At 32.4% G+C, this 133998-nt stretch overlaps 6 protein-coding genes, 1 long non-coding RNA gene and 1 pseudogene across 8 annotated transcripts in view; 4 read left to right on the top strand and 4 right to left on the bottom strand.

Moving 5' to 3' along the window:
• The window catches only part of LOC134690785 (uncharacterized), a 3449-nt gene extending 1117 nt beyond the window's left edge, over positions 1–2332 (bottom strand). The window contains exons 1-3 of the mRNA XM_063550832.1: positions 1541–2332; positions 768–1025; positions 73–219 (exon numbers count right to left, since the gene is read on the bottom strand). Coding sequence (XP_063406902.1) covers positions 73–219; positions 768–1025; positions 1541–2000 — 865 coding nt within the window. The 5' untranslated portion in view covers positions 2001–2332. The remainder of the gene's footprint in view (positions 1–72; positions 220–767; positions 1026–1540) is intronic.
• Positions 2333–12497: 10165 nt separating this feature from the next.
• On the bottom strand, positions 12498–22653 carry LOC134689563 (C-type lectin domain family 4 member K-like). The gene is made up of 5 exons (XM_063549533.1): positions 22120–22653; positions 21492–21580; positions 20578–20671; positions 19584–19791; positions 12498–14595 (listed from the first exon to the last, which is right to left on the bottom strand). Exons 1-5 carry the CDS (start codon positions 22565–22567, stop codon positions 14586–14588), a joined length of 849 nt encoding a protein of 282 aa, XP_063405603.1. The 5' UTR covers positions 22568–22653; the 3' UTR covers positions 12498–14585.
• Positions 22654–25361: 2708 nt separating this feature from the next.
• LOC134689774 (uncharacterized) lies at positions 25362–35201 on the top strand. Its single transcript, XM_063549744.1, has 2 exons — positions 25362–25690; positions 33536–35201. Exon 2 carries the CDS (start codon positions 34401–34403, stop codon positions 35199–35201), a length of 801 nt encoding a protein of 266 aa, XP_063405814.1. The 5' UTR covers positions 25362–25690; positions 33536–34400.
• Positions 35202–39382: 4181 nt separating this feature from the next.
• On the top strand, positions 39383–43768 carry LOC134690784 (uncharacterized; annotated as a pseudogene).
• Positions 43769–53020: 9252 nt separating this feature from the next.
• LOC134690783 (calmodulin-regulated spectrin-associated protein 1-like) lies at positions 53021–78174 on the top strand. Its single transcript, XM_063550831.1, has 19 exons — positions 53021–53375; positions 53974–54069; positions 54461–54566; positions 55916–56025; positions 56346–56431; positions 57670–57814; positions 59063–59198; positions 60680–60913; positions 62061–62267; positions 63085–63181; positions 64818–67782; positions 68741–68868; positions 69282–69508; positions 71410–71469; positions 74153–74239; positions 75053–75127; positions 75667–75785; positions 76439–76602; positions 77658–78174. The coding sequence occupies exons 1-19, from the start codon at positions 53316–53318 to the stop codon at positions 77782–77784; spliced, it is 5229 nt and encodes a 1742-aa protein (XP_063406901.1). The 5' UTR covers positions 53021–53315; the 3' UTR covers positions 77785–78174.
• A 15128-nt stretch (positions 78175–93302) lies between these two features.
• On the top strand, positions 93303–107948 carry LOC134690782 (zinc finger protein 346-like). Of its 2 annotated transcripts, XM_063550828.1 has the most exons (6): positions 93303–93540; positions 96039–96051; positions 97934–98088; positions 100800–101402; positions 101642–101740; positions 106678–107948. In XM_063550828.1, exons 3-6 carry the CDS (start codon positions 97965–97967, stop codon positions 106776–106778), a joined length of 927 nt encoding a protein of 308 aa, XP_063406898.1. In that variant the 5' UTR covers positions 93303–93540; positions 96039–96051; positions 97934–97964; the 3' UTR covers positions 106779–107948. The 2 variants fall into 2 exon arrangements, with proteins under 2 accessions (XP_063406898.1, XP_063406900.1); XM_063550830.1 differs by lacking the exon at positions 96039–96051 and having other exon boundaries at positions 93303–93441; positions 106678–107946.
• A 6365-nt stretch (positions 107949–114313) lies between these two features.
• Positions 114314–116208, bottom strand: LOC134690781 (cartilage acidic protein 1-like). Its single transcript, XM_063550827.1, has one exon. It carries the CDS (start codon positions 116100–116102, stop codon positions 114417–114419), a length of 1686 nt encoding a protein of 561 aa, XP_063406897.1. The 5' UTR covers positions 116103–116208; the 3' UTR covers positions 114314–114416.
• Positions 116209–127593: 11385 nt separating this feature from the next.
• On the bottom strand, positions 127594–133702 carry LOC134690569 (uncharacterized). Its single transcript, XR_010101975.1, has 5 exons — positions 133564–133702; positions 131708–131839; positions 129803–129871; positions 128780–128839; positions 127594–127673 (listed from the first exon to the last, which is right to left on the bottom strand). It is a non-coding gene; the product is annotated as an uncharacterized LOC134690569 (long non-coding RNA).
• Positions 133703–133998: the final 296 nt, after the last annotated feature.

Below are 133998 nucleotides of genomic sequence, written 5' to 3'. Positions count from 1 at the left end.
TACCTCTGATAAACTGCAATGTAAATGAAAATTTTGTGTACCATATGTGCACAACATGTGCTATGAACTAACCATTAAATTCCACATATTCTTTCCCATTGGAGTCTTGCTTCATAGTAAGGTCTCCAAGAAGGAGGGATGCATGCTCCTGACGACCTTTGAATCCGAAGAAAACACCATTGTTGAGCCAGACTGTGTTTAGTAGTGACGTGGGATTAGCTGAAAATAAACAATGATAAATTTAAAAATAGGGCACTATCCAGAGATTAAATGGTCTTACTCCGAAACCAGTAAACAGATTTTTCTGAAAATCAAACTTAGCTTAGCCTGTTTTTTTAATCATGCTTAACAACAGTACAAAGTTTCATTGGAATCGGTCAATCTGTTCTCAAGTTATCATCAGGAAACCGTCGGGGGACAGACGGATGGACAGACGGACACTCAAATGAAATCACATTATACCTTGCCACTTTGTGTGACAGGATATAAAAACAAAACAATTTTTTTAATTAGCTTCATTCCATTTAATTTTTTAACCTAATTTATCTTGACATTCATTTGTCATGTTTGTAGGAAAATCAAAAACTATATTCATGCTATTTGTACAAATGCAGTACAATGTCTCCTGTATGACACTAAATCTGTTATATCCCAAAACTTTCATCAAAATTGATATAGCACCATGTTTTTTTAAATATTGAAATCCAATATTCAGTATCTATTGTGATGTACAAAAATGTACATTTGTAAAAATAAACTAATGATACCTGAACCAAGCAGCTGTTTGTCATAAAGATTTTGGATTTCCTGTGTGTCTATAGGTTCAGCTCTATTTCTTTTATTCCCTTTTCCCTCTTGTTTCAATTGCTTTCTTTTGGCCTCGAGCACCTTTCTTGAATGGCTGAAATCGTCATTTCTTTTCAAATCCACTACAACTTTATTGTTTTTCAGGTGTCTCTCAATACTATTCTGGAATCCTGTAAGCGTGTCTGGTTCATACTCCTGTCCCTCTTTGTTACTTACACCTTTAAATAGAAACATAAAAAAAGTTAACATTAACCCCATTCAGCCTGTATCCTCACTCTGTATGTACAAAATTTACATGAAATACAAAAAATATACATGTATCATACAAAAATCAATTGATATCAACAAGAAAACACAGATGTCTCACAAGGTAAATTGTGCTATGAAATTGTTAACTTGTATTGAATTTTCATTTTAATTTTCTTATTTTGAATGAGTGTACAAAATTCAATGAAGATCTGACTAGCTGTTTGCAAGGATTCAGCCTACATACAAGCGTAACTTCAGCTGAAATTCAAAAGTTAGTATAGGACGGACAGACTGATATTACAAAATATAAACAAGATGTCCTGAATGATATTGGACAGACTAAAAAATTCAGTATACATGTTCCTATCCGTAAGTCGTCACGAAGCTGGCTAAAGCATGTACAAATCTATTTTATCAAAAATCATTACCATAGTAACATATTTTTAGGAGTCTTTAAGTTGAAGTAAAAAACTTTTAAACTAACCTAAGTAAAACCGGGCTAAAATAGCATCTAGTTCCTTAAACGGAATCATCTGCAGCTCTCTAAACTCTCCTACTTGCTGTGCCCAGGTGTAGAAAGTTTTAACATCTGATCTTGTTTTGTAGTCCGTGTTTTTATTTACATTTTTCCTGAGAAATTCGTCTGTGTCCTCATTGGAAACTGATCTAAATCTACTGCTTCCTGTGTCACGCTGCTCGTGTGTTTCCGTCGGATCACCTTCGTCATTGTTGTTGTTGTCATTGTTCAAGCGGTTTACTACGATTTCATGTAGCTCGACATTGTCATGGGATTGTTCCCCTTGCAGGACGGAGGTAAGAGCGTCGAACGTCTCCTTCTCTGCAAGCATTTCGTACCTCATTATGTCATGAGACAAAACATCAAGCATGTCTTCGCCATTCTTGGCGTATCTGTCCGATATTTTTGCAGGAACAAGGCCTGCCATACTGTACTGTCGTCTGCGTCTATAGAGTTCCGGTTCTAAATATAGCACGCAAAATGTTGCTAAAAGAAGTTACGCAGTCCTGGACTTGTAGGTAATTCCACAGAAAAGTTGCACAGATCTTTTCAAAACATAAAATTGAAATCGAAGCGGACACTGATGTCAGCCATTTTTTTTTGGTTTTTCAACATTATTGCACGTGCTCATAAAGGACTGGCAACAAATCAATAATGGACCGGATATGAGTCATAATGGACCGGGTAAAAGTCATAATGGACCGGGGTGACTATTTTGGGTAAAATAATGTATTGACACCTATTATAATGATAGGACAGTTAAGCTTATAATTATACTAACTGGTTAATAAATACAAATAAAAACGAATCCATTCAAAGGTAGAGAGTAGATTTGAGCTCCCAAAGTCGGTATTCACTAACGATGGAAAAGAAAGGAAAGATGTCTTCGTTCATACTTCCGTTCCAACCGTGCTGTACCCTTTTCAATTGCACGATGTAGCAAGTGGTTGATACTGAGCAATTCCAAAGCAAGTGTCATAAAAATATATAGTGTATAAAAAGAAGATTTGGTATGATTGCCAATGAGAAAACTATCCACAAAAGACCAAAATGACACAAACATTACCAATTATAGGTTAGCGAGAAAACTAACGCCCTTATGTATGTAAAAAATGAACGAAAAACAAGTGTGCCTAGTTTTAAGGTTCATGCCTATAGATCGATTGATAAATGTTTGATTTGAATAGTACCAACAACTATTGATGTTCCAACTGTACAAATAAAATTGAGATTTCTTAATGTCAAGATAGTAAGGATCAATTAAAAAAAAAGTGGGAAAACGCTTTCAGGTGTTTTGTCAAAACTGGAAACATTTCAGATATCATTCGAGTTTGATCTTTCTGAATCGGTAATAACGTCATCACAACCCGTTGGCGTTGTTTCGGGCAATAAACGTAATTCTTTAAATCGTAATACATGTAATCATTTTAAAGAACTGATTTTACCAATCAATCAGTTCGATAATAACTTTATTGTCCCCAACATACAGGAACGACCTAGCAGTAGCGGTTGCGTTTATTACCCTGTGAAATCTACAGATTTTTAACTGTACAAGCGAATTCCGTATTGCTTATCATATCGATGACGTTTTTCATTCGAAAGTTTAATCTTATCTGTCACAAAATCAGACAATCAAGTTTCAGTAATGATCTATCAAAAAGAAACTAATGGATATGATTCAAACATGTTGGTAGTTTATGAAATAAATCAATGTAAGACAGAATACAGTATGGTAACATCCCGGACCGTGCAAAGGGTTGTATAAACAGTCAAGGTCGTTAAAAGGATCCATTTGGTGTCGTCATACCAGGAGAATTAACAAGCAATGTTAGTCTGACATTTTAGTCGGATATTGAGATGGCTCAAATAGACCAGAAAAGTGTCTTGGCAAATACGCATTACCACAAAATAATTGCTGGAACTACATACTCATCCATAACTTGTAATATTACGGCCGGTGCGCATACGATAAATCATGATGCATTACGGATTGTGGATATATGGTGACTGGGCTCAAGACAGATATGGTTTTCTGCAGGAATAACGTATTCTATAAACCATTAAAATAACAAATTCTTTAGTAAATCATAATGATAAGATGTCTATTTTGGATAAGGCATAAAAACGGCGATCATACGGAAATTAGTCAGATCCTAACATGAACGACTGAAATGAAGTTTAGCAAAGTAATAATTAGCAATTGATCAGAGCCTTCTTTCTTCAAACAACCCGAGCATGTTATTTTAACATACATTCGTAGTGATCTGCGATGTTCCTCACGTTCAGCCGCACTATTTTATAAAGTACATCCAGATAATGTGACACGAACCAATTATTTTAAATGCATAGCTCTCCATACCGAGAAGGTAATAGTTCATTCAAAGCCATTTGTAAAACGCTGCAAAGCCAAGTCATTAGTAATTTAAAGAAGAAAATGCAAAAACGAATTTGATACTTCCTGCTGCTTTCCATAATTTTATTCAGACTGTACAGTGTAAAGATCGTGTAAAAGTACAAATATAAACAAATATTGAAATGACGACTGATTGCCAAAACAACATCCACCAAAGACACCAAATAGTTAACAGCCACAAATGATATGACTTTTTGTATACATGTGTTTTATTTCTAAATTGGAAACTATTGAAGTTTATTTGTTTCATGTTATCGTTTTATTAATCCAATACTGAGCTCACCATGCCCTCAAGGCCAAGTGAGCTTTTCTTGTCATTTGTCGTTTGTAACCTTTACAAAAATCATCTCTTCTACATCTGCAACAACGGAGCCAAATTGAACCAGAGATGTTCACAATAATCATCAGGGTATCTAGTTTTAAAAGTAAAGATTCCGTCTCAACCAGGATAACCAAAATGACTACAATTAGAATATAGGGATAAAATTAAAGTGTGTTCTATTATCTTTCAAACTAATATGAGTGGAGAAATTATGTCAGGGGCAAGAACGTTCAGGATAATGAGATCTACGTATTGTCAGGCAATTTCTTATAGGATTTATTGCCCATAAATGATGAATAATACCGACTGATTGCATATTTGCGTTAGATCTCAAAAATCATAATAGATAGAGCATCTAGAGAAAAAACTTTATATTCCAAAACGATTATCAACAAGACCAGATGTACAAGTAAGTCTGCATTGTCAAAATTGTCAGATGACCTCTTTTTTGAGTTAATGTCTTCTGATGACGATTTTAATACATCTTTTGTGTCTTTGTCTTTTATCTGAAAATCTATGATAAATAGATAAAAACATAATAAGTCTTGTAAGATTTGAATTTTAGTTTTTTGTGTATAATTCTAAGTTTACTATGACGTCCATTATTATTGAACCAGTATACATATTTGTTTAGGGACCAGCTGAAGGACGCCTCAAGGTGCGGAAGTTTCTCGCTACATTGAAGACACATTGGTGGCCTTCAGCTGTTGTCTGATCTTTGGTCGGGGTTGTTGACGCTTTGACACATACAGTTTTTTCATTCACAATTTTATTTAATCTCATAAATGATAAGCAAGAATTGGTGTACATAAGAAGTAAATAGCCAAATCATCAGTCGGTTCCTTGTATGAGTTCTCTTTAATGACGACCTGTAACAATATTTTACGTTTTTTTAATTCAAAATTTACAAGATTGATAGACACTTTAAACTTTAAATCTATGATTAGTTTATTTAAACATGTTAGCTAGCAAACGTAATCAGCAAGACTAGATCTACAAATAAGTAAATGTTTGCTGAAATCGTTTGTTTGCTCTTTATAGGAGTGATTGTCTTAGTTGATATCAAATTTAATAGAGGAAACTATGCTTGATTTTTCGAAAGCTAAGGGAACCGCCGATCTTGTACTTATTACTTTGTCAGATTTCTTTAAAGATACTTGCATCAATGATGTTTAAAAGATGCCCGTCCTCTAATACACTAATTTTCAAAGTTATTTTATATGGATAAACATTAGTAGATGCAACTCTATTCTCATTCTTACTATAAAAACATCAATAGCGCCATGTTTTTGTAGTCTTAAAACTTTAAAATACTATACCAGTATAGGAAGAACATTGTATTATTATCTTTAGAGTGTTTGACATACAATATTTCCCATAATATCTTAACTTTGCATTAAGCTAATACAAGAGAGGCCCTTGATGTTGACTTCAATTTATCATCAGCATTTCGCTGTATTTTTTATAAGCCGCTATATATATTTTTTTGTAAATCCTCGTTTTTTTCTTCTAGTAGTTGGAAATGACTTTATTTCATTAAGTGAGAACCTACTGACGTTTAAAAAAATCAAAAATCACATCAAATGAGTTTATAACAACTGTCAACTTCCTGACTTGGTCAAAACATTTTCTTATGTAGAAAATGGTGGATTCATCCTGGTTTTATTGATAGTTCATCTTCCTGATTCTGTGCGTGTTAAGGTATCACTTTCGGTTTATTCGAACAACACAAATAACTAGAGAGGCCCTTTAAATTGTTTCCATTCATCATAAACATGTTGATCCAACTGCGTTAAAAATATAAATAGGGCGCTGTAACATTTTTGTAAACATTCTCGTTATCTGATGTCATGAAGTAGGGGAAAGACTTTTTTTTATCATTTAGTGTAAAATTACTAACGCCTGTATTTGGTCAAAAAGGCTAATGTCAGCAATTATTTGACATACATTGAATAAATGCAACAGTAGAATATACATGTAGCTGTTTTGAATTCCAAATTCGAATGAGATTAAAATAATCCTGTTTAAAAACTAAAACCACATCAACTATGAGAAGAAAACAATTAACGAAACAACAGAAACACTGAGATGCAACGAAAAACGCCGACATACATAGAAATGACCTATTAGATAACAAACGCCATACTCCTAAATTGGGCCAGTACATATTCAGAAAAAATTGTTTTATAGCTATTCAAACCTCTCGCTAATGTAAGAAAGATAAAATATCACTAAAAATGACAACACTACATGACAGACTTACAGCACCAACAAAAGCAAGACCACTTAAGACCACTTTTTGTGCTGACATGACTTGTCATTGATATTGTTATGTTTATAAATTTACTGTTTGAAATGCTAAGGCTTTTCTACCTCAGGCATATATTACCTTAGCTGTATTTGGAAAAACTTTTAGGAATTTTGGTCCTCAATGCTCTTCAACTTCGTACTTTATTTGGCCTTTTTAACTTTTTTGGAATCGAGCGTCCCTGATGAGTCTTTTGTAGACGAAACGCGCGTCTGGCGTATACTGAATTTAGTCCTGGTATCTATGAAGAGTTTATTTATTATGGAGAATCGCACAAATAAAAAAGATAATATTCGTTACAACATATAACCGCAGAATAACAACGAACATCTTCAATCAACAACAGAACAGGACATCACAAACAGTGACGTATTTTTGAATCGAAAATATAGTTTGAGTACGATATCATGTGGACCAATTCTACTGTCGATTAACATGTTTCTATACGCCCGTTTCTGAGAAGTATTGTGATATTTCGTTGTCCGTCCGACCGTCGACAACGTTGCGGACATCAGCTTAAAATCATTCAACCAATTTGCATGAACATTTTGTGAATTGTTTACATCTATTGACGTGAGCTTCTTTTCGTTTTCTTTTTGATTTTACGTTTCCGAGTTTTGGAGTTCTACTCAATAGAAAAAGGGACATTTTCCAGATTACTTACAAAACTCAAAAACGGTTTAACCAATATGTAGAAAACTTTGCTTTACTGTAAATATATATATTGACATGAGTTCCTTTTTTTTTTTTTTTTTTTTATAAATTTCACATTTTAAGTTTCTGAGTTATAAAAAAAAACGATATTCAAATTTAAAAAAAATAAATAATTCAAAACTTCTAAAAATTATATAATGAAAAAATTATTAAGTGTCAAATTGGTGAAAGGTTTGTAAAAACAAACTAATTTGTGTTTTATGACAATGTTCAAGTATCTCTTGTTTAATCATTACAAAGTATTCATTGACTTTTGACAACAATCAAATTTAGTAATGGCTTTTGAATATCAATCTTTCTTATACAGGGAAATGAATGAAAATGTTTGAAATAGAATTAATAAAACGACACATACGAGTTATGTACATGATACTTTTTAAAAAATATAAAAATGGGAATGCACTAGAGGTGTACAGCTATTTCTGTGTGAGAAAGGACGATGACACTTCGGTTTTTCCGTTTTTCGTAACTGAGATTACAATAAGAGGAAGAAAACTCCTTAATCAACAAATAACTTACAGGGGGAAACACCGCATTATTATCGATGAAGTGTTTGACACATAATCTTTTACTTATTCTCTTATTTTTTTTTAGGTTAACACTTGGGATGCCCTTGAAATTTTTTGTGATTTACATCAACATCTCGCTACAATTGCGTTATGTAAATAACAAAGGAGCTATACTATTTTTGTAATCATCCTCGTTATTTGTTATGTAGAAAGGGTTGAATATATTTACTTTAATTCGAATGTTGCTATAGAATGATTCTATGAATTTTCACTCTCCCTTTATGCTACCTTTCTGATGAAATTTATTTTGTTGACTACATGAAACTTTTATCAAACACATAAAATGTGCGTTTCAGATGTAAATAAGAATAAGAATAAGAATAAGAATAAGAATGAGAATACTTTATTAGTCCAATTATGGACCCTTGCGGGTTTTAAATTTCATACAATGATTACAATGATTTGTTATAACAATGAAATAATAAAATGAAATACATGACAATAGAACTCTGAACAGTTATTGCATGCACATGGAATAGAAAGTAATATGGGAGACAATCAATCAATTTCTGTAAGGATTATTCCACTTTAAACAGATGTAAATATATAAAAACGTAAATTAACAAAAATATCAAACACTGAGAAAATTTATAAACGTAGAGTCCGTAAACAATTAGCAAAACAAAAAGTTCAAACAAAAATGAATGAATACCTTATAACTTAAAAATTGAAGAATATGTTTAACTGATATGAAGCTTTTAGTTACAACTCCCTTAAATTATTGTACTATGTGCTCTAACCATTCAAAATTCAAAATAATGTGGGTAAAGGGGGCTCGTGGGTCTTTTTTTTTTTTAATATAGGATATCGCTATTTTTTTTTATAAATACACTTTATTCTATTTTATTAAAAAAAAATATGGGGTCATCGTTCGTTTAAGCTCTTTGTTAGAAGCATGGCTATATGTTCAGGTACTTTTTTCTGAACTAACAGAAGAAGAAAGGGTAAAATATCGAAATGAAAAAAGAACTTAATTACAGAAATCGCTTAAATTTTACAATAGTTTAGTTTAAGTTATTTCAATTTTCATACAAACATATGGCACTTTTTCACTAAAGGGAGATAATTTGGTGCCTTTTTCATTGAAATACAGATTTTAAAAGTCATCTGTGTCCAAAACGAATTGATTTGTTTGGTTAATTTTTGTACCATATCATGAAAAAAACAACTACTAGCGTAATAATAAAATGTGTAATGAAAAAAAAGATGCTGATTTTTTTTACCCTCGAGCCTCTTAATTGAGTTACGTTTCTCAAACATCTGAAAATTAAACCAATACAATGTTTTTGAGAGGAAGGGTCATAATGACTAGTATCTTCAAATTTACCTGTAATTAACCTATATAAGTTCTTTGCTAAAATATTGTAAAAAGGGACATTGTTCAAAGATATATATTAAATATTAACAAACCTTTTTATCGATTTTTTTTTTCATATATGTTTGGAGGAATATAACCAGAGCTAATTATGCAATTATTTTGTATTCGCATTTGAATAAAAATACTAGAACAACAGATTCCATGAATTAACAATGACAATTCAAATCAAACTGAGAATTTTGTAAAATATTAGCAAGAATTAATCTCAAGATGATTCTTTTTTACATGATTTTTTTTATTGAGAAATAACTGAAACATTCGAACTGTTAACTGACTGTACCTCATTTATAGTAATATATACCTTTAAATTCTTAATATGCAATTTTCAGTTTGTATAAATTTTTGTTGTTTATTCATGGAATTATGTTTGAATAACTTGAATATATTTTTGTTACATGTAGATGGTCAAATCTTAAACGATACAAACAACAAAGTTTTATTTACGTACTATGTAGTCATCGAAAGCTGTTGTTGTCTGGTGCAAAGAACCATATATATGCCTAGTCGATCTGTCTGTATATCAAAACAGTCGAAGTCGGTGCTCCAAGCATGATATCTGAGCAGAAGGAAGAGTCAGCCGAAAAAGGAAGAATACAAATTGGATATATCAAGTCGCGAACTATAGGGTGTTTAACTTTGGAATCTAGCTTGATAAATTGTGCGCTACTAATATTCTTCAATTGTCACTTAAGCATTGGTCAATAAGTTTTACGTATTGAATATATATGAATATTTACTGAAATGTTTAAAATTACTGGTTCCGACCATTATCAAATTTTTTTTAAAAGTTGTCACGAGTGAAGCAGTAAAACAAAATTAGTTTATTCACCCCAAGCACCTTAGTTTTTGGTGGGGTTCGTGTGCTCAATTCTAAGATTTTTTGCAGAGTTTTGTTGAATTTGTTGTTGTGACATAGATTTGACACATTCTTTTCGAACTTTTGAATGTCTCCATTTGTTTCTTTATTTCAATGCCTCTGCCTCTTATAGCTGAGTTTCATCTTTCATTTTTGCTAGTGTGTTTTGTACGTGCGACTTTTTGTCTTTCTTTGGTACATTTGACGTGGCTCTGTACTTTTAAACATCCCGCCATTATGTTATTGTTCTATTATAATTTTGAAAATATGTTGAACGAACACAAATATTTAATATCTCTACCTGTGTGACGTTTACATTCTGACGTCCAACAATCGATTTTATACCAGAGTTGATGTGAATCTACACAGGCAGTCACAGGACGTCAAATATTTCAATCCTTTATGAGTTGATTGAAAAATATCCAAATTAAGTAAGCAATGAACGTGGTTGTTAAATTTGATATCTGCATTTTAATGCTTCTTTGTTAAATATTTGTTTGTATTTGTTTTGAATGAGATTTTGACGCGATGATGAATGATGTACCTCTATTTAGTTGGTTTTTTTTACCTCTTTTGTTTCATCTTTCATTTTTGCTGGTGTACTTTGTACGTGCGACTTTTTGTCTTTTCTTTGGTACATATTACGTGGCTTTGTACTTTTAAATATCCCGTCATTATGTTCTTGTTCTATTATAATTTTGAAACTACGTTGAACGACAAAATTATTTTATATCTCTACCTGTATGACGTTTACATTCTGACGTCCAACAATCAATTTTACACCAGAGTTGATGTGAACCTAGCCATTCAGTCACGGGCCTTCAAATATTCAATCCTAAATGGGTTGATTGAAGAAATGCAAAAAGGAAGTCAGCAATGAACGTGGTTGTTTAATTTGATATATCCTTCTGGTGCTTCTTGTTGAATATTTGTTTGTGTTTGTTCTGGTTGAGTTCTTGATACACGGTTATGAATGCGGTACCCCTATTTAAATTAGTTTACCTCTTTTGTCTGTTTTGTTAAGGCATCGTTGTAAATATAATTGAATTCGCTGCGACTGTCATACAAGTGAGAGGTACAGTGCATTAAAACCAGGTTCAATAACATATTTTCTACATTTGAAAATGCCAGGAATAGGACACTTATTGTCTATTCGTTTTATCATTTGATATTGACATTTGATTACGGACTTTTTGTTTCGACTTTTTCCTTGGAGTTCAGTTTGTGATCTTACTTTTATCGTTATGATTTGAGCAGCACGGTTACCTAAGGTCATGGTTTACCACATCTTCGTTCTTTAGTCTTTTTATTTTATATTGAGCATTAGACAATTCAATATGTTTTAAACATAGTTTTTAATATTCATTTTCATGAATTGTATTCCAAGATTCTGTTCAAAAGAATTCCTATTTTATTTTCAGTTCAACCTTATTCAATACTTACAACATTGCTTACATTTGACAAACACAACTACTGATGTCATTCTACAGGTACATACTTCTGCATTGAATTGAAGTTTAAAAACAGACACGGCACTAGCTTATTTAAAGAGCTATTCAAAATTATATAGGTAGTTTGGTAATTAAACGCCTATTATTTAATGGATGTTCATTTGTGTTTATAAAAAGCTCATAATATTTCACACAATTATGATAGCACCCGTATATATTTTGAAGAAAAAGTTAATTACACTTGTTCAAAAGAGTTAATTAAACCTAAACTTAAACATCACCCCTCTATCAATGAAATTTTAAAGGAAACTAAGGACCTTGAATGTCGTGATCTCTAGAGAGATTTTTCCATATTCGGGGACTAGTTACACAGGTTTCTATGGGGTTCGTGTTTCTCAGTTGCGCGTTTTCTGTGTTGTGTTTTTTTTATATACCGTTTTCTCTTTTGTTCATTTTTTCTCTTATTTTGGCCATGGCATTGTCAGTTTTTTTTTTCGACTTATGAGTTTTAAACCTTTTACAATCTTCCGTTTCTCCTTTTCTACCGGGAACTGAAAAATCAAAAATATATATTTTCATGCGTTCCTCATGTCAATTTTCAGATGTTATTCGGAACACAAGGCACACGTGGATGCAATCAACATATTCACAAAACTTTGAAATAAGTGAGAATACTTTGAAGATGAAAAAAAATAATGGTAGAGTGTCTTTGTATCTCATCCGTTAACAGATTTTGGTATCCGAATAGTTGCTTTTATAGTTGATGCAAATTCTTTCAGTTATCCCTTAGGCTCAGAAGTTTTTATGTTTGAGTAAGTAAGTGAAATCTTTTTCATGAAGAAATACCTGACAATATGCATTATCCTATCATTTATGATTAAGAGAAATTATTTGTGATATTAATAGTTTAGAGGTCACAATGGGGGGAATGGGGCAACAGTGAACAGTCCCCTAACACAGAAAACGTGTTGATTTTATTGAAATACCACGAAAGCAGAAATATATACTATTAGAAATACATGACAATTGCTACATGTACTTATAAGACATAAATAATTAATAAATCAATGAGTTTCCATTGTCATGATTGTATTATACATTAAATCCTGACATAAAAAAATGGCTGATTTACTATGCGGGTATATAGATTTTCAAATTAAAGTGAACATATGGTCAGTTTTGGTGGATGCGGTCAAATAATTTTGTTGTACAAGTCAGCAGGGGGTATCAAAACTACTGAAATTTTGTTACATATCAATATTTTGAATAAATTGAGGACATGCTTGAATTCTAAATTTATGTGAACAAAAATTAGTTGTTATTATATTGCAATATTGCTGTTCATTGTCATGTTTGTATTATACATTGAATCCTGACATTAAAAATAAGGCTGATTAACTATGCGGGTATATAGATTTACAAATTAAAGTGCACATATGGTCAGTTTTGGTGGATGCGGTCAAATAATTTTGTTGTACAAGTCAACTGGAGGTATCAAAACTACTGAAATTTTGTTACGTATCAATATTTTGAATAAAATGAGGACATGCTGGTATCCTAAATTTATGCGAACAAAAATTTGTTGTTATTATATTGCAATATTGCTGTCCATTGCCATGATTGTATTATACATTGAATCCTGACATAAAAAAATATGGCTGATTTACTATGCGGGTATATAGATTTACAAATTAAAGTGCATATATGGTCAGTTTTTGGTGGATGTGATCAAAAAATTGTGTTATTCAAGTCAACTGGAGGCATCAAAACTACTGAAATTTTGTTACGTATCAGTATTTTGAGTAAAAAGAGGACATGCTGGCACCCTTAATTTAGGCGAATAAAAATTTGTAGTCATTATTTAAATGAATTAAACTATTGCTGATTGTGGCTGCATAGTTCAAGGATGTATAACTAACAAGGACGTATACACCTAACATCAAATATACTTCTTTTCAAAAATATACATAATATGATTGAATTTGATCTCGGAATATATATATATTTAGTGCCTGTTATCATTGTAACCGAGATCGTTTTTATAATAGATAGATTGTCAGATGACAGATAAATTTGTGTTACGTTCTGTGCGTACTTATTTTCAAATATTTGTATTTAATCCTGTTCATAAAACGGAAGTATTAATTTTCAAATTACTTTATTTTCGATTTTTATACTACGAAACAAAGATATTAAAAAATGTTTTTTTTAAATCAACGAAGAGCGGTTCTGGTTACAAGTTAACTTAGTGTTGAGCAGACCAGTCAAAAGTTAACTTGGGAACAGGTTTGGTTTTGATAGGATTTTTCCAAGCAGAAGTTAACTTTGTTGCAGGACCGGTTTCCAAGTTAACTTATGTTAACTTATTACAGGACTGGTTCGAAGTTAACTTATATCAATAGCGGACCTGTTTCCAAGTTAACTTTATGGCAGACATAAAAACAGTCCTAGGACCAAGTACGCTTTCCAAGTTAACTAGATTTTGGTCCTAGGACTGGTAAGAGCAGTCCTATATTCGGTCACAGGTTAACTTTGACCAGTCCAAATGACTGGTTATCAAGTTAACTTGCTGTACAGGTTAGGAGTGCACCCATTTGTTTGTTTTGATAATCAAGATATTTTTTTTGGCATTTATATTGTAAATGCACAAAAACATAAACTAGTCACTGATTTAAAATAAAACACAATCCTTGTATTTCGCATGTGCCACAAGTCGGCAGAAAATATTTTAAAAATCAACACAGGTGTGATATATCAAACTGTATCATGGGTATTACTATGTCGTTTATTTTGTGCTGCAAGTATAAAAGAAGAGTGACAATTTTCGGATTTTCTCTTTTTGCTCAATTTTTCTTATATTGTTTCTGCCCAAAATACCCTTGGGTTGACTTCTTGCTTAGACAGAGAGTATATTCCGAATGATTTGAATTTAGAGTGTAGACAAACATGTTAAATCCAAATCAGTTAAATATCGGCGTCTGTCAATTCTTTGCTCCGAAGATCACATCAATCTGAAAGAGACATAAATGTTATATAGCATATATATATATGATGAGATTATTTATAATACACCGACACATCTTTGTATATATTGATTATAACATGGCATTTGCCATATCATATCCCTGATCAGGTAATGATATAATCCCAAGAGCCGACAGGATGATTTTGACCACGGGCTGATAAGGGATATTAAATGAAAAATGACATGTTCATTTTATCATATACTTCAGCAGAAGCCATACAGACAAGAACATTTTGTTAAAACTTCATTTATTGTGTTATTTGTTTTGTATTTTTTAATGATATATTTTCCTGTTACCTAAAATTCGTTAATCTTTGTTTTTACTTAATTATGTTTTCACTTAAATGTACCACTGAGGTTTATTTTCTGGAATTTGCAGAACGACGTCGAAATGCTTTTCGATAAAGTAAGGCGTGCGATAATTATAGATTATTTATGTTTTTTTAAACGAGATGCATTTTCTCATTCTCATCTCATCGAAGGGCGGAGCCCTGAGATGAGATGAGAATGAGAAAATGCATCGAGTTTGAAAAAAACATAAATAATCTATTTATCGCTACTATGCGTATTTTCGAATATCATTTAATTTAAAATTCAGTAAAAAAAAGTATCTTATACGATGATAATGCATTTTCTTTAATGGTACTATTTTTTTTGGCGTAGGGTTATTTGATATATATATGTAGTCGCTCAGGTAGTTTATTCATTAGAAAAAAAGATGTCTCATCTGACCATCGGATCCGGCGTGTTCAAATATGGCAAAAACCATTTTCACTGTTGATAAGCTGTAATTTGGTGGTTCTACGTATCAAAATGAAGTGAACGGTTGAATATATTATGTATTTTCAAAGCAGACGAAAAAATATACATGCATGAAGAAATGTACATGCAGACAGACCTATGATGATTTGAAGTAGACTTATGTACAAAAAGGATTTTTTTATATATTTGATGTTAATAACATGATTTGATAACTTTTATTAACTGCCAATAAATTATTTAACGGCGAAATTCACGGTAAAATATTAAAACGAGAAATCATCTTTTATTGTTGACATTTCAGCGAAGTCATCCGATAACAGTTTTCCGTATAGTTCTGGCTAATCTTTTCTGATTGGCCGACACTCTATCGCATAAATTATATTAATACGCTGTTGCTAAGGACCTTAGAAACTAGCGATTATTTTCATTCTCACTCTACACGAGTGATATGAAAATTATCACAAAAAAACATCAAAGGAAAAATACAGATAATAGCGATCATAATCAGAAGCTAACCATACAAACCGCATGCAGTTGATATATACCAGAAGCAGTTGATAAAAAATCATATCACACAGATAAGACAACTCTTAATTTAATCGATAAATATATGTACAAACTAGTTTATCATGGGGTAAACCTATACCATTTAGTACTTGTATTGTTTGCATGAACCCCCAGAGGGGTTCATTCTTAAATATTGGCGAATGTGGATGTGTCTATGGAACACCCGATATATCTCGGCCGGAAGTTAGAATGAATTTCTCGGAACGTCTCGAAAGTTTTCAGTTATTTATACAGGTCTAAACAGGCCCTTGACGATGCAATTATATGTTTTAAAACGAACACTGTACACTGTGTGTATCTATTTCTACTGGTCTTAACAGGTCGTTGTCAAGTCTTTGATGTGGTCCCTTGATGGCCCTTGACGATGCAATTATATAAACAACACTGTACACTGTGTGTATCTATTTATACAGGTCTTAACAGGTCGTTGTCAAGTCTTTGATGTGGTCCCTTGATGGCCCTGGGCGATACAATTATATAACGAACACTGTACACTGTGTGTATCTATTTATACAGGTCTTAAGAGGTCGTTGTCGAGTCTTTGATGTGGTCCCTTGATGGCCCTTGACGATACAATTATATAACGAACACTGTACACTGTGTGTATCTATTTATACAGGTCTTAAGAGGTCGTTATCAAGTCTTTGATGTGGTCCCTTGATGGCCCTTGACGATGCAATTATATGTTTTAAACGAACACTAGTACTGTACACTTTGTGTATCTATTTATACAGGTCTTAACAGGTCGTTGTCAAGTCTTTGATGTGGTCCCTTGATGGCCCTTGACGATGCAATTATATGTTTAAAAACGAACACTGTGCACTGTGTGTATCTAGGTCAATTATAACGTGGTAGTGACTGTTGTCTCGATAGCATGTAAACTCATTATGTGTGAAGATTGAACCACGGGATGCTGTGTATTTCATCATAGACTTTATACGAGAGAGAACATTCTGGTTAAAATATGACTATTAATTCGGAAAACCGAAAGATATTATTCTCATCAAATTTATTTTATTCAATCCGAATCAAAGAAATTTATATGAAATATATACTGTATTTATGTTTCTGCAGAAACTTACGATGATTGAAATCAGAATGTGTTCAGAGTTGCAATTAAGAAATAAGCATGTTATATGACAAGATACTTTGCTTTGGTATTTTTAAATGTCCATTTGTACAGGAAACATAAAAAAATAAATCCTAATAAATTCTTGCATCATACCAAAAAAATGTTTATAAACAATAATTCTTATATTTCTATGTAAAATATTTCATACCATGTTGTTATTTGGGTTTTATGAGTAATTATTATTTTTTTTGTATTATTATATATCCATAAAAACGGAAAGAAAGATACATTTATTAAATATTCAAATTTTAAACGGTCGTGAATAAAAATACTTGTGTGTTTTCAATTATATCATTGCAGCTCACATCAACCGTAAAAATAATTTACAATTGTCACAAAAAACTTTAATTACGATCATAATGTTGATTATTTTATACTGTTTTAGTATGGATGTAGATGCCTTTGCTTATATTTTGCATAGTAGTATATTCACATAGTGGAAAGTTTGAATTTAATTTTATTTGAATACAGGACACGACAGAAGGAGCTTTACATGTGACTTTCAAGTATGGTCATCATTACTAACGGCATTCTGACTTGAACATCATTCGAATTCTGATATCTTTTTATATCTACATACCTTTTTAAATGAATTGGTTATTTCGAAAGTGTGTAAAGATATTCATAAATTTCTAATTTGAGAAATTCGTCGACAAAACTAAGTTTCCCTGTATAATGTTTGAATTGATTGAGTAAAATTAGGAAATCCTTCAAATGTTTTATAAGACCAAAATAAGTCTCTTCATAAGAGGTCCCTATCAATTGCATGCCACAGGTTTCACCGCATACAACATCTACCATGAGAACTAATTATAAAGATATGATAGATAAGATAAATGCATCCAGAATTCTAGATTATAAAGCACACTGAGTTCATAAATTTACATTGCGATAGGTTTGTGCAATTTGCATAAATCATCCGGTTAGTAGAAATTAGGATTTGCCAAAGAGTTATAATCGGAACAATATGTACATTCCCAAGTAATAAGTAAAAAAATAACTATTCAAATAGAAGCTGTAAATATATACTTTCAACTGGCTTCTTCTATTCACAGTCAATTATTTCAATTCAAAAAGAAACACGAATTCAGCAACAATCTTTTGGTGACCCGGCCGTCAACGGTCCTAGGTTCATGTATTGCTTTTCTTTTTGTAAAGAAAGCAACTTGTTTTTATTCGGAAATTCAGAATACCTGATGTGTGTACATATTTCATTTGGCAAAATTTGCTAACAATGGAAAAAAGAACAAAAGAGTGTATTGCCTCTTAAAAGGATATTCAGTAATGAGTTATGAAACAAGTACAAGTAGTTACCATTTTTGCACAAGAGTCTGATAACTCATTGCATTCTATCTCAAGAAAATCAATCAAACAACATATCTCAAAAATAAGAGGCTGTCAGAGCGACAGCGAACCAGATGTTTTAACATTTATTTGTGTCCTGGCATTTTTTTTAATATCACAAGAACCATAACTGCTGAACGGTGAAAGTGAAAATCGTCAATATCAAATTTGACCTCCATTTTGTCGTTAGTAACAATATATTAAAACTTGATAAGCTTTGGTTGAATGGTTTATGAGTTAATGCATGGACACATTTTTTTATCTTTAAAAGAACCATAACTCCTGAACAGAAAATGTGAAAATCGCCATTATTGAACTTGACCTCTATTTTGTCATCCCCACAACATATTTAAATTTTGAATGCTTATATTGAACGATTCAAGAGTAAATACACGGACACGACTGGAAACACCATTTTCAATCTTTCAAGAACCACAATCTCATTAAAATCCGATGTTCTGAAAAGCTACCCTCCACTAGTTGCAAGAACCATAACTCTTTAACGGTAAAGTCAAAATCGTCATTATTGAACCTGACCTTCATTTTGTCATCAGGAACAACATATACAAATTTTAAAAGCTTTGGTTGAACGATTTATGAGTAAATGCACGCACAATATGTGGCCCTACCGACAGCCCGCCGTACATCCCTAAATCAATAATTGACATTTATGTCACAAAAATCCGGTTAAAAATATAATAAGATAAAATGTCTAGCGTATCCATCACATGTTTCCAATAAAACTTTTATACAAGACACATGCAAGTCACAATCATTACCATAGAGTAAAAACACCCGAAAAGGAACACTAACATGGAAACTTGCACGTTAAGTTGACGAGGCAAGATCTAATCGAAAACGTTTGTGTAATAACTTAAAGTACAAGTCTGCAAAATTCATGTACTATTTTTATCGAAAGACAACTTCAATCATAGGCAAACAAAACTTTCAAATGGCCATATTTAATTGGTCATTTCAAAACCTCAAGGCATATAGGTTACTTCAATTGTTCGTTCTCCAAAATAAAAATAACGTCTCGTCATTGGATGCTTTTTCATTGTTTATGATGTATTGAACCAATCACGACGTTTTGGTGTACACTTTTGAAAAATTATACCCAGAATTTATTAAACTCTGAAACATCAGTTTAAAACTTTATAAATACTTACGGCTTTTTACAAATGTAACTTAATCGCTGAGAACATCCAGCATCATTCCATTGGTAGTCATGGTTTTTATGCATGTTTAAACAATTCTCAGCATCACCATAATTGTTAGGTTCAGAGCTATGCCAATCATTTATGGTAAACTTCTGTCCACTTGTTGCCCACACCCAAACACCTTCTTCAGACTCATCCGTCCCATCAAGCCAGAAATCTTATAAATATATATATATATATAAAGAGAATAGAATTATGAATAATAGTCTACAGATATAACATTTTGAAATCTGATTCTCAATACTGGCTTTTCAGTCCGGACAAATGATATTGTGGGTAAGTGATGAGATGGATGGGAAAAAGTGGGTCTAGATTAAAAGGTTTTTATATCATTTGCCAAAAACAAAACCATATGCGTCACGTGTTTTTTTAATCAAGGTTTCGGAAAAAAAATTGTACAGATTATGCATGGATAATTTTACTTTGTCTATTAGAAAGAAAACTACATGAATTAATGATGAAATATGAGAAGATAGCTGTTATAATATGCTTTTAAAAATAAATAGAAAATACAAATAAATGCATCATGTATTCTTTTACAAATTTTATATTAGTAGAGTATGTTCCTGATGAAGGTAAATCCAGAAAACAACGCTTTGGACGCAAGAAATTAAACATGTTGTTTTCAATATTTCTTATCTTCCCATATATGGCAAAAAGTTAAAAGAAACTGAATCAAACAAAAACTAATCTGTGTTTGTTAGAAACATGCTTAAACTATGATAAAAAGACATTTGTTTTTTTCATTTGCTAAAAAGTTTTTCAAATAAAATACATTCATCGAAATTTGCCCATTTGATGAAATATCTAGACCGATTATATTCTACTATTTTACAATGAAAGATGATAGAAGACACATTATTGATCTTAATAAAAAGGTTACTTTTTTTTAAACGGACACGTCTTATTGGAACTCATTCCACATCTTCTTATATCTACTTACTTTTTTTATATTTTGCCGTATTATTCTTAAGAAAATCGATCTCACTTCTTGATAATGTGTCTGCAAGCCTACTATTGTTTTGCATACAATTTCTCTGAAAAAAAACTCTTGATGTATATTTAAAATGAAAATTTCTTTAAATTAAAAAAGTATAAACGAACCACTAGTAAATTGAAAACCACGGTAAAAGTCGGATTTTTTTAGATGGTTTTCGGTTTTGTGTAAAATCAAGGTTTTCTACAATCAATATATCAGCCAACGGAACTTGGATTAGATCTTGTTCCAGATTTTCTTTTGTAATTTTTTAAGGTCAAATAAAGGCAAAAATAGTATACCACTGTTCTAAATTCATATATCGGTGGAGAAAAACAAATCCGGGTTACCAGTATCCTGTAGTGTTTAAAGACAATTTTAAAATATCAATAATCTTTGAAATATTTATCAGAAACAGTTAAAATATTTTATCTTTTAACATAAACAATTAAATAAAAAAAAAAAACTCTGAGGAAAATTCTAAACGGAAAGTCTTTAATCAAATGGTAAAATCAAAAACTCAAACATATTAAATGTATGGATAACAAATGACATATTCCTGACTTGGGACAGGCATTGTCTTGATGGGCAAATGGTGGATTAAACCTTGTTTTATAGCTAGATACACCTCTTGCTTATATGGCAGTCGCATCAAATTCCATTATATTAACAACGATGTGTAAACAAAACAATCAGACATAATAGGTTGAAATGTCAAATGAAAATAGGGGTGAAGAAGTCAACATAGTGTTATAATCTTAATCACAATGAAACAAACAAATATGTAACACAAGAAGCCCATGTTTTGTGAATAGTTTAATAACAATTATCTTAATTAAAATTAAGATAGAATAATGTTATGTGTATGATAAGTCTACTACCTTGGATTCAGTCCAGTTTGCAGAAGACGTACTGAAGTAGTAACAATTGTTTGCATGCCTTTTCCAACCATTACCACATGACGCTTGAACTGTTAAATATATTATAATAACAATAAGATAAACAATCAGATAAACAATAAGATAAACAATAAGATACACATAAAGATACGCAATTTAGTTTGACGAATAATGCTGGTTGGTTTTAATAGTAGTTTCTTTAGCAACCTACGCTGGTATTTTAAATAGATCTAAATATTTCAAAGTACTTTGACCTATCTGAGTATGTTTATGTTTTTACTCTTATGAATGAATATTTAAAGCCCCCAATTTTATCAAGCTAGCCCACGAATTTATAAACCTGATGTTGTCGTTTGTTGATGTGGTTTATAAATGATTCTCGTTTCGCGCATCTTATATAGATTAGACTGTTGGTTTTCTCGTTTAAATAGTTCTACACTAGTAATGTTTTGGTCCCTTTATATCTTGCTGTGCTATGTGAGCCAATGCTCCGTGTTGAAGACCGTACTTTGATCTATAATGGTTTACTCTTTACAATTTATAACTTGAATGATGGGTTATATCATTAGCACTCATACCTCATTTCTTTAATCTATATAACAATGTATACCTGGTTTGTCCTTCCATTCTGTTTTGTTTTCGTCCGATCTTTTCCTTTCCACCCTTTCTAACTTATCAACACGATTCTTCAATTCTTTCATAGTTTCTTTAAATGAAGACGAACGATCCATAATCTTCGTTTTAGTATCATTTAATAGTTGTTGCTGCCCGTTACAGTTTTCATGTAACATGTTGATTTCGCATTGAAATTGACGCCTTGTGTTTTCAAGTTCATTTGTCAGATACTGATTTTCTTTTTTTAGCGATGCAATTTCGTTTTCGTTTTTAGAGACTCTTTTAAGTAGCTCATGCATATTGTCTTTCAAAACATTTATGTCCGAATGTATTCCCGTCTCCGTTGTATCCGCCTCCGCAGCACTTTGTGTACTAGGACCAAACACATTACCGTTACAGATATATACCAGAAAAGATAATGTAACGACTACTACAATTTCCATTTCAAAAACATCTGCTTGTTTATTTCCAAATTTCACATATACGTAGAAAATCAAATTTTCTGTGTCAAAATGAACCGGAGATAGACTTCTGACTAAAAAGGAGAAAACATTAAACTGCACTTCAGACAGTAATAAGAAATTTTAAATCTAATCTTGTGAAAACAAACATAAGAATAGAAAACAAGTCTGTTGTAATACGCCCTCTTACACTCTATTGTTATACTTTGTAGTTTTAATTTCGGAAACAAGTGTAAATTGAATAGATTCATTGTTACGAATTACAATTGATTTTGAAGTTTTGATTCTGGAAACTCCTGCTTCTACATCTCGAAACTAAGCTCCATTGTCATTCATAACAACAGGCATTGATAATGTTTTTTTTTTAAACCTGTATATAGGAAAGTGTTCACTACAAATTGTTTAAAGAGCACATTTAAGGAAACTGCAATAACGAAAACAAATATTTAGAACCTATTTTGAATAAAAAATAATCCTTTAAATAATCCTTTGCTTGAAGTTAAAACAACTTGTGATCCCAGTCATATGCCTATATTTTTGGACGATGTATGTATTTTAATAGGGATATTTGCTAGCACGCTCCCCACGGCCCCTTTTATCCTGGGTGTTTAGGATCCCTGATTTTTAATATGGCTGCATCCGCCCGTGTCCGGTTGTCGGTTTTCTAACCCACCTGCACCTATCCTTCAGTATGTTTGAATATAATTAATTTTATTTTTGAGAAGAGGGTGGCTTTTTTTATAAAACCGTAGCATATGGCATAAATTTATGAACACCTACATTAAACTGTTACAGGTAAGTACTTTGGGTTATAATGTTGTCTTTTTCTTTAGTCCTCTATTACCATATCCAAAGTTTGATGCATTATATCGTCCATCTTATACCCGTCCATATTGACAATTGCATACGAATTAAATGTATTTTTTGGTAATAAAACTGCAGTAATCGGTCAACTGTGACATGCTGATCCATATTAGCACATGAATTAAACGGGAATATGCAAAACAGCAACTTTGACATTTGTAAAATCTACTCACTTGTCAAAGATTGAATGAAGATAGCCAAAGTAAGGTTACTAGTGTTGTTTCAAATAAAAAAAAAAATTCTTATAAATGACATTTTGATATTGTCAATAAATATGCTATCCGGTTTTTTTTAAGTAAATGATCAATTTTAACAAATATACGGTTTAGCATTAGGAGTAAATTATTTATACACCGCGGGATTCGGCGTGTCTGTGATGGTAGACTTAAACCTGTTTAACCTAGCGATTTCGATAATTAGAAATTTTATTTACATCAGGTACTCTGAGAACGGTAATGGGTGTCTTTTCTTTTCTCGTTTTGCTATTACTTGTAGTGAAAGGTTCAGTTCAAATGAATCAAACCAATTGAATTTGATTTTTATTGAGCCGTTTTAAGAGACCACTATCCAATATTAGGCTAGTTTTCATCTCTAACACTCACAATAAACCCCTCAATCTTCTTTACGTAACTGTCCCGTGCTAAGAACCTGCAATCCAGCTGTTGTTGTAGTTCGTATCTGCAAAAATTGTGCTTCTTTTATCTACTAAGTTGAATGAATAATGCCGTTGATTTAAATTATTTCACATTTGTCATACAGCGGATTTTTACTTTCTACTATACGGGTAGTTCCGTTACAGTTAATAATTATCATATGTTGTTGATTTCACTCGGCAACCTTATCAAATCTCCCAATTATAGTTCTTTTAACAAACAATGAGTGTTGTAGAAATTCAACAGTACTGAATGCTACTATTTTGAAAAGGGGTTGTGGTGAAACGAAATAATTCAAGATATTAAATCGACATGTTATAAAGGTTACTATGGATTCATTCGTATTCGTGGGATACCTATCGGTACAGGTTAACATGAAATCAAATATTCAACGAATGTCATATTTTCATAAGGCTTGGTAGTTGATGTAGAATATACGTGTTTCTCGTTTCTCGTTTTTTTTATAGAAATTAGACCGTTGGTTTTCCCGCTTAAATGGTTTTACACTAGTAATAATTTGTGCCCTTTATAGCTTGTTGTTCGATGTGAGCCAAGGCTCCGTGTTGAAGGCCGTACGTTGACCTTCAAAGGAAGGTCACATCGATTGAGAGCAATCGAAAACAAAAACTCCCAAATGATGTTTCAAATCTATCTTACATTTAAACAATTACTGCAATGAACATAAATACATAAACAGAAAATGACCTATACACACAAAATGAGGTCTTCTCATTCAATAGTAAAGATTGCGGAAATATTCATACAACCGCAATAAACTTCCTGAATCACGAACTAAACAAGATAATCATTTTTATTTAAAGAACAGAGAAGGAAGATCAATAAATGTACAATCAGTACACTATTGCAAAGGAATGTGTGTAGACATCACCTACATGTATTTGAGTATTGTATTCTTTTTACATCAGAGTTATCGTTAAATTACGCTTAAAATAGTTTTACACTAGTAATTGTGGGGCCCTTTATAGCTTGATGTTCGATGTGAGCCAAGGCTCCGTGTTGAAGGCCGTATGTTGACATTCAAAGGAAGGTCATATCGATTGAGAGCAATCGAAAACAAAAACTCCCAAATGATGTTTCAAATCTATCTTACATTTAAACAATTACTGCAATGAACATAAATACATAAACAGAAAATGACTTATACACACAAAATGAGGTCTTCTCATTCAATAGTAAAGATTGCGGAAATATTCATACAACCACAATAAACTTCCTGAATCACGAACTAAACCAGATAATCATTTTTATTAAAAGAACAGAGAATGAAGATCAATAAATGTACAATCAGTACACTATTGAAAAGGAATGTGTGTAGACGTCACCTACATTTATTTAAGTATTGTATTCTTTTTACATCAGAGTCATCGTTAAATTACGCTTTAAATAGATGTATAAGCTGTCTATAAACACTAGTGAATATCCATTGAAAAATATATGTTTAAATAATGAATTATCGTTCGAATTTTTAACAGATCTTTAAAATAATCTCATGACGTGTCTGTAAACATATCTTAAATGCGGAAGTATGTACCTGTATGATTGACATAACGAATCTTATTTTCCAAAGGTAAGCAACGTCGTAAATATTGTTTAAGTTTGAACTGATAAAGTTTGGAATTCTTTCAAACATTAGCGTTGAATAACAATTCAGGAACAATGCATAATCAAAATATATGTCAAGTAAATATTGCATTGTCAAAAGATGCATAATGTGACTATTATTTATATGTTTCCTGGTTTGAGAAAACACTGAATATTGGGCGTTTAATTTAATTCTTGATATGAGGAACTCGAATTTGAAACATTATTTCAAAAACGCATTTTGTATGTGTGTGTGTGTGTGAAATTTTGTTCATTCGTTCATTGTTTGGTAAAGGTAATTGGATTCACAACCGTCGCTTGAGCATTTACATTTAAAAGCTTTTTGTTTCGGATTTATATCGCACCAATAAATGACGTTATAGGAGCAATACAAACAGACCAAAGAACAAAGATGTAAATAACTATGACTATATTTCACCGTGCTGTCTTGAACAATATGCAAAATTCATTTCGCAAAAGTCAGCTATAAGAGACACAGGCGTTTAAATAAAGAGACAAACGAAGACATTTACAACTTTGAGGAGAAAGTGAAAAATCTGACAAAAACAAGGAAATAATAAACAATTCAACAAAAAACTGCATAAAAACGAAAAATTGAGCAACACAAACCCCACATAAATAAAGGGTGATCTCAAGTGCTCCGGATGGATAATCTAATCCTGTTCCATTTCCTTACTCGCAACGATTGGTGGATAATACATTCAGTTATAAAGTTTGATCATCAAATTGCTGTTTTATAATTTTTTGTGTTAAAACCTTACAAAAATCAAAAAGGGAACTTACCTGTGGAAACCTATGAACTTTTTAAAAGCAAATAGACAAGCAATTGACCTATAGATAAAGAGTGTAGAAGATTGTTATGCTATTGTATGTTTTGATTAAAAAAAGGGGGGGGGTAGTAAAAGTAATATATATCTTTAATCAATATCCTTTTTGATAATATTTGTGTAAAGAACTATACAGGTGAATTGCAGGTAAATATGAATATGTCAATCCGTTTGAGCCCCTTATGTCATTAAGGTCTAATGATAAATATTGTGGTAACGTGACAAAAAACACATACTAGTATATTTGAACGTTTATAAAACATAGTGCACTGATTAAATTTAGTAGTAATTACAAGCCTCGATATCAGTTAAAGGGGTACGTATTTTGCAAGTTTTAAGGAATAAGGCAATCATTCATTTGATGTGTTTGGACTTTGAATTTTACCAATTGATTACGGAATTTCCGTTTTGAATTTTCCTCGGAGTTCGGTTTGTTTTGTTCATTTACTTTTCAATATATTAACATGCACATTTTTGTGTTAGCTAAAACGTAGATGTATAGTCAACAAAATCAATATCATCGAAAGAAGTGGCATCTATAGAGAAACTGAAAGCTCGCATATTAACATCTTTATGTTGAGTGCTTAAGCCTTATGTGCAACGATGTGTTTGCAGTTATATCAATTATATCATTTAAGACCTTTAATATATATACTACATTGATTTTAAAAAATTGGAATATTGACAATAAACTTGGTTTACAATATCTTGTTTATTTAGAACAAATCTTACATATAATATTTCTTATATATTTAAACTGTGTATATGGTTGGATCATCACGGTTTGTACAGTTGAATAATAACGAAGTTTCTATTACGAGGCTCGAAATATCCATATGAATAAATGGTGATAATATAATTACAAACTGATAATACAACCTGTAAGTAGCATTACAAACATTGGATTGATTTACCAAATGTTTAACTTTAAATTTAAACTAGAATTAGTTGTGTTGTAAATCATTTTTCAAACATTTTGAAGTTTAAAACACGAATTTTCATTATGTAGTGTTTTAATATTCTTTCAAATTGTGTACTACATATCTCATGATATTGTTGTTCGATTTTGCAATTAAGAATAATTAGATAGATATAGGAAGATGTGGTGTGAATGCAAATGAGACAACTCTCCATCCATATAACAATTTAAAAAGTAAACCATTATAGGTCAAAGTACGGCCTTCCACACGGAGCCTTGGCTCACACCGAACAACAAGCTATAAAGTCAGTTTAGTGTTATACAAAGCTAGTCATATGTCTGTTTCTATACCATTTAAGTTCATATATAATGGAACTTAAAACGACTATCTTGTCAACAGGTAGCTTTGGCTAGCTATAAAACCAGGTTACACACACTATGTTATTTTCTAGAAATGTCCTTACCAAACAAGGAATATAACAGTTGTATATAAACTCATCATAGATACCAGGACTAAATTTTGTATATACACCAGACGCGTATTCCATCGTTCCGTTTGTTGATAAAACACACATTCATACACAGATGTATAGAGTATTGGTTAGGCTATGTGGCATGTGTAAGTGAATAAAATGCATTCCGATATTATTAAGGTTAGTAGAACTGTAAACAGACATGTCCTTATTTTTTACAAAAAAAATGGAATTCATCTTTCGGTTACAATAACTTTTTGTATTTGCATACTAATCTACGTCGTACTAATGTCCGAAAATAAGAATAAAACATATATGTTAAAATGTTAAACTCATTAGCTGTCAAATTCATGTTTATCGATTTGACTCAAATTAAATTAAATTCTCATATTTGAAATATAACAGTCATATAAAAACATATATCCAAATTACAAAAAAGTAAAAAATACATGAATAATTAAAACAATGCATGGACGCGATAATATAGTTATACATTTATTATAAATTTAGTACAAATTTCAGAAAGGAGAAGGTCCAGTAAGACCCCTTTTTGGCCCTAATGTAAGTTTTAGTTTATGATAATACATGATATATATAAAGGTTTAGAATGAACACGGATGCGGCCACTTTCATTTCTGACAAAAAACATCTGAAATTATAAAAAATAGGTGTGGTATGATTGCCAATGAGACAGTTACTATCCACAAAAGACCAAAATGACACAAACATTAACAACTATAGGTCACCGTACGGCCTTCAACAATGAGCAAAGCCCGTGACGCATAGTTAGCTATAAAAGGCCCCGATAAGACAATGTAAAACAATTCAAACGAGAAAACTAAGGGTCTCATTTATGTAAAAAAAAAATGAACGAAAAACAAATCTGTAACACATAAACAAACGACAACCACTGAATTACAGGCTCCTGACTTGGGACAGGCATATACTTAAATTGTGTGGCGGGGTTAAACATGTAATCGGGATCCCAACCCTCCCCCTAACCTGGGACAGTGGTATAACAGTACAACATAAGAACGAACGATAAAAATCAGTTTAAAAAAGGCTTAACTCATCAGATAGACAACAAAATATTAGTGGACGTGGCAGGGTACTTATACATCCCGACACAAAAAGACACAATGAACAGGTTTGAGAGTACTCGCAGTTATCTGACAGCTAGTTCAAAGCCACTAAAAACTAATAAAATGCCTCTAAGACTAAACAAAGTGATATTTTTCGGTATATTTGGAAGATTTTTCAAATTAGAGCTTGAATCAGATCTTCTTTAATGACTAAATTAGTTAAAATCTTTCACATAAACTAATCGATTCAAATGAAATAGACCCTTAAGTGTTTAAAAATTGGTCAAATCGTTCGTCAGATATAAATGAAATTTGAGGCCAAATTCGGTGCTTTCCGGCCCTACTCCTTTGGGATACCTAAGGTTCTTACTCTAGTCTGTATTATCTACCCCAGAGTTTTCCCTTTGATCAATTTTCTTTTCCGCCACCTCTTTCGCAAAAACTATATATATGTATCGCCACTTTCAATTTGTTTTCGTAACTAACTGGAACTTGCTGTTTAGTGGTTGACTTTTGCTGATTTGGTTCACAATTATTTCTTGTTTCTTGTTTTTTATATAGTTTAGTCTCGTGTGATTCTTGTAAGACTGGTTTTACACTAGTTATTTTAGTACTCTAGCTTGTTAGCCAAGTCTCCGTGTTGAAGACAATACTTTGACCTATAATGGTTTACTTTTGCAAATCCTGATTTTGGTGGAAAGTTGTCTCATTCGCACTCATACAACATCTTCTTATGAAGAGTTCAATGTCTTATTGGCACTCATACCACATCTTCTTATATCTATCAACAACTAACTTTCACATATTTTTCTTTTAAAATGTCATCTTCCCAACACAAATTACCAATTATCTCCAATGATATCTATGATTATTCGAAAACAAAATGTCTTTCTTAAAATACGTTGTAGTGAATAAACACCTAAAACTTAATTTCCTGGAGAGTTGCAAGAAAATGACTACTTAACTTTAAAGTCAATTGAATTTCGAGACGTTAAACTATGATTGAAAAATGTGTCAAAATTTCACATTTATTTCCAGCAAAGCTAGAGGAAAACGTTTAAGAATTCTGATATTTTTCTTGCTCTTGAACAACATTCGTCATAACAATAGTTGGGTTGGTTTTTTTCGGATCTTCGGCTTCTTTAAAAGGACAACGAAAAAACTTTAAAATTTGCTTCAAAAACGTGCGTTGCAAAGTTGTTAATAAATCATTTTTGGGACATGTGAATCCATTCACATTAACCATATCATCAACACCTTTATTAATTAGTCCATAGTTGCCTTTACCTATAAAATGCGATTAGCTGATTATTGATTGTCTTTCAAAGCCATAATGATTTCAAAGTGAAATCCAAATATCGTCTGATCAGGTAAAGTCAAAGAAACCCGTCAAAAGTAAACGAAATGGATAAAATCGATATTCATTTTGTCCGCCAAAATCTTGAGACATTAATCAATTTCAATTGCCACAGTTTTTCTTTTTTTTCGCTAAAATGCGAACGACCGCCAGCGGAAACCTTGAATTCTACTCTGTATCGCATACATCGTATCGCATAGCTAACTCCGTATAGCACCCTCTTATGAACGTCTCCAGATTATTATTCGCTTGAAATTGATGCAGTATCTTATTCCTTACCCATCTTTTTCAAACAAGAATCCAAAGACAATTTTATTCATCTTTATCCGAGGCTTTGCTAGGTCTCCAATGTTTTGTCATCATTGCGTGGAATCATATATCTATTGACGTCAAATATGGACAGTTTCCAGTACCGTATTTCCTGTCATGGCCGTACATTCACTGCACATCCCTCAAAATTGGCACTCATTTATCAATTTCATATAATGTCAGATCTTTGAATAGAAGAAGACATGTGTTGTCAAATAAAACTATTGTAATATAAAACTAGCATACTAGCATTATCTTATGACTTTGGATGTTTAGAACTGATAATACTTTCCAGGTTTTCTGTTAATACTTGAAATGATTACAAACATTTTTTTGGGCCAAGAATATTTATTTTTCAAGTGTGATAACACAAGATTATTTATTTTCATCTAAATATGTATTTCGGCCATTCCCCCACCTCAGAATCAGAATTGTTCTGTTTAATATCAGTAATCTGACATATGTAATAAACAGGACAATACATGACAATATCCGTATCGCATGCTGTCTCGCCGTTCGACCAATATCAGCCTCAGGGCTGATATTGATTTTTCGTAATACTGCATGTGATACAGATTTTGCCATGTATTATTCTATATTTATCAACATTAAATGTTTATTTTAGTCTAGACTCTATCTAAACAGTAACCACCGATATGACACCCGAAGACTGCCGACAGTTGTAAAACTCAATATAAACATGCATACAAAATATAAGTCTATAGCAAACAAAATTGATTTTGGTGTAGATCTGTTTGCTTTCATTTAAAAACAAAAAAATATATTTATCATTGTGTTTAACTGTATAAGAATAATTTGTGTAGATCGAATGAGTCAACGAAACCGTTTGCTAGACACTAAATGTGTACAAACCTTACATCTCACTATGTTGTAGAAAATGTGATAATCAATTCATCAAAAATATATACACAGAGAACAATATATTTCAAAATATATATACATTAATCAAAATTTCCATCCATTCATACGGTCCCAATCGAAGAAATTCCCGGTGAAATGTCATGTGATATAAACATGGAATTGTCCACGCCGATACAGGTGAAATACGTAGAATAACAATTCTGGACACAACAATAAGATCAGATATAAGACCCTCATGAGCTCGGTGTAAAGTAAAAAAAAAAAAAAGTAAAAATCAATTATTAAATAAATTTGCTCGATTGACTTTGAAGTTAAGATTAATATAATTTGCGTCTATCGCGTGAACCCCCTAAATAAAATAATACTTTCCCTTGGCGGTGATCGATAGAAACAACATTTTACTATATAGTATATGTTAACCAGAGTGAATTTCCTGGTCATAATTGCGTATGATAATGTAGTTTTGTTTCGTGGCAATACACAAGAAACAATGTTAGGGTTACGGGATTCAATATTTCGAAGTATATTATATCGTCTTCCAAAATATTACCAACTAATAACATTACATTATATAAATGGACGTAACATAATTAAATGACTACATAGTTTCAAACATCACATTAAAAACTATAAACAAGGAAACTGTTAACTTTGCCAAGCATTTCAATAATAACAGATTAATATATAGTTTATAAAGTAGTAAACAGTTATCTCTAATTCTTTTGTTTCATAATTGTATTTTAATGCCAAATCTGCTCATTATGCATATGCCGGTTCATTAGTAATACATTATAACAGTCGCGCAATACACTAAATAACTAATTGAAATAAGCATATATTTATCAATAATTACATTAGATGTATGTTTCATTTTAATACGTTATTTTGATTGGCTAACTGCACAGCAAGTGGTAGTCCGTAAGCAATTGCGTTACACAATAAAACTTATCATTCATGAAAACACGAGGTCCCATAATAAAGTGCACAGATGAATTAAATAACAAATTGATAAAAATCGTGTTTTAATTATCCTAGCTAAAAAATGTAATTATAAGTATTGAATGCTTCTTTTTCAAAATTTATAGGGTTGTAAAATCGTTGACCGTGCGCACATTTGCATACAAAATGTACTTCGGTCAACGCTTTTACATCCCAATAAATTTTCAAAAAGAAGCATTCAATTCTTAAATAACAGATACATGCCAAGCAAATATATACGCGCAAACAAAACATTAATCACTTTCTTAAGAAGGTTTTACAAAAGACATAACGCACATAGATTCAAGATAACAAACTTCCTCCCAGGTATATGTAAAAACTTGAAATGCGACAATGTTTTAATCAGAGCAGGATGATGCCAACATTAAAATCATTACTAACCTATTCTGCATATAAAAATGGAATAATTAATCTCTTTGTCCGTTTATGACTTTACTAAGTATTTAATAAAATCATTCATTCTATAAAATACAAAAGTTAATTAATTTTATTTACTGAAATTTAGCTGTTTCATATAATTAACCGTATCCAACTATAAAAGAACAATTATTAAACAGGTGTAAAGTTATTTTTAAGTTTTATATTAATACACTAACATACATGTATCAGATGTACACATTATCAAAACAAGCATGTACTGCTTACATTCATAAATACTATATCACTCTAGATATAAGTAAAATAATTAATAGTTGAAGGAGAATAACTGACCTTAGAAACATGTAAACAAAACCCCAAAAACAGAATATAACAAAACAATTAGATATTCATGTGAAATGGTGTCCATTACACAAAGTGACCATATCGTAATGTAAACTTCCTGTCGCAAATTTAAGAACTAATCATTACCAATGAAACCTAATTGAACCACCTGATTAAGTCACACTTGAGGATACCTGAATGTCTCGTAACAAATGTCATTTAAAAAACTTCATTCAAATAATTTGAATAATCAATTGCAGGGTTAAAGATGTCAGAAAGTTGCAGTATGTGTAGTTGTCGCCGTACTTCAAAACCTTCAGAGTATTGGTGCCGTGACTGTAAGAGAGGACTTTGTAGACAATGTAGAGAACGTCATAATTTATCTAGAGTGAATCATACAACTATTTTGATTGAAGAATTTAATGAAATTGCACAATATGTCGATGATTCGACCGATTTCTGTAATAAACATTGTAAAAAATATCTACGGTTCTGTTCACTTCATGAACAGTTTTGTTGTAAACAATGTCTCGTTGAAAACCATAAGGACTGAACGCAAGTGATCAACATCGATGAAGTCCTAAAGAACATAAAGATGTCGGCAGCATTTCAAGAAATTAATGGCTCCATTGATGATGTTTCCGAAAATATTAAACGAATCCGCAAAGATAGGGAAGCTGCAATGGAAACACAAATACAGAATACCAAGAGTATTATGAACCATTTAAAAGAAACTAGAACAACAATAAATGCTCATCTTGACGAGATTCAAAACATATTGTTGCGAGAATTAAAAGAAATCACAGGTAAAGTTAGCAAAAGTACGCAAGAGCTGAACAATAAGCTTGACAAATTGAAGAACAAATTAACTAAGTGTGAAACGTGTATAAATAAAGTTAATAAAGATGGTACTGAACTGCAGACATTTCTTACAATGAAAAGGATAGAAAAGGAAATCAAGCACGCAGATAGTACTATACATTGTCTAATTGAAGATGGCCAATTGGATAAAGATGACCTTAAAATTGAAATTCTGAATTAAACAAAATTATACAAAATGTTGATAGTTTCAGATGCGTAATCAATGATGATTTACATTCGGACATTCCCTTTGTCAATCGTAAAATGATGCAAGCCCAGATCGTGATACCGCTAGCTCCTAAACGAAGCACAGACAACGTAACGCTCAACTACCAAAAAACGGTTAAGACATGTGCAGAAACTGTTGAAGGTTGTATTTTATTACCAGCTGGCAAAGTTGTACTTTCTTGTTTCCAGCAAGGTATTTTGACGTTTCTGAGTGAAAACGGTGAAACAGATTTCAACCTTAGTATGAAACCTCGACCATATGGAATGACATCTATTGATAACAACACAATTGCCGTCTCTGCTGATGGTTGTGTGCCAAACGTTATCAGTGTAGTAAATACAGACACAAAATTGGTCGAAAACAAAATTCCTATCGATTCTGAAGCACACGGTATCGTGTCTAAGGAAGGTAAAATAATCTTTTGTGCTGGAAAAAAGGGCATTCGAATGGTTAATCTTAAAACCAATGATATTTCCACCATTTTGGAATGTGAACTGGATGATTTTTCAAGTGTTACAACATTCTACGACAACATTTTTTTTACTAATAGACATGCCCAGACAATAACATGTTGTGATTTTAGTGGAAATATATGTTGGAACTTCCATGAAAGAGATATTCTTAATGTACCAAAAAGTCTGGCTGTTGACAAAAATGGCAACATATTTGTTGCAGACATGGGCCAGAGTAAGGTCCTGATTATATCCCCAGACGGGAAAGAACATAAACAGCTTCTATCGTCTGACGATGGTTTAAGAAGGCCCACAAGTATATGTAGAGTACATGATACTTATATGAAAACATTAATGTTAAAATGGTTAATGTACTTCAATTGAATAATTTTCTTCCCATTCTCATATTCGAAGACACCTTTCCTAATGTAATGACTATAACACCAAGTCAGAAATTCGGCACTCCCCTTGTGCAAGTGAGAAGGAAACCCTGTGTTGATGAAAAGTAAACTAACGTGGGAAGAAAATAGTATTATCCTGTTCTAAAGGGAAATGTTTGAAAAACCATTCATTTATCATCTGATGTGGTAAAGTTTCATTATCAAATAGATATGTTTGGAAAACAAATTAAAAAAACAAGAAATTCACAAATGAACATTAGCTCTATCTTTACACTTAGTTAACCCATTCTAAGTGATTATGTATGGGTTGTTTATAAAGATCACAATCGGCAAACAAATCCGAAAGTTGATAAGTAGTCAAAGTTTCCAATCACCAATCACCGAATGAAAAATGTTAGCTTTATTTTGCATTTTTGCTTCGAAATAAAAGAGAGAAAAAAAGATACCAAAGGGACAGTCAAACTCTTAAATCGAAAAATTAACTGACAGCATCATGGCGAAAAATTTAAAAGACATGCAGACAAACAATAGTCACATTCGTGAAAGGGAAGGGAATTGCAGTTACAACGTTATGAACTTATACGATATCATTTGTGAAACGGTTATTCCATAACAGTCAACCAACTCGTGATGTAAACCGTAAATTTTTCGAATGAATGATTTCAACTTCACCATTGGAACTCTTGTTTTAATAGCTTCCTTGTGAACAACAATTATGTATCAAGAAAATCATGATAGGAAATACATGCACGGGAATATCGTATCAATTGGGAGATTGCACGCCCGTGTGCAGGTGCTGTTGCAATGTTTCACAAATAATACACGACAACAAAGTAAAATCATGTTTTAAAACACTGCAAAAAAATCATATTGATTGATGCAGTGGTATTGTCATAAACTGCGTTTGAGTAAACAGAGGTACAGCAAATGCCGTATTCCCTCACACACTATAGGCTGTGAAAAATTACGAAAAAGCAAAAATCAAGGGGGTAATGTTTAAAATATGTGTTTGATTTACAACGGAATAAGGTCACGTGTTCAGTATAATGACTGGTCACATGCTCATCATTATGACTATCAATCAGATGTATTCCCAGATATTAAGCAGGGGAGAATGTATCAACTGGTCTCTTCTAGGCCTTTTTGAATTGTCTAGTACCCTATGTTCACCAACTAGATGAAAAGGCACCAAAAAGGATCAATGAAATAAGAGACAGTTACATTGTACTTAAAATAAGCCTCAATATATCTTCGTCTCATTGATAGGGCTTAATCTATTTTATTGATAGGCAACCAAACACTGTAGGTAAATCGTTAAGAATGAATGAACGAATGAATGAATGAATGAATGAATGAATGAACGAACGAACAAACGAACGAACGAACGAACGAACGAAAGAACGAACGAACGAACGAACGAACGAACGAACGAACGAACGAACGAACGAACGAACGAACGAACGAACGAACGAACGAACGAACGAACGAACGAACGAACGAACGAACGAACGAACGAACGAACGAACGAACGAACGAACGAACGAACGAATGAATGAATGAATGAATGAATGAATGAATGAATGAATGAATGAATGAATGAATGAATGAATGAATGAATGAATGAATGAAAACAACAAGGTCCTGTAAGCTAATAATGTGCATATTACAGTAAATAGGTGAAATTATGAATTACATGTAATTATTTAACATTTCAGTAAATATACCTTTAATTACTAGCCAATTTAATAATAACATGTACTTACTAGCTGTTTCAGTGATTACAGATATTCACTTATTTGTTTTTGGCAGGTTTACAGCTATTTACTAACTTGATATTTTTGTTCAAAAATTAACCACATAGTTCAAGATACCAAATAAAAAGGAGCATAGAGGTTGTTATTTTAGGGCTCACTTAAGGGCATGCGATACAGTTTTGATCCTGTATTTACAAGTTCATAAAAATTTGCATATAGGCTATTTTTCACCTGATTAAATCAAATATGTAATAAAAAACATACCTTCATGTGCTACTTTTTGAGTAAAATGAGGTCAAAATTTTGTATATTTGCTCAAAATTCAGATTTGTGGCCGTAATTTCTTTTTCGGAAGAAACACATAATTTTTTGGTTATAAAAGATAAACACAATTTCTTTTTGGTTAAATAATCGGTAATTTCTGTATTTTATAAATATCTAAAAAAAAATATGCATTTTTTTATTCAGAAATAACTCATATTTATCAAATGTTTATGTATTGAGGAAAAAACGTCATTTTTTACTGCATGTTTATCAAAAAAAATCCTCTTGTTATATCAAAATCTCCATCAGGCATACTTAAAAATTGAGAATGGAAATGGGGATTGTATCAAATCTGACTATAGAGCAGACAACAGCAAAGGGTCAGTAACAGGTCTTCAATGCAGCGAGAAATTCCCGCACCCGGAGGCGTCTTTCAGCTGGCCCCTAAACAAATATATATACTAGTTCAGTAACAACGAACACCATATTAAACTCTAAATTGTACACAAGAAATAAAAGTCAAAAATAATACTAGACTAACAAAGGCCAGAGGCTTCTGGTTTGGGACAGGCACAAAATTTGCATATCAACTTACCAAATAACATGATTTTAATTCCTTTTACAAAATAGATTTAACTACCGACGTCTTCTGTCAGACATTTGCGATGAAGCTGACATTTCTCACAAACGAATTTAATAAAACCTGATGACGTTAGGGATCACATTTTCATACAAGACCTCCAAAAGTTACGCTTATATACCTGCTACATAATTTTATCATCGTTTTAACCTGTCTAAGAATGATCTGTTTGTGGATTGAATAAGTCAACTAAACAGTCAATCCCTTTTGTTTTACTTTCAATGTTGACATTCTTTTCCCTTTTGTCGAGCCTGCTACCTTTGTCGCAAAAGCGAGACATTACAAATCAAAATACACTCCGTCATCAGCGGCGTCCACCAATATTCTCTTTGTGGTTCATTTTTTTTCAATTTTGCTAACTTTCTTAAATTATCCTAAATTTCTACCAAACCTGAACAGAAGTTTGTTTATGATCATATTAAAGATAAATATCAAGATGTAAATTTTGTAAAAAGTAAATCCAGTTTGGGCATATTTTTCAAGTTAACAGTACATACACTCAGCAGTTTAAGATTTTAAAACATTATAAGATTTCATAAACCATCCTGGGTATTTACCAAATTTGGGCAGAAGCTTCTTACAGTACTAGTCAGAAGAAAGTATCAAGAGGAAGATTTTTCTTTTTTCCCATTTTTGTTGAGTCGGCGACTAACAGTAAAATTAGGCGAGACACTGGTTTCAACGAAACTTTTACAATTTTAATAGCTGAATACATCGGTAACCCATCTCCAGCTAGGTGTTGAATAGAAGGTCAAATGAATACTTATTCAACTGATGTGGTCCAATTATTTACTTGCAAGTGCACAACTCATCAACCATGTTTCTCAGCTTATTTAACATAATAGAACCAGATTGGCTGCTAAAAGTTAATCAATTTTACGATATCATTTTCATTAACATGATTAATGATTTCCCGAAATAAAATCATATATTATTTTTTTTTATCTCCTAGGTAATCCACCTATAATAAAAAGGTAAATTGTATGCAGATAACTTTTTAAGAGTAATCACTGATCTTCTAGTTAGTATTACCATAACTTATAATCAGCTGACCATATTACAACATTGTTTTAACAGTTAGTAAATAGGTGTAATATTCATTTTAAAATTAGTAATTACTGGTAATAAGTACGCGGTTTAATGGATTACTTATATTTACTAAGTGCATCGGGACTTACATTAAATTCCTAAATTATAGTGATTACATGTTATTCCTAATTTCAGCTTTTTACTATAACATATACATGACGATCGATATTCCCGTTATGAACGATGTATAATGTTTGAAGTACATTGCCACTTCTTTTTACTTTGTTTTGAATGGTCCTAGGCGATATCTTTATACTAACATCAGAACTCATTGTGTATTAGCTTAGATCAATGAAGAAATCAGAGTACGTATCTATTTATATATATAATTATAGAAAGTTCTATTTTTAGATATTTACATCAGTATTGTCCTATCAAAAGACTGAATGATAAACATTACATCACAAGCTAGAAATAAAACGATAGTATAAATAGAGAACTATCAACTTCATACTTTAACAACATAATAAAACGTTTATAAAGGCGTTGAACCACGACACAATGGTTAAAAAAAATTACAAAAGGGGTGTCCACTCCGGGAACACCCTCAGAGCCTCCAATTCAAGGTAAGTCCCTGTACTAAATGAATCTGCTTGTCAGTGTTATTTCGGGTTGTGGATACACATAAGTTATAATGGATAAGATGAAATAATCATAATTTTATATAAATATACATTATATATTCCAATAAAATTGTTTATAAATCAAAATAATCAATGATAAATTTATAAAGTGCCTGTCACGGTTTTTATGTCAAAAAGACACAACCTAGCACTTTTCATTTCCCACGAAACACTAATCCCAGGTGATTTCCACATGATTTACTATGAACGATGTACTATCAATTTCAAGTTTAATATCCACGACGGTCACCGATATAAAAATATTATATGAAAAATTCTTATACGTATATATGTATAGAAATATGATTGACATTAACAAAACTAACAAATTTTGGAGTAAAAAAAAAAATTGTCCTGTCCCTTAGTACCAGTGTATAAAATTTTAATAATTTATGCTGCCATTTTGAATGCTCGTAAATATACCATATAATCATCGAGAGAATTTTCCAACTTACAAGATATTTTCGAACCATTCGTTCACAAGGCAAACATTTGATCGATTTTCTTCAGACCACATGACCGTTAGAAATCTAAACTTTGGTGTATCATTGAAAAACTGCTTGATATATTTATGTCAAATTAAGGTTTTGATATGCTTTTATTAATAAGGATTCTGAAGCTAGAATTACGGTCGATAATAAACACTAAAATAGTGTTGGAGAAAAAGGGGGGCTAGAAATCCAGGCTTGTTTTAGAGGGACACTAGCTGTCAAAATCAGTGTTTTCCAATTTGACTAAAATTCTCATGTTAGATTTATAACAATATAAAACATTTATACAAATTATAAGAAGCATAGAAAAAATAATTTGCAGGACATGGGCTCGAAAATATGTAGGTTTGTTTGAATTAAACGCCATACATTTTATTATAAACTATCGAGATGACCCTGGAAACATCCGACGGTCCCATAACACAATTTAAACATACACTTAAACATGATTATTATAGATAGATATATGGACCTCGTGCAAATGAAGTTTTCTATATATGGACCTCGTGCAAATGAAGTTTTCTATATCTGTTTCATTTCAATTTTAAAGTAAGAAAAAAATATTTATAAGTTAATTTTCGATTTTACATTTGTACCTGTAGCATGTGTATAAGAATGATTTTTTTGATCAAATCATTCAATCAAACGATTTACCTTTGTTTCACTTTCAATGTTGACACTCTTTTCTTAAAATATCTAAATACGCATAAATCATGCATAATCCATCTCTAGCTAAGGGGTTAAATTGAAGGTCACAGGAATACATATTCAATGAGGTCGAATTATTCACTTGCAAGTGAATAATTAATCATCGATGATTCTTATCTTATTATGACAAAATTTAACCATACTGGCTGCTAAAAGCGAATTATTTCAGTTTTATTATGCCAATTTCATTGACATGGTTAATGATTGAACAAAACAAAATCATAAATATTTTTTTTTTATGTATCTCGTATAAAAATTGCAAATAATGAAATAATATATATTGGTATTACATTGTAGGTTCAATCGTACATACAGTAGGAGATCTTGTCTTCTAAGAAAGTCCTGGAGTCCAACAGCAATGAAAGATACCATTTTGGAAGATCTAAATATGGATACAGATGACGTATTGTATTCGCTCAATAAAAAGGGCAGATGGGAACTTCCGGAAATGCTTAAGAATTCTATTTTGGAAGGAAGCTACAAGGACCTAAATTCAAACATCAAGTTAATTGTTTCCCATGACATTGCAAAGAAAAGTCATACTGTTGGGTACTATTCCTCAAAGGGAAATACGAAGAAAATAGAAAGTAAAAAGAAAACTTATTTCAACGGAGAATCAGTCGTAGCTCAAAGCAGACTTGAAGATAAAGCATGTCCACAACCTGTTCTTCAAATTGAAGTCGTTTACCCTATTCCATCAACATGCTCAGCTCTTCACAATCCAAAATATGTCGGACATAGTATTGATAAACCGGAAAATGGGCGTGGCCGAACGACAAAAGGCAGAAGACAGCGGGCGAAACTAAGTGTTGGTAAATACTACGATGAATATTGCGCATCATTTAAAGATATCTCTGACGACGAAAACGAAACGGAAATTAAGTTAGACGATGAATGTTCCTCGTACTTGTACGAAAACGCAAACAAGGAAGACATTTCAAACACAGAACTGTTAGAAGATATTATATTGCATGCTGCTTTAATGCAAAGTTTGTGTCTAAGAAACAACATAAACAATATCCCAAAGCAGATAACCGAATGTAAAGACAGAAAAATATATGAACCACAGATTATGGCAGACGAAATACCACAAGTTGTAGAACCTACAAGTTTGGCTATAAATGAGAATGGAAAAACAATGGAGCCCGTTTTTGTTGTAATTCCAAAAAGTGAGTTAGACTGTGTGTTGCTGAAAGAACGATATGAAAAAAAATATGTGGAATGTCCTTGTTTACCTCGAAAGTTTCTGATCGATGTCAGCGACAGAATGAAAATAAGATTGAAAAACTCTGGATGTCTGAAAGCAGAAATCTTAAAAAATTGGGATCTTACTTCCTGCGTAGTATTTTCATATGATGATAACGATGTTAACAACACAGAGACACACAGCGTATTTAGAGTATGTCTGAATATTGGAACAAACACAGAAAAATTCATAATTTTGACAATGTTTGACTATTACAACGGTTGCGTAGAAGATATCTTACACAGAGCTGTGACATTCCTAGATATGATGTCGACCGACGGATTTACCAAAAATGAAGAACTACCCCCAGTGATAGAAAGTACGTTCCTGAATTTTGATAATTTGAACAAGTGTCAGAAAATTAAGAAAGACCTATCTTTTGTTACTCGAAAAGAGTTATTCAAAGAAATTTTCAACAACAGTTCGAGTGACACTGAATCAGTTGTTGGACTCGAGTTTGGATATATTTCGTCAGAATATTGTGGAATTTGTCTTGATTTTATAGGTGAAGGTGGGAAACCTGGAACAGCTCTTTCATCGTGTGGACATTGGTTCTGTGATTACTGTTGGATTGACCATTGCAGATCTCGTATGAACATGGGTTCTGTCACTATAACTTGTCCAGAATATGGATGCAAAAAAAACCGTCGCAGAAGCTGTGCTTTTGACATTTATTAATGTGTTCGAAGTTCTTGGATTAACACGACGTAATCATGACCTAAAGCTGCAGGCTTCTGATGCTAAATGGTGTCCAAATCCAAACTGTTGTAGGGTAATTAAAGTAACTGATCCTGAAAAAGCGAAGGATGTTGCGTGTATGTGTGGAACACATATTTGCTTCCAATGCTTACAACCGCCACACTGGCCTGTTCCGTGTGATAAAGCACCCGCCTACTGGAAAAAATTAAAACTGCTTGGTGACGACATAACCCTATCTACATCATTCGTAACAGTCCGTGGAAAAGCATGTCCGCAGTGTAAAAGATTCGTTGAGAAAACTGGTGGCTGTTTCATTATGCACTGTTATTGTGGCGCACAATTCTGCTGGGGGTGTTTAAACACGTATGCAAACCATACGGAACCAAATGAAAAATGCAATCAAGAATCATATGGAGACAAGGCAGGAACAATTACTCTACAAGGTTCTGAAATGGAGGGTTATGTTGATATATCTAGTAAAAATAGAACTGGAGATTACAAGAGAGCCGTAAATCATCGAAAAGGTCGGCATCCACTAAAAATAAGCCAACTAAGATCGGCCTCCCGTCAAATCTTATTAAAATGTAAAAAAATTGCCAAAATAAAAGGACCGCTCCATTTTCAAATTTTCGATGGCACAGCTGATAATATTTCTACTTGTTCAGATGTGGAAGAAAAAATTGAGGAATTACTGAACAATATGATATCTGTTTATATTGAGATTCATCATATAGCAGAATATAGTTACGTTTTTATGGAGAAACTTCTAAAATCTGGTATTAAATGTTCACAACTTCGAGGAAATGCTGATATCCTTGGTTATTTAGCCGATAGGATACTTGAAATTTTAACAGGTCCTGGTGACGTGAAGGACTGCCGACCACTTCTCTGTTCTTTATTACAGATTCAACGAAAATCTGTATATATCACGAAAAATATTGTTTCATTCACTGACAAGTTTGCAGCATAATCATGTATCTACTACAAATAATAAAACATGCACTAAATCAAAATTAAATGATGTAAAATTGTTAAATGGTATTTTTTTGTAATGCCCCTGTTGACATAGCGGTGTGTGTATTACGTTTTTCTTTGTTAGTTTGTACGTCCGTGCGTAGCGAAATTTGTTTCCGTTCTGCATATAACTTTAGTTTGCCTCAACCAACTGTTATGAAAATTATACACAATGCTGATGACCACAAAACAAAGATCAAGTTTGAATTTTGGTGGCTTTACCTATACCGTTATGGAGTTCCAGTTTACAAAATGATAAAAAAAAATGCTAAAATTTTCGTCTCCTTTCTCTTACTTAAGTTTGTCTCAATCGAATGTGTCTAAAACTTATACACAATGATTATTACAACTGTACAATCATACGGAAGCCCATAGGGGACCTAAAAAAAATAAAATTATTTCGTTATCTCAATATAAATATCGTTATACCGATATAATTAAATCGTTATTTCGATATAATTAAATCGTTATTTCGATATAATTAAATCGTTATCTCGATATATTTATATCGTTATCTCGATAATTATTTATTTCGTTATCTCGATATATTTATTTCGTTATCTCGATATAATTATTTCGTTATCTCGATATTTAAATCGTTATATCGATATATTTATTCGTTATCTCGATATAATTATATCGTTATATCGATATTTATTTTGTTTATCTTGATAAATTGACGCATATGAATTTTTCACTTTTTATGAGTAATAGGATAACCATATTTGGTATATGGGTTCATTACAACGTCTTCATGTCTGTCAGACAAGTTTCACCTGACCTCGACCTCATTTCATGGATCAGTGATCAAGGTTTAAGTTACGTGATTAGGTCCGTTTCTCAAATACCATAAGCAGTAGGTCAACCATATTGGTGTATGGAATGACTGTAACGGGTACATGTCAGTCTGGCAGGTTTCATCTGACCTTGACCTCATTTTAATGGTTCATTGGTTAATGTATTCTTTTTTTTTTTTTTTAACTGTTTTTAAGTACTTTAAGCAACAGTTCAACTACAAATGTATATAAGGTGTATGTAATGACTGTAATGGGTACATTTTCTAAGGCAGAATAATCTTCATATCATCAACAAACTTCCTTCTGGTGTTTTTTATGATACGCTTAATAAGCCCACATGTGCCGATGGGCTGCACCACCTTTTTATTTTTCGTATTTAATTCTTATAATACTTAATTTGACGTTAACTATAATAACACTATTATAAGTGCAATTAAATGAAATAATGAAAGAATGTTTTCAAATAAAAATTAAACATGACGACGAAAAGTGATCCCTATATGTCGCTTCTGCGTGCGCAGGCGACATAAAATGTGGGTCTACCCAACAAGCGCATGTGAATCAGTCTGCGACATTTCTAAACGATGGCAGGGTTCACCTGACCTCCACCTCATATCATGGATCAGTGATCAAGGTTAAAGTAACGTGATTAGGTCCGTTTCTCAGATACTATAAGCAGTAGGTCAACTATATGTGGTGTATGGAATGATTGTATGGAGTACATGTCAGTATGGCAGGTTTCATCTGACCTTGACCTCATTTTCACGGTTCATTGGTTAATGTTAAGTTTTTGTGTTTTGGTCTGTTTTTCTATCACTATAAGCCAAAGGTCAACTATATTTGGTGTATGGAATGATTGTAAGGTGTACATGTCTGTCTGGCAGGGTTCATCTGACCTTGACCTCATTTTCATGGTCCATTCGTTAATAAATAAATTTTGTGTATTTACTGTCTTCTGATTGGTTAAAATTATTAGTTTTATTTTCAATGTTGTCAATTTAAATGGCGACACGCACACTCTGACGTTGTGTATTCATACGCCAACATGTGTGTTCATTGTTATTGTCAAGCTAAATAATATAAAAAGTTCTTTGAGCCTTATTTTTGATAGAAATTTATTTATGATAAATGGCAATATTTTAATCCGCTTTGCGGATTATTCAATGTGAAGAGTCAAAAATTAGTATTATGGTTCAATTAATTCAAAATAAATAAAAGACATTCATTAAGTGTTTAGTTTTCCTGTTTTAGTCTCCTTCTTTGATACTATAAGCAATAGGTCAATTTTATTTGATGGATGGAATGATTGTAAGATGAACATGTCTGTCTGTCTTGGTTTTATATGACCTTGACCTCATTTTCATAAATGATAATTTGAAGTTTATGTGATACTTGTAGTGAAACTTTATCTTTATGACTATCAACATTAAACCAATCATCGTTAGTAAAGCAGGCGAGACATTTCAGCGTGTGCACTCTTGTTTAACGAATCCACTACAAAGTAACAACACTTGTGTAGGACCTATAAAAATTATACTGAACACCTATATCAAGTTTGGTTCGATTCTGATTAGTGATTCTCAAAAAGGGTGATGCAAATGTGGTTTTCCATAGGGTGTCAATGCAAATTTTGACATCCGCTAGTGGCCAAACAGTTTGAATTTCGGATCGGCTCAAAAAGTAACAACACTTGTTAAGGACTTTGGTAAGAACATATTTACTTATAATTAGATTCAATCAAATCAATTCAGTAGTTTTATAGAAAAACTCTTGAAAATCGACCAAACAGAATGTTCAAAGTCCCCTAGTGTACGTACGTACGGACGGGCGGACGGACAAGGGTAACACTATATGCCAGAATACCCATAGTGGTTCCAACAAAAATAACCAGAAGCATGAACTAAAACCATTTTTTCTTGTTTTGTGACTTTCTGTGGGAAATTGATGAGACGGCGACCCTAAAGTATTACTTTTATTCAATAATTTAAAAAAAAACATCACTGTATATTGAACAAAAATACGGACTTTTCAGAGGAATTTACTAGGTAGATCTATGAAACCATTATAAACTATCATAATAATTTGCGTTTTCTTCGCAAAAGGGTTTCCGTCTTGTGGAGAATTATTTCTACATGAATTTACCATACAAAGACATTGTAGAAGTTTTATTGTTAAACCATGGCATTTCTTTGTCTTTACGCCATCTAAAAAGGATTCTACGGAACATGCATTTGTATCGAAGGAAGGAATATACGGATTTACGTACGGAAATAAATTTTGTAGAATCAGATGTAGAATCAAACGGTACACACGGATATAGATGGATGTATAATAAATGTGTCCTACATGGATTGAAAGTAACCAAAGAAAGTATTAGACACATTCTTAAACTAGTTGACCCTAGAGGAGTAGAAATGATTTTTGACTCTTCACATTGAATAATCCGCGAAGCGGATTATGTAAAATGTCAAGAGTCAAAAATTAGTTTTATGGTTCAATAAAATCAAAATATATTATTGCCATTTATTATAAATAAATTTCTATCAAAAACAAGGCTCAAAGAACTTTTTATATTATTTAGCTTGACAATAACAACGTACACACATGTTTGCGTATGAGTACACAACGTTAGAGTGGGCGTGTCGCCATTAAAATTGACAACATTGAAAATAAAACTAATAATTTTAACCAATCAGAAGACAGTAAATACAAAAAAATTATTTATTAACCAACGGACCATGAAAATGAGGTCAAGGTCAGATGAACCCTGCCAGACAGACATGTACACCTAACAATCATTCCATACACCAAACAGAGTGGACCTATTGCTTATAGTATACAAGAAAAAGACCAAACCATTAAACCTTAACATTGACCAATGAACCATGAAAATGAGGTCAAGGTCAAGGTCAGATGAACTCTGCCAGACAGACATGTACACCTTACAATCATTCCATACACTAAACATAGTTGACCTATTGCTTATAGTATACAAGAAAAAGACCCAACCATGAAAACTTAACATTGACCAATGAACCATGAAAATGAGGTCAAGGAGAAATTTCACCTGCCAGACAGACATGTACACCTTACAATCATTCCATACACCAAATATAGTTGACCTATGGCTTATAGTATTAGAAAAACAGACCAAAACACAAAAAAATAACATTGGCCAATGAACCGTGAAATTGAGGTCAAGGTCAGATGAAACCTGCCAGACTGACATGTACCCCATACATCACATATAGCTGACCTACTGCTTATAGTATCTGAGAAACGGACCTCATCACGTTACTTTAACCTTGATCACTGATCCATGATATGAGGTGGAGGTCAGGTGAACCCTGCCATCGTTTAGAAATGTCGCAGACTGATTCACATGCGCTTGTTGGGTAGACCCACATTTTATGTCGCCTGAGCACGCAGAAGCGACATATAGGGATCACTTTTCGTCGTCATGTTTATTCTTTATTTGAAAACATTCTTTCATTATTTCATTTAATTGCAATAATAATAGTGTTATTATAGTTAAAGTTAAATTAAGAATTATAAGAATTAAATACGAAAAATAAAAAGGTGGTGCAGCCCATCGGCACATGTGGGCTTATTAAGCGTATCATAAAAAACACCAGAAGGAAGTTTGTTGATGATATGAAGATTTTTTCTGCCTTAGAAAATGTACCCATTACAGTCATTACATACACCTTATATACATTTGTAGTTGAACTGTTGCTAAAAGTACTTAAAAAACAGACTAAAAAAAAAAAAGAAAAAAGAATACATTAACCAATGAACCATGAAAATGAGGTCAAGGTCAGATGAAACCTGCCAGACTGACATGTACCCGTTACAGTCATTTCATACACCAAATATTGTTGACCTACTGCTTATGGTATTTGAGAAACGGACCTAATCACGTATAACTTTAACCTTGATCACTGATCCATGAAATGAGGTCGAGGTCAGGTGAAACTTGTCTGACAGACATGAAGACGTTGTAATGAACTCATATACCAAATATGGTTATCCTATAACTCATAAAAAGTGAAAAATTCATATGCGTCAATTTATCAAGATAAACAAAATAAATATCGATATAACGATATAATTATATCGAGATAACGAAATAAATATATCGATATAACGATATGAATATCGAGATAACGATGTAATTATATCGAGATAACGAAATAAATATATCGAGATAACGAAATAAATAATTATCGAGATAACGATATAAATATATCGAGATAACGATTTAATTATATCGAAATAACGATTTAATTATATCAAAATAATGATATTTATATTGAGATAACGAAATAATTTATTTTTTTTTAGGTCCCCTATGGGCTTCCGTACAATCATGACAATAGACAATGAAGTTTGAATTTTAGTTGCGTCATTTGTTACGTTCTACTGGTATGCCCCTAAACAAATGGATTTTTCATTTCCGTTCTGTGACTTCAGTTTCAAATTGCCTTCACCAAGTGTTTTGAAACTTAAACCCAAAACTCAGATCAAGTATGAATTTGGGTAGCGTCACCTTTACAGTTCTTTAGTACCTTTATAACTTAACATGCAAGCAGGGCATCTTCTATGTGTCCCATGGATACATTTCACATGTATTTGTTTATTCTGACTAAATACACAGGTGTTGTTGCTCACCCCAATGAAGGTTCCCGGTAGATTTTTTTTTCTTTTTTCACATATTTTGTACTTTTTTGTGTTGTTGCTGAATCCAAATATACAAAGTAAAATACGAACAGTGACTTAAATTTAGACAGATATAAAAAGATGGTATGAGTGCTAATGAGATAACTCTTCATCCAAGTCACAATCTATAAAAGTAAACCATTATAGGTCAAAGTACGGTCTTCAACATGAAGCAAAATATGAAGGTCCCTAAAATGACTAGTGAAGAATCATTCAAACGGGAAAACTAACGGTCTAATCTATATAAAAAACGAGAGAGGATCGAGAAACTTATTAACCACATAAACAAACGACAACTATCAAACATCAGATTCTTGGCTTAGGACATGTGCAAACAAACGCAGCGGGTTTAAACGTTTCAATAGGTACCAACCTTCACCCTTATCTGAAACAATAGGGTAACATAACAACATACTAGAAAGACTAACTATAAAATAACAATTGAAATGAGTCAACTCAACCAAAAGACATAGTAACAAAAGTGAACTTAGATGAACGAATAAATTGGATATATGATATAAAGTAAATACAAAATCAATAAAATAAGGTGTGAACGGCAACAGTAGTATACTGCTTTGAAATGTTAAACAATTTCAAAAAACATCAAAATATTGGTGGATTGTTTTTATCTATTGACGTGAGCTCCCAATCGTTTTTATTGAAAATTTGGGATTCACCGTTTCCAAATTTTCGGGTTTTATTCATTAAAAAAAGGGGGGTCCAGTTTCGAACAATAACTCAAAATCAATTTCACCAATTTGCAAGAAGCTTTGGTTAATTGTTTATTTCTATCTACATAAGCTCAATACGTTTCCGATTTATGGGTTTTCCAGTTTTCGGACAATAACTCAAAAAGGCTTTCAGCTTTGAAACTATGGTATATTGTTTATATCTATTTTTGTAAGCTCCCTTTTGATAGTATAAATTTTCAGGCGATTTTGCGTTTCCATTTCACTTTCAATGTTAGCATTGAATTTCTTTTCCTTTTAAACTAGCTGAACACGCCTAGTGAAGGCGAAACATATGTTTTGTTTTCTAACTAAGAGCAAGGACTTAAAAACTATATACGTCCCTGCTAAGAGGTTTAATAGAATGAACGGTTTCCAAACTAATTAAAATATTTGATATCTGATTACGTTATACATATGTAATATAACGTAATCAGAGATCAAATATTTTATTTAGATTGGAACGGTTTCAAGGAAGTCGAATTATTCAAGTGCAAAATTCATCAGCAATGCTTCTTATCTTATTTTAACCAAATTGAACCATTTTTTTCAATTTCAATCTAAATTCATAGCTGCTTTAATGGTGTGTCCATACTTGCTTAAATGTTCAGGGTTCGACCCATGCAGGAATATCCGGTTTGCTGTCTCTCTGACAGTCTCTTATTGAGGTTATTATCCTGAAAAAATCACAATTTTGTACTTAAACATGTTTTATTCTTTTTTCATCAAATTAAATTTTACTGAAGAAAAAAATTATAAGTTGGTGTTAATATTAGAAAGTTTCATAAAAAGAATTGTGTTGCTTTTTCGAGTAAATTGAACATGCTGTGATTTTTTTTAATTTGGGATTTTTCTCCTTTTTACTAGAACAAAACGAGTTTTATTTCAACTTCTTTGTTATAAATGATTGAAAAAAACTGACATATCTTAGAATTTTGGAAAAGAAGAAATTGATATGGGATGTACATATTTGCGGTAAAATCATTTCTTTGTACTCGCTATTTTGGCTGATGACACTTACCAGATTAATTATAAATATATGTAAATACATAAAGACTATAGCTACTTATTGCAAGTACAGAAAATGTTTCAGTGGGTTTAGTTTTTGGTTTGATTATATAATTATTATTATGTTTATGTTCATTGATAATTTCCATTGTATCACATGTTTTGAAAAATAATTCTTGAACAAGCTTTCAACAAGACTGAAACCTGCTCAGAAGAATACACACTTAATGATTGAACATTAAAAATGATACATTTAATTATTTTTAATCTCAAATATAATGTCCCTTTTAAAAGGGGAGAGCTGACAATGTGAAATAGTGTAATTCATGGTCTAAGAGGGGGAAAACGAGAAGACAAAAACAAACAAATCACGAAACACTACACTATAAGTTATATGGTTTGCTATATATCTTTATACTTACAAACCAAATTACAAAGGTATAGAAATAATTATACATATTTCAATACAATTACATAAATAAATAATGTACGAAAGAAGATAGAGGCGTTCACAATTGTTCACCCAGAACAGTTCAATTTGTTATTATTGGTCTCCTTCAATGAGTGTGGTCTATTTCTATAGTAAAATGCAATACATTGTTTTCTACAATTATCAAAAAATGAAGAATAAAAAATGTAATGGTATTCATCACCAATGGCAACTGAATTACACAATACACATTTTCTGCTATCGACCCCCATATGAATCAATGAGTAAGTAAAATCCATAGGGATGAGGCCGAAGGCCTGGATTTCCTGTAGAATTTTCTTACTCTCTATGGATTCCGTAAAAAAGGGGGGTCGTTAGAAAACCGTAGTATAGTGTTATTGCATGAATATTGAGGAATATTGTACTGAGTAGAACTTTATATTGCACGAGCTTGCGAGGGACAATATTCCCCAATATGCATGCAATAACCCTTTTATTGTCTAGCAATATAATATTTGAAAGTAAAAATTTTAAACTAAGATTTTGTCGTCGATGACGTCATGAATTTTGAAGATTTATTGCACTAGTGCAATATTAGAATTAATTGCACGCTAACTTTTGGTTACTTTCTGTGGCCGTGTGGGGAATATTATATTGCTATACAATAAAACAAATTTATTGCACACGGAACTTTTCTATTTGTTGTTATGAACACGAATAAGCTGGCAATGGAATACACAAACATTAATTGATGACGTATAGCTAATCCATTTGGGAGATACTTTCATGGATAAGTTTCATACACAAGTGACTCGACAACTTAGAGTTAGAGGCTGGTAAAATATGTCTGGGCGTGGATAAATAATACTATTTTTTCAATTCTTTATTAACCAAATGTTTTACAACATATAGGTACATGTATAATCAATATATACTAAATATATATTACAAAAATATAAGATCATGACAAAACAGACAGAAGTTTGAAATACACAAAAAATAAAACATACAAATATAATTCCAAATAGCAAATATTTGTAACAAATGAATTACAAATCATTTTACTGAAGACAGTCATTTCTGAGCTTCAGTGCTCTAAATATATATTTTCCCAAGTTGCACAGGTCTTTTACATTAGTAGTGCTTAATAATTGTAAAAGTTTATAAACAGATGGCTTACGCCAATAATATGGTTTAATCAAACATTCACGCAAATAAGAATATAATAGACATGATAAAATAAAATGCATTTCATCCTCAATATCATCAATACACAATGTACAGGTTCTAAGGTTTCTATTAACATTGGAATACCTTCCTTTCTCTATAGCTAGATTATGCATTTTTTCCTAGGAAAATAAGTGCCAGACATATTTTACTAGCAATGGACTTATTTTCCTAGTAAAATTATGGAAATGGACTTCCTTAACTAGGAAAAATGTCTGGCGAACAAATTTAACTGCCGGACCAAATGTACTGTTATATATGGACAGAACGGAAATAACCGCTCGTGTATTTTCTGGCTGGACCATTAGGTCCTAAACCGGAGTTGCAATCTTGATTTTAGTTAAAAAAAAAACAATCTGCAGGAAACGGAACATCAAATAGCGCATGCGCATAAAAGCAAATACATTTAGAAAATATTTTTCTGAGAAAATATATATTTTGAGACTGAAAAAGATGTAAATTCTCCAATAACAGCGAAAATTTCTTCTACCCAGTAACACTCTGAACGAGTATGATCCCTATGACAAAAATACTTTCACTGTAATTTGGTCTTTTCATCAGAGTATGGTGACTGGACTTCAGTTCGTCTACCTCCTAAATTATTTGTTTGGACAGATGATGTTTTTGAAATCATAAACAGTTTTAAAAGAAACAAACAAAATGGACAATTCAGACGAAGTTATAGAGATAGTTCCCATGGACGAGTACGATTCTCTAAAGGTACATACTTTTACTTAAAAGCTTATTAAATTATAAAATGATGTTAAAGTTTAAGGACAGAGTAGTCCAAATAATTATAACGGAATAAAATAGCCTTGCCAGACGTTATAATTATTTGGTCTAAAGACAGAGCAGACCACTAAACAAGTCTTGAAATTATACAGGTTATCACTATCTGTCTATCATAACTAAGTAGATATGGCACAAAATGTGCACCTGAATATAGGTATCTTGTTTTGTTACCCCCATTGAAGCAATGGTTACATTGGTTACACACATGGACCTTTAGTTAACTAAGCACCACATAGAAATATTGAAGTCGTAAACAAAATGCCTGACACCACAATTGAAAAGTGATTGTTGTATGCATGTGTCCTCAATACATGTAGTTTAGGCTGTCCAGATTCTCAGGTCAACCGAGCCAAATTTCGAAATATTGATAAGGTTTATATATACCTGACAATCATGACAATGAAAAAATAAAAAATAATATGGGAATGCACTCATAAAAACATGCAAAAATGATTAATTCAACACAATAAAAACGTTGTGCTAATCTCACTTTATTATTGAATATTGTATAATTTTATACTTGTAGGCAAAGTTACAAGCATCACTAGCCTGGATCCTGGAAAAATCATACAAAGGCGAAGTTCCTGCAGAATTCAAGCCTCCATTTTATGAAACATCAGAGGTAAAGCAACATCTACAATTTGTGTCATATATTTAACTTAAAATACAGTTTTAAAAGGACATGAAGGATCAAGTTGTCAAACAATTCATTTGTTGACTTCTTTTGATTTTTCCATTTACATGATTAAGGCTGCATACATGGCATACATGCTATTGATTGAAAGAAGAAACATAAATGATTTTTAGTTTTTTAGTATACTTCATTTAAAAATAACATCTAAGAAGGTGTAATTTAGGACAGCAAAAAGGAATTCCGGACTGTTACAAAATGTTTAGAAATGCTATACTCAAGAGTTCTTTATTGAACTTATTAAAATCAGATTATATCCATGATAGCAGCAAAAAAGTTGCATACACAAAAACAAATTAGTGTTAAATGTTGTATTTTTCAGGCTCAGTTACATGTAAAACCAAGACTAGCTAATCTGATGGTAACCAGTGAACTATACTGTCAAGCCTGTAGAAATATGTTTGGAAATGTACACTCACAATGGCAAGGTATCAACTCATTAAAGTCTGGCTTAAAATACATGTATGAATAAAAATTTTCCCAAGTCATTTTGTTTACATGCAACATCTGAAAGTATATATGTATGCCAGTGATATCATTTTAACAGTGTTTAATGTGATATGATTTGTGTTTAATTGAAGTGGCTAAAAAAAGTAATTCACTAGTGAGTAATGTGAATAAATTCATCACATCTTGTTAATTTTTTTTTTAGAGTAATGTGTCATTTTGCATTTAAGTGTAAATTGATTGAATTATATTCTGTCACATGATAATCTTTTACCCAATATAATTCTTAAGTATAAAATAGAGAATGGAAATAGGGAATGTGTCAAAGAGACAACAACCCGACCAGAGATCAGACAACAGCCGAAGGCCACAATTGGGTCTTCAATGAAGCAGGAAACTCCCGCACCTGGAGGCATACTTCAGCTGGCCCCTTAATAAAAATGTAAACTAGTTCAGTGATAATGGACGTCATACTTAACTCCGAAATATACACAAGAAACTAAAATTAAAATCATATGATACAAGACTAAGTATAAAATAGTTATTGACGTGACTTCAGTAATATCATAATTGGCCATTTTAGAATCTGAAGGACGGAGGGTAATTTCATTGTTAGCACCCCATTCAAGTCACAATTTGTAAAAGTAAACCATTAAGTCAAAGTACAGTCTTCAACACAGAGCCAGTGATATTGTTTGCCTTGAATTAGTGGAGAATAAAGGCTTTTTCCCCTGGAGAAGAATCCGAATTTGAAAAAAAAATGGCTTAAAATTATTCTCAAAAAGACAACTTTTTTCCCAAACAGTGCAGTCTCAGTAGTAATTGTGCATTAATACAAACTGAAAAACACTCATTTGAACAATTTTCTTGCCTAAAATGACTATATGTGCACATTTGAGGGTCTATTTATGTATCATCACTGACAAAATAGGGTCTTATTTTAAAGCAGGGTTTGACTCTTGAAAATGGGTCTGTAAATTGAAGTATCAGTCAAATTCATGGTTTTTTTAATTTCCCAATTTGAAGAAAATGACGCATATTTTCCCAATAAAAAAGGGTATAGGTAGTTTTGAAAAAATGTCAACAATATCACTGAGAGCAAAGTTATTAAGCAAGCTATAAAGGGCCAAAAAAAAAGCTAGTAAAAAATCATTCAAACAGGAAAAACAACAGTCTAATCTATATAAAATATGAGAAACTTGTTTCCCACTCCACTATAAACATGATAAATAAATATGTTTAAACTAACAACATGTATATATATATTACACTATAGCATCATATTTAAATAATGTATGTGTGTAAATGTGTGTATGTTTGACCATTACAGGACATTGGAGTATCATTCAGGTGCTGTCACGGAAGGGTATTTATGTTGTGGAACCAGATGAAACAGAAGTTACAGAGACCATCCTGATGAAAAATGCACCATTTCAACAGGTTATTATTAACATCGTTATACTCACTGTATGGACAAATCTCATCACTGTATACACTAAGAAAATAAGAAGATGTGGTATGATTACCAATGAGACAACACTCCACCAGAGAACAAATGATAAAAAACAAAATTGAGAATGAAAATGGTGAATGTGTCAAAGAGAGAACAATCCTACCGATGAACAGAACACAGCCGAAGACTATGATACGACTTAACTTGAAACAAGTATTACATTATAAGAGCTAATCAACAACATGATCAAGATTTCTGAATATTTTTTTTTTTCTGCATGTTAAATTTGATGTATTATTTCTTTCAGAATGCTCATCTAACCCTGATCGATTGTCTCATGATGGCTTACATAAGTGAAACAGTGAGTGTAGAAAGAGTTGTACAGGCAGTAAGGTAAGTGAAACTTTATACAGTAAGTGTAGAAAGAGTTGTACAGGCAGTAAGGTAAGTGAAACTTTATACAGTAAGTGTAGAAAGAGTTGTACAGGCAGTAAGGTAAGTGAAACTTTATACAGTAAGTGTAGAAAGAGTTGTACAGGCAGTAAGGTAAGTGGAACTTTATAAGTGTAGAAAGAGTTGTACAGGCAGTAAGGTAAGTGGAACTTTATAAGTGTAGAAAGAGTTGTACAGGCAGTAAGGTAAGTGGAACTTTATAAGTGTAGAAAGAGTTGTACAGGCAGTAAGGTAAGTGGAACTTTATAAGTGTAGAAAGAGTTGTACAGGCAGTAAGGTAAGTGGAACAGTTAGTGTAGAAAGAGTTGTACAGGCAGTAAGGTAAGTGGAACTTTATAAGTGTAGATAGAGTTGTACAGGCAGTAAGGTAAGTGGAACTTTATAATTGGAGAAAGAGTTGTACAGGCAGTAAGGTAAGTGGAACTTTATAAATATTTTAAATGTCAAGGGTGGTAGGGATTTATGATGCTATATTTTACACCACGAAGCATATTTTTATGCCCCACCTACGAAAGTAGAGGGGCATTATGTTTTCTGGTCTATGCGTCCGTTCCTTCGTCCGTCTGTCTGTCATGACATTGTCTGTCCAGCTTCAGGTTAAAGTTTTTGGTCAAAGTAGTTTTTGATGAAGTTGAAGTCCAATTGACTTCAAACTTTGTACACATGTTCCCTATGATATGATCTTTCTAATTTTAATGCCAAATTAGAGTTTTTACCCAAATTTCACAGTCCATTGAACATAGAAAATGATAGTGCAAGTGGGGACACATTCTTGTTTTTAAATACAGTAGTTCTTGCCTTGTCTGGATTTCCCAAACAATCTCAAAATTCATTTTCATCTTTATTATTCATGACAGTGATGTTCATTTTACTACACACCGCTAGCTTTATGATTGAAATGACCAACATTTAATGTGTAAATCTGTGTAAAACATATCAGGCTGAAAACAACCACATTGACAATAATGGGTGCCATAAATCGAAAATGTAGACAATATTATAAAATTCCAGGAGCGAAGTTTGCCAATCAAAAATATTAGATAAAAAAAAATTCAGGCTGGTGACTTAATACAGTTATGAGATATAAACACTTTAATTGAAAGACAAAAGGTTTATGCAAAAATTTAATTTTGAAATAAATAATAGTAGAAATTGTAATATATTCTGTTCATTGACAGACGTTTTGCTGTATTCAATGCATCAAGTGAATTACCATCAGACACAGAAAATGCTGTTGATTTCTGGTTCAATAAAGTATGTAGTACAGTCCAAAGTAAAGAGCAGAAGGGGTCACAGGTTTTAGAAGGACAGTCCAAGATGAAGGTATGTTAGCACTAAACTGAGGAAAATTTAATTACACTGTAACCATGGTTACTAAGAGAGTTAACCATTCTTTAAATTTGATGGTTTAAATATTAAAATTAATATTTGAGGTTCATAGAAGATATGAAAATGGCTTTTTATGTTTATTTTTTCAAAGATAGTTTCCATGTTTTCAAAAAAAAAGTTATAACAAAAGAAATGTTTTTGATGAGGTATATATCATTAGATGTATTTATAAAACATGCAATATTCAGTTTAACCGTGCAAAAGATAAGTTATCATAGTTATCATAAAGTTTATTGTATTTCAAGTAGGAATTGCAGATTTGTTTGTTTGTTTGTTGGTGTTAAAATTACTTTTAGCAAGCTTGGTAATATCATACATGTATCCTCAATGACGTAGAATTTGGAGTGTTCTATTTGGGTTCAAACACAACAACACCAGAGTTGACTTTAAAGTGCTCACTGTGAATGAAACTATTGTACAACTGAACATCATAGGTCACTATAATATTTATCAAAATCGTCCCAACTACAGATCTAGATTTGATTTGTATAGTTAATTAATATTTCAGGTTGATTATGGATAAATCAAGAGATTTCGCAAATTTTGTGGATCAAAGAATTTCAAACCTTTGTACTTTTGTAGAAACTTAATTGTGCAGATTTACAATAGTTTCATTGCATGTCTATATAGACAATTCTTTCTTTAATGAACATTTTAAGTTGTGGGTTGTCTTTTCTAACATGACTAATGAAATCTAGAAAGTTTATATCCCAATGCAAAATAATGAATTTAGATATTTTCATTAGAAATTATTAATATTAATTTTTACTTTAGGTGATAATTGTGAGTAGATCAGGGGATTCTTCATTAGACATTCTATTTATAGTTTATTTGTATTGTAGGTGAGAATTGTGAGTAGATCAGGGGATTCTTCATTAGACATTCTGTTTATAGTTTATTTGTATTGTAGGTGAGAATTGTGAGTAGATCAGGGGACTCCTCATTAGACATGCCATTTATAGTTTATTTGTATTGTAGGTGAGAATTGTGAGTTGATCAGGGGATTCCTCATTAGACATGCTATTTTTAGTTTATTTGTATTGTAGGTGAGAATTGTGAGTAGATCAGGGGATTCCTCATTAGACATGCTATTTATAGTTTATTTGTATTGTAGGTGAGAATTGTGAGTAGATCAGGGGATTCCTTATTAGACATTCTATTTATAGTTTATTTGTATTTTAGGTGAGAATTGTGAGTAGATCAGGGGATTCCTCATTAGACATGCCATTTATAGAGGAGTTTCTACAGGATATAGGTGATGGTTGTTGTCTGGCTGTGTTGGTACATTTCTATTGTCCTGAACATCTCAAGCTGACAGGTGAGAGAAAAAAAATACTTAAATATACTGTTTTTTTTGTAGTCAATTGTGTTACACAGTGTTCTCCCCAGATATTTCATATATAGCATCCGGCTAAAATAGGAAATTTGAAATACCATCATGTTTCTATGAATTATAGCATCACATCCATAATACAATTTATAAGAAAAATCAATTCAGATAGCATCACATTACCATGACACTTAAAGGGCCTAGGGAGAACACTAGTGCCCAGTCAGCTACTGTTAACTCAAGTGAAATTAGATTTATTTTATTGCGAAATTTTGCTACAAGGTAGAAATCATAATAATAAAAACTCATGTTCATTGATATCCAATACATATATTATGTATGCAGACTTTCCTGATTTCACATTTAATAAATCTCACATTTCATTCTTTTTTCAAAAAATACATGTAATAAATGCACAAAATAATTTCTCAATTTACCATACCTGAAATCCATTTAGTCACCGTTTCTAAAAAGAAGAAAAAATGCATATTTTACTGTTCTTTAGATATTAAATGAGTCCCTACATTGTAAACCATTAATTTTTTTTTTAATAGACATGCATGTACTTTTTTACCAACAAGAAAAATGGATATGTATACTACAGATATCTAGAGCAGTCACTAAATAACAGAGTCTAAAATAGAGTTGTAAATAAATTTATCAGAGACTCAAATAAAGGCAACAGTAGTATACCGCTGTTCAAAACTCATAAATCCATGGACAAAAAACAAAATCGGGGCAACAAACCAAAACCGAGGGAAACGCATTAAATATAAGAGGAGAACAACGACACAACAGCACACAGAAACGGACCAAGCAACAGACAATACACCACGAGAATAACAAATATAACATCAAAACCAGATACATGAATATGGGATAGACAAGTACTGTGCCACGTCTTATCGCAAAAATAAGAGAAAACAGAAACGACTCAACGTTAAAATGCAACACACACACAGAAACGAACAATATTATAACAATGGCCATCTTCCTGACTTGGTACAGGACTCTTTTAAAGTGGAATAAAAGTGGTGGGTTGAATCTGGTTTTAAGGCATGCCAAACCTCGCACTTTAATGGCACAGTTAAATATAACATTGAAATGAAAACAAAAAAATACAGGACTACAATACAAATAAAAAGCAGAACATATTAGACAAAGAAAAGCATGATTAATAGATATGCATGTACCTATTTAACAAATTCAAATGGCAAAAAGTTTAACGCATATATACTGTTTAAGAAAGACAACCATGTTACAATTAAGGTTCCTGAATAGGAACAGGTATACAATGTACACAAAAATATTGCCTTGTTAAAGATTGTAATGGCTGAATTGCTTTATTGACAGATATATGTTTGAAGTCCAATCTTGGTATAGCAGACTCGCTCTATAACCTAAGCCTAGTGAAGAAGTTCTGTGGTGAACATTTACAGATTTTAATGTCTGATTTAATTTATTGACAGATATATGTTTGAAGTCCAATCTTGGTATAGCAGACTCACTCTATAACCTAAGCCTAGTGAAGAAGTTCTGTGGTGAACATTTACCTAGCAACTGTTTCCATCTGTCTTATGAAGATTTCCTATATACACACAATAACTTGAAGCAGAATCTGTATGCATTGGTAGCCGATCTATTCCACTGGTTTGAGATAAATCCAGCTCCCTGTGTGAGGTCCCCATCAAGAGAGGATTCAGGTTTGTGTTGATAAATGAAAGTATTTGAAAATTTAATGACCCCACAGTATGTTTATAAGACAAAGGGACCTACTGCACTGTTGATCACGCTCATCTAAAAAACGATTCTAACAGCATGAGAAAATGGGAGGATATTTAATAGATACAAATCTATGATTTTTTTAGCAGTATTAAGGTTTTCCTTTGTTTGTCGTTATGTTCTCAGGTACATCTTGGAATTGATTTCCTTTTTTAACTATTTTTTTACTTAATGATATGAAACTGATGCTTAAAGCTGAATACCACTTACAGGAATCAAGTTAAAATTTCGGTTGCATCACTTTTACTGTTCCGGAGTTATGTCCCTTGATGAATATTGAAAAAAATGCTTACCTTGTCATTTCCACTCTCTGACTTGACTTTGCCTCCAACAAATGTTCTGGAACTTATACACAATAAAATTGAGAACGGAAATGGGGAATGTGTCAAAGAGACAACAGCCCAACCATAGAACAGACAACAGCAGAAGGTCACAAACAGGTTTTCAATGCACCCGGAGGTGTCCTTCAGCTGGCCCCTAAACAAATATATATGTACTAGTTCAGTGATAATGAACTCCATAATAAACTCCAAATTATACACAAGAAACTAAAATTAAAAATGCTTATCTAATTTAATTCTCGGTATCCAAAGGCTCTATAATTGTGACCATGACTATTTTTGAAGCTGTAAATAATGCAAAAATTGCTTCCAGACATTAATTAATAAAAATTTGAGTTATATGAAATAAAAGAGTGGCTGTAAGTATAATTAGCAACTTCATATAACCATGCAGCCTTCAATAAAGGGCAAAACCAATAAAAGACCTGACATGAAATGTGAAACAATTCAAAAGAAAAAAAAAACAGTCTGATTGGTTCAAATATGTTAAATACTGGGACAGACAATGACAAATACATAGAAATTGTATTCAATCTGACCAAAAAAATAATCAGTATTGTACTTTTGGGGGGGATAAGTAAAAGAATATTTTGCATTAAATTCAGAGTTGAAATATAGTAACATTATTAAAAATACATTGATTCAAGCTTTCTTGATATAAATTTCATGGTCTTTTGTATTAACCATTTTATATTGATGTTGAGGAATGTATTTTTTACCATTTTAGCATCAAGACCATCAACAGCAAAAAATATAACAAGTAACAAGGTTCCAAACGTACCAATAAGTAATGTAACCAAACAGAGCTTCAAAAAGTGTTCTATGGATGACTCAGGTCTGCATTCACCACAAGGTGGAGCTGTCCATGTACACCCACATAAACCACTTCTACCGAAGCGTCAGATGAGATCGGAAGAAAGAGAACATCCTCCAGGTAAAAATTGTAGGCCTCAATTTTATTTTTATCTTGTTGATAGTCTATACTCAGACTGATTGATTGATTGATATAGACTCTAACACTACGTTGAGTGACATATGATATTTATCCACATCAGACATTTAAATTTTCAAATTAAAAAAACGCATGGCTCGCAGAGCGTTTTAAATGTTTAGTATAAATTTAACTGTGGCGTGTGGATAAATATCTTATTGCAGGAGATTTGGTGGTGGGAACTGTTTCTCTTATGATTTTTAGATGCTATACAGACAATCATAATCCTTCCTTTAGAATGATCTGCCAAAAAATTTGTTCTTTATATGTGACATCATCAGACATGGTCGTCATTTTTCATGACGTCACAATAGGAAATTCAGAGGAAAACAAGAAAATTTGACTTCATAATAAAATTTTAACTGATGGAGAACTGAGATCAAACAAACCACACATTGATTAAATAAAAATAATCAACATCTCAGGAAAAGGATAAATTGTGTGAGAATTATAGAAATGGGCTTATCTTATTATTTTTTTCATATGGATTTTATTGTGCTGTTTACATTGAAACCGTCTCAAAGTTAAAAGAAATTACTCATAACTTTAACAAACTTTCTGCATGGAATTTTACAAATGAGGTCAACCCGAATTGAATATTTATTCTTTTAGCAATAGTTATACAATGTAGCATCATTTATTTATTCAAATAAATTTGTTTATTTCATATTTGAATGTTTGAATGTCAATTAAAGTCTTAAACATGTACATGCACATGCACAAGGTAAATTTTTATCTGATGAAGCTCATATTATTTCAGTAACCCAGTCAGTAAGAGGTGGAAGAAGATCATTATCATTGAGTTCAGCTAAAGAAAGAGATGTTATACAAGAAACAATGTTAGCCTGGCAAGATAGGTAATTTTAAATACTGTAAATTCAGAAATTATTGCGAGGTTTTTATTATCGCGAAAAATGCAACAGTGTTGTAAACGCAATAATTTAAACTTGCATTTTGAAATGTTTTATACGAATTTAACAGGATTTTTCTCAAAATCGTTAAAATTAAAATCGCATTAAATTCTTGAATGACAAAATCACAATAATAAAAGCACGCAATAATTTCTGAATTTACAGTACCAGTTAAGGCAGGGATTAAGTTGGATTAGGATAGAAGACTTGAGTCTCATGCAGATCTTTTTGAATTCGGTCAATAGCCATGCGTCTCTTGGGCTGATATTGAACCTAAGGCTGATAATACATGCAATATGAAGTATGCCATGTAATAATCTGATATTATCATCCTTTCATACTCCTATATCACCCTGGTCAGTCACTCCATAATAATTGTATCACAGCTTTGATATGAGAGCAGGCATTATTTAACTTTTCTCATTAAATCTTAAACAATCAAGCACGGGGATTGAAATCTATGGGTGGAAGAGTATCACCCTTTTAATATAGCAAGGATATTCCTTAGGAATATATTCTCCTAATGTTCATTAGCATATATATAGAGTATAAAAGTATGAAAGAATACCACCCTTTTAAAATAGCAAGGTTACTCCTTAGGAATATATTCTCCTAATGTTCAATAGCATATATATAGAGTATAAAAGTATGAAAGAATACCACCCTTTTAAAATAGCAAGGTTATTCCTTAGGAATATATTCTCCTAATGTTCAATAGCATATATATAGAGTATAAAAGTATGAAAGAAACTGAGGGTATACATCAAAAGGAAGCAGTTCATAGAAATAAAAAAAAGCCAAAGAAATTCAAACGTACATATAGCAGTCAAAACACTTATATTTTTTTTCACTATTTTAGCATCTAGACCATCAACAGCAAAAAATATAACAAGTAACAGTGTTCCAAATATACCAATAAGTAAAAAAAATGTTTAAATTCAAGGTTTCTTGCTATAAAGATTTTATTAACTTTTTAGCAAGAAACCTTGAATCAATGTTTTATAAGAACTTTACGTTTTTTTTTTATATTGATACATTATTCAATCTCAATTGGCTCTGAATTAAAGCTACAACTTTCTTTTATTATTTCATTAAAAATAAACTATATACAATATTTTATGTTCTGAATCAGCTGGCTCTAGTCTAAAAATTCCAAAGGTATGCCATCTAATGTATTAACATGATTAATATAAGAAGTAACCACTGGCAAGGAAAATGTAGCAAACATCATAAAATAAAGAAATCAAATTAATTGTCTTATCAAAATAACAATTCTGTCATTATCTTTTCCTTGCATTGGTAACTTTTAATGTGTCCAACAAAAACAAACAAAATTTCACCTTGCTAAATATATACCATGTAAAGCTTGTCTAAATAGGCTAACATAAGGAAAAATCATTTGCAATTCAGTTTCTGATTGGTATCAGGTATAATATTTTTGTAAAACACAGACCTGATCTTCAACAACAAGTTGAAAGACTTACTTCAAAAACAATTCTATTGCAAAATAAGGTAATGATAATGATATGAACAAAAATTCAATAATAAGAATGTATTTAATCACTTTATATTTATACTGCAGGTCAAGTAATAATGATGATGATGAAGCAACAAAATCAACCTCCTCAAATCTGTTAGCCAATGTGAGCATTGATACCGAAATGATGGACAGTTTCTCTGATGATGTGATTGGAAGTATTGACATAGGGGATGACACTAACCCAACGCCACCTCCCACATTAACTCATCCATCTGATCTACAAAGGGAGACAACTCAAAGCAATGCTTCTAATTTACATAATCAGGATCATCCAGATTACATGGAAGTTCAAAGTGTAACATCAGGTGTTTCTCGCATGACTGATCGCAGTGGATTCGACGATGTTCACACACAGAATGGTTTATACTCTGATACTAGCATGAATAATTCAAATATAAAGTCCGGTTCTCAGAACGTTGAACCACTTTTGACGGCACGACTGAAACCTGCAAAGGAGAAAACAAATAATCACAGTAAGGATCAGGAACGTAGTCATATAATCAATAAAAAATCCCCTACAAGGAAGGAACCCGAACTAATCAGTAGAGACTTACGGTCACCTACAAGATCAAAAGGAAAATCTACCGATAGCGCTTGTTCTTTTAGTTTGAGTGAAGACAGTAGTGTGACTGACTCAGTGACGCCACTTCCTGACGATATGTTATCTGATTCAGAGATGTCACAACGGAAACCATTGGACAAGCCGATATTTTCTGCTTTTAGTATTCCTGGAAATGTTGTTTCTGAAGGCGCAGTCGATAAAAGTTCCGATTCCGTCAAATTAAGTTATACCATTCAGAGTCAGGTATATACTCCTGAAACAGCACGAGCTGCAGGTATTCCTATTGTGACAGATAGTTCTGATAGATCCTCTTTAATTCATTCTGATGGAAAAACATCAGTGTCGAGAGAAGGAAGTGTTTGTAGTAGAAGCTCAGGTGACTTTTCCGACCATGAATCTCATAAAATTCACAAAGATCATAAAATTAAAGAATCTGAGGATGTTAAAACTCCGACTAATATCTCTTTTAAAAAACCAGAAATGCTGATTATTAAGACTGGTGATGATGTTAAACCTAATACAGAGAAAAAAATCATGACAACAAATTTTGCTGAAATCCGTCGACTTAAGCAAGGTCTTGGCAAAGTTGATAACTCTGGACTTGTTTTCATGCAGCATGGACAGGAACCAAAGAGTGGAGAGAATAAAAAGTCATCTTTTAATAATAGCAGTAATGGGGCAAAATCTGAGAAGAAGACTTCATTTGCCCCATCAAGTAATCACACTACATGGCAACAAACTTTACAGAATACAAGTCCGTCTAGGGAATCAGCACAAGGATCGTCAGAACCCCCAGTTCCCTCAGAACTCTTGCAAATTAAAATGAAATTAGAAGAAAAAAGGAAACTTATCGAGAAGAAAAAACAAAGGAATGAAGTTCAGCAACAAAGACTTAGACAAAAGCTTGGAAAAACTGCTTTCCTTCATGTCCTTAAGAAACCAGGTGATACTGAAAATGGTATTCTAGAAGAGGAGGCAAGAAGCTCTTCAAGTGGATCATTTGAAGATTTGGCAGGGGCACAAAGACAAGAAATGTCTATGGAACGAAAACCTCAACATACTCAAAAGGAACATTCCCCATCACCTGCAAGAGCAGGACTAGATGAATATGACAGTGCTAATGGTATGTCACAAAGACCATTCTCACGCGAAGGTATACAGCAAACGATTGAAAATGTACGCAAAAAGTGGTTTAAAGATGATGGTGAAGTTGTGACACAGGCTTATGCTGAGAAACCAGAGACACCTGACAGTCCACCGCCTTTTGATGGTCGGCTTGCTGAAAAACATTTACCAAAACCTACGGCTGATTATAATACTTCTTTAGATAAATTTAATAGGAACTTGTCAGATTTGCAAATTGAAATTAATCGATTGTCTCTGCAACAGGAACAAATAAAACAGTCAAGAGGATTACCTCCACAACAACAGAGGAATGTCCAGCAAAGATTGCCTAATACTAGTGTTCCCATGACAACACAACATCACATGACAAGAGGTCCTGAAATTTCCTACAATCCTCAAAGCATGCAACCTCAACAGGTCCCAGTGGGTCCAGTTGTACCTAGTCAAAACCAGTATATGCCAGCCACAGGAGCTGGTTTAAACCAGTATCATCCAGCTACAAGTACTGGTCACAACCAGTATGTTCCACCCTATAATGGATACCAGCAAGTATTTTCTCCTTCTTGTCCATACCCTCCAGCTCAGCCACAGGCATTTGGTCAGTCTCCCCCGTATCCAGTTACCCCACAACATGGGGCTGGGCCTATGACGTCTTCCCCTCATACTCATGGTATGGTTCCAGCATTCAGTCCGATGGGACCAGGTATTCCTACTCCTGGACTGCAGCACAGTGCTGTTCCTTCTAGTCATGTTGGTGCTCAGATGTATCATCCACCACCAGCACAACCAATGACAAATTACCAACCAGTGACTTCAACCGTTACAAATATACATTCCAATGATTATTCAGTACCAAATTCATACCATTCTCAAACGCCTGTGTCTGGACAGTATCAGAACTTTTCACAGACACCTAGTCGGGCAACGACTGATACGTCGCTGACTCAAGTGTCATCATTGTCAGACACTTCTCGGACTAATGCTCAAGGTCAGTTAGAATCTGTGATAAGTAATGACTTAAGTGGTGTCTCTTCAAGTCATACTGGAGAAAATGATTTAACAAGTAAAAATGAATTCTTTGTGTCATTCAATGAAAGCACTCCAAAAGCCAAACCAGTATTGGGTAAAAATAGACTAAAAGCTGATTCAGTTTCTGCAGTACAAGAACAAGTGAATTCCAACCAAAACCGGTCTGAACTGGCTAGTACTAGTCATACACAGGATATCTCTCAAGGAAGTGATGCATCCCAGAATGCTTCAGGACAAAATGTTTCTGGTATAGGCTTTGTGATTGGTGAAGATGAAACATCCATAAACCAGGTAAGTTGATTGGAGGATATATCATGAATATATGTTAATTTCATTGTCAATTAGATTAGAAAAAGAATTAAAAGACAATGAAAAAACAAAAAAAAAAACACTGAAATCTGCAGGAATTTCAAATAAAGTCCTATATCAAATGGCAAAATCCAAAGCTCAAACACATCAAATGAATGGAAAACAACAACTATATTTCTGAAATGGTACTGGTTTTTCCTTATGTTAAAAATTGTGGATTAAACCTTGTTTTAAAGCTAGCTAAACCTCTCACTTGTATAACAGTTCTATAGTAATCCATTGTATATGACACCAATGTATGACCGTTGTCAGTTATTTGACACATGATGAATGTGGTCTATAGTTAACTCATTGAAAATATTTGTTGTGTCTACATTAATTAATTATTTTTGGGGAATAATATATGTTTCTTTTTGTCCCATCGATGGAGCATGTGTCTTTTTGTTGCATACATTTCATTCTTGTTCATGTATTGTTTCTTGCCATGTGATGATATGCAATACAGTTTTCTCATTTTAAAAGCTGAAACAGGTTATTTTTTCCACAAAATTTGAATAGGTAAATTGGGTCTGCACTGACATGACTGGCAGATCTAAAAATTTTCATAAGTGGGGACCCACTGACTGCCTAAGAGGGGGCCTGCTCCAGTCATGCTTTAGTGATTTCCTATATAAGCAACAATTTTTTTTCTCACATTAGTATGCATTAGTATGCACAACTTTTATTTCTATGATTCTTGGTGATTAAATAAATTGAGGAAAAAATGAAAATGCTACAAGAAGTAAATTAACAGGAGACAAAAATCTACACAAAGGGAAGAGCGTTTACAACATTTACAAATCTATATATATCTTGAAATCACAAACCCAGTTCTCATATTTTATATTTTTCTTAAAATAAAGAATGTAGTATGAAAATTTTTATATACATTTTAATTAAGGATGAAGCAGAAGAGATTCAGAAAAAGAAAGAAAAACTTATACAGCTTCAGCAGAAAAGGAAGGAAGAACAGGAGAAAAAACGTCAGTACAAAGAAATTGAGATGTCTAGACGGAAAGATCAGGAGAGGTACGGCATAAGTATACTCATTAATTTTTTTGCATAATTATAAACCGATTCTTAACATTTTAAAATGATCTGAAAACTTAGTATTGTGGATTCATTTATTTTAGAAGGCACCAGTTTTTGCGGATTGAGGAAAATTTGCATATTCATGAATATTCTATTAAGTTGTAGCAAAATTGGCATACATTCCCTTAGAAAATTTGTAATTTGTTGAACATTTAAGTTCATGGTTTTATTACCCACGAAATCCAGGGAGAATAAGTATCCAACAAATATAAATGAATCACAGTATATACAAATGATATAAGACTCTTTTTTTTTTTACCTAATCATAGTGTACAACAGTTTTGTGTTAAATGTCAGCTGGTCATCAAAATTGGAACAATAAATATTCTAACTTATTCTTATGTCTCTAGGGTGAAACAGGAGCAATCAGACCAAAGAAAATTAGAAGAAAAGTTACGAAGGGAAGAGATTTTCAGACAGTACCAGGAGAAAAAACACAAAGAAGATGAAGAGACTCGCCCTGTTGTCAAACGAGAGAGATCATTTAGGCAAAAATCACGACCTCAATCCATGTTTGTCAAACCAAATAAGCCTGCCCATAAAGAATCCTTGCATACTTCTCAAGAAGACTTAACGGGTAATACAGGTTTGATAATGAAGTAAAAATAACATATGGCTGATGCTTTTATTTTCGATGACACCAAATTTATTTGGGTTCATGAAAAAAGTGGGTTTTTTTATTTATGATTTCATCATTATTTAAGTTTTGTATACATTCTAAAAGGAAAGTATATTTTGTGGAATAATTAAATTCTTGGTTTACCTTTATTATTATGATTTATGGAAATTAATATCCGATTGTTATGAAACAACAGTTTTTTAACATAACATGATGCTCACTGTAAGTAAACTGATTTCTTTGAAGAAAGTCTTAGGTCAGACAGGTACTGTAAAATTTATTCTATTGAGATGGAAGATTTAAAAAGATGAAAAAGTAGATACCTAGGGACTGTTTGGTGGGTAGCAAGGGAAGTAATATTTTTGGTCACAGGTCATTTACGATTTTGTCCCATATAATGTAAAGAAAACTACTCAAATTATGGTTGGTTATCCGCTCTTTTCTTCTTTATCTTCAACACCCATTTTAATAGACCTGATAGAAGAGCTCAGTATCCTAGAAATTGCTTTGTATTGATTTCAACAGGTAATACTATAGCTTAAATCACAAATACACCTTTGACATCCTTTCTCATGTTAGTCAATAAGGTGTGATGAAAGCTAACGTTAATTGAGTCCCTCTCAATTTCGTATGCTGAAAGCTAATTTAAATTAAGGTCTGTAAATTTGGTATGATGAAAGTAAATGTTAATTGAGGCCCTGTTAATTTGGTATGATGAAAGCTAATGTTAATTGAGGCCCTGTCAATTTGGTATGATGAAAGTGAATGTTAATTGAGGCCCTGTCAATTTGGTATGATGAAAGCTAATGTTAATTGAGGCCATGTCAATTAAGTATGATGAAAGATAACCTTAATTGAGGCCCTGTCAATTTGGTATGATGAAAGTGAATGTTAATTGAGGCCCTGTCAATTTGGTATGATAAAAGCTAATGTTGATTGAGGCCGTGTCAATTTGGTATGATGAAAGCTAATGTTAATTGAGGCCCTCTCAATTTGGTATGATGGAGGCTAAGGTTAATTGAGGCCCTGTCAATTCGGTATGATGAAAGCTTATGTTAAATGAGACCCTCTCAATTTGGTATGATGAAAGCTAACGTTAATTGAGGCCCTGTCAATTTGGTATGATGAAAGTTTGTATTATTTGTGGCCCTGTCAACTTGGTGTGATGAAGGCTAATGTTAATTGAGGCCCTGTCAATTTGGTATGATGAAAGCTAATGTTAATTGAGACCCACTCAATTTTACTGTGACGAAAGCTAATGTTAATTGAGGCCCAGTTAATTGGGTTAAAATGAAAGCTAATGTTAGTTGAGGCCCTGTAAATTTGGTATGATGAAAGCAAATGTTGAGTAAGGCCCAATCAATTTGGTATGATGAACGCTAATTTTAATTGAGGCCCAGTCAATTTGGTATGATGAAAGCTAAATTAATGTTAATTGAGGCCCAGTCCATTGGGTTAGATGAATGCTAATTTTAATTGAGGTCCAGTCAATTTTTTATGATGAAAGCTTATTTTAATTGAGATCCAGTCAATTTTTTATGATGAAAGCTAATTTTAATTGAGGCCCAGTCAATTTGTATGATGAAAGCTTGTGTTAATTGAGGCCCAGTCATTTTGGTATGCCGAAAGCTTATGTTTATTTAGCCAATTATTTGTACTTAGGTGTATTAAATGTTAGTTAGCCACAACCTCAACTTTAACTGCATCTGCCTCTGTAACTGCATAAGAATACCAGAGTCATTTACATCACCTAAACTTTCCAGTTCTGCTTTTATTTTTTAGTTTATTGCTTTTATTTTATTATTTGTTTGCTTTTAGCTTTGTTTGCATTTTGTTTAGTTGGCATGATTTATTTTTAGCTGGAAGGCGGTACCCTCCTCGCAGCAACACATTCCATCATGGAAAAATGAGAAAAGCAGGTTTGTTAAAACTTTTTTTTTAATTGCTATATAAATAGGATAATTAGCTATTGCGATTATAACCCTGTCACATTTTTCGCAATAATTTCTGAGTTTACAGTATATTTTGCTTTAATCACTTCAGAGAAAAAAAGGTAGCTAAATTGAACATTTTTATATGAATTGAACAGAACTTTTTTTTCAATATCGCAAAAATTAAAATCGCATTTTAGTCTCAATTGACAAAATCACAATAATAAATGCATGCAATAATTTCTGCATTTACAGTATTTTAATCTTAAAGTGACAACTTCTGGTTTTATTAGGACTGTCAAAATTTGATAACAAGAATTAGTCAAACTGATAATGAAAGGGAGATTACTTTAAAAAATTATTTCAAATATGAACACTAAGAAATTATCTGCTTCGGATAGAAATCAACCATATGCAAATGAATATCAATACATCGGATTATTTTTTTCGTGATAAAAAATACAATAAAATCTCTATACAAAGTATATAGCTGTTTTAAAATTAAGTTGATAGACATACAATCTTTTAAAACAGACAAAAAAATATCCTTTTTAGCTCACCTGGCCCGAAGGGCCAAGTGAGCTTTTCTCATCACTTGGCGTCCGTCGTCATTAACTTTTACAAAAATCTTCTCCTCTGAAACTGCTGGGCCAAATTAATCCAAACTTGGCCATAATCATCATTGGGGTATCTAGTTTAAAAATTGTGTCCGGTGACCCTGCCAACCAACCAAGATGGCCGCCACGGCTAAAAATAGAACATAGGGGTAAAATGCAGTTTTTGGCTTATAACTCAAAAACCAAAGCATTTAGAGCAAATCTGACAGGGGTAAAAATGTTCATCAGGTCAAGATCTAACTGCCCTGAAATTTTCAGATGAATCGGACAACCTGTTGTTGGGTTGCTGCCCCTGAATTGGTAATTTTAGGGAAATTTTGCTGTTTTTTGTTATTATCTTGAATATTATTATAGATAGAGATAAACTGTAAACAGCAATAATGTTCAGCAAAGTAAAATCTACAAATAAGTCAACATAACCAAAATGGTCAGTTGACCACTTTAGGAGTTATTGTCCTTTATAGTCAATTTTTAACCATTTTTCGTAAATCTTGGTAATCTTTTACAAAAATCTTCTCCTCTGAAACTACCAGGCCAAATTTAAACAAACTTGGCCGCAATCATCATTGGGGTATCTAGTTTAAAAATTGTGTGGCGTGACCCGGCCAACCAACAAAGATGGCCGCCATGGCTAAAAATAGAACATAGGGGTAAAATGCAGTTTTTTGCTTATAACTCAAAAACCAAAGCATTTAGAGAAAATCTAACAGGGAGGAAAATTGTCAATCAGGTCAAGATCTATTTGCCATGAAATTTTCAGATGGATTGGACAAACTGCTGTTAGATTGCTGCCCCTGAATTAGTCATTTTAAGGAAATTTTGCCGTTTTTTGTTATTATCTTGAATATTATTATAGATAGAGATAAACTGTAAAGGGAAACAATGTACAGCAAAGTAACACCTAAAAATAAGTCACCATGACCTAAATGGTCAATTGACCCCATAAGGAGTTATTGCCCTTTATAGTCAATTTTTAACAATTTTCATAAAATTTGTAAATTTTAACGAACATTTTCCACTGAAGCTCTTAGGCCAAGTTCAATATAGATAGAATGATTGTAAGCAGCAATAATGTTCAGTAAAGTAAGATATACAAACACATCACCATACCCAAAACACAATTTTGTCATGAATTCAAATGCGTCCTTTGTTTAATATTCACATAGACCAAGGTGAGCGACACAGGCTCTTTGGAGCCTCTAGTTTGCAATTAATTATTTCAAAATCAATTAAAATCATATGCATGAATATGTATTATATGTGCACTTGCATAAGATGAATTTCTATCTAACGTAGATCAAATGTTGAGAGTAAGACATTGAGACATTGCATACCCGTAGCCAGGGAGGTTCGGATGAACCCCCCCCCCCCCGTTGAAAACAAATAAGCACTGTTAAAGTCAATATTCTGTTTGAATTGTGACTGTTAAAATTGAGTTTGTGAGTCCAACGAACCCCCCGTTGGAAATTACTGGCTACGGGCTTGCATAGAGAGTGCAACACAATGATAAACATAACCCAAAAAATAGACCTTGTTTCAATTATTTCAAAGCACTGATAAAAGCTATAATATACTTCTTTTTGATGAATGTCACAGTTCATATTAAACGTCTTGTTTCATGTTGGATGAAATTTTGCATGAGGAAAAATCCTGTAACTAACTATGGGGCTATTAATCAAAGCATGTAGACTGTTATTACTTGCCATATTTTCTGTTATCAGCTTTTTTCCTTCAAAAATATTGTCTGATTGTCATTAGGTTCATTACTGTTCATGCTGGATAACAGTTGGTCAGTTCAGTTATGGTAAGAAAAATCGAGGTCAAATATAAAAAAAATTATAGGTCACTGTCAGACTGAAAACTGTAATTACTGTTTATTTGCCTGATAGCTTGGCAGTTACTTGCAATTCTCTTTACATTTTGTATTTGCGGTTTGAAAACATTTGATTTAAAATAAAAAAAATAACACCAGTTGATAGTTCTTTGTTTTAGGTACAGAAATGTAGAAGTACTGATGCTATCAACTCTGTAATATTGTATTTTTTACCTTTTAGTTTCCTGTAATCAGCTGACAACTTCAGCAGAAGGGAAGTCATTAGCCTTTGGAGGTATGACACATAGAAAGAGACCACCCTCTCCAGGTATTCTTTGGTCTTTGTATGAAAATAGGGTCATTGGTGGCCGAGGGGTCTAAATAGTTACTAATTTAATCATCAGCCAGTCAACACTGAGGTTGTGAGTTCGAGACCCGCTCCTGCAGGTGCACTGGACTCCAACCTTAACTGACTAGGATTGTCAGTTTTCCTATCAAAGGTTCATTGTTTTTCTCAAGGCACTTCCTCCACTAAATAAAACTAGCCACCACCAAATAGCTCAAATGCAGTGCTAAAAAGAGGCGCTAAAACACCAAAAATCAATTTAGGAACAACAATTTACTGGATTTCTTCAAGTTTAAAAGAGGGTCCCAAAAGTGTGGGAATCTGCCTGGAAAAATGCGAGATAAAATTGCCATTTCAAGATGAATGAACGATTAAAAAATTCTTGCACATTGATCTTTTTGCCGATTTTACAAAACACAATGAATAACAAACCTTTTCACGGCTGCAAGTGAAATAAAAAGGGCAAAACATGTTGCATGAAAAATTACCTTTTACCACCCTCTTAATATTGTATTACTATTGTGTCACCTTCACGTTCTCTACTGTAGATTGCCTCAACCTAATGCAATGAAACTTATACACAATGCTTATTACCACAAAATACAGATAAAGTTTGAATTTTGCGAAATTTTCTATAGTTTTTTTAAATACAAATTTGAATCAGTTATGTTCCTTTATATGATATGAAAGAGGAGGTATCATCTGTGTCCCATGGATACATTCATCATTCACAATTTATTCTTTTTACTTCTCAAATAGAACATTTTTTAGTTAAGAATATGACTGTGATTTCAGATTTGCACGGTAGAGGTAAAATGTCTGCTTCAGGAAGTAGTGAGGCTGGTTCTATGTCTGGATCAGATTATTCAGGTAATCATGTTCATTACATTCATGATACTGTGGATTCATAAATTTTCGTTTGATAGCAATTTTCGTGGATTTCCTGTTAACATGTGATCCAAGAATTCAAATGTTCAACGAAGAACTAAATTTCTGTTGGCTTCTATTCAGACTTTGGAAAAACCATGAAATAAAATATCAACGAAAATATGATTTTTCATCATACCACAAAAATTGGTTCCCAAGGAAATAAATGAATCCACAGTATGCAAATTCGAAATTTCACACTATCTATACCATCACAAATTTATTTGCAGTTTTATCATGTTAAGATATCGTTACTTTTGACTTTATAATTTTCAACAGGTACTCTGTAAGAAATACACAATTCTTTTAAAGTCAATTTGAAGGCAATGTCCAGTAGCTAAGTCACAGGATCATAAAACAAAATGTAGGTGAAAAAATGTGAAAAAGGTGCTGTTTGGGTACCTTAACTTTATAGTTATTACAAGTGAATGATGCCATTGTGACCATCTGCAAATGTTTTATATATAGTTTTTCTTTTGTAGGTCCAAAGTTGTATGTTAAACCTAGCACCAAATCCAATAAAAGTATTATAAATAATGCTATAAGTCACTGCTGCTTGGCTGGAAGTGTAAACACGACCATGAAAAACACAGTTTTAGAGGTTAGTCACAAATTTAGGCAAATTTCAACGACTCATAGCTTGGAAAATATTATGACCCATACCTTTTATTACATTTTTGAAAAAAAGCATACTGTAAAATCTTCATTTTGGCAAAGTATTAAAAATTCTATCTGAAGAAATATATACCTATGATCTACCTTAAGGGTCAATTGTCAGTATGAACATTCTGGCGCTATTAAACATGTGATAATGGATCTGACATACTAAGACTTCGTATAAAAGTGACACCAAACATCCATGTATTCCAACATCAATTTGAATTCTGATAGCAAAAAATCTTATTTGGAAGACTGTATAGATACTATAAGTATTTAGTTGTTGTAATATTACAAAATATTGATCACATGATGATATTTTACTAGTGGGTCTCATTGGGGTCTAAGCGTGACACAGGATTGCTGTCTTTTAGTAAGCATGATATTGAAATTCAAATTATTGTGGCTAGAAAATGGGAAATGAGGTCTTGCAGGACCCAGGAAATGACAAAAAAAAATAGAATTGCTTACATACATAGTGTAGGTGGGATACAGGAATCTGACAAAACAGTAAGCGGGATCTTGGATCGGAACCCCCAAATGAGACCCCCTTACTAGACTTGAAATTGCTTTAAAAGTTGTGATTAAATGTTTCAGGTTTTAGAAGGCTCTGAAGCTCACCATTTTATGATTCTGTTCCGAGATCATAGTTGTCAGTATAGAAGTCTATACATGTACTATACAGATACAGACTTCATGATCAAGTTACATGGAGTAGGGCCAAATAGGATAACAAATTCCATGATTGAAAAGTTTTATAAGTAAGTATTTATACAACAATATATATATATTTCTCTAATTCTATGGAAATTTATCCCTTTTCGAACCCATTGTATAAAAAAATTTAATCAACGTGTGGTTGCTGGTGATCTCAGAAGATCATTGGTTGATTTTAAGGGTCATGACCTTTTTGGCAGAATGGATGAACCAAAATATGATAACAGGTGTTAATGAAATTGACAACTTCGTGCAATGTGAAAGGCACTCGAAGGGGATTTTCGGTAAACAAAAAAAGAAAATGTCTTTTTAATCATTAGAGAAACAGATTCTTACATAGTTACTCGTGGATTATCGGATTTATCCAATCTCGATAGTTAAATTATAAATTTTAAAGTACTCGCCGAGGCGGCTCGAACTTTAAAATTGATAATTTAACTATCTCGATTGGATAAATCCGATAATCCACTGGTATCAATGTAAGAATCTATATATATATATAAATAAGACCACTGAATAAACAAACAGGATTTATATATATTTTGAAAAAAAAAGGGGGGATACTGTTTTACCTCTGTCTGTCCATCTATCTGTCTTTCTGTCAGTCCGCCCGTGTTTTTCATTGCATCTTTCTCAGGAACTACATTTACAAGGATTTCTGAAATTTGGTTGATATAAGTTAGCCAATTTGTGTTATTTGTTTTCAGATTCATCACTCATCACATTCCTCTTAAATACCCTCAAGTATTTGGGAAGGGATATCATCAGTGAGCAGTGGCTCCCAGTTTCACTTGTTTTGTTGAACAATGTGCAAAATGCAAGATATTTTTCAATTTCTGAAAATCTGACATGCAAAGAATGCTATCAATATTTAAATAAAAGTTTTGAATTTTAGGATCCCTATCCTGTGGCAGTCAAAAAATTTGCAGTAATAAATCACTTGATTTTGTATGATCTTCCTGCTAACAGTATGGTTCAAGCTTTGTTTTTCATTGGAGATGTGTAAATTTCAAAAAGTTTGTTTTGTGTGCTAAAATCCTCTATATATCCTTGTCAAATTGATTTTCATTATTCATTTTTTTCTTTGTGTTTTTTTCAGATATAATAGTGGTGGAAAGAAATTTACACAAGTTGTAAGCACAAAACATTTATCTGTCTCAATTGATGCTGTTGTAATTCATAATTCTTTGTGGAAAACTCATAAAATGGCTGCTAAAAACAAATAGCTTCCTTAAAAAGCTTGCAGTAAACTATATAAGAAGACTCGCTAGTGCTTAAGTAAAGAAGTTCGTAGCAACTGTAAATACAGAATAGATCTGAAGTGCTGATCCATGTTAAAGTGCTTTATAAAATAGCTGTAATTTGTCTGGCTTAGAGGAAAGTCACTGGTATAAATGGGTACATCAAGGACAAACGTGTCTTACGGGACAAATGCTTTTAATAATTCTATGCAGTATATATTATAAAATTGTCAAGGAGGATAATATAGAAGACCGCTTTTATATTGTAGATGTTAAATGTGCTTGGTTTTTTTATGAAGAGATATGTACTGTAAATTCAGAAATTATTGCATGCATTTATTATTGCAATTTAGTCATTCTAAATGCAATTCTAAATTTTGCAGTATTGAGAAAAATTCTACTGAATTCATATAACAAATTTCAGAAATGCAAGTTTAAATTATTGCTAATATAACCTTGTCTCAATTTTCGTAATAATAGAATCATCACAATAATTTCTGAATTTACATTTTACTCTCTATAACTGGCTGTTGGTACTCAATATATAATAAAAACTGATCAAAATCTGTTTCAACAATTGCAAATTCCAGTGTATTGAAATAGGATTTGAAACATAGAAAAAAAATGTACACTTTAGCAAACAATTGTTTTGATAGCAATCAGATCTCAGATTCTATTTTATCTACCATAATACGGTATCAATAGTGGTAATGGAGAGTTTTACAGTATGAAAAAGTCTGATAAATTTTTCAACATTAACTACTTCAAGGGCCAGGTCTTTCAATGAAAATTATTATTTATAGAAAAGATTTGAAGGGCTTTACGTTTTTCTTGTCTTCCATTCAGTCATGTTGTCAGTGATTGAATTTGAATCAGTCTAAAAATAAAGCTGCTTACAGTAGATTTAATATAAGTATGTTAACTACCAAATAGTAAAGAACAGATTTTATAGCATTAGTGTAATTTATATAAAAAGATGTAACAGTTAGTTTAGTTAAAAAAATGTTGGACAGACATGTGCTCAAATAGGCTAGAATTGAGGTACATTGTCCAATGGGATAACCATTTAATAATGCTTTATTATAAATGCTGTTTATATTTAAATATACAGTATCTGAAGTTCTGAACATCAGTTTATTATTCTTGATTATCAAGTTAATTGGCAACATAGGTATTTTAAAGTAGAAGATCTCTGTACCAAAAACGGTAGATTTTTGCATACTTGAAGTTGATTGTATTTGAATTACTCAATATATTTGAAAGCTTTGAAGAGATATAGCTTTATCTCATGTGCCATTTAACGTTTCCTTAGTTGAACTTTCTAAATATTGGCTTAGTTTTAAGTGATACTGTTCCATGTTGGAGCTTAGGAACAAAGATTTCCATGTTTTGAACCATTTTATGAGTTCAGGAAAAGGCATTGTAATTATTATATTTATCACTGCTTACATATTAGCTTTTGTAAATTTTGAAATACGCCAAGTTCAAATTTTTGTTGTAAAAGGGCTAAATAAGAGGTGTTAGAGACACAATTGATTGTGCTTTAATAGTGGGTTGTATTAAACCATCTACATGTCTTTCAATATTGTATTATGATTCTTGTAATAAAATCTGTCAATTGGTTGTCTTTTTTAACAATTAGGTGTAATTATGTGTATTCCATGCTGTTGATATTTGTAATATATACACATATTTATTACTAGTAACGTCTTGTGGTATTATTTATAGTGCTAAGGTTGTATATTCCCTCCAAGAGTGGACATATTTTTTTTGTCAACTCTTTATGTGATTTAGATATTACCAATTTTCTCAACTGAAAAATATTTTTGTCTGGTCAAGTTTTTGTATCTGTTTGCATCAGATAGAATTTGACTGTATGCAAAAGCAGGTATACAAGTACATATATTTATAGATTATAACATGCCCTTTTGCATATATGGATGGGTATCATCCTGAAACTCCCATATCAGCCAAGGGCCTTAGCTGAGGGCAGATATGGTCGAGGGATGATACTAGGGCCAATATGGAAAAGACATTTTATAATCTATTTATCTCACACTTTTAAGATTCACAGAAAAGAGTAGAGAAATTATACCCTCTAGGTAAAACCTAAAAAATCTTCAAAACTTTTTCAGTTCTTCTATTAAAATATCCTTTGGATAAAAATGCAAAACCTAATGTATTCTTAACAAATATATATATACATGTATGCATGATAAGAACATAACTTGATTTTGAAATATTTAAATACAACATAACAGATGAATTTTGGTCTGTTTTGTATGGTTATTATATATCACCTCCATTTTCAAACTTTAACAGACTTTTCACAGAGATTTTTTTTAATCCAAAGTAGGCAAACAGATGTATTGATATTAATTAAAAAAGGTTGATTTCTTTCAATGCATTATGTATAATTTCAGGTTACTAAATGTGTTTAACATGGTTTCAAAAGATCTAAATTTCAAGCTAAACATTATTTTATATGTCTGAGATCAAATTACCAAATCCATAAACATCCCAAAAGAGTTACTGTTAGTTTAATGTATATGTCGTGTACAAGTTGCGATTTTGTACAGGTTATAACATGTACAAACATTTTGTACATGTTATAACTTGTATAATGCAAAAATACATGTTATAACCTGTACAAAATATTGCTTAAAAATGGTTTTAACTTGTACAAAATTTAAGATAAATCTTACTGAAGTAAAATATACATTTAAATTCACCAATGCATAAAGAACAACAATAAATAGGCCAGACCTTTTTTTTCTGTAGAGGACACTGGTCACAAAGATTAAAAAAATATATGTTTCATGACTTATGTTGGCAAAATGTGTTTTCATGAAATTGTTTGTTTAATGCAGTCCATCATGGCTTAAATAAGTGTTACACTATTTACTAAAAGCTTGCATTTCTTCAATGACAATTGCATTAGATAGAAGTAACTAAATTCTTCCAAAAAAATTTTAAGAACAATGCCTAATAATTTTGAGTAAAATTCCTCCCTCTCGTTTTAGAGCACGCAAAGACTAAAACAATGTCTTATATGCTTACTCTGTAAAAGCAAGATAGAGCTGAAATAGTTTTCATCAGTCCACGCTTCATTATCAATATCTTTGGAACTACTCGTCAACATTTTTGGCCTTCAGCATGACTTGTGTAAATTTATAACTCAATTTGTTTTTAACAAACGATAAGATCATTGCACGAGGCGAATTTCATTTTGATGTTTTAAATATATATTCTCTACTTTGAAAGCATGTATTTGTGGCCTTTGGATGTTGTCTGCTCCATGGGCGTGTTGTTGTCTTTTAGACACATACCCCATTTCCATTCCCAATTTTATTTGTAGACACATCTATACTGGCTATTCTCTTATGTCTTTTAGTGTCAACTAGAATAAAAGTATTTTACTTTTGCCTTCAAAGTGGACACTCACAATTATAATTCGTCAAATAAAGATATGTCCATAGATAGTCATAAGAGGATTATAAAATATATCGTATGACAGGTCTAGGGAATGCTTTGTAATACCGACCCCTGGACATTAACTGTATCAAAAAGGGACAAAACACACAAACATGAAGGAATAATAAAAATAGTTATGAAAATATTTTTGAGATTAATAACATCTATTGCGATAATAGAAAAGTATCCTTTTTTTCGATTTTGTACAAGTTAAAACCATTTTTAAGCAATATTTTGTACAGGTTATAACATGTACGAGGTACTTTTGTAAATGTTATAACTTGTATTTTTGCATTATACAAGTTATAACATGTACAATATTTTTGTACATGTTATAACCTGTACAAAATCGCAATTTGTACACGACATATACAAGAAAGCATCCCTGCAACACAAATAGCTTAAAATCAGACATCTCAAGTTCATATTAAATGCTTCTAGAAAAGGCAAATTATATTGTCCTAATATGTCAAATAAAGCATAGCAGAGATATGTTTAACTCTAGACTCTAGTATAAGCAGTTGGTTGTCATTTTTCATATTTTTCTATTATGAGGGAAAGCAAAGTGAGTTTGTTCATTTGCCTATTTCTACGACATATTACATTTTTAATACTTAAATAGTTCATTAATTTGTATCCTAGAGAAAACATTCTTACAAAATTCATTGAAAAAATATCATATTTTTAAATAATTTATTTATATTTTAAGCTTTTGCATGGGTAATGTGTTTTGGGCAGCTGTTTAAATTCAGTGTTGTGTATATACTCAAAAAGATCCATAGCAGAATTTTTCATGCCTTCTTTGCCCTTTGTTGTTAGTCTTTGTGGCATTGCAGAGGTCAATGAATTGTCAATGATGTCATAATAGTCTCAATTGTTGTTCATTAGACGCTTCAATGAATAAAGATGTCATAAAATGGTTAAGGTTTTTTTATAAAACATTGCATAAGCTTTTTTAGCGCTTCACTGCCATTAATTTTAAAACAAACATTTAAACTCCAATCATTTCAAGTAAAACAATTATCAGTTGATGGCATTATTATTTACAAATTTTAATAGCATACCTCTTCTTTTTTTTTTTTATACATGTACATGTAGGTTGCTTAAGTTATGCACAGGATGCATCAAATTGTTATCAATGGTTACCACATTTTGTTTTGTTTTGAAATTCTACATTGTTTACATTTTTTATTATTTTATTTCAAATATTTGTGGAAGCTCCTATTATCTTTTTTTTTATCTATCTCGTATTCATGCTCAAATTTCCAACATTAAAGTCATTGCTCATTGTTGTCAATTCTCTTAATTATTTAAAACTGAGTTGAATGTTTAGATGGACCCTTTTGAAAGTTCCTATTTCGCTTTCGAACTGATAGAAAACATGGCTGTCAGAGATGATGCTTGATTGTGATTGGTTACTTTTTAACATTCTTCTTTAATAGAAGCTACAAGGCCATATCTTTCCATCCATTGAGGAATAACAATTAGGAGATCCTTAACACAGATTTGTGATGTGTTGGTGAAATGATATTATGATGTGCTGATTGAATGATATTTTGGGATGGCAGCACATAAGTTATTTTTAGTCATATTTAATATTTTCTGAAGTTAGTAAGCTAATATGAATAAAGTTTGCAGGGGAAAGAAACCATTTGTTTAGAGGTTTAAGTATCTCTGTAAAGGTTGAATGTCACATAAATAATGTTATTATGTTAAATAAACAGATAGTTGATCTCTACTGGTTGGGACAAAAAAACAAATCATAACAGATTTGTTGTTCTTGTTATTTGCTATATCTTCAATAGCAAACGATTCATCCTTATCCATGCTGAGTCGTTGCAGTGATTATTTAACTTTATAATTATGCTACAATTTATACCAGTACTAATGCTCCATAATACATATATCTAATACATTCAGATTTTGATATACCTCATTTGTAGAATTAGGTTGTTATTATTTAAACTAGGTTTAGTAATAGAATAAACTGGTTGTAAATTTATTTAGAAAGTAATTTATACTTCCTATTGAGTTATTGCTTTTGACTGATACACAGTAATGCTGTTTTATAATTTCAATGATATACATATGGTTGTACAATCCAATTTTCTGTAGAGATTTGTTTTCTATAAAACCCCTATTTTTAATTCAATCTACTTATCCACACAATTTCATATGGTGGTGATGAGTGCCATAACAATTTCTGTTAATTGTTCTATGAATGAAAGTTAAAAGAGTGTTTAGATGTTGAAAACATAATTCTCATTATTTTGTTGTATCTGGAGTTGAGTTATCTCCCAATGATTTTTAATTTCAGAAATATGTACATAACGAATTTCGTACGGTAAGATTGGTAAAGGCTTTCAAACCATGATCTCTTATAAATAAAAATTAAAGTTTTTTAACTCCCCTTAAACAAATGTCCAAAGTGGGATACTATTCAAAACAAGTTTTCAAAGGGAGATAATAATTTTATTCCTTAAGCACCAAACTACCAAAAGAAATTTGAAAGCTCTCTATTTTCCTATCATCAACATGGTTAATAGAGGAAAATGACGATTATTTTTATCTGAATTTTATGAATATTATATGTGATCATATGAACATGCATCACATATATTTAATGATTGGATGTTGAAAGGTACATAATTTGTTTATGCTACAAAACTTCAATTTCACATGCTTATGGTATTTATTAGTGCATGAATTTGTAATTTTAATTTAATATCTTATTTTGCATACATAAAGACAGACATGTTAAGTATGTATATGTTTAGAACCATGTATTGTGATATTTATTTTTAGAAACATATCTCACCATTATTTTTGTGATTGGAGCTAATGTTATTTGTGCTAATTTTATTTTAGTTCTATTTATGTTTTTCAAAGATGTAACAAATAAAATATCTTTACTTGGTGTCTTTGACTTACTACAGCAGCCCAAGAACCTAATTGATCATAAGATATCTAGTTTGGAAACTACAAGCATTTGTGTATTGTTAATTCAGAAATTCGTGTGATAATAACATTTCAAGGGTCACAGTTTTCAAACTTGCATTCATCGTGTTCATAATTTTAGTTGTGAAATTCCTTCATCAATTATTTGCAATCCCATTGATTGGTTTTAATGCTTTTTGCAAGTGCAACCGGAGAGCACAAATCTACTCTACAAATTTATATCTGTACTAAGTAGGTGAAGCAACCCCGCTACACAAGTTATAAAGGATTATTGATAAATGTGCACATTCATTTCTGAATTTAAAGTAAACATTGTCAAGCTGTGAATAGTAGTGAGTCAAAAAATCAGTTATAAAGGTCTGACATCAACTCTTTAATTCTCTCAAAGTCAAAAGGTATTTAAGACAAGGTGTCTGACTTCATCAAGAACATGGGAATGTAATAAGGTTACCAATGGGGATCATATAAAGGTAGCCTGTAAAAGTTGCCAAGTCTGGGAACACCACTCTTGGCTTTTCTTAATCAGACTTGCTGACAAAATCTCAAAACAGGCATATATTGGAGAAAATGGTGGGTTAAACCTGAATAAATTTCCCACTTGCATAACAATTTTTGTAGTCTGGGATTTCTGTCCCAGAAAGCTCTACATGGGGATAGTGATCCAGCTTTAGCTCACTTCAAGATGGAAGACCTTGATGCCTCATACTTTGTATATATAGATGCATTATGTTACAAATCTTCTGTCTGTCATATGTCCATTGTCCTTGACCCCATTTTCATGGTTAAGTGACTACTTTTAAAAAAAAAAAGGTATTTTTTTTTTGTAATCGTTAATTTCTTTCTTATTATAAATTATAGGATAACTATATTTAGTATGTGCGACCTTGCAAGGCCCTCATGTCCGTCAGACAGTTTTCATCTGACCATGACCACATTTCATGGATCAGTGAACAAGGTTAAGTTAGTGGTCAAGTCAATATATATCAGAGATTATGATTGTACCTTGGTGTACATTTCCAACTGAAAGGTTTCATCTGACCTTGACCTTATGTTCATGGTTCAGTGGTCAAAGTTAAGTTTTTGTGTTTTGGTATATTTTTCTTAAACTATAAGCAATAGGTCAACTATAATTTTGTTGTATGGAATGATTGTAAGGTGTATATGCCTGTCTTGCAGGTATCACCTGACCTTGACCCCATTTTCATGGTTCATATATGAATTGGTCAATGCTAACTTAAGTTTTCATGGCTTAGTTTGTTTCCATAAGCAATAGAGCAAATATATGTAATGTACAGATTGATGGTAAGGTGTACATGTCTTTCTGGCATGGTATGGGCTTTGCTCATTGTTGAAGGCCGTACAGTGACCTATAGTTGTTTTAAAATGTGTCAGTTTGGTCTTTTGTGGATAGTTGTCTCATTGGCAATCATACCACATCTTCTTTTTTATATGGTTCATCTGACCTTGACATCATTTTCATGTTCATTGGTCAATGTTAAGTTTTTTTTTCTGGTTAAGTCTTTTTCTGAGAAACTAAGCAAAAGGTCATCTATGTTTGGTGTATTGAATGAATATATAAAGGTGAACATGTTTTTTTCCGTTGGGGTTTTCTTACCTTGACCTCATTTTCTTGGATCATGTTAAGTATATGTGATAGTGGTAGTAAAGTTTTTTATATATATATATATATAATGGGTAAGCAACACAAACAGACACACACAAAAAATAAAGGGACAATAATTTGGATACAGCAGCCGAAAATGTGGCACTAAAATGTGCTTGATGTTTCGTTCCAGAGAGTATCAACATACAGCCCAGTAGTCGGTTTTTGAGTGTTGACATTGTGTAAAATTGAGAATGGAAATGGGGAATGTGTTAAAGAGACCACAACCTGACCATAAAACAGACAACAGCAGAAGGTCACCAATTGGGTCTTCAATGCAGCAATAACCCTCGCCCCGGAGGCGTCCTTCAGCTGTCCCCTAAACAAATATATACACCAGCTCAGTGATAATGGATGTCATACCTAACTCCGAATTATACACAAGAAACTAAAATTAAAATTGAAAATCATACAAGACTAACAAAGGCAAGCGGCTCCTGACTTGGAACAGGCGCATATGCGACGGGGTTAAACATGTATTTAAAATCTCAACCCTCCCCCTCTACCTCTCGCCAATGTAGAAAAATAAACGCATAACAATACGCACAGTAAAACTCAGTTCAAGTAGAAGTCCGAGTCATTTGCTGTTACTGAATACAAAATGATGAATTATTCAAAATGTTTAGGATTCCCTGACACCCAGCAGGGATAATCTATACTATAGAAAATATTAAAAATTCCTACCTCCAGGGAAAGGTTGCATTTGTCGTATTGGGTACAATTTTTCGGTATTTAAAGCTCTACAACTTCATATTTTATTTAGTATATCATGGTTTTTTTTCAATTCGGGCACTGCTGAGTATGAGTGTTAATTATGTAACCTTAATGTGAAACTGATATGCAAAATTATGAGCTTTTCATTAGGTTGTTTCTATTATCTTGTTTCAATCAGAAATATTTTTTTCCAGATTATTTCTTCTGTTTGGAACTTATTTAATTCATAAAAAAGCTTCTCCTACATCACAGATAAAGTGCTAACAAACTCTCGTTGTAAAACGACGATATCATGAGAGATGTAAATGAAACCAATTTGTCAAAGAAGGATAGATTAAAAAGGCGTTTCTCGGCAGTCATTCATGTTTCAATGTATGTATGAACTTCGAGATTCCGCCAGTTGAGACGCACCCCTTGATTGACTGCAAGGGTACAGCGGATCCATGTACAGTCCCTAAAGTCTCGGTCACACCTTACAGGATAGCTCGAACGGACGCCTAACGGAAAAAAAAAGTTATCCGTTGACAAAATTTGTATCCGTTGTTGTACTAACGGACATATAACGAATGCCTAACGGACACACAACGGTCATTGGACGTACGTGAAACGGATACATACCGGACAGAACGGACGTCGAACGTACATCCAACGGACGAGTACCGGATAAAACGGACACCTAACGGGAGCGTAACGGATAAAACGGATGAACAAAATAATCTGAAAATTAAAGGCAATAAACCATCTAAAAATTAAAGGCAATAAACCATCTGAAAATTAAAAGAAATAAACCATCTGAAAATTAAAGGCGCGTCAGATGGACATGGTATCTAGTATATATGTTATAATATTTGCTTCTGGGAAAGTCTGGTCAGTAGGACAGTTATCAAGGTCACACGTACCAAACAAATTGAACAATTTATCCGGTTTTTTTTACGTTTCTTCACACGAGGGTTACTTTTTGAGTTACTGGTTTAGTTGATTTTATTTTGTATTGCGTCTTGTTTAGCATGATATGTGTGCAAATATAGAGCTCCTCTGATTAAAAAAAAACAAGGTAGAAGCAGTGTGGTAATTCAGAGTTTAAGTTGATTTTCTGAATTTGTTTATATTATGTACCTCTGGTATGAAAACGGATGTGGTGTTATGCGGAACTCTCAATCCGTACTGCATGCTATGATATTTTTCTCCAGAAGCAATGTGTCTAAGTGTAATTGCTAACTTGAGTCCTGGTTCCAGCGGATTTCTGTAAAAGGTATTCTGCTTGGCTTTGTGAGGCCCAACCCGCTGCAATATCTCGTCGAACATCTCTGTGGGCATTCGAAGGAAGTGTACAAAGGAATGCCGATCCTCCCGCCTAAGTTCGGTCATGAGTTGGTCATATAGACCAAAACTGCGTCATCTTTCAGGACTAAGCAATGGTCGTGTCCACCATCTCCTTTGTCTTCTCCTTTCGACAGCTATATTTGCTACATTTAAGTTGAGTCTGGCCTGAATAAGAGCTGCTTGGTAGCGAAGACGTGCTCTTTCTCCAAGATCAATCACGAATAATAAATAGTCATGACACTCAAGAAAATCTAACATACCATATATTGGCATTTCTGAAATTTCAATTGGCATTAAAAAAAATTTTGTCCGTTTTACATCTAGTATTTTTTGAATTTTATGCATTTCTAATGCATATTTTGTTTTTTATGTATATTATTTTTCAACTTCTCTGTAACCTTTGTACTTGCATGGTTTTATGAGAATAAACTATCAGTAGGCATCCGTTTTATCCGTTATCCTTCCGTTAATGTCCGTTTCACATCCGTTTTATCCGTTAGGCGTCCGTTAGTTGCCCGGTAGGCGTCCGGTAGACGTTCGTTGGTGAATTGGTCTACCGGATCTCCAACGGATGCATAACGGACACGTAACGGATACAAAACGGACGAGTACCGTACATAACGGACGCCTGACGGAGGTTTTACGGACGTTCAACGGACATTTTAACATGCTCAAAATTTTCCACCGGACAGAACGGACGTCAACGGATAAAACGGACGCTTAACGGACACGCAACGGATATGGACGGACGCCTAACGGATAAGAACGGACGTCTAACGGACATTAACGGATTGAAAAAAAGTTATCCGTTAGGCGTCCGTTCAAGCTATCCGGTAAGGTGTGACCGAGGCTTAAGGATTAATAGAGATGTGTCCTTTACAATATTATCCCACCACTAGAAAAATCCCCAACCAACACCGCCCAAGGGAGCGCGTGGGACACCGGGAAGCCTGTTATGATAATGATGGAGGAAGCCGAAGTATTAGGAAAGAACCACCAATGAATCGATAAGGATATATTTGATGCACTTAATCAATTCAGATTGTCTAGATTTCAAGTGTGTGGCCCAATACATATAGATTCTTACACTGCAACAAGTGTATTACGATATTTCTCCACTCGAGACAGTTAAATTTTATTATTAAAAGCGCGAGGCTTGCCGAGCCCTTTAAATAATAAAATTTAACTGTCGAGAGTGGAGAAATATCGTAATACACGAGTTATAGTGTCCGAATCTGTTTATCTAATGCCTATTATCGTTCTTTTTCAAAGATCTTCAAAGATTTTCAGAAAATTGTGCTCTTTATATGCGACGTCATCAGGCAAGGTCGCCTTTTTTCATGACGTCACAATAGGAAAATTGAGAAGAAAACAAAACATTTTTACGTCATAATCAAATTTCGACTAATCATTTGCCGAGAACAGATTTTTCACTAGTGAGGAGAAATATTTTTCTCACACCGGTCAGGAAATGTGAAAATAGCGCAAAAATTTGAGAAAAATATTTATATATTACTACACAAATCCCTGTTGTATCGAAACTTACAGTTAACTTCGTATCAACGAGAATTCTTGTAGTGATTTTCTTGAAATTTATAAAGATGAGCGGAATCGGAAAGTAAATGAACTTCTATATTCCATATAATAACGATACTGCATTGGCGGTTCCGGACGATCAATGCATTTGAATGGGGACATGCTGTTGGAACCCTCTTTGTCCTGGGTAAGGAACACCCTTTTAAAAATTTGCTGGAGTCGCCCCTCTACTGAAACTGATGAACGTTTTACAATGGTAAAAGATACAAACCTGTAAAAAATGTTCTTTCAAATAAGCAAATTTTTTTTGCAAGGTATTGTTAGAAAAATATGTATTGCTGTACACCGTTCAAGTTATTTGACACTCAGAAATATAGTTTGCGTATTTCCTATGATACTTCGAGAAAACATTAAACTAAGCTGTCTATGCAGACAATTAAATCCTGATTAACTACAGTATTACTTTACCAGGATTAAAGGTGTAAAGTCTATAGTCTACAGTTTTTTTTTTGTGAAGGAATATGATCATACGTTGAAGTGCGTCAATTTGTAATTGATATGGCGGAAGGGTTTAAGCACAATTAAAACAATATTATTAAAGAACATACCTTATCGAAGTATACGAATTTCCAATTCAATCATAACGAATCTAGTGGAAATTATTGAAGACAATTTATTGATAGCACATACAAAGAGAACGAACACTTTGGAAGAACACACCATTCACTATAACGAAGAACGCATAGGTCATAAATTAACGTCGAAAACGCAACGACCAGACGGCATCCCTGAAAACCCGACTCGAAAGCCATTGAGAACGCGAAGGGTATTATTAACTTTTCAAAAAATCATGTGGAACACAACCCTAATGTTCATTATTGGAGCTTATAATTCTAGTAGAAACTTTGATGTTTATGATCATTCTGACAAACATACGATTTCAACAGTTGAACTTTATAATACTAGTGCGAGTTCTGTAAATGTCCAAAAGCAATTATCAAATGACAATACATACGCACACACTAGTATGTATTTGATACTGCTGCTCGTTGGTATTATCTTTATAATCGGTTGCAGTGTGTGTGTTGTGAAAATGTTAACCAACATGATAATTCGAAAAACCTTTGAAATTCACGTGCCATAATCAACATTATTTGGATAGACACGAAACATTGATAATGGGACAATCGTACGTTGAATACAATGTCACAATGCTTTCATATGTTGATAAACAAAATGTTAATTGTTGTTGATTTTATTATTTTTTTGGCATTCAGGAATGTTAAACTCTGACCATACACTGGGTGCGGTCTCTCTATTTTGTTAAATCAGCTCTGCAATGTTTGTAAATACGTTTTTGGAAGCATCCTTGAAGAGACACTGATTGTCAAATTGTGCATCTGATGAAGTAGAATGGGTTCCATTAATGCTGTTATTGAAATGCAGCAAAATGCTTTGAGTGTGTAGGCGAAAGTAATATCTTTTGTTAGATTGCTTGCTAGTTAGCTAAACCGTGAAGTCATTATTAAGTTATGTATGCTACCCTCCCTTGATAGTAGATTGTAGTCTTAACAGGTAACAAAACCTGTCTGTAGGATTACACTACTCCGAAAGGATGGTCGTATATCTTACCTCATAATGATTTCACGGTTCAGCTAGCAAGCAAGCTAACCAAAGATATTACCTTTACCTTACACTCAAGGCAATTTGCTGTCAAGATTGAAAAATAGTTTTTTTACTAACTTTATCAAAAATGATTGTTTTCCCTTTACTGTAAAATGTGAGAAGTACCGGACACCATTGTCAAAAAAGGAATTAAAAAAGCTTTTGTGAAAATAAAATTTGTGATAATTTTTTATAACTTATGAGTATATGCACAACACAGAACTTCAATACTGGACCGGCACAAGGGTAATGAGAGGAGCAGACATAGGCAGCGATCACGAACTCCTCAAATGCAAATTAAAGAATAAAACTTAAGAAATACAAAGTAGTAACAGACACTGCAAAGAAAGAGATTCAATACCACCAAACTACAACGTCCAGAAGTAAGAAAAACATTCTCAATTGAGCTGAAGAACGAAATTCCAACTCTTAGACGAACTAGAGGACATAGACACATTCTGTGAAGGTATTACAAAATGCTATAAAGAAAATGCAACTAACACCCTATGTTTCAAAGAGCCCGTTGGCAAAACCCCTCTCCCATGAGTCATGGAAACTTGTAGATGAGAGAAGACAACTAAAGGAAAGAACTAGCAACAGTAGATCAGAACGAGTTAAGAACAGCTTAAATGCTGTAGTGACAAAGACAAGGAGGTGAAGAAAAGTATGAGAAATGACAAAAGGCAATGGAAAGAATAGTTATCAAAGGTACTAGAATTATAATTTAGTACGCCAGACGCGCGTTTCGTCTACATAAGACTCACCAGTGACGCTCATATCAAAATATTTATAAAGCCAAACAAGTACAAAGTTGAAGAGCATTGAGGATCCAAAATTCCAAAAAGTTGTGCCAAATACGGCTAAGGTAATCTATGCCTGGAATAAGAAAATCCTTAGTTTTTCGAAAATTTCAAAGTTTGGTAAACAGGAAATTTATTAAAATGACCACATTATTGATATTCATGTCAACACCGAAGTGTTGACTACTGGGCTGGTGATACCCTCGGGGACGAAACGTCCACCAGCAGTGGCATCGACCCAGTGGACTGTCAGGTGTAAATAGTTATCAAAGGTACCAGGATTATAATTTAGTACGCCAGACGCGCGTCCGTCTACATAAGACTCATCAGTGACGCTCATATCAAAATATTTATAAAGCCAAACAAGTACAAAGTTGAAGAGCATTGAGGATCCAAAATTCCAAAAAGTTGTGCCAAATACGGCTAAGGTCATCTATGCCTGGAATAAGAAAATTCTTAGTTTTTCGAAAATTTCAAAGTTTGGTAAACAGGAAATTTATTAAAATGACCACATTATTGATATTCCTGTCAACACCGAAGTGTTGACTACTGGGCTGGTGATACCCTCGGGGACGAAACGTCCACCAGCAGTGGCATCGACCCAGTGACAGAAAACTTTTATAGAGGAAGCAGAAAAAGCAGCAAACAACGGTATGATAAAAACAGTATATGAAATACCTAGAACATTTAATAATTTGCAATGAAAAACTGAAATCACTTCAAGTCATCAAAGATAAGTCTGGAAGTCCATTATCTAACCATGACGAAACACTTAAAAGATGGAAAGAACACTTTCTAAAAGGAGTCTTGAACAGACCAGAACCTGAAATACCATTTAATATCAATATAAACTATGAAATCGAGGAAAGAGAGATAGATACAGGTCCATGATTAAGAAAGAGGAAATTACAAAAATCTTGAAAAGATTGAAAAATGGGAAGTCAGGAGGCATAGATGGCATAACAGCGCATAACATCTGAGATTCTAAAAGCAGATACAATAACAACCACCAAGTATTTACATAAGCTTTACAATATGATATGGATTCAAAATTAAATTGGTGAAACCTTATAGTAAATAATGATACATCTACAAAATAAACACATAATGGAAACTTTGTCTGAAGCGAAGTTAAATAAAATAAACGTAGGTTATTAAAAAAAATGTAAGATATGTGCAATTTGGGTACCCTCACGTTAAATATTCATCGATCCCCCAAAAATTGAAATCAGGATTTTGTATTACCGGTTATTATATGCACGAATTAAAGAATAATTTTTTTTTTTCAGTTTAAAAAAGTCAAAAAAAATATGAAATTAGCACTTTATTGACTCTTTACAGTTTTTGTAAATGAACACTTTATCGTATTACCTAAAAGCTAAATCCGGACACAAACTCGGATTGAGCTACTAGACCATGCAAAAATTAAAAAGGACCACACTAAAAGTCTCTTGATAACCAATAAATTGACATACATGAACAATCATATTTCATAAAACGGATGTTTACGTAAGCTATTAAAGGATTGATCTTTTAATAGCGATTGTCATACTTAAAAGAAAGCACAGGATTGGAAAATCTATGCCAATAAATGAATAACGGAATTTCGGGTACACGACAACTCGTACTTTCGGCAAGTCGTACTCAACCAACTCGTACCCTATTTTTACCAATTCGTAACCATGTTTTAATTGATATTATTTATCTAGTTTATATATGCATAGTTATTGTAACTTTCTTTCCTATATCATTATATAGCAAAATACAAATGAAAAAACAACTTTCAATGTTAATAAAATGCAATTATAATTGTTTTAAATAAGCTTATGTAATGCTAATCGTTATAATCATTAGTATTCCTTAGAATCGATTGTTTGAAATTGTTTGGACGGCAATTTATTTGATATGCACATTAAAATAATTATGACTTCACAATATGCTAATCAGTGGTCATTAGTGGATAACATACCTACAAAAATAGAATGGATTTGTTAAAAGCCGAATAAACAGAGAGAAGTAAATGAAAACAAAAAATCGGTATAACTGCGGCACTATGAACATCAAAGACCGTTGAGTTATACTTAAACAATCACCATCCTCACCGAAAAGAAATTGCATGGCTTAAACACGTTGAAAAAAACAAGTTTTGAGAAACCCATATTACTATTATTAAAAGCAACAAAGCCTTGTAAAAATGTTTTATGATAAAACTCTTACAATGTGTGTGTAAATATTAGTGATACTAGTAGGTTTTTTTAATACGTCTCTCATGATTCTTCTAAATATTGGCTTAATTTTTGTTTTAACTTTTATACTTTTACAAGCCAAATGTGCTACTGTATAATTGATGTCAATACGTATATAAATGATAGTAGTATTGTGATGAAATATACATTTTAAAATATTGTGCAAACGTACATGCAGAAAGATTAGATCAGACATGAAGTTGTTTTGATAACGGTTAATTAATGGCACACTTCGTGTGTGAATAAGGACCGATTTACTGGTAATCGACATGCTTCGGGTGTGAAACAATGATTTTCAATTCAATTCAATATTTTATTTAAGTCTCATCTCTCAATAATATATAATACAACATTACATTAAATGATCAATGAATCACCGGCACGCGAACTGCAATACATAATTTGTTTATTAAAGTGTCACATATTACTTGTGATTTTTTATAGGGTAAAAAATTATCAATAATGTTTAAATATACGTGATGTCAAGTGCCTTTGCATAGAATTGTAAGTAAATTGAATTATGAAATAAAATTATCTATCATAATTATAAAAAAATAAAACCAATACATTTTAGGCAGTGGCTATTTCATAAGAAAAGTTCCAAAGAAATCGGATTCCTTTTATTAGACTGGTTTGTTGGAAGCGATTTGGTAAGAAATGCTAACAACATTTTAATAACCGAGGAACAAGTTGAAGCAAGACCTCAACTTTTAACTGCCTCTTGTTTGGACTCAATTGTAAACATTGATTTAATTAAAAAGTATTGTCAAAAAGATACATATGGGAAGCTATTAAGAGCGTATATAAACATGATAAAGGAAAGAAAAGGAACCCTATCTACATATATGCAACATATGCACATGCACATGATGCAGATTCAAAGAAGCCAGTGTATTAATGTCAAATTATGTGTAGTTCCAGTTTGGAGTAACATTTATATATCTTGTGCTACATTAAAACAACTTCCAAAGGCAAAGAATTGTTTTTTAACAATTGCAAATGTTAAATCATGTGTCCTTTTGACACTTGTAGCAAACAACTTTTAATATTGTCTTTTTTGTGATGTACGTAGTTTTACATAACACTATTTTTAAATATATATGATGAGTTTATTTAATCCATGGCTGGATATCTAAACCATAGATTTTACACAGATTTGGACATCAACTTTTTTATAAATATTTTAGAAAAAAATATATTTAATAATGTATATATACAAATGTGTTTTCATGCTTTTAATTAATATTATAAAATTATAAATTATTTATTTATAAACATCTTCAATATTTTATTTTTGATTGTAACGTTACTGTATTTTTAATGCTCAATATGTGATAAAATGATTTTAAATTATTATCAAGTTTTTTTTATTCTCTTAGACTACTAATCACAATGAACAGTTTTATTCAGTGCCGGCTAAATAGCAAATTTGCTATTTTGCCGGTGCCGGTCAAATAGCAAATTTGCTATTTAGCAGGTGCCGGTCAAATAGCCACTGCCTACATTTTAATTCTTATAGGCATTTATAAAGAGTTGTATAATCAGCTAGTACAACAGGAAGAAGAGATAAATATTTACTACTTACACGAAAAAACTAAGACATGTTCAATGCAATGTTCACTAAAAAATATCCTTTTCATATTCTATATGGATCTACCTCAGGGTGCATTGGGATACTTCAGGGAGTTAAAATATCCATATCTACGGATATAAACGTAGAAAACTTGTATTATAATGCTAAAAAAAATATAGGGTACGACTTAGTAGAAGTACGAGTTGGTAGAAGTACGAGTTGCCGAAAGTACGAGTTGGCTGAGTACGAGTTGCCGAAAGTACGAGTTGACATGTATCCGGAATTTCAAGGATTTGCATAGTAAGAACAATACAATATATTCCTAGGTGGATGTTAAAATCGACTATCACAGTAGAGCTTCTCACGAAGATACATGCTTAGAGGTAGATTTGGACCAAGGGTACATGTAATAACTTCTATCAGACCCGTCACTGTATCAACTAACATGACATGTCAAGTTCTAGTCTAAAATATTTAGGCAAATATTTATGACTTCTTGAAAGTCTATTATATTTTTTTGCATTGACGCCTTACAGCAACATCAAATCAAATTAATATAATAGCCTCTCAAGACGGCATAATTATTTGGACTAGTCAAAGATCTAGCAGCAGAACTGTAGAGCTATGTTTCCGCAGCTATGTTATATCTTTACCACAGGTATTTGGGGCATGCCCTATTTTGGGCCCGTTGAAGTCTTTTCCCATTCTTAACATTTTCTACAACATGCAGACATTTTAAAACAAGTCTCATTACTAGTCGATAACTAGTCCAAATAATTATGACGTCTGGCAAGGCTATTTTAATTTTTTTTCTGGGACACCTTCCTATAGCCTTGCCAGACATCATAATTATTTGGACTAGTAGATTACAGTAACTTTAAATAACTATCCACACAAACCCAAAGTAAAGAACAGGGACTAAACTTGGGAATTTCAAGCTGGGAGCCCAGACCAGATATATTATATAATTAGTTTCTATATGTTCAACTGAAATTTACCAGAAAGATTAAGGGCCCAGCTTAAAATCTAGGAGCCATGTGTGATTGGGCTCCCTTTAAGTTTTGTCCCTGAAGAAATATTAGCTTACAGTACAGCAAAACAAGGGGTTACATCCTCCAAATACCTGTGACTAATAAATTTAATAAATAAAAAAAGAATTGAAATAGGTGATAAGGCTGCAATGTGAAATACATAGCAGTAGGCTGGTATATATATATTTCCTTCCCAAAAATACCTATGATACAAGCCCTTGTGAAACAATGAAAGATCTACAGTAATTAGTTAACAAATTAAATAAAATCATTTATTTTCCAAATTAAAGGTGTAAGGCATTTGTAAGGGCATATCAATTACATTTACAACCAAGAAAATAAAATACAAACATGCATTTAGTCGGTTAAAGAGCTCACCAGAGCTCATGTTTTGTCAGTTATTATGTATTTATATGCCGACTCTAAATAAAATTTACTTACTTACTTACATATATATATCATGTGCATCATTTAACATGTTTAAGACAGAGACAATCATTAAACATTATTTTATGATTTATAAAAAAAAACTGGTACAGGAGAGATAACTCCAATGTAAATTGTACAGGAGAGATAACTCTAATGTAAATTAAGACACCTAGAATAAAAATAAAAAAACAACCTATATTATTTGGTAAATTAGTTAACATGTTATACCAAGTCTCCAACATGTACACAAAATAGATCATTAAGAAACTAATTTTTGCAGGTTTTACCACATACATGTACATGTACATGAAACGGGTAGCCCATGAAAAATTATGCCAACTTACTGTTTTCTGATACATGTACTTAGAATAATTTTATATGGTGATCATATAAACTTTCTTTCTGCATGTTCTGGGTCAGCTTCCAACTACCTTTTAACGGCGATGTAAATGCCATTTTTTTTGTCAGTACATGTACTCAGAAAAGAAAATTTTCTCAGCCTTTAGATCCAGATAAAATATAACTAAAAAAATAAAGTAATGTAAAACATTGTGCTTGCTGCTACAGGGGCTACATGTACATATTGTAGGCTAGCTAAATGTTAGCAGAGCTCAGTCTCTGTTGAAAATTTTCAAGCTGTTTTGCTTTTATATGTCTTTAATTAAAATACATGTGTCTTTTTCAATATTGTTTTGTCATGATTGTATTTCTTGTATTTGCAGTGAACTCCTATGACTTTTTGATTTTACGAAGATGCCAGGATTTCAGTGCCTGCCTTGTAATGTTAATTTAAATTCCCAGGAGCAGTTAGCCCAACATAGGGCTGGTGCAAAGCACCTCAAGAAACTGAAAGAAAAAGTCATAGGTTTGGCCCCAGGTATGAATTTAAGCCTAAACAAATATTAACAGTCTATTATTTGAACTTGGAATTATTTTTAATTATGGAATTCAATAATTTTTTGTGCTTGAAATTTTTAATAAATTCCATGTTTATTCTGTACTCTAATGTTCTGTGCTGTGCACACCACTTTCTATTTAGTGAATTACAAAGAAGAAACAACACAATCTATACAAAATACATTGTATGGAAATTTATATGAACCATGTGAACCACTCAAAACATAATACCAAATCAACATGGAATTTATTAAAACTTTCAAGCTCAAGAAATTATGCAAATTCCATAATTAAAAATAATTCTAAGTTCAAATAATAGCCTGTTTATTGTAAATTTCAGAAATCATTACATGCATTTATTATTGCAATTTTGTCAAAATGCGATTTTAATTTTTGCGTTAGTGAGAAAAATCCTGTTTAATCCATATAAAAAATTTGAAAATGTGGTTTTAAATTATTACGATTATAACCCTGTCACATTTTTCGCAATAATAAAAACATTGCATTAATTTCTGATTTTACAGAATATTACTTACAGAACACAAAGATGATCAAAGATTGACATTGCATCTGTAATGGTGTTTATAAGGTTTATGGTGTTAGTGTTAGAGTTTCAATGGAAAGCTTGCTATAAGGAAAAAAATGTATGAAATTGTGATCCAATTCTGAGATCTAGTTTCATGCAGACTTTTCTGCATTTTACTTCAATGCAAGATTATTTCAATAGTTTGCAGAAAAAACTCTTCAACTTTTTTTTCTCTGATTAGGAACTTATTCATCATATACATTTAACATGATTAATGTTTTATCATGTGTTTAAATTTTCAGTGCTTAAAAAAATGGAAAGTCTATACTGATGTAGTGATTTTGCTCTTAGAAATCAGGGCTGTAAAATGGTTAAAGTCAGTTATACTATTTATTTGAAATTGCCTTTACATAAACGAATGAAAGACAAGAATTTATATACCCATTCTTATCAATAGAGCTGGCACTTTGATATAATATAACTTAAAAGTGGAATTTTCTGACAATTTTTGTTTTGTTTAAAATTACCAGTCTAAATTCCTTTAGCATTATCCTCTAGATAAATTAAAAATTGTGCAACCAAAGAAAATAGTAAAATAATTAGGGAATATTTATATTGTTTTCTGACATAGAGACATGGTAAAGTAACTTTTTGGTACATGTACGACAATTCACAGAGAATACTCAAGAAATGAATATTGACCTGAGAATCTATGTATTGTTTTACATCGGGGCCTTTTATAGCTGACTATGCGGTATGGGCTTTGCTCATTGTTGAAGGCTGTACAGTGACATATAGTTGTTAATGCCTGTATCATTTTGGTCTCTAGTGGAAGTTGTCTCATTGGCAATCATACCACATCTTCTTTTTTAAGTTACCAAAAGCTTTAAATTGTATATGGTGTAATACTGCTTTTACAAATTATATAATTTTGAAATTTAAGCCATTTTAACTCGTCAAGAGTAAAATTTTACTTTAGGACTTCAATTTGTGTACATGTGTATTATCCATAAGCACAGTATTTCACCATATAAAGTGAAGTATTGGGTAATATCTATCTGTTCTCTGGTCAATATGCAGGTCTTGCGAGTTCTCTGAAGATCGTTGAATTAACTTTCAATAGAGAGTAGGTACATGTTTAAGATGATCTGGTATGAGTGCCAATAACGACTCTTCATCCAAGTCACAATTTATTGAATAATGTTGAAGTAAATCTTAACCGTTATAGGTCAAATTTTAGTCTTCAACACAGAGCCTTGGCTTACATTGAACAGCAAATGCCTGTATCTGAAGAAAAAAAATCAGAATTTTTAAATGCATTTTTCAGTTTAATGGATAATTAAATATGTTCCTGTACATTTTATTTCAGGACAATAGAATACAGAATCAACTAAGTGTTTAGCTGTCTGATGGTATGCAATGGAATATTTCTTTTAAAACCTTTGGTATTCTGTAGTATTAAGCTGGAATTCTTTCTTCATCAAATTAACAGTTACCGTGTTTAATAAATATATTGATTTAAACCAAATCACTTTAATACACGACTTACAGAAAAGAATATAACAGTACTGTAATTCTGTTCTTGATTTTTAAAGAATTCCAATTTCAATGCAATTTTTTCAAAGGTTTTGAAATAGTCCATTGCTTGAGATAAAAAATGAAAAGCTTTCAAATTTATAGATTGATTGATTGTCGATTTCCTAACTCAAATATTTCATGCAAGTTCAGGACGATTAAAAGATAAGAGTGATCATGAAGATATCTATTATTATATATGTTATCCATTTATTTTTTGTCTCGCACAGACAATTAGAAAATGCAAGACATTAGCGTGCTTTGAAATTTCTACATTGTTTACAAGTTTAATTTTGTGTCTAGGTTAGATTTAAATGCACCATTGCCTGAGTAAGTCAATAGTATTTGATATGCAGTTTTATGACTATTGATGATTTATATTTTTATTGAGGAAATTAGGCCCTGTACCTACAAATTATTCCACAGTACACAATCTGTCCTATATACTTTTGCAGAATCCCATATGCATTTACTTAAGATTTTGCCAACACTGTCATATGAATTTTCCATTGTTCTTCTTTTGCCGAGGTTGATGACATGAAAAAAAACACCCAAAAACCCCAAGTTATATTATAAATATATATTTTCAGAGAAAGATGCCTTGCCTGCTGCTGAACCTAAACTCTACGGAACTTTCGTTGCATCTAAACTGACTCCTGTGATAGGAAATGTTGGGAAGATAGACTTGAGTAACAAGCCTTTATTCCCCCCTCCTCCTCCTCCACCTCCAGTTCATCTGATGGCACAGAGTGCAGTCATTGCACCCAAACAATCTGCAGCACAGGGAGGATCCCCTGCATCTACCATTAAGCCACAAGCTAGACCTCTCCCTCCTCACCTGATGCCAATGGGTGCACCACCACGACCTCCATCTAATCTGTGTGCACCACTGAGACCTACATCTCATCCATGTGCACCAATTAGAGGAAAAAGATTCAGTGAACCACTAGACAATGGACAAACAGGAGCAATAGATCAGCAGACGGTTAATTCTCTTCTGGGAATCACTCCGGTGATGAAAGCTGTGGTGAATAATGCTCTAGGGAACCTCCCATTGAAGAGAAAGTTACACATTAGTAGATGTGATGCATGTGATATTGAATTCAATGCTGAATCACAAGAAAGACAACATTATGATGGAAAGAAACATGCTAAAAGAATGAGGACCTTGGCATTAGAAATCAAACCTGGAGGTAAAGTAACTGACTTTTGGACTTAAATGCCATTTAAATTTTTGCAATATTGAGAAAAATCCTGTTAAATTCATGTGAAAATTTTCAAAATGTAAGTTTAAATTATTTCGATTATAACCCCGTTGCATTTTGGCAATACATGTAATAAAAACATCGCTATAATTTCTGATTTTACAGTAAAACATCAAATAATTTTGTAAATTCATTAAGTTGATAATTATAATGTAAATCAATTTTAGGTGAAGTATCGCCATCAGTGCTACAAGCTAGTGGATTTACCTGTCAATTTTGTGATGTGCTGCTGAATTCACTAGAGCAGCTGGAACAACATAGATTTGGTAAGCTACTACTGTGAAAGTACTTTTGTTCGTGGGGTACCAATTTTCGTGGTTTTCGTTGATGACTTTATCCACGAATTTAAGTGTCCAACGAAATAAAACAACCATTGTCCAAATCAAGCCATGGAAAGATCCCCATCGGTAGGTTTGACTACTGATATGATTTAGAGAATATATTGAATAACGCCAAATCTGAGAATACTTTTATAGCAGTCACAGAATACAACCGCATGCAGGATTATACCAATTTAATCTTAAATAACCTAAACTGTACAACTTTTGATCTTTAAATTGTTATAAAAATATTTTTGATCGATGAAAGTCAGATTTTCAGCATTGGTATGCTAGTATGATAAAGTGTTTATTTATATCCTCATAGTTCTCGTACATATGGAAAATAACAGTTTCATGCTGAGCTTGATTTTGGTAAGATTTTTTTGACAATTCAAGATATTTTTATAGTACTTGTTTATGTTACTGTTTTCTTTATGGCCTAATTAACACCTTTGCTGGTCTTTAATCTGTTGATCACTTTATCATGGATTAATTAGTGCTATCACAACGATTTACACAGGTCAATGTTTACTTTGCAATTTCCTCAATCCAGACTATTTGTAACCTTCATTTCTGAAGGCTTCAATTTAAAAAAAAAATTTTTTGGAAAACTTAAATCCACGAATTTAAAAACCCACGAACATGTAAATTTTGTTCAAACCACGAAAATTGATACCCACGAATTAAAGTACTTTCACAGTATACTGTATCATATATAGATATAGGAAGATGTGGTTTGAGTGCCAATGAGACAACTCTCCATCCAAATAACAATTTTAAAAAAGTAAACCATTATATAGACTGTATAAATAATGAGGTTTAATATGATGGGGGCTTCATGTGGAGCAGGATCCACTTTCCATTCCAAAGCACCTGATATCACCCAGTTTTTTGTTGTTGTCTTATGTTTTCTATGTTGTGATTTGTGTCCTGCAGTTTTTCTTTTTGGTTTGCCATGGAGTTGTTAGTTCGATGTTGACGTATGAGGTTGAAGTTTTTGTATCTTTCGCCTCTCTTTAAAATCAGCAAATATCCCTTGTAATCACAAAATGCAGTTAAAAAAATGTTAGTTCCTAACATGGCGTTGTCAGTTTATTTTCGATTTATGAGTTTGACTGTGCCTCTGGTATCTTTTGTCCCTCTTTTAAAGAAGTATTTAAGGGACTGATCTGTTAATTTATATATAAATCTACTGTTTCCAATGTCTTGAGACTCAGGAATTCATAAATTCTTTCAGGATCAAGGAAAGAATGCTTTCGTTTTCAGGAATTTGGGATTACACTCCTCCTACTACTAACCCCCCTTTTGACTTGATGTTTTTTTATTTTTTATAATATCTACATATAACAATTTATAAATAAAATATTGCTTTTTAGCTCACCTGGCCCACAGGGCCAAGTGAGCTTTTCTCATCACTTGGCGTCCAGCGTCCGGCGTCGTTGTCCGTCGTCATTAGCTTTTACAAAAACCTTCTCCTCTGAAACTACTAGGCCAAATTGAACTAAACTTGGCCACAATCATCATTAGGGTGTCTAGTTTAAAAAATGTGTGGCGTGACCCGGTCAACCAACCAAGATGGCCGCCAAGGCTAAAAATAGAACATAGGGGTAAAATACAGTTTTTGGCTTATAACTCAAAAACCAAAGCATTTAGAGCAAATCTGACATGGGGTTAAAACTGTTTATCAGGTCAAGATCTATCTGCCAGGAAATTTTCAGATGAATCGGTCAACCAGTTGTTGGGTTGCTGCCCCTAAATTGGTAATTTTGAGGAAATTTTGCTGTGTTTGGTTATTATCTTGAATATTATTATAGATAGAGATAAACTGTAAACAGCAATAACGTTCAGCAAAGTTAGATTTACAAACAATTTAACATGACCGAAATGGTCAGTTGACCCCTTTAGAAGTTATTGCCCTTTGTAGTAAATTTTTAATCATTTTTCATAAATCTAAGTAATCTTTTACAAAAATCTTCTCCTATGAAACTACTGGGCCAAATTGAACCAAACCTGGCCACAATCACCATTGGGGTATTTAGTTTAAAAAATGTGTGGCGGGACCCGGTCAACCAACCAAGATGGCCGCCTAGGCTAAAAATAGAACATAGGGGTAAAATGCATTTTTTGGCTTATAACTCACAAACCAAAGCATTTAGAGCAAATCTGACAATGGGTATAATTGTTCATCAGGTCAAAATCTATCTGCCCTGAAATTTTCAGATGAATCGGACAATCTGTTGTTTGGTTGCTGCCCCTGAATTGGTAATTTTAATGAAATTTTGCTGTTTTTGGTTAATATCTTGAATATTATTATAGACAGAGATAAACTTTGAACATCAATAATGTTCAGCAAAGTTAGATTTACAAATAAGTCAACATGACCGAAATGGTCAGTTGACCCCTTAAGGAGTTATTGGCCTTTATAGTCAATTTTTAACAATTTTCCTAAATCTTAGTTATCTTTTACAAAAATCTTCTCTTCTGAAACTACTGGGCCAAGTTCATTATAGATAGAGATAATTGTAAGCAGCAAAAATCTTCAGTAAAGTAAGATGTACAAACACATCACCATCACAATAACACAATTTTGTCATGAATCCATCTGCTTCTTTTGTTCAATATTCACATATACCAAGGTGAGCGACACAGGCTCTTTAGAGCCTCTAGTTTTAAAAAGCGGTTCATAAAATCATCACACAGAAATCTAACGATTATACAATATGAAGCATAAAACAATTAACAGTCCTAAAATTAACAGCATCCATCTGTCTTAAAATTAACAGCATCCATCTGTCTTAAAATTAACAACATCCATTTTCCTAAAATTAACAACATCCATCTGTCCTAAAATTAGCAACATCCATCTGTCTAAAAATTAACAGCATCCAGATCTGTCTTAAAATTAATAACATTCATCTGTCTGAAAATTAACAACATCAATCTGTCTTAAAATTAACAACATTCATCTGCCTTAAAATTAATAACATTCATCTTTCTTAAAATTAATAACATTCATCTGTTTTAAAAATTAACAGCATCCGTGTGTCTAAAAATTAACAACATCCATCTGTCTTAAAATTAACAACATCCATCTGTCCTAAAATTAACAGCATCCATCTGTTTTAAAAGTAACAGCATATATCTGTCTTAAAATTAACAGCATCCACCTTTCCTAAAGTAAACAGCATCCATCTGTCCTAAAATTAACAACATCCATCTGTCCTAAAATTAACAGCATCCATCTGTCTTACAAGTAACAACATCCATCTGTCATAAAGTTAACAGCATCCATCTGTCTTAAAATTAACAGCATACATCTGTCCTAAAATTAACAGCATCCATCTGTCCTAAAATTAACAGCATCCATCTGTCCTAAAATTAACAACATCCATCTGTCCTAAAATTAACAGCATCCATCTGTCCTAAAATAAACAGTATCCATCTGTCTTAAAATTAACAGCATCCATCTGTCTTAAAATTAACAGCATCCATCTGTCTTAAAATTAACAACATCCATTTGTCCTTAAATTAACAACATCAATCTGTCCTGAAATTAACAACATCCATCTGTCCTCAAATTAACAACATCCATCTGTCTGAAAATTAACAACATCCATCTGTCTTAAAAGTAACAGCATCCATCTGTCTTAAAATTAACAACATCCATCTATCTTAAAAGTAACATCATCCATCTGTCTTAAAATTAACAGCATCCACCTTTCCCAAAGTAAACAGCACCCATCTGTCCTAAAATTAACAATATCCATCTGTCCTAAAATTAACAGCATCCATCTGTCTTACAAGTAACAACATCCATCTGTCCTAAAGTTAACAGCATCCATCTGTCTTAAAATTAACAGCATCCATCTGTCATAAAATTAACAACATCTACCTGTCCTAAAATTAACAGCATCCATCTGTCTTAAAATTAACAACATCCATCTGTCCTAAAATTAACAGCATCCATCTGTCCTAAAATAAACAGAGTCCATCTGTCTTAAAATTAACAACATCCATCTGTCTTAAAATTAACAACATTCATCTGTCTTAAAATTAATAACATTCGTCTGTTTTAAAAATTAACAGCATCTGTGTGTCTTAAAATTAACAACATCCATCTATCTTAAAATAAAAAGCCTCCATCTGTCTTAAAATTAACAGCATATATCTGTCTTAAAATTAACAGCATCCACCTTTCCTAAAATAAACAGCATCCATCTGTCCTAAAATTAACAACATCTATCTGTCCTAAAATTAACAGCATCCATCTGTCCTCAAATAAACAACATCCATCTGTCCTAAAGTTAACAGCATCCATCTGTCTTAAAATTAACAGCACCCATCTGTCCTAAAATTAACAACATCCATCTGTCCTAAAATTAACAGCATTCATCTGTCTTACAATTAACAACATCCATCTGTCCTAAAGTTAATAGCATCAATCTGTCTTAAAATTAACAGCACCCATCTGTCCTAAAATTAACAACATCCATCTGTCCTAAAATTAACAGCATCCATCTGTCTTAAAATTAACAACATCCATCTGTCCTAAAATTAACAACATCCATCTGTCCTAAAATTAACAGCATTCATCCGTCTTAAAATGAACAACATCCATCTGTCCTAAAATTAACAGCATCCATCTGTCTTAAAATTAACAGCATCCATCTGTCTTAAAATTAACAACATCCATCTGTCCTAAGATTAACAACATCCATCTGTCCTAAAATTAACAACATCCATTTGTCTTAAAATTAACAGCATCCATCTGTCCTAAAATTAACAACATCCATCTGTCCTTAAATAAAGAGCATCCATCAGTTTTTAATAAAATTGCATTAAAACAAGGATTAATAATTATACACTTGTTAATATTTTGATAGGTTCTAAACACCAGAAGAAAGTGGCTGCAGCAAAGACACCTGGTGGAACACCTTCTGGAACAGAGGACAACAGTCCACAGGAGAATGATCTCACTGTCTGATATTTTAGTCTACTAATCCAGACTCATGTTATCTTCTTGCAGTATTGACAAAGATTTAGATCTATAAGATTACTGTATGTCATGTGATACTGTAAATTCAGGAAGTTAATGTGAAAAATTTGACAGTATTATGATTTGCAGTAATAAACACTTACGTTAATAGTTACAAGAAGTGACTTTTTCTTCCTGATATACTTGCAATAACAAATACACACTGAAATGTTAGATAAATTGTTTGTAACAATCATACGAGGGAGGTCGAGTGTTCAGAGGGGACAGAATGTTTTGTTCATGGTCACAGGAAATACACCTTTTCACTATTTTGAAATCTGTTGCTTGACCAGAGAATCTGTCAACTTTTAAAACTTTTGACGTCCTGCAACAATCCCTTTTCCATTGTGGCAACAGATATTTTCTATTATGGCGTCAAAACTTTACAGGAACCTTTGTGATGTCCAGTATTGGCGGACGAATAGAAATAAGGTGTATACTAAAGAATACAATGTATATTGTTTAATATAAAAAAAAAAGAAGATGTGGTATGATTACAAATGAGACAACTCTCCAAGAGAGACCAAAATGACACACAAATTAACAACTATAGGTTACTGTAAGACTTCAACAATGAGCAAAGCCAATACCACATAGTCTGCTATCAAAGTCCCAGAAAAGACAATGTTAAACAATTCAGACGTGAAAACTAACGGCCTTATTTATGTAAAAAAAAAAGTAACACAAACAAACGACAACCACTGAATTACAGGCTCCTCACTTGGGACAGGCACATACATACATAATGTGGCGGGGTTAAACATGTTAGCAGGATCCAAAAAAGGATAGATAAAAACTAGGATACTATTACTGGATTTTTATAAAAGCTGACGTATTAGAGAGGATAAGCGTGCTTTATCATCACTTGTAGTCTGGTGTCGGCATTTACTTTTAAAAATTTGTTTCCTCTGAAACTACTTACCCAAATTAAATCAAACTTGGCAACAATTATCATTAAGTATCTAGTTTAAAACACAACTAACATGGCTGCAAAGTAGCACATAAGGGTAAAATGCATTGTAAATTAAAAATTATTGCGAAAATGCAACACATAGCAATAACCTTCAACGCTCATTTTGAAATTTTTTATAAGGATTAAACAGGATTTTTCTCAATATGGCAAAAATCAAAATATTATAAATTTCAGTGGTTAATGAAAAAATTGCAAAAATAAATGTACACAATAATTTATGAATTTATTGTATTTTTAACACCTATTTGACTGAAATTGAGTAAGTCTTTTTAGAGTTATTACCCTTTTGTGATGATTTGTATAAAAAAAATTGCCATTGTGGAAGATGCAGGTTAGTAACACAGGATCTTATGATCCTCTAGTTGGTTTTGGGGAAATATAACTTTTTATACGACCGCAAAAAATTTGAGGTTGTATATTGCTATCACTTCGTCGTCTATGTCGTCATCTGAAGACACTTGATTTCCGGACAATAACTTTAGTATGAGTGAATAGAAATCTATGAAATTTAAACACAATTGCTGTTTATCATCTCAAAAGAAAGGTTGGGATTGATTTTGGGGGTTGTGGTCCTAAAAGTTTAGGGAAAAGGGGCCAAAATGGGACCCAAATAAGCATTTTTCTAGGTTCCAGACAATATTTTATGGAACAGTGTGTGGATCTCTCTGAAATTATATAACAAAGTTCCACATCACAAAGGGATGGTTAGAATTGGCTTTAGGGGCGGGGTTGAAGAATTAGGGTGAAAAACAAAGGTGTTCTGGACAATTAAAAAAAGTAAACTATGAGTTTGGATTATCTCCCTTACACTGCTTATAATTAAGTATACAGAAATGTTGTATTGTTTTGTGATGATAAGCTGTCAATTTGATTTAAGAAGTTATTTAAAAAAATGCTGATTAAGAAATAAATTTATGTGTTGTTTTTTTATTTTGACACTTTTTTGATGTATTTAAATTGGAAGTTATGGTAATAAAGTAAGTCCATTGAAAATTTGAAGCTAGAGCATGACCATTTCTTGAGGGAATTTATTTGAATAGGAATAAGGGGGGGGGGGGCAATTTTTGCTCATTTCAGATTTTAGAAATTAAAGGTGAATTTCTTCAAATATCTATAATATTTGCAAAAAAGGGTGGAGTGAAAATAAAATTTATTTGGGGAGGGGATCAATTCGCAGTGTACTGCCCAAAAGCAAAGAAAGGGGGTACATTTTTTAGGGGGTCAATTGGCAACAGCACAGTAAATTGCACAAAAGCAAACAAATTAAGTATAAATTCTTATCCTATAACCAATTCTGTGTTCTTTATCTACAGTTATTCTGTGTCAAAAACTTATTATGTGTCAAATATTTAAATACAATCCAAAATTCAGACCTGTATCAAGCATGAAAATAATGTCAATTTTGGACCCAACTATTCAGGGTTGAATCTCTGCAGACGTATTCATCTGCAGTCCGTGAAGCAATTTGTTAAAATGTTTGAATTGAAAGTCACTAAAGTGCTAAGTACAATTATGAAATATGTGTTGATGTTCTGACATTTCTTGATATTCAGACTGTATTTGATGGTTATTATACTGCATTGTTGAAAACCACAAGTAGTCGGTTTAGATTCATTTTTCGGGATAATGGGGCCAAAGTTTAAAAATTAAGGGTAAAAAAAGCATTTTTCTAATTTCCAGACAATATCTTGTGTGTAATTGTATGGATCTCTCTGCCCGACATTGTACCACAACGTACCATATAACAAAGGGGAGGGTTAGATTAAGTTTTGGGTTAATTGCCAAAGTATGTAGGAATTAGGGGCATTAAAAGGACCAAAAAGAAGCATGTTTCTAGCTTCCAAACAATCATGACAATAACTTGTGATTAAGTGTATGGATCTCTCTAAAATTTTACTACAAAAGAAAGTATGGGATTGAGTTTAGGGGTTATTGCTCCAAGGGGGTTTCAAAAAGTTGGGGGGGATTTTTTGTTTACCATTTTATTTAAAGGGGTTCCTTTTTTTCCCAAATTTTGAAAAGTTTCAAGAAGAAATCTTCAATTAAATAGATATGTTAGATCTTAGATTACATTAATTTTGTGACAAAAACCCGTATTATGTAAGGGACGACATCAAAAGATCAATGAAGGATAAAAAACTTAATTCAAATAGTTTGGGGGTGGGGGGGGTTAAGCTTGCTGCAAGTTTTTTTTTTTTTTTTTTTTTTATCCTGCATCGATTTAACATACATCCATATGGGTCAATCAATTTTTCCAAAATTAAGTTAAGAGGGGGGTAGGGGGGTCAGTAAAAAAACTATTTGAATTAAGTTTTTTATCCTACATTGAACTTTTGATGTCGTCTCTAAACAAAAATTGATCACAATCCAAATTCAAACAGTATCGAGCTTGAATATTGTGACCAAAGGAGTAGGCCCCAAAATAGGGCAGTTTTACAAAATTGTTAAAATGTAAACTTTTAGTTGTTTATTGGAAAGTAGAATACTTCTGTTACATAAATATGGGCTGTTTTTGACAATACAATGTTTTTGATAATAATACATAACATATATAAAAGTTGAGGATGAACACGGATGCGGCCACTTTCATTTTTGACAAAAACTATCTGAGAAGTGACATGTTTTGGCAAATTTGGAGTAGGGGCTTTAATGGACTAAAATGGCCCCAGATTTACAAGATAATAAAAATTCTAACAGAGCAGATTTTTCTCCATAAATTATTAGAATATGAGTAAATGATTTAAAAAAAATGTTTTATTTAACTAAAAATGGTTCAATGACGTCACAATGGTAGGTGCAAATGACGTCATTATTGCGAAAATAAGCAAAAATACCGAAAATTTGATGTTTTTTCTAAATTTTGACCACCGCACCATGCTTGCACCAAAAAGAAATTTTAACATTTTGACAAGTTCATACATATCAAACTTCGGATAAAAAATCTTTTTTGTGCAAGGTTGGTGCGATAGTTTATTTTATATTTTTCATAGCCAAGCGGAGCAATAAAAGCTGAAATTTGTCGTCCAAATTGGACCTTTTCATCTGACAAATTTTAGTTCATACATTCTTATGCCTATAGAAACTTATTATTTTTTGTTTATGAATGTAAAGTGTATTCCTAATTATATTTCCGTAAGTTTATCTAGTTATTTTTTTTGTTAAAAATCCGACAGCAATGACCCTCATGTGTAAGGCAGTCAATTACAACTTTGAGGACATTTTTTTTAATTATGAAATTTTAGATAGACGTTCAATATAACAAAATCTGTACATTTCTGATGTCTTTGCTAATTATAAATTCCAAATTTGTTGTTTGAATGGGGCAATCTTCTCTCTCTGGTATTAGGGTCAGATCCATGATTTATGTAACGAAAAGGGGGGGGGGGGGGGGGGGGTATTTTACTTAAATTTCCATAATTGGCGAGAAACACGAGATTTATTTCGAAAATGAAACTACCTATATTCCAATTGGATGTGTCTTTGTGGGTAATGTGCATAGAGAACAAGTTCTATAAAATTTGATGGTAAAAAACGGAAACGGTATAAGGTAGACTATCCATATATCCATATATCCGTATAAACATGTATATATAATTATATAAGTACGCCTGAGCCTGTGACAACTCTACAACAGATTTATCCATTGTATCACCAGCAGTGATGGTGATACATGGCTGTGTACATTATGTATATACAACTCGTCTAAACATCAACCCAACAATGTAAGATCTGTAAATTTGCAAATTTATATATATATGAATAATTGACCTTTTCATGCATAGAAACAAGAGCCTGAAGTCTGAAAGCATACTACATATCTGTTACCTTTTTAAAGGTTATGTTTTGAATAGTTTTATAATCGTGCGTAAAAATGAAGTGTAAATTTTAAAATGTGACCCGGCTTTGTTGTTAAGCCCCATTTGTGGGCATTATGTTTTCTGGTCTATGCGTCTATTCGTCCGTGTGTATGTCAGTCTGTTCGTTCGATTGTCCTTGTGTCTCACTTCAGGTTTAAGTGTTTGGTCAAGGTAGTTGAATCTGACATCAGACTCAGACTTTTGTTGAAGTAAATTATACTGTGTGTATTGTGTGTTTGATTTATTTCTACTTTGCCTAGAGGTAAAGGGAGAAGGGGTTAGAGATCGCAAAATTAACATGTTTAATCTGCCATTTTTTCGGGCCTGTCCTAACCTAGGATTTCCTGGCCATTGTTAGTCTTGCGATTTGGGCATCTATGTACTAAAGACACATTCTTGTTTTCAATAATTTTGACGAATATATAATGAAAATTGTCATGATGATCAAAGACCAAGTCATACGACACTAAGATTAGTGAAGGCGAAAAGTACACTAGTCACATTGACAAAAACTACAATAAAACAAATAATATATATATATATATAATGAACATAGAAAAAAATCTAAGAATACAGATTTATTTGATATAGTTGCATGTTCCAGTTTGGCTATTCTATATAATGATACGGTTACAAGTCTGGACGACTGAAATTGATAATAAAAATAAGATGAATTTCGAAAGGTCAACCCTAACGATCCTCAAGTTTACATAAGTCTAGAAGGGGAGGGGGTGTACTTCAATACTTAATTGATAGGGGGTGCCGCTGTTTTGTCACCTTACCCAGTTTTACATTTTGAAAATATATACCTTTTTATAAATTGCGTAGGAAAAGTTATATCATATATATAAGACAGTTTTCTTAACTTTTCACTTATTCAAGCTTAAAAAGGTGTAAATAGAAGTGCCCCCCTTCAACCCCAATCCCTTCCAGAAACATAACTACTGTCATGGAAATACTCTGACTTTTGAAAACACCCTTTAATGCATGTGTCTGTATCTATTTATTTAAGATAATCAATATTAAGATTTCTTAGCGCTAAATGTGTCTTGTCTTTATATTATTCTTCTTGTCGCTGATAAGTGAGACCCAACCCAGCATCAGATGTACAATCTGTATATATCAGCAATACCCGGTGCTTTGTTTTGTTTGTTGGTGTTTCAATATTGCTTTCCCCCGTAATATTTCCCTTGGAGTTTGTTTCTTTTTACAATTTACATCTTAAATTGCCTTTCTGTTTCAATATATTTAAATTTAAATCTTGTAAATAGAAAACAAATCGCGGTTGCCATGGGCACATATATGTTGCTAGGGAGAAACAACAGTGAATTTGGCAAAAATGTGTAATTAATTATGTAATATTTAAATAGTGTACAAGTGTAAAGTTCACTACATGCTAAACAGGTTCAATTTCAAACATAGATATATTAAAGCTGTATAATAATCATATTTAATGAGTTTAACTCTGCCATTTTAGTGGTTGCTAGGCAACAGAATAAACGAGCTAGACCCAAAATTCGATTATTTTCAGAAGGTCTATGGTATAGACTTACAACATGACAAATTAAATGAAATTTGGGGGTGGGGCCAAAAATGGCCCTTATAGCCCCTAGTCAAATATAAAGTCTCCGCAACACGAATAAAATGTACAAGTGTTCTAACAAATATGTCACTGCTGATTTGAAATTTATTTTGAATACCTAAAATTATGCGGCACCAATAGAGGAGAAAGGCAATATCAGAGGCGGATTTAGAGGGGCTTAGGGGGCACGGCCCCACCTTTTTGGGAAAATAATGGATACTTATGTAGGGAATCACTGAAGCGTGACTGAAGCGGCCCCCTCTTAGGCAGTCAGTGGGCCCCCACTTATAAAAATTTCTAAATCCGCCCGTGATTATTACGTATACATGCTGTATTGTGTATCATACCTGTGCTTGGTTAAAATGATAGAAAAAAAATATCTAAACACTTACGACATCGCGTCAAAATTGTATTTTCTTCAAATAATTCCCTTTTGTCTGTCTATTAGTAATCATGATTATTGCAATTCAGCATTACAAGATAAACGCAAATTTGAGAAAATTAGCATTCAGTAAAATCAGAAGTCCATTATTGTTTTCTGTACTTCTCCAATCTAATCAAAATATTGATCTCTGATTTCGTTATACTAGATACATGTATGAGCTCATATGTAGTATACCGAAATCAGAGATCAATATTTTAATAATTAGATTGTGTACTTGTGTACTCATGTCGCGGAATTTTATAGTGGACTATAAAGGGTATGCGTTTTTCTCATTTGTGAAGGCAATACGGTTGTCTATCATTTCTTCATGCATGGATCCACTTCAATTTAATAAGCACGGTAAGACATTTAAAGTAAACGCAACATCGTTAACTAGTACAGTTTGGATACAATTATTTTACACAATTGCTTTCTTGTGTTCAACGATCCAATCTCAAATTGTTTTAATTTTGTTTTTTGTTTATTTTCGTTTTTTTGGTTATTTTGATTTGTCTTATTAGGTTTAGCATTAATTTCCGACTTAGCCCTATTCCATGCTATTTGGGTGGGGGGATCGAAATACATCCAATACTATAACTTTTTTTTAATAACAAAACCAAATATTAAGCACATGCCATTTGTAAAGGATAAATAGTGAAGAACTTAGTTCAGTAATAAGTAATTATGTTAAATCTACATGTGGAATCGGACGAACCAACTCTTTTAAATGAGAAAAGTGACTCCAAGACGTTCACAGTTCCTCCTTCACTGTTGTTGAGACTGTTACATTCAATTTAGAATTTTCTTTTGCGATATCGGTTTCTGCGTAAATGTTTTCAAGAACTGGGTGTTTTATGATGATCAATTTATTAATTTCATTATTATTTATTTTTTTCGATACTTTTTCGCCATCTGTCCATAATACTTCAACGGTAACCGCTTTATGCTTCCCAAGACCAAAATGTGCAACTGGTTCCATTTGACACAGGTAACCAGAGCCGCCATCAATTACCTGTGTTAAGCGGACACCTGAGTCTATATTGAGTGACACGAGCGCTCCTCGTGCTGGAGCACCGTACCTTGTCAACGGTTTAACCCGCAGCCAGTTATTATGAAGGGTTTTCTCCTTTTTTGCTGTATAAACTGCCAGAGGTTGTTTGTTACTTTCGCCATGTGATACTAGGAGATCTAAAACACCATCTCCATCCATATCCGTGTAGGCTGCGCCTGTTCCATAGCCCTCCTTTTCAGATGCTTCCCCAATGTCTCGCTCAACAATAGTAATATTCGAGTCTAACAAGACTTTAACACCATACAGATAATTTGGTTGTGGTTGGCTTCCGGTCAAAATATTATTCATAAAAATATCAGTCTGCATATCATTGTCGAAATCTGCAGCTAAAACAGTTCTTATTGGTGATGGTTGTTCAAAAAATGCTGAAGCTACGTTTCTGAAATATCTTTCTCCATTTTTACTTTTAGATTGTAAGAATATTCGATGGTTGCCCTCCCAGTTTCCGTTTACAATATCAAGTAGACCATCATTGTTCAAATCGGCCAATGCAATACCGCGTCCATTTTCCTTTCCGTCAAGAATCCCAGATTCTGCTGCAATATCGACAAAAGTCCCATGTCCTAGGTTTTTGAACAGAAAATTATCACCAGGATTGCCGATCCATTCATTTCCTTCGTTCGCAAAGAAAATATCGGACATTCCAATATCATTTAATATAGGACCAACGACAAGACCACGCCCACCTGTTGATTTTGATATACCAGTCTCCTCTGCCACATTTCGTATAACTAATACCCCGCTCTCCCGATCAGTCAAGGGATTAAACTCATCCACTTCAAGTAAAGCAAAATTTCCTTTCCCGCCATGTGAATATGTAGCAACTGCTATTGAGTATTTCCCGCTCCCAAATCTATCCACACACGCAACGGATCTACCTGCATAATTTTTAGCCTGTAAATTTGTGTTTACACTATCTAATAAAATATCCTCGTACTGCCCATTTCTCCATTTAAATAATTTGTCACTATAACTTGACATTCCTGAATATGCTTTATTGGTGTTCAGAAAGTAAATTTCCTCTCGCCCGTCACCATCGATGTCACACGCGCAAACTCCAATTGCCTGTCCTTTTGGATCCATTAAGTTTTTATATGGTGTATTTTTTTGCGCAATATTCTCCAAATATCCAGATTTTTTATTGTATTTGAGAACAAAATTCGAGCCAGAAAATCCAGCAACTATCCACTCAAGGTCGCCGTCATTGTCAACATCGGAAACTGCCACTCCATAATTTAGCTGTTCAGTTTTAATTTTATATAACCAAGGAAGCTTTATAAATATCCCGGTAACACAGTGGTTATATTCAGTTAATACAGCCATTAACAATGCAAAACATAATATTTTCTTACTTAAATAAACCATTTTAGAATGAATTGTTCCGCAGAATTTTCTATTCGCACTTTATCTCAATTTAAATCCTTTGACAAGAAGTGAAAGTACAAGGCCAGTCGATTTTTAACACGTTGTTGTTTACACCGGAAATGGTAATTTTACCAGTAACACATACTAAAATAACATCTACAACCCCTTTCATTTATACGGAATTTGCAATCCCATTTTAAAGACACGTACAGGCAATGATTTGTATAGTCACGACAGTAAGATCTTATTATACCAAATTTAAATCCTTGCGTACACATAATTTTGCGGTGACCTTCCAACAATTGACAATTCAATATATTTTTAAAATCAGTTTAATCGCATCGAGTCTACCACTGAAAATTTGTGAATACAAATAAAAAAAAAAAAAAAAAAAATGAAGCAAAAAATAAACAAAAAACATACAAGGAGATGCATTTTCCATACATACAATATTGACTCAGTGGCGGATCCAGAGGGTCGTAGAGGGCGTACGCCCCCCTTTTGCTTGGACTTTTTTTTTTTGTAAAATGATTAGTCAGACTAGACTTCGTGAACTTTACCATTTCCCGTGTATTTTATTTTTATGCGACAATTCTTTACTTATAAAGATTTGTTTCGCTGGTATTTACTGATTATGTCAAAGTCATGGGATTCGCTAAGGTGGAGTTGACCATTGTGTCAAAAAAAACCCGTCACTCAGGAAATTTGAAATTCAAATTACAGTTACACATTGGCGGTTTAGGCTGAGGATGACAACCATGAAACCTTCAAAGCGACAACATGATTGAGTAAGAACGTAGTTACTTCTAAATCACAATTCAACCAAACAGAAAGTTATAGTTTATTACACACTCATGAAAAAAATTCCAAAGCAATATTACATATATATTTGGGTATTTTATTTAAGCCCTCAGGAATTTTCACTTATGCTGTCAATCATCTCTGCAAAAAAGCTTCCAAGGCAATGTTTTGCATTAGAAAGCTCCTATTCTCAGATAAACTTAATATCTATCCACATTTAAAACTGTTTGAAAGTTGTTTAAAACCTATACTACTTTATTGCAGTGAAATATGGGCACTTAATATGTTAGTTAAAGATAATACGAGTCTTGAATGTAGATATTTGTCTTTTTTACCATCAAAAATCCAAATAAAATTTGCTAAATATCTTGTTGGTGTAAATAAAGCTGCAGTAAACACAGCAGTTTTAGCAGAAATAGGTATGTTACCTATTGCTATTGATGCTGTTAAGGCTTCGGTTGGCTATTGGTGCCATTTGATAAATGCAAAAAAAGATAGTTATGCTTCAAATGCCTATAAATGTAGTTTAAATTTAAATAATGGTTTTGTGGTCAAATTAAAAAATGCTCTTTCAAAAATAGGGTTGAATCATGTATGGGAAAATCATTGTACGTTCTCTAAAAAATGCCTTATAAGATCTGTAGGTAAAAAATTAGCTGAAAGGTATACAGATTTCTGGAAAGACAGTCTTTTTAACGACCAAAATAACCCAAATGGAAATAAATTAAGAACATACAGAAAATAAAAAAAAGAATACAAATTAGAATTTTTTTTATTAATAGATTTAGATCGATACATGATATCAAATTTTATAAAAATAAGAATAAGTAATAGTTATCTAAATATTGAACAGGGTAGACACCGTAAATTACCGTTGGAAAAAAGATTATGTCCTCTCTGTAAACAGGATGTAGAAGATGAATATCATTTTACTTTAAAATGTCAAATTTTAGAAAAATTTAGGCAAAAACTTTTCAAGAATTAGAGAATATAATTCCAGATTTCACCAAAATGTCTGATGAGGAAAAATTTGAATTTATGTTTACTTTTAATGAGTATGATGTAACTAAAATTATTGTCAAGGGTGTAAATGATTTATATGAATTAAGAAACAGCCTAGCTGATAAGAAAAACTAGTGTACGTATAATTTTTTATAGTATTTGTAATGATATATTTTATAACAATTGCATTGATATGAATGTTTGTACTTGGACTTTTAATTTGCAAAGGTATCACCTCCTACAAAACATTTAAATATATAGTCTGATAAGAATATGAATGTTGTTTACATTTATATATTATACACGGTGGGTATGGTTGTCCTGCGAGAGAACGTACTGTGCTGGTGATTCGGTCCTGACGGGTGCTGGTGATCAATGAAAAAATGTAAACAAAGACGAAAATGTTGATTTTTGACGTTTTCACTCATAAAAAATGGAAGAAAACAGTTGAGATTTTTCAATTTCGTTTCTTATGGGTTCATATATAAACCATTAAAAAAATGACCCTCTAAACTGTTTCAGTAAGCGTAACACAAAAATGCTCATTTTCAGAAAATCTCGAACTGAAAAAATAAATAAAAATGCTCATAGAGTCCGCTTTCTATACTGCAATCCACACGACAAAACAATTTTGTGAAAAAACATTGCAATTTATTAAAATTTTGCATTTTCTCAATTTATTCATGTCCTGATACTGTGCTGGTGGGTCCTGTCATTGTGCTGGTGGGTCCTGATACGGTGCTGGTGATTTTGAATAAGAAGTTGGTCATATTGGAAACAAATGTTACAAAATCAATAAAATTAGCCATATAATTGTTGCCAACAGGATCTATGACTCATATTTTAGCTCTTGTGCATCCATTTGGCTGTTTAATATGTGTTTTCAAATGATCTGAACTTGTATTACATAAAAACATAAAAGGGCAACATCTTTCGTCCAATATCAGATAACAATATATAGTATCTAAAATAAGTTAAAAATTCCACAATACTATATAATTCATTTTATGTGTCAATTTGTTCGAAATATGTCGAAAAGAAGAGACTTTTTTAATGTCATGATTATATGTCGCTTTCTAGATCTATGCTTAGCATTTATATCAGATGACATGGACTCCTCACCCTGATGACCCTGCTGCCTTTCATAACTTTATCCGTATACATATATTAATAGATAAACAAAAGGCTGCATGCAACACGTATTTTTGTATTTAAAATGATTCGTTGTAACGAGAATATTTGTGGTGAATGGAAACTGTGAGGCTCACAATCTTAAATTGCTTATAAATGTTGCTGGAACCAGTTTCGTTATCTGATCTGAATTGTCTGAAATGTGCAAGGTAGATAGACATTTTGATTTTTTTTACTCGGTAATGAACCATTGTGCTGATCCCATGCTAAACATAACAAAAATCTCTGTACAAAGGTCTGTGAATTTTCTACAAAAATAGTCATTTTATTTTCACTAAATTCTCCTTTTCTACTAAATAGCAGTTTGCACATTTCAGAATTGACAGGCCACAGGAGGGGTCATAAATCGTACACGAAAAGATAAAATATTGATATAAGTACTTAATTTGCATCTTTGAACCCCCACCCCGGCTTGTTTTTTTAGGAGCCTGGGGTGTCTAAAAATGGTCGATTACGGACAGCCGAGTACGCATTTTACTTTCCAGGCGTGTTATTGTTGATTGTTAAAGTCCTGAAAACGAATAGATGGAAACAAAAATGTTTGATATATCTGGCTTTAGATTCAGTTTTTTTTAAATATAAATTAAGGCTACATTTTATTATAGTAATTAATTCTATGAATTCACAATATAAAAAAAATGCAGAAAAAAAATGAATGAAGTGAAATATCTTAGTAAGGAGTCATTACTACAGAGATGGTGTTTTTGACACACAAAACTTAAAAGCTTAGTGATATTACCAATATTAAAATAAAAGTGTATTTTAGTTGGGTATTCTTTTCGTTTACTCATTTTCAATTATAATCAAGGCACATTTTATTTCTATTCATGAAAAATATTTATATATAGAAAAGAAGGACACATTGTTCACTTCCTCCCCCGTAATTCTTTATCAAAAATATTTATTTTGAAATGAAAAAAGCTAAGAAATCTTATTTTTATTAGTGTTCTCTAGGTTATCTCGTCTTCATTCTCGGACATATTCAAGCCTGCCCTTTAATAAAATAGTGATTTTTTTTTAGTGTTCTATCGAACTTTTGAAAAAAAAATTCTAGATAACCGTTTAGACAAGAAAAAAATTGTTGGAAAAATCTTACAGCAAGTGATTCTTAATAGCTATAAGATACATTTTTCTTTTACAATACAACTTTTAAATCTTACGGGAAACTATTCAAAGTTTTTTCACTGTAACCTCGCTCTAACTTATCCACATCCCTCCCCACCCCAAAAAAAAACCAAAAACAAACACCAAACAAACAAACCCGCAATACTATTGTCATTCTTATAGTCAGCACGCAATTGTTTACAAACAAATGTGTTTTAAGCTGCTAAAGACATGATTCAAACGCTCAGAAAGTCCTTTGTTCTATATTTTTGCTCTCCATTTTTATGCAAAACCTTTTACATTTTTATTTTATGGGTTATTGTTGAAGGTCGTACGATGGCGTATGGTTGTTAACACATACTTCCTTTGGTTTCTTATGGAAATTTGTCCATTGACAACAAACATACCACATCATCTACTTTATATAAGTATGGTATAAATTACAACGTATTTTGGTGATCTTGCAAAATGATCGTAATCCCGAAAATCGTAAACATATTTTGTTATCTTAAAAGGGGACAAGAAGGGTTCCATTAACAGGCCAATAAATAAGATTACAGTTAGTTTAAAAAAAAATATTTAAAAATAGGGGTATTTTTTCTCTCATAATAACAGTGAACAGATTCACAACAATGTCAATTTCAAGAAAGCAGACAACAGCTAATAAGTCAATAACAGTACAGCATCAATGATCTTGAATATATGCCACTTTTAACTAAAATATAAAAGCACAGAACCAGGACATAGGAGCACAGAACCAGGACCGTTTTTCTTATCACCAGCACAAAGTCAGGACAATTCCGTTTAACGAACTTGCACGACTTTTGCAATATAATATTGTTGTAATATACTTTGCATGGTACTTATGACACATCAGAGAAAAATTAAGCAACAAAACAGTAGTTTTATTGTCGTTCTGATAGAATGTAAACAAACCCACCAGCACAGAATCAGGACCCACCAGCACCCGTCAGGACCAAATCACCAGCACAGTACGTTCTCTCGCAGGACAACCATACCCACCGTGATTATATGTTTGTAAGGATTGTCATGTTTGTCCTGGTAACAATCCAATATTTGGATTTTACACCAATAAAATGATTTGATTTGATTTGATTTGATTTATATATTTACCTACGAAAACATGTTTAACCCCAAACGCCCCAACCTGTTTTAAAATAACAGGATAGCTGAAAAATGATCACCAGTCAGTAATAAGCTCTAGATAGATTTAAAGTCTAAGGTACAAACCATTTGATTTGAGGAGGCAGTCTAAGGTATTTGAGAGAGAAAAAAATCTGACTCTGATTTTTGCATTAAACAAAAATTCTGGCCGTATCTGAATTGAAAACAATAATCTTGTCCACTTTTTTGCCATTAGAAATGAAAAGTCCAACAGAATTATTTACCATTAAATGAACATGATGAATAAAAAATCGGGTATATTTTTTTAGGCGTCTGCCCGGAATATTTGTTTCGCCGAACTGATATATTGATTTTTTTTTTTCAAGACCAGACTGCAACCTGCCTGCTGAGTGTGGCCTTTATGTATCCATTTCTAGACCGCCATTCATAAATTCGTTGTAATTTCAGACTCATTCTTAACCTTTGGTTGATTTGGAATCCCTCACTTCCCTTAATTTTGTTGGGTGAAACATATCAATCGTATATGCCTGGCGTATTTCTTGTTTACAACAAGAAATCTGTGCGGTTATGCTAACTTAACATATAACAAACGAGAATGTTCCATGTCTATTTTTTTACTTACAAGTCCCACATCAAATATATATTAGTTCATAGCTTTGGATCAATACTATCATTTTATGATATACAATTAATAGAGAGAATACAGCATAACAAATGTCCAAACCTTACACTTTAGAGCAACTATAGAATATTCTTGCTCCACGCTAGGAACCGTTTAAAAGTGCATTTTTCACTTATTTAATGTTTTTATTAGCTTCTTAAAGGTCCCAAATATCAGATTACTTTGCCCCCTTTCCAAAATCCTAGATCCGCCAACACAATCCCAATTTCAAAGTTAAATTTATAGTAAAGAAAGTGGTTACAATTTTTAAAAGCGGAAAAAGGCCGGAGAACATTTATAATCGCAATTTACATGTAATAGCATGATTTTTAAATACATTGTGTTTTTAAAACGTTTGTTCACCAAAAAATTCAAAATCATAATTTAGAGGAATGTATTTAAAAAAATTCTTAATAAATAAAATTGAGAATGGAAATGGGGAATATGTTTTAGAGACAACAACCCGACTAAAAAGCAAAAAACAGCCGAAGGCCACAAAATGAGTCTTCAACAGAGCAAGAAAATCTCGCACCCGGAGGCGGGCTTCAGTTGGTCCTTAAATATAAATATGTACTAGTTCAGTAAGAATGGACGTCTTACTTAAGTCCAAAACATATGAATGAACTGAAATATATATAAAAAAAAAACCAAGACTCACAAAGACCAAAAGGCTCCTGACTTGGGACAGGCGCAAAATGTGGCTGGAATAAACATGCAAGATGTCAACCGTCCCCCTATGCATAAATCAACACACAGCAATACGCACATCAAAACTCAATTCAAAAGAAGCGAGTCCAAAGTCAGAAAAGGTAACAAAAAAAACTAAGCAATAGGACAATGTCAATGATACATAAATTTACGAGGGACTACTAGCAATTACTGACATGCCAACTTTTGACTTCAATTAAACTGATTGAAAGATTATGTGTTCATCATATGAAAATTAAAACTTCCTAGTATATTTGCCATTAGGTCAATACTTTTTCATTTGTAGGCCGTACGACCTTCTCTCTGAAATAATATTATGTTTATGACCTTGTTCGGCTTTAGCTTTTCTTGTTCTTTTTGGTTTATAGCCCTTCGTCTTATTAATATGCTTTGGATTTTGAAATGATTTTGGCACCGATCATCACTGAAAAGATACTGATTGTCGAAATGTGCATCTTTGATAATTTACGTTTTATTATTGAGTTAAGCCTTATAATTGATTTTTTTACCGTGTGTTTTCTATGTTGTGAAGTTATACTAGAAGGTTTGGTACCATTAAAACGTTTAATCCCGCTGCAAATGTTTGCACCTGTCCTAAGTGAGGAAACTGATGTATGTAGTAGTTGTCGTTTGTTTATGTAATTTATATGTGTTTCTCAATTCTCGTTTTTTTTTATATAGATTAGACCGTTGGTTTCCCGTTTGAATGGTTTTACGCTAGTAATTTTGGGGACCTTTATAGCATGTTGTTCGGTGTGAGCCAAGGCCCTGTGTTGAAGGCCGTACATTGACCTATAATGGTTTACTTTTATAAATTGTGACTTGGATGCAGAGTTGTCACATTGGCACGCATACCACATCTTCCTATATCTATCTTGTGTCATTTGTAGCAGCTTTGACTAGTGCTGTCCTAACATTATTTGTATTGAAGGAAAAAGAAATACTGTTACAGACTTGTTCAATCTTATGGCAGGTATATATCAATATAATTATATGCCCGTTGCATTATTTGCTAGAAACATTTTTATTGTTTGTGTTGTTTATAGATATAAGAAGATGTGGTATGATTTCCAATAAAACAACTATCTACCAGAGTTTAAATGATGTAGATATTATCATTAGTATACAGTGCATTTGCCAAGGTAAACCTACAGAAAGTTACAGGACAAAAAATCACAGGAAATAAAGTCACAGGACAAAAAAATCACAGGACAAAAAAATCACAGGACTTAAATTCACAGGACAAAAAAATCACAGGACAAAAAGTCACAGGACAAAAAGATAACAGGACAAAAAAGGCACAGGACATAAAGTCACAGGACAAAAAAATCACAGGACAAAAATGTCACAGGACAAAAAAATCACAGGACAAAAAGTAACAAATTTGATACGACAAAAAAGTTACAAGACAAAAGGTCAAGAATAAATGTTCTCAGCATTTGTTTGAATATGTAAGAGAAATATCCTGTTAATATTTTCTTTTTATTACATATATTATTTTTCAAGTTAGGGAAATTGTTCATACGCTTGATAAATAAAAAATCATCAAATTTTAATCATGCAAAAGATATAATCCTTGGCGCCATGAAGCTTTTTAAGGATGGACAAACATTTCGAAATGTTTTGTTATATATACAGGTAAGGTAATTTCATCATGGGGTAGCAATCCTTGGTATTTCGAAAAAATCAAGCAGCTATTTTATAATTATGACAATATGAATTTTAATTTATGTCAACACAGAAGTGCTGACTACTTGATTTGTGATACCCTACACAAATGCCTCCTGCTATGCATGTACTACCCGCAATGAGAATTCACACATTAACAACACAGAGTCTGATTTTAAATGACATTCTTGATTTTTTTTAGGTCCAGCGCATTGCAATTTATAGTACTGATTAATTTTTTCCTTTTTGGAAAATGAGCCACATTCACAATTTGTACAACTTAGGGATATTTGGACGTTATAAAAGTAATTTTGAATATTTATCCATTTACGAACTCGTACGTGTAGTCTCTTCAAAATCCGACACACGAACAGAACTGTAGCTTGCAGCACCTTGATTTGTACGATGTGACCCAACACAACTATTGTCAAATTCGGAACCACGATAAATATCACTGTCTGTTGTTTTCGAAAAAGATATGTAAGCATCAGAACTTGTTTCATTTTCTCCTTCCTCAGTATTTCTCAAATATCCAACAAACTCTGAATCACAAACAGAGCCGAGGCTTACAGCAATTTGTTTTCGACGCTGTGCCTCGACATAGGTGGTGTTATCAAATTCGGAACCACAATAAATATCACTGTCTCGTGTCCCTGAAAAAGAAGTATAAGCATCAGAACTTGTTTCATTCTCTCCTTGTTGTTCAGGTTTATGACCAGAAACATTTTGAAACGATGAACCCGTTACAACGTCACTGCCGTTTACCAACTTGTTGTAATGTCCGTGAACCCGCTGCTTTAAATGAGAAAAATTGTCTGTTGTTTCAGTATTGGAATAATTGCTTTCCGTAGTCTGATTTTCAACTTCGACATGTTTATCTAGACTCGCTCTGTCTGAGTAGTTCGAGCCTTTTGGTGCATTCTTAGCAATTATATGTCCACAGATAGAAAATGGCCTGAAATACATAATAAATACAGTTAACGCATGTTAGTTTGCATACAAATTATAATCTACTATTGCAAATAAGATGAGTAAAAAAAAATAAAAAAATACTTAGCCATATGGCAAAACCTTTTTGAATTTTTGGTCATCACTGCACTTCAACTTCGTACTTTATTTGGCCATTTTATCATCAGCGTCACTGATGAAAATCTAAACGCACGTCTACTGCAAATTTAAAATTTAATCCTTGTAATTATGATCATTTTATTTTGATTAGCTTACTATTACTCAGTCAGTATTCTACTTCGTCAAAATTATCTCCCCATTACGCCAGTTTATTTTCACAATCGTAGAAATGGAAGCCATTGAAGGGATGACGCGCTGCCAATATGCTCTCGGGAAATCGACAAATTTATCCACATTGCACCATTACGATCCTTATATGCCAGTTGTATTTTAAAAGACAAATGTATCAACTAGCAAATGACCATCAGTTAATGATCTTGTCTGTTTTGATTCAACTTAAAACTATTGTCTGATGAATTTTCAAAAATTCATAAAAATTCAAAAAAAAATGTATTTAAATATTTCGTGGAAGGGCAGAATAGATTTTTGTAGTGGTTGCAGACTATAAACCCTAGTCATCACACACAAACAAATATAATTTGTCGAAGATATGCATTTTCATCATCCAACTTGAAAGACTGTCGTCAAGTACTTTTAGTAAAAAAAAATAGCTATTCGAACACACCAATTCTGTTTGTGTGATTCATTAGATAGATATTGCACTTGACCCATATATTTCATCTTTTAGCCATGTGATTTTTTTATGTTATAAAGTCGACCTGTAGCTTTGATATATAAAAATTAAAGAATCTGAAGCAAGACGATGTATGAAATATTCTTGCTTTGTACGATATCAAGACAAAATATTCAACTCAAACACGCCCTAACATAAAAAGGTATTTTCGAAACAATTGTTACCCTTTTGTTGGATTTTTTTTCTTGAGTCACATAATAGAAGGACAGACACGAAAATTACTGAACTTATAGATTGATATGTTTTCCCTCCGTGGTAAAAACATATTAAAAATCGGAGGTTATGCATTTTCTACATCCAACTTGACAGATACCCATGTCGTCGACTTGATATCTAATTGTTCTGCTTAACTATTAAAATAAAACACTTCGTAATTGAGAAGAACATTGTCATTTTATTTGTTTCTATTAACTTTTAAAATTGTTGTCACTATAGTAAATATTACAGTAATCATTTATCACCTTCTCTAACAAAGAGCTTCGATTATTTTGTTCTATTTAAACAGGTTTGCCGACTGTTACTAAAATGTATCGATTAAATTATGTAGTGGTGTTATATCATGTATTTATCCTGCAATTGGGTGTCCTACTTTACAGATACAGCCCTAAATATATCGCTATGCTGTATCTCATTCTGTATGCTATGCAGATATCGCTTTAAAGCTCCGCCCACTGTCGGACTGGGTATTGTTTGAACCAGTGTGACCTAAGAATGTGTATTCCAGTTGCATTCCAATGACGATGACAATTGTCGATTTCAAAACTTGAATGTGTATGATTGTGTTACAAAATGAACCATGTCAATTTTAGCATGCATGTTTAGTGAATGTCAAGTCTGAAGCGTAGGACAACTCGTACACTTCTGTTTCAAATTTGACATTGTTGTGTTACTTGTTTTTACTCTTGAAGTTATTTTTTATGTTAAAATAGATAATCATTCACCTTGAGCGATGTATTATTGTTGACCATTAGATATTCTTTTTTTTTGCGAACCCGTCTTCAGCGTTATGTGTGATTTTGATATTACAACGCGGGCCTCAAGGGATTACAAATCGAAAATAAATGCTAAATATGTTAGTTTTTGTGTCTTTCAAAACACAAACAATATACAGAATTAATTGCAGGATAAAGACAATAGCTGTTTAGTGTCTTTAAATATCAGCTGTATTTGTACTCGGCTCGAAACAGGTGTAGTAGCTCGCTAAAAGCTCGCATGTATACACCTTGTTTCCTAGCCTCGTACAAATACAGTTGATATTTAAACACTAAACAGTTATTGTCTATATATTATTGTGTTTTTATTTTTTGGGGATGTGGGGGTAGCAAGAACATCACCTGAAAATATCTTAAAACAAAATCAATTTAACGTTTTGCCAATGTACGGTAATTCACTCTATTTCATTATTATAATTTAGCTTCTTCTGCAAACAGAATACTAGAAGTATCAAACCTTTTTATATAAATAAGCAGTATAATGCAGATTCCAACCAGGACAATTATTCCGCCTACAACTCCCCCAATGATCTTACCTGCAAATAGTAAAATTAATCATTAGTTCAGTGTTTTAAATTTCCTAACGAAATTCAATTTTAAATTTCAGCTTGGAAAGTTAGTTACGGATCAACATGTTAACATCACCAATGCGTTTTAACTAATATGTTTCATAATCCTTGTGGTGAAATACATCTCTCATGCATCTGGAACGCTTAAGATAATCCTTAGTTTTTTGTAGTGTTCGTGATGTTTAGCCTTTACTTGTCAATGTTGTGTTTTGCAGACTGATGTTTGTATATTGGTCACTTGTTTTGAGTTTAAGACGTGGCATTGTCAGTGTGTCTTCGATCGCGACTTATGAATTTAAATGTACTTTTGGTATTGTCATCTGCCACATAATATGGACTTGCCTTAACTTCTAAAGGGTTTTTACGTTTTTACTAGTGAGATAAATTAGTGGAAATAACGAAAGTTCATACACAGTTAGTTTTATCTAGTGTAAATACTTCGCTCCATAAACTTATGATTAGAAAGGGGCGATAGATAAGGGACACTGAAACTCATAAGTCGTAAATAAACTGGCAACACCATGACTAAAAAGAAAAAGACCAACCGAAAAATATTAATACACAAAACACAACATATAATACGAAAGACTAAGCAACATGATACCCACCAAAAAATAAGGGTGATCTCAGGTGCTATGAAAGGGTAAGCGGATCCTGCTCCACATGTGGCTACCTTCGAGTCAAATAAGAGGTATGAGATATATAGAAGATAATAAAAAACATACATAAAAAAATAAACAAAAGAGACAGAAAGACAAACTGCAGTCTACAAAACTCTATAAAGAAAACTAACAAGCAACATGAACGCCAACAAAACATGGATAGATGCTGCGGAATTAAACATAGATCCTGATGTTTAAATAAAACGAACCGCTTATTGCAAATACAATTGTGGTTCTTAGTATAATTTTGGGAGATTAAACCCGACGACAGACATCGGGATTGTGACAACTATAGTATAGTCCGCATAGTTTCTTGAGCGAGCGGGTTACACACTTGTTTGTTAATGCGATCATTTTTATTTGAAGAATTTACAAGATGACTTAAAAGATATTATTTCAACAAAAAAGTACCCGATTGGCTTTTGTTTTTGACATCTTTTTCATTTGTCGCTGTTATACTGTTGTTTGTATCTAAAATGAAAATGAAACAAAGATGAACATTAAAATCTCACTCGATCTACTTTCTCCCGCTACAAATTGTTTTACGTTTGTAAATTCGGGGGCCTGTTATACCTGACTATTCGATCAGGGTTTTGGTCATTGTTAAATTTGGTAAATGTTGAAGGTCGTATGATGATTCATAGTTATTAGCTTTTATGTCATTGGGTGGTGGTCTCATTGGTAAGCATATCACATCTTTTTTTTTATATGAGGAAGAAATGGACTTCTTTTTATACATACACAAATCACAAAACATAACATGAAAAACTACAAAGACTAAGCAACACATACTCCACTAAACACTTTGGTCAAATGGGTAATCTCAGTTGCGTTTTTACTTTTATTTGAAACCAAAATATACTAAGAAAGTCTTATTATTAGTTGGGTATACTAATTCATATCATTATTGATCCCTATTATTTCCGAATATCAACATCATCAGACCTTTTGTAGGCTTTCTGAAAATGAACAGAAACAAGAATAGAAAACGCACTATGTCTAGTTGACAGAGTTCTTAGATCAAATTTAATGTTGTTTATTGCATTATTTCAAAACATCATACCTGGTTAGCAGCTTTAATCAAGATATACTGCGATAAACTAACAACACGATTTTGGAAATATATAAATGGCATTATAAGGTTTCGATGTAAAAGCAACTCATACATATCCTCTAAGTAATTTGTATGGTTCCTTTTTTGTGTCAATAAAGTATCTACAAGGGTACTTTTGTCCGAAAAATATCCCGAATAATTGTGATTAGCAGTTGTGTTAAATAATTTATATTATGATTGATCCTATAAACTCAAAACAGAAACTCTATCAAATACGATAAAACCTTAGTAGTTTGTATAAGGTTGAAGATACAAAGTCCTTGAAAATATAAATTCACCTCTGTTTTGTATTTGCGGCAAAATGATCAAATTATACTTACTAATAGTGTACTGGTTTGCAATTGTAGATGTTATATACTGTGAAAAATTAACAACTAGATGTTGGGAATCTGTAAATGGAATATCAAAGTGTTTATGTAAATGAAAAGGTGACAATAAAAAAAATATGTACAGAATTAAACATATTTGTAAAAACAACACATTCATGCCATTGTTGTTAATATATATATATTTAACTAAAAGCTCAACTCATTTACTTTAATTAAGGTGGTACCCAACACTTTCACTAAAATTAATTTGACTCGTTTAATTTTCTTAAAATTTTGACAAAGTATTTACTTTGACCTTTTGACAAAAATATAAAAATTTCAAAAAATTTGAACCAACTGTTTAATAAGAAAAATTACACAGGTTATATAGCAGTTTGACAAACACTTATTTTGATCATTGAGAAGCTTAATATTCCCATATGAACACAACGTCATTCAAACGTTCTGCTGATTTTACAGAGTTATCTCCCTGTAGTGTTAGTTACCACCTTAATTACAATTTAATCGTTGTTTCTACTATTATGGCCAAAACTTTGTACAAACACACATTCTTCTATAACACTTAGAAAGTCGAGCCTTACCATAGATGGTATTTAAAATTTAATATTATTTAAAAAATGATAAAAATTAGTACATTTGGTATGATCTAAAATTGCCAATAAACAAACATTAAAACGACGACGACACAGCAGATGCTTCGTATAGTGCACAGAAAACTAACAATTGAGCAATACAAATCCACAGAGGACAAGATGGTCAGGTAGACTTGAAGGGTAAGTAGCATTTCTTTCTGTATAATCCTTAGACGACTCATAGTTTGTTATCAGGCATAATTAAAACGAGTTTGAAAATTATCAAGATTGTTCAATGATTTCCAAACATCGTACCACATTTAATTAATCCTTTGTATTGTAATATTCTTGTAAACGCATTCCCTTAAAAAGGGTAGTCAAAGGATACTCATAAGTCGAACACATTCTTACAATGCGATGGAAAAAAAATCAAGGAGAACGACATAACTAAAACAGCAGTACACAAAACATTACACAGAGTAACACGAACCCCACCAAAAACCGGAAGTGTTAAGTTTCGTTTCCTAGAATGAAAAAAAACCCCACCCACCATACTAGTATTCAATCATTGATTTGAAAAAGAGGGACGAAAGATACCAAAGGGACAGTCAAACTCATAAATCTAAAACAAACTGACAACGCCATGGCTAAAAATGAAAAAAAGACAAACAGACAAACAATAGTACACATGACGCAACATAGAAAACTAAAGAATAAACAACACGAACACCACCAAAAACTAGGGGTGATCTCAGGTGCTCCGGAAGGGTAAGCAAATCCTGCTCCTCATGTGGCACTATTATTCAATCATTGATTTGACATAGTTTTAGACAAACAATCGTTTATCTATACCACTAAAATAACGGGGTACAATTTGTAAGATATAAAATGCGCATCAAATAATTAAACTGTTTATACAATTAACATGGGACAATGGTGTTGATTAATCATTACACCATGCCTGGCTTTTTTTCTCATTACTTATATTACTACCAATACTTTGCAAATTTCTGGTCGAGTCCGATGACGATACCAATAGGATATTTCCAATGCTTCCTAATCTGATCTAATCTGTACGTTCCGCCTCAGTCAAGCCCCACCAAACGGGGTATTTGAGATTTGCTATATAGACGAAATACTAAAAATCCAGGCTAAAATATCGGCGAAGGTACTTTAGTACAGTCACAGAGCCGCGTTGTCGCGTGTTGGTTCTAATCTTTTTACAAGATGTTCTATGATACAAAACTAACATTTCAACCCCATTAAACACATGCATAAAACGATATGTTTAGTCTCGTCATTATAAAAAAAACTCAATTCTAACCTGTTGCGCATAAGAAATATGGTAATCTTATGTTACATTCTACATAATGTGTATCTTTTATAATCTGCAAACCATCAGAGTGTCGTACTTTTACTGAGGCACATTTTAGAGGAATTCTATTACTGAGTAAATCTGAAATTACGAATACCTGATGACAATTAATAAGTCATATAACAACTGTTTCTTGTACAAATTTAGAGTAAATAAATTTTGTTTAATAAAGAGCAAGCAATGTTTAAACTTCTGTTTTAAAACAACAAAAAAATTAACAAAAGGACCAAACCTTAAGGTAAATTAAAGGGAAGTCCATTGAAACGTACAAAATTGAACCTTAACTTTATTAATCAGCAAAACGAAACGAAAACAATAGAGGTTTACTACTGTTGCCATTGTTTATACTCCTAATTTAGATATTGCTTTGTCCAAAACAAAAAATGGTAAGGATTGATAGCTAGCTTTAACTCCCACTAGTATGACAGTTGTTTATATAATAATATAGTTCTATTATATTGTCACAATTGGGCGATGAACTACAGCCGACAGGTTTATTTGGATACAAATGGAATCGGGTAGCCAAAATTATGGAAAGGACCGTTTTCGATATGATTCCTTTTGTATAAAATAAAAAAAAGTATAATTTGATTGATAACCTTATAAAGCAATTCAAAAGTTGTATTTAAAAGAAATGCAAAATGTATAAACAATTTTCGGCAATTTAATATTTTCTGGAAATATTGATTAGAAAAATAAATTATAAGAAACGTGTGGTTGCAAATGATTTCACTTGTTATCACCTTTTCTTTACTTCCAAAGGATTTGTAAAAGTTTAACTGACAGAGATATTTGCACTTATAACGATAGTAAATGATCTCAGAAGTTACCTTTATCAGCTATCTGGATGAATCGAGTGTTACAGAAACAGAAATTTTATAAAAACGTTTAATATGCGGACAAAGATCGACCTTCAAGACTAGTTGTTCAAGTTGTTTGCTATTAAATTTTAACATTCAATACAGTGTTCTTTTTAAGGAGGCATGTTAGTATATTTCCTGGTCTATATCGATTATTAAAGTTTTTTTTAGAATGTTTAGTACCGTCTAAATCCGTCAAAGAACCTACATACACAGTTATTCTGAAATAATTTCATTATAATATAAGGAAAGGAATTTGAAGATGTATGATGACCGTTTACCTTTGATAGTGCTTTTAGGTCTTTTATCATGCAGTGAATCCACAATTAGAAAAAACAGCAAAATCAATACCGAAATGTAAAAATAACAGTGATCCAATTAGAGTGAATCCTTTATAAAATATTTAATTCTTTTATATCTAGAGATGCATAACTGGATTTTATGCACATCTTTTTTGTATTGCTGTATGACGCATAAATAAGAAACGTAGAAGGTACTGGAAGGTGATTTTCGGATCTTTATAATCTCAAAAACAAAATAAAATAATGTTGAATTATAAATTCTTCGATGAGTCTTGGACCTTTACATTCGATAATTGAACTATCTCGATTGGATAAATCCGATAATCCACATTAGCATATATATATATAAGATGAACATTTGTATCCTAAAATAGTCAACAGCTTTCAAACATTTTTTTTATTATATTTTTTTAAAGGGCAATTATGATATATTATGGAGGAATATATACATTCATTTTCATGCTCCTAAACTGATATTGCTTATCTTTAACTCGATAAAAACTACTACCATGACACATTTATTCAGAGATAGACTTATCTCATCCCTTGACCAATCGCATCATTTAATAAATGTTTACACTTTTCGACTGCAAAAAGAATACATCCACATATGTATATAACTAAATCCAGGATATAAACTCACCGTTATGTGAACGTATATTGTAGAAAAATGAATGATTTTCTCTAAAAATGTTTGTCCAACTGGGGGATCCAACATCAGCACAAACAGTTCGAAAATCTTCTGGAAAATAGGTTCCATGGTGTTCAATACAGTCTTTCAAACTCTTATTCCATCCAATGTTATCATCTTCTACATGCTCACCAAGTGCTGTATAAAAATATAAAAATTGTCTATCAATACATTGACGCTTTTAAAACAATTCGACGAGAAACGAATTCGTGTTGTTAAATCTATATTTGTTTTTGCGATTGTTGTAGTAACCGTTGTATGTCAGGTCGGCATTATATTGTCAGTTTTTTCTATATTTATGGATTAATAATATCATATATGATTAATCGAATATAGGTTTAATCCATTGATCAAACCGAAACCATAACTGATAAAGATACCAGAAAA

Source organism: Mytilus trossulus, chromosome 11, assembly GCF_036588685.1.
Source record: "Mytilus trossulus isolate FHL-02 chromosome 11, PNRI_Mtr1.1.1.hap1, whole genome shotgun sequence".
Taxonomy (NCBI): Eukaryota; Metazoa; Mollusca; class Bivalvia; order Mytilida; family Mytilidae; genus Mytilus; species Mytilus trossulus.
This window is presented reverse-complemented; position numbering and strand designations above follow the sequence as displayed.

Bases quoted from the DNA above. Each gene is read 5' to 3' on its own strand.
- LOC134689563 (XM_063549533.1), bottom strand. From the start codon at position 22,567: ATGGAAATTGTAGTAGTCGTTACATTATCTTTTCTGGTATATATCTGT. The intron at 21,581-22,119 runs GTATACATTGTT...TATATTTAACAG, and splicing joins AGAATGGAAGGACAAACCAG to TTCAAGCGTCATGTGGTAAT. The intron at 19,792-20,577 runs GTAAGTAGATAT...TATATTTATAAG, and splicing joins TACGGCAAAATATAAAAAAA to ATTTCTGGCTTGATGGGACG.
- LOC134689774 (XM_063549744.1), top strand. From the start codon at position 34,401: ATGATGCAAGCCCAGATCGTGATACCGCTAGCTCCTAAACGAAGCACA.
- LOC134690783 (XM_063550831.1), top strand. From the start codon at position 53,316: ATGGACAATTCAGACGAAGTTATAGAGATAGTTCCCATGGACGAGTAC. The intron at 59,199-60,679 runs GTGAGAGAAAAA...ATTTATTGACAG, and splicing joins TGAACATCTCAAGCTGACAG to ATATATGTTTGAAGTCCAAT. The intron at 74,240-75,052 runs GTATTCTTTGGT...CTGTGATTTCAG, and splicing joins AAAGAGACCACCCTCTCCAG to ATTTGCACGGTAGAGGTAAA.
- LOC134690782 (XM_063550828.1), top strand. From the start codon at position 97,965: ATGCCAGGATTTCAGTGCCTGCCTTGTAATGTTAATTTAAATTCCCAG. The intron at 98,089-100,799 runs GTATGAATTTAA...ATATATTTTCAG, and splicing joins AGTCATAGGTTTGGCCCCAG to AGAAAGATGCCTTGCCTGCT. The intron at 101,741-106,677 runs GTAAGCTACTAC...ATATTTTGATAG, and splicing joins GCTGGAACAACATAGATTTG to GTTCTAAACACCAGAAGAAA.
- LOC134690781 (XM_063550827.1), bottom strand. From the start codon at position 116,102: ATGGTTTATTTAAGTAAGAAAATATTATGTTTTGCATTGTTAATGGCT.